A 131,933-nucleotide genomic window follows, 5' to 3' on the forward strand; every position below is an offset into this window, starting at 1 on the left:
CACTTACCCTCTCTCGTTTTCATGATCTATCTCTCTCATCTCTTTCTCTCTCAATCTCTCTCTCCTCTCTCTCACTCTCTCTCTCTATCACTCTCTATCTCTCTCCTCTCTCTCTTTATCTCTCTCTATCTTTCTCAATCTCTCTCTCTCCACTCTCTATCTCTCAATTTCTCTCCCTCTCAATCTCTCTCTTTATCTCTCTCTATCTCTCTCTCCCGTCTCTTTCTCTCTCAATTTCTCTCTCTCTCTTTCTCTCTCCCCCCTCTCTTTCTCTCTCAATTTCTCTCTCTCTTTCTCTCCCTCTCTCTCTCCCTCTCTCTCTCTCTCCCCCTCTCTCTCTTCCTCCCTCCCTCCCTCTCCCTCTTTCACTCTCTCCCTCTCAAACTCTCTCCCTCTCACACTCTCTGCCTCTCACCTGCTCCCTCTCCCTCTCTCCCTTGCGCTCTCTCCTTCTCTCTCCCTCCCTTCCTCCCTCTCCCTCTTTCACTCTCTCCCGCTCACACTCTCTCCCTCTTACCTGCTCCCTCTCCCTCTCTCTTTCTCCCACTCCCTTCTCTCACTCTCTCCCTCTCACTCTCTCCTTCTGCCTCTCTCAATCTCTCCATCACACATTATCTCCCTCTTGCACTATCTCAGTTTCATTCTCTCACACTTCTCTTTCTGCCACTCTCTCCTTTTCTCACTCTCATTCTCTTCCTATTTCACTCTCTCCCTCTCTCTCGTTATCTCCCTCTTACTCATCCCTCTCCTTTCCCTCTCTCATTCTCACCCCTCTTACTTTCTCACTCTCTCTCTCTCTTATTCTCACACTCTTTCACTCTCTAACTATAGTTCATCTCACTCTTTCTCTCTCTCTCTCTCTCTCTTAGTCTCTCACCATCGAACATTACTCCAGCACCCAAGGCAACATTCAGATGAAGCCTAGTTAGATGTAGTGAGACAACCAAGTCATGTTGGCATTGACTTTCACAATGACTAGACAACATGACTGAGCGGGACTGAGACCGAGCTGATCTTTAGGTCCAGACCGAGCCCAGACCATGTCCTTCCCTAGTTGTGGATGCATTTTAAATACAAAAGTTGCTAATTTTAATCTGTATTTCATGTATTTTTAAGCTTTTTTAATTAAAATTATCACAAATGAAATTTAGTTAAGCTAAAAATTATTTTCGATATTTTAGAATGGTGTTCTTATTGTTCTTTATTTTTCGTATACTTTTAAGTGATTTTGACTTTAAATTCATAAAGAAAAAAAAATTTTGAATCATAATATATGGTTCTAGATTTATTCAAATACTTCAATCCTATTTGTTGGGACGCATCCAATGATTAGCATTGGCCAATCATCAGAAGAGGCAAATTATTGGTGTCATCCAACCATTTTTGTGGTCAATGATTAATTGCATTCCTGTATTAACTATTGATTCCTTTTTACAAGAAATATTGTACTGCCAACCATTGGAAAAGGTCAACATTGTTTATGCATCATGGCTATTGTACATCCCTTTATTAATTTTTATTATTAATTTTTTACATGAAAGAATGTGCAGTCAATATACTTTTTTTGTACTTCTTTTGTAATGTCCCAAACGAGGAAAATATTTATACTTCTTTTGTAATGATCCCTTGACTGTGGCATAATGTAATTTCACCTGGAAAAATGCATTAAAAGTGTCATAATTTATTTTACCTTTTTTTAGGTACATGTAGAAGATTGTGATTGGATAATCGAGGAGTGGAGAAACATGCCAATCATTTCTGCTTTTTTGTAAAATCAAAGCCATGTGTAATATCATAATTGAAACTCATTTCCAATGTGGACTTTGATTTGGAATCTTTGGGAAATATGAGAATTTCACCACACTGTTTGATTTGTAATGAGGATCAAGTAGGAGAGAGAAATAATCAATGGCTCAAATTGCCCCAACTTCAAAACATAATATCTAAAAATCCAAAAGGAGTTTTTGGGTACAATTTGAAGGCTAGTAGTGTCTTTTTATCATCTATCCATATGATATCAGATCTAAAAACAGACCTTATCAATCAAAAAAACATGCTTGAAATTTTTTCTAATTACAATTAGAGGATATATTTGTTCACTCAAAATCTCATTAGGGATCCTTTCATGAGTTTCAAGGGTAAATGATTTTCAGGAGCAGTGATCATATAAAGACCCGAGAAGATAAAGTACCACTCGGGCCATAGGGCAGGTGACAATAAGATTAGTAAAATCTTTAATATTTACAGACTCATTTCTTCATCTTTCTCCCAGGTAATCCTCCTTGAGGATACCTAGGCTTTTAACCATTCTTCATACTGCCATCAACTATGTCACTTATCATTACATACCCACCTTCATATTCACTACACTGCATGGTGGAAAGACTATCTCACTCTCTCCACTCTACGTGTCATCGGCTAGTATCTGCCAACATCTTTCCCAATATGTTTTTGTAGTTGAATTTTTACCAGTTATTTTAGGTTTTCCTTGTGTTATTAACCAATCAAGTTTAAATTCACACAATTTTAATTTATTTTCCTATGTCAATTTTTTAGGATTTTATTTATTTTTTAGACTAATCCTTTGATTAAGGAGCCAAAAGGAATCAGAGTCTAGTAGAATGTTCTCACATGTTCTTGAAGTACAAGACTTAGGTAAATAAAGTGGTGAATTTCATATGAAAATGAAAGGAAAATAGAAGCCCAAGAAACATCCTAGACCATAAAAATAAATCAAGCAATGTCCCATCTCATAAAAAGAGGCCCAAAACAAAAGAAGTTCATTCTTCAAGCCCATTTAAGGTATTTTTCAAGAAATGGATCAAATAAAGATCCAATAAGAAAAGAAGTTCATTATTGAAGGCCATTTAAATTTTAAAGTCCATTTTCAAATATTGGATGGAAGGCACGTGGATCAAAACTGGAAATCAAGGAATTTAGTCGTCAAAACCCGAGGAATCAAATCCTAAGGCTTGGAGCAACTTGGTAGATGTATCTTTTCTTCTTGTCGTGTAACCTACCTACAGAAGCTTGTGGATCATACGGCCTCAAGCCACTTGTTATGTCATCCTTATGCTTATCACACCCTCTATCTACCCACCCCCAAGCAATAGTGTATAGCCTAGGGCCACTATAGTTTCCTAAAGTCATAAGATTTATAAGCATGAAGGGGTCTTCACTTTCCTACACATAGATGACAATATCAGTCGCCGCTTCCTCTTGAGGTATCATTTTTCACTCACAGCACCTGAACATCCCCTGTTGACATTCAGACACTATTTTGATCACTCTTGTAAGTCCAGGTCCATGCCATCATCTGTGATCCATACGACTACTCCACACACACACTTATGCATCATGCCATCCTTTCCTTACCAACATGGGTCGACACTTCAGGCTCGCATGTGTTTGGAGTAAAGTCACCAGACGAGTTCACAAACTTTTGTATTAAAAGTAGTGTTTGTTCCATTCCCTTAGGTGGGGCCACTACGGGCAGGGATTAGCCCTCGTAAAAAACATCCCAGAAAAAGCCATAGGCTTGGAGAGTTCATGCACTATTCTTTAAATTCCTCCCCTCACTTTGCATCCCATCTTGCCTTTACGCTCTCAACTTGTTACTCGTAGCCTAATCCATTATACTTCTTTGATTCATTTTGTTTTGCAATATTGGGGCAGAGAGAATTCAATTTTGATCTAGATTGTAGGAGAGAAGGCACCACTCTGCTAATGGGGGAAGTAATAATGAGATTTATGAGATCTCTAATATATTGGACTTGAATTTTTAAATTGTTTGATCTAGGGAAAATTCAGTAGAATACAAGATTTATATCATATCAGACCACACTCAAATATTCCTCATGTAGCAAAAGTTACATCATTTTTTGTCAACTATTCATCCTGGCTCCAATCTATTGCCCAGCAGCGGGCCCTCGCCATAAAATTGTGCAATGGCCTGAGCAGTCACCTGCTAATTTTGGTTTATCACTTTATTATAATTTTTAATTAATCTTCAATAATTTGGATTTTATTAAATTTAAATCCATAAATATATATATCCCAAAAAAATAGATAAACTAATAATTCATTTTTTCAATACTTAATTCCCATGGAGTTGACTCTTTTTTCTCTCCACTCATAAGGAAAATTAGAAATATTATTCTATAAATCACAAACCTAACACAAAATAATTAACCCTAATTTGATTTGCATGAGTATTGAATGGTATTATACCTGATTATGAATCTGATTGATTCATGTCATAATTTTGGCTAGATGATTAGACCTAAGTCACCAGAGACATTATATGGCTGGATGGTTGTGCCTTGGTTATGACCTATGAATTCCTAATCATGGAATTTGAAATCGTCTTATCTCAGATGCAACAAGAATTTGATAAAGGAGATTAAAAGGTTAAGATGAAATCCTCTCCATCATTATAAGAGAATGTAGCTCAAGGAAGATAATGTGACGAAGTCATTGGCCACAGTTGTTGAATATCTTTAAGAGTCACATTGATTAACTGAGTTTCGTTTGCATACGACAGGACTCTTTGATAAAAGCTGAACAGATCCAATAAACTCTTAATACTTCAAAAAATTCTGACATAAAACTTTCTCATAATTAGGCAAAAAAAATTGACTTTTCAAAAGTTTCATTACAATTTTCCCAATGATAAACTCAAATAAGGGTAGTCATTTCCATGCATTATTCATCTTAAATCTCCCAAAAGCAAGTATAACATTGCCAAAAATTCTTATTTTGCATAGTAATGAGATCATGCCTTCCACTTTCCCAATGATTAAAAAAACTTACATTTTCTACTTAATTGAGGTTTCTATCAATGCTTTGACATGTATTTACAAAGTTACACAATTTGGGATTTACTTGTAAGAGGATTTGAGGGATATTTCTAACCCCCACTAGACTCAATGAGTCAAGTGGGATATGAATTTAACAATTTCCCTAGTGTGTTGACTTTTCAGGTCAAAGGTTGACTTTTGTGGTCATAAAATTATGAAATTTTATGGGGAAGTCAAGAGAGGAGTCCTGAGGCTTGGGACAAAATTTCAAGTCAAAAGGAGCTATGAATAAAAATATGCATGCTAACCAGTGGAGTTGACTCAATGGATAGGCTTGGTGTAAAGGAGCTTGAAGAAAACCTTCTAGAACGTCCTTGGAGGCTTCCAGGATGATCAAGGCACATGAGGATGACTCCAGCTGGCAGATACTGTTTGGAGGAGAGCCCAGGGTTGAGATCCATCCCAGGATTCATGAGGTGGAACCCATCCATCCATCCATTCCAGCTGAAATCCAAGGGCTAGGGATGAGTTGGAACTAACTCTAACAAACTTGTTCCTTTCCCTTCCCATTGGTTAGAGTTAGTTGTAACTAACTATAGCCAGTTGGAATCTGGTTGGTTGGGGTCTGATCACCTGGATTTAGGCCTCAAGAACTCAATCCTGGACGTTCATCCATGATCCAACAACCAAGAATGGCTGGAACAAACACATGTACCCCTATAAAAGGGCCCCCCTCACCCTCCTTGAGGGTATCCAAGAATTGAGAATTGCATTGTTCACTTTCTCTCTGTCTGAGATTTTTCCTGGGTCCACCTTCATTCTGGAGGTGCAAGGAGTCTTCTGGGAGCATCTTGGATCTCAAAGCCAGTTGGTAGGGAGCTGGAGAAACAACCTTGGGCCTTTGGGGTGTGACAAAAAGGTTACGTGCCTCTTCTCATCCTATCTCCTCCTAGAATTTTCATAAGCTTCTTGGCTATTCTTATACAGATAGCCAATGTCTCAAGCCTTCCAACGCCTACTCACACATGTCAAACCGATATCCGGAACTCCAGATATTGCCGTTTTGGTCCACCGCACGTGAGAGGACCTCTGCCCGCGCGACCAGCGGCGGAGCGCTGAAGCATCAGTGCACAAGAGGCCCTTTCGCCCGCCCATTCATTGGCAGAAGCGCCCACGTTGTGCGCCCTCTACCTCTATCTTTACTCAACTGTCGGGAATCATTCCAAACTGATTTAACTCAGTTCGGTAACGATCCAGACCACTCTCTCTCATCCGGTTCAACGACTTTGAACCGGATAAGGAAATTACAACCCATTTAAATTCAGAATTTTTTATCTCTCTCTAGAGACGATACAAATTTCTGGAAAAAAATTCACAAATCACTCTCTACCTAGGCTTTGCAAAGAAAATTTCTTGTGCCTACTAAAAATCATTTTCATCTTTTTCATTGATCATAAACCAGCTCAAAAAACTAACATAATCTGAAATTTGAAACTCTAATTGAAATTCACCCTAACTAGTTACCTAGCTCCCTGAGGGATCGACCCTTACTAAATACTACTAGTAAGGAAATAAAATTGTTGATTGGTACATAACTATCCTTACAAACAACTTAATATCAACTTTTACCCCTTAGTTTGGACCAATCACCCATTTGAGATCATATTCTTTACCTGGGAAAGCGTGCCCTGCTTGCACTTTATTCCACCAAGAAGATGGACACTGCTTATCTTCAATGATCTTTGTGTAGTTAAAGAGCATGTAAACTTCAGCTAGGTAGTCAATGAATTCCTATACTTCCAGTTGACCATAAAAATGAGGAATATCAACCTTCATGTCAAATTGTTTGTCATTGTCAAAATCAAAATCATCATGGAAGTTCTTTCGCCTCAGATTTTATCCACAATATGTTGCATCAGAACCTCTTCTACTATTGTGTCTATTGAAAGGTTATTCTAAAACAGAGATATGTGACAATATTTGATTTGAAGCATCATTCACCATCTAGACCTTCTCTTGAAAATTTCCTTCGCATCATAAAGCTATTTTCTAGATAAAAGGCATACCTCAAGAGAAGCATTTTCATGAATCTGTACAGCATTAACGTTCAAAATTTATGCACACTTGATTTCGGAAGGAAAATCTGGCTTTGATACCACTTGCTGCCTTCACAAAGAAAAATCCAAAATTTTATTTTCACCCACAAGCTTTCCTCTTCATCAGAAATCCTGAATCCACAATATGAGCTTTTTTGACTCTTGAGTCCATAATGGAGTTGGGCTTGAGTCCACAGGCAATGGAGCGCTTACTAATAAGGCAAATACTTAGAGACTAGAAACATGGTTCTCAAAAAAAAAGAACACTTTAAATTTTGTCCTTCAAGGTTACACTGGAACCTTATATAGGCCATTAAATGCAGAGTGTTGTCTTCTATGACAATACCCTTGAAAATATAATTTAAACATATTTGAAAAATAAAGCTGACAAGAAAGAACATAATATTTGAAACTGGACAATCTTGGTTAAAGATATTTTGTATCTGTAGAAATTTTTATGAGATATTGTGGGCCTGTAGAATAGTTTGACAAGATAAAACTAAATAGTTATAGCTCTAAAAGAGGTGTAGCAGAGTTTTTTCAAATATTGTCACGCGTAGAATTTGCCGAATGGATTTTGTGAGCATCTAGCTGATTTTATGTATATTTGATCCTCCGTTTGCTGATGGGATGCATGAAATGGACTCCTTGCCTACGAGATGTGTCATAGAGGATCTTTTCCAAAATAAATGTATTCCATTTTACATCGACTTGAGATACTAAAGTAGTATTATTCTGGTGATTTATGCTTTATTTTTCAAACTTATTCTTAAAATAAAAAATAAATAAAATAGGACTCCCCTAGATCACTATGGATGCATCAATAGGCTTGGTCGGAACATTCTCTTCTATAATCAAATGTTGATTATATGGCTATTTTAACTTGTAAATACACAAAAAAATTGAAATTAAACAAATATTTTCATACATACTAAATAATAAAGGTAATTAAATCACAGGGATGCACATCATTCATTATTAAAAAAACAAGAGGTTTTGATATGCTTCACCTTCTTAGTGCTCATTCTTCAAGTACATTGATATCAATAAATTTCAGTTAATGAATGTAATAAAAGGAAGCAAAGGAGCTCTATTTCTCAAAGACATGTTTATTGATTTCATATTTATTCCTGTTAACGAGAGACTGCACGTGACACTCACGTGGGCCCATAATTTGAGGAAATGTGGCAGTTGCCATGCGGCCTCCTTCACTCTTGGGGCATTCTGATGACCCTTGCCCCTATCCTCATTCAGCTACAGGTCATCCATTAGCACCCATTGCCAATCGGCATCCTCAAACTGAATGTGGATGGTGCGACCAAAGGGAACTCAGGGCCAGCAGGGGGAGGTGGCATCCTCCGTGATCATGCGGGGAGTATTCTTTTCGCTTTTTCCTCTTTCTATGGCATACAAACTAACACAGTAGCCAAGGCTATGGCGATACGTGATGGTTTACTCCTCTGTGAGGAACGAAACCTTCACCACATCGCCGTAGAATCGGACTCAAAGGTGTTAGTCGACATGCTTCGTGCAGGTATATGCTCTCAGTGGCGACTACATTGCGTATGGCAGGACATCATGTGGTGTCACCCTCATACAACTAGTGTTTGCTACCAGCTGTGCGAAGGCAATCAGACAGAAGATGGCCTCGCCAACCACGCGGTACACACATGACACCTTTCCTCCATTTTTTTTTCTTGGCAGGCGCTCCCTCCGACTGCTAGGGGATTATCGCGTTGAATGCCTCAGCTTCCTGACTCTCCATACACGTTACACACTATCGAAGGAGGGCCCACGGGAGTAGTGGATTGCGTGGAGCACTCAAAGTGGGAGCGCCCACCCTCTCACCTAATCGGACGGCTTATGACATCTCAAGACGGTGGGGTGGACTGTGCACACTTCCACCATCGTATCTGCTCCGCGGGCTCCGCCCACTCTGCTCCCAACCTTCACTCGGATGGGCCCCGCGATTGGCGTAGAGCATGGAGCACAAATGGCGGACCCCTCTCGCCTGCATGATGTCCCCGCCACGCATTTCATCGATGCCATTTGTCGACGACGGGGAAAGTTCCACACACTCCCTCCATCATTGTCATGCAGGGGGCTCTGGTGAGACATCGGTACGCGAGAACTTCTTCGAACACCCGCCAGGTATCACTTATGTATCTTTTTCTTTCCTGCACATGGGCGTGGACAAGTGGGATCCGAGTGTAATTGGGATATTTATGCTTGTTCCACGCCTATAAACACTGATAAATACTCCACTTTATATATAAAATCCCCTAGGTGGCTTCCAGGGCACGGCTGGATCGATCTAAGGGCACAACCGCAGGGTTGGACGTACCCGGCACTATGTTTTTTGCCAATCAAAATAATGGACATGCTATGTTCAGAACATTTTTTGCCCTTGGGGCCAACCCTACCACTTGACAGATAATGCACCCGATCCCACAGCCAAATTATATATGAAATGGCAGTGTGAGGAGGATGTTTTATTTAGTTGGATCTTAGATTCAATGCTGCCAGAAATAAACCAAGCTTACATGGATTTCGACACTGTTAAAGCAGTTCGGGATACTGTAAAAAAGTGTTTCTCTAAATGTGAAGATGAATCCAAAATTGCTGATTTAGTGGACAAATTAATGCGTCTCCTTCAAGAACAGCGGACTGGATTGGAATATGCCAATGAACTTGAACCTTTAGGGAAGGAAATTGACTTCTACCAATCCTCTCCAAATAATTATGTGGACAGGGAATATGTATTACGTGTTCAAGTCTACCGCTATCTGAAGGGGTTACGACCTGAATTTGAGACAGTTCGTTCTCAACTTTTTAAGCGTGAACATATGTTGAATTTTGAGGACACTGTCATCAAGGTCTGAAATGAGGAAGGACGGCTGGGTATTACTTCTGAAGATGGAAAAACTATAGTTGAAAATGCAGCATGCCTTTTGAAGCCTAAAAGAGTAATATATGGATCAACTAAACAACCCCCACAAGGACAAAAAAAAACCTACCTGAGCAAATGTGATGAAGACCATCAGTTCTGTGTTTATTGCAAGAAACCACGACACACGGTTGAAACTTGTTGGAAATTGCATGGAAAACCCACTACAATTAGAGAAGGAAACAGTGTTACTCAAGTCTCTACTCCAGAGGCTAATGATGATCCACCACTAGAAGGACAATGGAAACTAAGTGATATGGCAAAGCTCAAAGAAGAAGTCAATCAACTACAAAATCTCATTAAGAATCTGTCTGAAATTATGGGATCCACGTCCGTGGCACATCCAGGTACATCACATTGTTTAAGCATTGATTCCATTTCCAAATATCAACACGATTCATGGATCTTAGATTCAGGCGCCACAGACCATTTAACACCAGACAAATCATGTTTTTTACAGTATGAAACTTGTCCCAGCAATAGGAAAGTTCAGATTGTTGATGGCACCTTACTTCCAGTTCTGGGTATTGATACCATTAAAAATGGTTGCATTGGGACATTAACGCACGTTCTTCATGTTCCAAAGCTAAGTGTCAGTCTGCTCTCATTACAACGATTGGCCCAGATTTCTGCCTATAAACTGATCTTTGATGGAGTTGATGCCTTTCTTAGTAACAAGGTGTCCGGACACAAGCAAGGGCTAGCTAGGATCCTTGATGATATCTACCACCTACGAGTCTTTCCCTTAGTTGATGATGTAAAACCTACGGTGGCCACTACAGCCTCGACAGGAGAAGCACGAGTCTGGCAACTTCATCAACAATTGGGCCATCCTTCTTTTCATATTTTAAAAAATATGTTTTCAGATTTATGTAATGGATTGGATTTGGACAAATTGATATGTCACGTGTGTGCCACTTGGCTAAACACAAGAGAGCTACTTATCCTCCCTCTACATTTAGGTCAACTTCAGTTTTTGAGATGATTCACTATGACATATGGGTTTGAGCCCCATTCTCTGACTTACATGGTTTTTGTTGATTCCTTGTTTTTGTGGATGAGGTGAGCCAATTCTGTTGGATCCATCTTATGAAAGCCAAATCAGATGTCTTCGCTATTCAGGTGGATTTGTGGCAATGATTAAACGTCAATTTGGGGCCCAGGTTAAACGTTTTCGAACTGACAATGGCAGGGAATTCATCAATTCATCCATGACTACCTTCTTTAGAGAGCAAGGTATTATCCATGAATCAGCATGTGCTTATACCTCCCAACAGAATGGGTTTGCTGAACAAAAATTGGGAGACATTTTAGAGAAAACTTGTGCCCTATTAATTCAGAGCAATGTCCCAAAATCCTTATAGGGAGAAGCAGCACTGTTGTCTGTTCATATAATAAATCGGCTTCCCAATAATCTCTATGTGACAAATCTCCCTTGGAGATCGCTGTGCAGGCCTATCCAACTACTAAACTCCAGAACCACCAGGAACTTCAAATATTTGGATTACATGCTATGTGCATCTACACCAAAAGCAGACCAACCAGTTTACTCAACGAGCGCTAACTTTATGTCTTTGTTGGATACTCCCATACACAAAAGGGATAAAAATGTTATTATCCTCCTACACACCAAATGTTTAATCTCCAAAGATGTTACTTTCAATGAAAGTATTTTTTTCTATCAGCACGGAGCTGATGACGTTATAGACTCCTTGTCCCCTATAGTGACTAAGGATGATCAGACAATATCTACGCTCCATGCACCTCCTCAAATATCTGGATCCCCTTTGGCCATACCTTTGGATCTGTCAAGTTCAGAACAGTCAAACAATTGTACTCCCCAGCCTACATCTACAAATTCAAAATCAGGATCAGCTAAGGTTTCAGCTGTCTCCATAGATGTTGTAATTCCATCCTCTAGTCAACGGTCCTGGCCAGAAATAGTTCATCACTTCACTCGGAGACATGTTAGAGGAAAACCGGTTGCCTCACAGTTTGATGACAATTGTTCTCTTATAGACCATACTCTGTGTTCAGATCCTCCGATAATGCCTGCAGATGATTCTCTTCCATGCCAGACCACTCCCTTTCCTTTATGCAATCTACTAACCTATGAAAATGTAACTCCTAAGCATAAAATGTTCCAAGTAAATCTTCAACAAATTACACTTCCAATGTCAACGCATGAAGCCCTCGTTCAACCCCAGTGGAAGCAGGCCATGGATGACGAAATGGCAGCTTTACATGCAAATCATACATGGGAAGAAACCATACTTCCCCATGGTAAGAAATCTTTTGGTTGCCGATGGGTTTATACCGTCAAGTATCATGTTGATGGCCAACTTGAACAGTATAAAGAGAAACTTGTTGCTCAGGGATATACCCAGAAATTTGGTGTTGATTATCTAGAAATATTGCTCGAGTAGTTAAGATGAACACTGTACATATTTTAATATCCCTAGCCACAAACAAAAATTGGAATTCATTTCAATATGATGTTAAAAATGCATTTTTACATGGGAATTTGAATGAAGAAGTATATATGAACCCACCTCCTGGTTATGATCTAAAACAGGGACGAGTCTGTCAGTTAAAAAGGGCACTTTATGGACTTAAACAGTCGCCTCTTGCTTGGTTTGGACGATTCACTCTGTTCATGAAGAGCCATATTTACCAACAGAGTAATGGTGACCATACTCTATTTTATCATCATACATCACGAGGAAGTGTGGTCATTCTTATTGCATATGTTGATGATATTATTATTACTGGGAGTAATTCTTCGGATGTTGCTACCTTAGGGAAACAACTCCAAGATCAATTTGAGATAAAGAACTTAGGCCTCCTTAAATATTTTTTGGGTATTGAGGTTGCTCACTCGCCAGGTGGAATCACACTCTCTCAGCAGAAGTATATATATGATCTCTTAAACAAGACTAATCATCTTCAGTGTCAACCTCTTGCCACTCCTTTGGATGTTAGCTTAAAAATTAAACAAGATGAAAATGAACCTACAACCGATCCATTCGCTTACCAAAGACTTAATTGGTAAACTTATATATCTCGCCCACAGCAGACCGGATATTTCTTATTCTGTGAATCTTCTTAGCCACTTTATGCATTGCCCTAAACTCTCTCACTTGCAGGCGGCTCACACCATTCTTCAGTATTTGAAGGGGACTATTGGACTTAGTCTTACCTTCCACCGAGATCAGTCAGCTTCTTTGGAGCTTTACACTGACTCTGATTATGCTGGCTTGCAGTTGGACCGCAGATCTACCACCGGCTATTGTTCCCTTCTTTGCGGGGATTTAGTCACCTGGCGCAGCAAGAAGCAAAAGGTGACCTCACTCTCCAACACTGAAGCAGAATTCAGGGCTCTTGTCAAAGGAATGTGCGAAGCACTCTGGATTCGCGGAATTCTCTCTGACTTGAAGCTTCTACCCAAAGGATCTATCACACTTCGTTGCAACAACAAGTTAGCCATCAGTCTTGCTCATGACCCTGTTCAGCATGATCGTACCAAGTGCATAGAGATCGACTGACATTTCATTGAGGAAAAATTGGACTCAAAAGTCATGGAGATTAGCTATGTCCCTACCAAGCTACAACTTGCTGACCTCCTGACTAAAGGACTACCACGGGATCTCCACGAGTCACTGGCATCCAAGATGGAATGAGAAATATCCATTCCTTCGCTTCAGGGAGGGCCTTAGCGAGGGACTGCGCGTGACACTCACATGGGCCAATAATTTGAGGAAATGTTTACTGATTTCATATATATTCCAAAAAGAGAATATATACTTCAGGAGTCGTCGAGTGAGTATTGAGATCTCTGATGGAAAGCTCTAAGGCTGTTAGGTCGTTACTTCGCATAAAAAACGCTTTTATATGGACAACATATCGTCTCAGAGAAGCTTTTCAGGTTTTGTCATTTTTTTTTTGTTGGGCGAGCTATGTTACATCCTGACATTATGAAATGGAACATTGCAATTTTTTCCACAACTCGGGTTTTTAGTTATTTTAAAACTAAAGCTTTGAAGGATTTGATACTAGAACTGTCAAGGTGGTTTAGAGCCAAAAGTGCGCACTGAAGTTTCACATACTTCTGTCACTTTTTACCCACATTAAATTTCATCTCCAAATTGCGATTAGATATTGAATCGCAAGGTTCGTTTGACAATTATAAGTCATAGCGTAACAATCGGATCCGATCAACCAATAGCAGCGAGACCAAATACTGTTAATACCATCGCTAGATAAATGATGAATTCAGCATCCGTCTGCACATGGTATTATTGTTGTCATCATCTAACAACACCATTCATCATTTGGAGTTCAGTATCTGTGAAAAAAATTCAAAAGTCTTTAACAACTTTTACAGCTATTCAGGCCAATTATCTGCTGAGTTATATTATCAACTCAGATCTTAAGCATTCAAATAGATGAATCCATAAAATGTCTCCCTAAAAATGTGCATACCAGAACTTACGATCTAAATTAAGTTTACGCTTAATTTTTTTAATCTAATTGAACAGACTTCCAAGCATAATGAAAAGATGAGTGATTGTAGAAGCTATAAACTGATTGGCCAGTTTTCTAATTTTGCAGCTTGAAACATCAATAACACTTGCATTTGGCACTCTCATACTCAGTAAATCTCCGGCTTCTTCCAGGCCAAAACATGAAATAAAACCTACATGCCGGCTAACTAGCAGGCAGAACTTATAGTATCACACGAGAACCTAGAAATGAAAAAAAAATCAGGAGAGAAAAGGTCATGCTCACTCACTAGCAGACAGCGAGCGTTCCCGAACCGGAGACCTCGCCGAGTTCCTGTCGTCATTACGCTCTCGGGTTGGCGGGGGCGACCGGCTCCTGCTCACAGACCTTGACCTTGACCTCGAATGTACAGAAGGAGAACGAGAATACGACCTCTTCTTCACTGGCGACAACGATCTGCTCCTGCTTCATCAAAGATTACCACCTTCCAATTAGACAAAGTTGGGCGCGCATCTTGACAAAGTTGCCAACGACGGCCCACAACATTTACGCAACTGTCAACATAGTAACATGTTAAGAAAAAATCTACCAACGTCACATCACTTAGGCCGGTTGATGTTGATGATAATATTGACGTGGTTGACAACAATTTAATTAGTATTTTACTATGTTGACAGCTGACATTGGCAGATTATCACAACCCCGTGTGATACCCAGTCATCAGCAAACATCAATGGTAACCTCATCAATGTCATTGCACACCCCATTAAAATTTGTCAATGTTAACGAGGGTCAATGGCATTGATGAATACTAGACATGGTTGTTCTGTTTTGTTCGTTTGAAAACGAACAAAAAATTCGCACAAAAGAACCGCACAGGGCCTTGTTCTTTGATCTGTTCTTTTTTTGTGCAGAAACGGACAAAATTCACACATTAGAACAAAAATAGAACAAAATTCACACAAACCGAACAATAGAACTGCACACGGTCTGTGCAATGATCTGTTCTAATTTGATATGGTTCTGTTCGGAAAACCGAACAGAACGAACAATTCGCACAAATTCGCACAAAAGGGACAGAACAACCACATCTAATGAATACTGAACCCTAATTCAGATGGAAAGAAGAAAATTAAGTAAGGAATAGAGGAAGGGGACCTTAAGCGTTGCCTTCTGGGGGAGGCAGAATAGCTCCGACTCCGACTCCGGCTGTGAGATCTTCCCCCACGAGGTGAAGGCGAGATAGAACGTTGAGGCCTTCGCCGGCTGCATAAATTTCAGAAAAGAATTGAGGGGAGCTAAGAAGAAAACGAAAGGAGATGGTGGTTAGGACTAGATTGGTACCTCGATCTCTCTCTTTCCCTCATGTCAGATGGCTTCTTCCTGTTCTCCTGCGCAAAGACTACAGTCAGCTCCCTTCCCAGAAGGATCTGACCGTCCATCTGGTACTTGGCCTCATTTGCATCAGCTGAGTCCACGAACTGGACGAACCCGAAGCCCCGAGGATCCCTGTATTTGGAGATTTCCGTGTTTACAATTCTTTTGAAACGGAAAGTAAAATGTTTGGTAATCAGAATGCGCCCGTCACAGCTGCATTAGAGTATCATACGAGAATGACTCCAGGGCAGTGCTTTTTTTTGTTGTATAATTCAAGTAAAGCAAGCACTAGGCTGCTGACCTTGCACTCTTCAGAGATTAAGGTGACTTCAATTTCTTCAAGACCGGAATCTCTTATTTCCCAACTTCTTCACAAACTTATAACACCCCCTTCAAAAGAACCCTTAAACTTCTCGGGAGAGGTCTTCAATACTCTAATTTAGCTGTTCAATCTCAAGAGCCTTAAGAAATGATACAGTATATAACTTCAAAAGGGAAAATAACGAGCTTGCTGATAAATACGATAAAGGTTGTCCTAGATACAGAGTAACATGGGTAAAAATAAACCAAAAATATAAATTTTGGAGCAGTCACCGAGATAAATGTTTAAAAACTTGCCCCAAAAGTTATAATGCAAACATGATCCGCACCAAAATAAATGTCTGACAGCATAGAAAACATAATAAGCAGTATGCTATCGGATTTGAAAACGAATAAAACATTTCAAAGATCATGAGAAGACGGAGGGAAATAGTTCCACCAGATGCACTCACCCGGTATAATAGTCGCGTGGAAGGTAGATGTCTTTGATGGGGCCGAACTGAGAAAATGCCCTCCGTAGATCATCAGGCCTGCAAATCAATTAGTATATTAAGTTGAAGATACCTCACACCAATTACAAGTGAATGCCAATTAAAAAAACGTAAGAACAGAGAGGCTGAAATAACGCAGCACCAGCCAAAGCATTCGGTAGCACCAAAAACAAGAATAGGACACGAAAAATTAACCCATACGCCAAATCTTGAGAAACTGATTACTTGAAAAAATTATGATTGTAAAACATGGACTTCCTCCAAAACATCTACATAAAAACTATCCCAAAGTGTCTAATGTATAAGTATAGACTAGGGCAAGTTCGGTCATTCAAAGAATAGAGAGAACATCCTAGGAAGCAAATTAACAATCGGAAATTGGCAAAATTGAACCCAGAATACGAATGGTTCCATCAAATATTCCAACGAGGCCAAAACTGGTAACAGAAAAAGAGAAGCATTGGAAGCCCACCTGCAATCATGGCGTAGATTTCTAACCAAGAGACTTGTAGGGAGATCCCTCCCACGACCGCCATGGCGACCCCTGGGACTAGGGCTCCGACCTCTTCTACTGTAACCCCTCGGCGGGGAAGGACTGTAGCTGTAACTTCTTCCTCTCATCCTTCAACTCAATATTAATCCTGCGGTAGCAAGACATTTTTAAGAGAAAATTCTTGTAAGAATTGAGAGTAGTGCGCTCAAGGAGAAAATCATGACATCTAGAACAGAAAAACATCGGAGGGTCACCAAGTTGGGTGATCTTCTATATTATTCAAAAAAAAAAAAAGAACAGACAAACAGACACCGGGAAAGTGAGAAAAACCCATACACCCGATCCTTTCAATGCACGAAAATCTGGCGATAATAGGCTAGAATGCATAGATTCAATCCATTAGATAACAATGACTAGCCGCGGTTTAGAGATTAGCGAAACCAACACAGAACCACGATTCGGTAACTAAATTGATGACATAAAAGATCCGAAAATGAACGCAATAATAGATGGAGAAAAAAATTTTAAGGAAACGGTGATCAGTCCAAAAATATATGAAAAAATATGCTGGTGGATGCGAAGAATACGTAAAATTTGAAATCATCCATCCCGTACATAGGCGAAAAGAAGACGAACGATTGATCAGAAGAAACACATACAGGGAATGATGTCTGTTCGAAGCGAGATGGTAAACCCTAAACTGCGGAGCGGGAGAAAGAGGATTTCTAAATTTCTCTCGCCCCGGTGTCTTCCAGAAGTTTCCGGCCGCCACTAATTCATACTAACCGATCGCAGCCGTTCAATTTTATCTTTCTAGATCGACGGCACGGATGCGCCAACTGGTTAAACCGATAAACATTGTCTAATTTAAATCAGTTGTCCAGTCTTCGTTCTCTTCTCATTGAAATAATATAAAATTCCAAAATATACTTCGTATTTAAAGTAAGAAAATCATGGCTGATTAATATTATTAAGTTAAGTGAATTTAAAATACATTATATTCGTATCAATCCCTCAAAATGATAAATCCTAAAATGTAATGTACTGTCATGCTATATTATATCCTTGTCTTCTCTAAATCTATGAATGCATATCCATATTGGTATTATCATGTATGATAGTATAATTTGTCATAGCCCATCTCACTGTTATGGCCTCATTAATGAAATGATGAAAATTTAAGAGCTTTTACGACTAAATGAAGGCGCATATGGTAAGATAGTAAATGAGCTAATAATTCCACATGTTTAGATTGTTTATCAGGTATTTTGTGATAAATATGTCAAGTCATTAGCAGTATTTCTTAGGGATACTACTTTCTGCATAGTACAATGATTTCAAATAAGTTTATTTGACTCCATAAACGCCAAATAATTTCATTAGTAAGGAATAGCACCAATATTTATGTGTGTAGGATATAGGTAGTAAATTTATGATTCTCACTCTCAATGGGATTAACTCAGCGAATTCATAAGATGGACATGCCTCTTGGGGCAAGCTGGATGCTCTTGATTCTCCTTTTCCATGTTCCATGGAGAGAGAGAGATAGAGAGATATAGAGAGGCTTGGGGTTTTCCTTCATAGGCTTGTTTATCCTAAGTAATGTAGCTTTATCAAGGGATGGCAAAGATGATAACATCCCAGTAGAACATGAAATAGCATAATCCCTTGATTACTCGATATTTTGCTCTAATGCCATCACCATGCCAGATATGGAGAAGAGATTTGATCTAATCAGATATGGAGAAGAAATTTCCTAATCGAAACAAACATACTTTTTATTCACCAATATTATAGATGCTTGTATATAGGATAATCTTTTCTCGTCATCAGGTAATGGAACTTCCGCTATATTCTCAATGACTACACGAGGCATTCTTCAAGTTGATTTTATGTCACTGACCCATCTCATGTTTGTTGAAGAAGTCCTATGTTGATACACATCATGAATAGTCCGTGTGGGCCTTAATCGCTTTTAATTATTTAAAATAGGCTGTTTAACATTCTCTCACACACTCTTTGAATATCATATAATAATATACCTCAGTGGAACTATAAAATAATAAATATATTGATGAGTTCTATCACTACCCACGGTGAACCTTAAAGCAGCTCGTAAATGTATCTAATTCTAGTTTTACAGTAAGGACATCTACAAACCACAAACTCCATACATCATGTATGCTTACTTACCCCTTTACAATATAGGATGCCCTGTCTTCCTTGTTCTAAAAAGGCATAATTATTTAGATATATTGTGGAAAGAATAAGAAAGAAGCCAGTGGAATAGAAGTTCCAACTTGTGGCCTGTAGAGGGCCAAAAAATGCACATCGTTAATAGGTTAACGTGACAATATTTTTCATGTGCATTTGGATTAAAGTGATTTGATTTGCGTGTTATCAAGCCAAACTGATTAAATCTATTGTTAGCATAATGTCTTAAATTGTAAGATTTTTGGACTTTTAGAGTTTTTTTGACGTTATACTGTAGCATAAAATAAGTTTTTCAGTCACAATATGAAATTTTCTTGATTTTTAGACATTATAGTCATGAATATGTGATTTTTGAAGTTAGCAAACATATTGATTTGTATTGTATGGACTTACATTTCATTTTATATGAATTAATTAATAATTTTCAAGGTTAATCACCGTCCATGCCACATGTAATTTTCTGAATATTTGATAAATGATGAATCATGATTTTCCACAATGATTAGGAGACTAATCATTGTCAAAAAGTGACCATTATGGCATTGTAAGGGTGGATGCTATAATGATCAATGATTACTAACAGTTTTCCCAATAAAAAATATGTAATTTTATTTGTAATAAATGTGGACCAATGATGACGATTTAGTTAACTTCTTAGCCTTATTTTATTACTCTGACAACTCGACAATTGCAGTGTCAATCCCACGTGTCATGAGAGACATGGCACCAAGTGTACCCAAGACGTGCACGTTTACATGTCATGTTGATACTCATAACATGTATTTCCACTCAAAGAAAAGTGTGTTAATGTGGCACGCGTTGATGCACCAACACCTCACATACTTATTAAATGCCATCACCGTGCATTTTATGCCGAGCTAATGAAAAAACCCTAAAAATTTTGTGTTGTCGACAACAAGGATGAGGAGAGAGAAAACTTGGTTTGAATCAAACAGTTAGGAATCGCCCAATTTTGGGGCTCGATATCTGATGATAAAAAAAGGTGATAGAGCTGAAATTTTGAGGAAAGATTTGTATTTTTCTACTCTATCAATCTTTACAATTGTGTCTATGAAATTTGCCCCAGATATTTGTCGAACAATATTTGAACTCACTTCCTCCTATTGAGGCTGATTGGAGAGAGTGAGGCTTCTACATATTCATCAAGGCTTCTTGGTGTTTTTAGTGTTTGAAGAAGAGTGGGGAAGATGATTTTCATCAAGAATTTGTCTTGATCCCAATGGGACATAGGGATATAAGGTTAGTCTCTTGTCTGGATTCTTCAACACGTCACTACTTACATCTTTATCATTTCATCACTTCCATTCCAATCTATCATGACCCATCATCATCACACATCATGGACATCATCCCTATCATATATCTCACTTTATTCTCCATAAAAATCATAAAACCATAAGCCATTAATTTCCTCAATTTTCATTATTACTCATCATCTGCGTTTGTCATCACCCCTTACATCTTCTAATCTTATCCTCGTGGAATAATTGGTACCACCCCTCTTATTTCAGTGTCTTAATTTCATCAGTACCGTTTAACCTATACCTATTCATCCTCGTCATACCAATTCGTTATCTAGGGATAGTTAAATCCCTAATATCCACTCCCTTAGGAGACGACCCATACTCATCCATCATCTAAAAAAATTACATATCGGTTTTTAAAAATTTTATTGATGAAAGTCAAAATCAATTGATGTCTTGTTTTGAAGCCTAAATTTGAGTTTATCAAGGCCACATGCATGCGATAATTTTTTTTATTTTATTTAGTATTTTATCGCTCATATTGGTTGCCCACTTGGGCTACCCCATTATGCTACCCTTAATGGAATGTATCAGTGTGGACTTCCTTTGGAGCGACCAACTTGAGGTACCCAAATTCGATTATTAGCTGTCATGGTGTAAATATTTTTTATCAGTGGAGGAAAAGGGTCAACCAATCATGATCCACAAAGATGAGCTGCAACAGTGGCGAGTATGGCAAAAGAGGATGATTAATTTGACTTTAGGTTTCGTAGTACATGCAGAATATGGTGAATGGGAACACCAAATTAAGTGATCTAGTAGTCGCATACTTGGAAAGGACATTAGCTCTAAATGTCTATAGTAATATGCTCACGAGTGGGACATGGCACAATAAGTTCATCATATGACACTTGCCTGATAGACACCCCCTTATCTAGTCATGTACCCTTTAGACGTTGTTTGTTTTGGTTTGCAGCATGTGAACTACCAACACATAAAACCATGATACTCTTGAGGAACATGGTCTCCCATTGTAGCTTATATAAGGTGCCAATGTGACAATACTGATGGATATTGTGGTCTTCAAGCCAATCACAGTACCATGTTTATTTAAGTTCATTAAATAAAATATTTTTGTTTATTATTATTCTGTGTGATGTATATAATGAAGTCCATGAATATGTGTAATGACTTAGTGAATTATGATGTGATCATAATACAATTATCACTAGTCTTTAAGCATTCATTCTAAATATTCCTATTCAATGGATAGTCGAGACGGACATCAAATTATCCAGATAGAATAGCCCTAGATCATCATACGCATACGATAAGCATAGCTGATCCTCTAGCTATTACTGTGGTGACACTAAGGACATATAGTGGGTGATCTTTGGAGAAAAAATTCACTGAATTGATATGTACAAATCCCTAAATGATATCAAACCTAAACGTCTATCAAATTGATTCAAGTAAGGGTTGTATAAGTGATCCACTAACCTAAGGCACCAAGGACATATCGTGAGTGGACGACTACGTTTTGATTATGACTTATGAGCCTCTAATCATGGGATTCAAATAAGTTATAGATCGGATGTAGTAAGAAGCTCACGGAGATGATTGAGTGGTCAAGACAGGATCATCTGCCCTCACTATAAGAGGAGATTGACTCAAGGAAGGCGATGCAAAAAAATTCCTGGCTAGGGTAGTGAGGATATTGGAGAAGGCATTTTCCAATGATCCCCATTACATTTCAGTACTAATCGAATGATTAATTAGAATTTGACGATAAACGATACACTAAGTCATTCAAGAGTCTCGAGCGAATTATGGATTATACATATATAATAACTGGTGACAATAAAGGTTCTATGAGAGAGCTCGAGACTACTCGGTATATTCTAGAGCACGAGTTGTAGCCTGACACCCCACAGGCTGGAAAGTTAACCTGTCAATTGGGCTAAATTGATCCTTAGTTGATTAATCTATATGTTGATGTAGTTAATTAATAATGTTGGTCAATAAATGTTATTGGGCCACTAAAGTTATTGACTAGAATGATACATGGGCCTAGAGGGTCACACACGCAAAGTCATAAGGGCATTGGTGGATATATTTTACTTTGTAGGGTTTTTCAGAAAAATCTCAAGTGAAATATAAAGAGGGAAAGGGGTCTCATTGTAAGCACCCATGCAAGCCTGATTTGGGAGCCCTCCCTTTCTTCATTCTTTACATCAACCAAGGAGAGAGTCTTCAAGAAGAGTTGAAGAGGAAGAGGTGGAGATCCAATAGCCGAATGATTGTGTGGATACTTATAGATGCCGGATGCGTGAACGGCTTCAGAATGATATCAAAGTGAGCATGTCAATGGTGGAATAAGTTCCCAAAAAAGGTACATTCAATGGTTATTTTAAAGATCAATTGTGAATTGATCGACACGCTTCCACATCCATGGAAATATGTTTTCCATGGTCGAACCAAGGCACCGAACCCAACAAAAACCAGTGCCATATACATACCAAGCCACGTTGCCCCTCACGTTGGATATGAATTTATCTTGGCGTTACTCTTGTAACAATTATATGACCATTCCCACGAGAAGACTTTAGAATTATAGAGTCAAGATAAGTTGAGAGGATTAGAGTTTTCTCTATCAGTTGATCCAAGATAATCACAAATATTTCATGCACTTTTGAATCAATTTAATAATTTTTTTAGAATGGAAGATTGGGGAGTTTTATTTGGGGAAGGAATCAAATAAGAATAGAATAAACCATATGATTTTGGGCCTCCTCAATTGTTTGGAAGTCTAAAAATGTGATAAAAAATGAGGAAATCATTATTTCTTCCAGTAATTTAATCTACTTTGTATATGTACTTTTAGTTGATATTGACTGTGGATAGAGGATAAACCACTAGCTAACATGGTTTCCCATTAGATTGGCATTTATAAGCCAATGTCTTATAAATGCCTGATATATATGTGTGTTATCCTGCCCAATAATGCTTGGATATGAACATATCGAACCATAATAACGACCTTGAATTGAGGCCAAAATACATATAATAATTAGCGTAATCTTCTCATCCCTCCATGCATCATTGATGAAATCAGCCTGATATACTCCATACAGGGATCACCCACGGCATGCATCGCCCATGCATGTCTGTATTATTCCAACAATTTTTCCAATTAGAGCACGACATAAACATATACCAGAAGTAATAGCTTTGATCATATATCTAAGGATAATGGTTACACTTAATTTTCAAGATAAGAGGAAAAAATCAGTTTACTGTGGAACATACACTCATGCGTTAAAATATAAGCCCTTCATGCATCAAACATTAACAACTTATACAGCAAATCAAGCCCCTCCATTGAAACTGGAATCAAAGGAAAGAAAGGACGGAAAGGTCTTTTCAAAGGGTACCACCTAATGATCACCAACAAGAGTCTCAGATCCCAAAGTCCGAGTGACATAATTGGCATGGGCCCAACATAAATTATTGATGGCCCACATTAATTTAAAGTTGGCTCCAGCTGGTAAGTTAAAAAAAAGTTTTTTTTTTAAAAATCAGTCTTCTTCAAAAGAGAAACGGTATCGTGTGGAATCTTTGCTGTGCTCTATCTCGTCACTGCTCTATCTCAGTAGAACTCCCTCCATTCTCCAGCAAACCCTAACGCCAACGATTGGCTTCTTCACCCGACCTCGAATCTCAGCCGCTTCTTCACCGCCGTCCAAGGTTCGATTTCCTTTCTTTACGCCTTCGCATTCGGCTGCTCAAGAACAGTCGCAGAACTCCTTCCGTGTTGAGATTTACTTCAAATCCTTCTCAGTTGCTCCGTTCTACTGTTCATTTCGCATTGAATCGGTTTATTTTGTTGATTACAGTGGAAAATAAGCCAGTATTGAATTTGGCTTGATGACCTTCGAAGAATGCCGGGCGACCCTCTTTCTCGTCTTCTTATTCTCCATTCTCCTCTCGAATGCGACGGGTAATTCGCGGATGAACTTTATTTAATGGGTTTAAATTCAATAAGGTCGGAGTATATGAAATTATTATTTTAATGTTTCGCAGGGTCGTTCGTGGGTTTCAACGTCAGGGGAGGGCCGCCCGCGCCGGCGGTGGTCTCGCTGCTGAAGAAGGAAGGAATCCGCCACGTCCGCCTTCTCGACGTTGACCACGCGCTGTTGACCGAGCTCTCCGGCAGCGTCGTGGAGGTCATGGTCAGCGTCCCAAACGCCGACGTGGGCCTCCTGGGCTCGTCCACGTCAGCCGCCGCGGAGTGGGTCAAAACCCACGTGGCCACCTTCGTCCCGTTGACCAACATCACCGCCGTGGCGGTGGGGGACGAAGCACCGGTCAACGACGTGCTGGTCAACGCCGTGAAGAACGTCCACGCGGCGCTGGTCGCCGCTGACTTGAATCTCCAGGTCAAAGTCTCGAGCCCCCTTTCCATGGAGGTGATATCTCAGCCGTTCCCGCCGTCAACGGCCGTCTTCAATGACAGCTGGCGCTCCGCCATTGGAGACCTGCTACAGTTCCTGAAGTCAACGGGGTCCAGCTTCATGCTCAACGCGAGCCCGTACCGGGGGTACGTGTCCGGAGGGGGGGTGTTCCCTCTGGAGTACGCTCTGATGAAGCCGTTGACTACCGGGGAACAGATCGTTGACCCGAACACGTTGACCAGCTATGAGAGCATGTTTGAGGCCATGGTGTCGGCGGCGGTCTTCTCGATGGCGGCGCTGAACTGGACCGGGATCCCGATGCTGGTGACGGAGACGGGCTGGCCATGGCGGGGCGGCCGGAGAGAGGCCACGACGGGCAACGCACGCGCATACACAGGGAATCTGGTGCAGCACGTGCTCGGCGGTGGTGGCGCCGCCGGGGGTGCCTATGTGTACGAGCTGTATGCCGGGGGGTCTACGGCGGGGGAGGAGTGGGGGGTGTTCTTCGAGAATGGCACAGCGGCCTACGAGGTTGACTTGGGGTCGTGGCGGTCAACGACGGGGGAGCTGGGTGGGGTCTTCTGTGTGGCGAATAGGACTGCCGGGCAGGTGGCGTTGAAGGCGGCCCTGGATTGGGCTTGTGGGGTGGGCCGGGCCGACTGCGCCGCTGTCCAGCCGGGCCGGGCCTGCTATGGAGATATTTCCACTGTGGCCACCTACGTGTTCAACGATTACTACCACCGGACACATGCTGCAGGCGGAACTTGCGACTTTGGGGGCGCCGCCTTCCTCACCGCTGCCGACCCCAGTCAGACCCTTAAACCCTAAACCTTAAACTAGTGTCTGCCCGTCCTGATAGCGGTACCGGATGCCGGTATCGGGACGGATGCTGTACCGGATACCGGAAAGGCAATTTCTGGTATCCGTTTTTTTTCGATATCTGGATACCGAATATCGGTTGCTACAGTGCCGATATCCGATACCGGTATCTGTACGATACTGGCATCTGTCCCCGTCTCAGGGGGTCAGATGACGGTACCGGATATTGGATGCGGAGATCGGTTTTTGATATCCGCAGCGAATTATTTAACACTCTCTCTCTCTCACCCGTTCGCTCTCTCTTCCTCTTGTTCTCTGTCGCTCTCTCTTCTCTCCTAAAAATATGAGACGCACATTAAAGCCACATTTCTCTCTCCTAACATTTCGGACCGCTAGCATTTCACATTTTGCAGAGGAATAGCTATTTTATAATGTTTACTATATCACAACCTCAATTAATATATACTAGTAAAATTCTCTAAAATCTCCCATGTGGGATAACTGGATTCAGATTACGTTAACTTTGAATCCTGTTATCCCATATGGAAGAAAAAATAAAATTGCACACTATATAATGAGGGGCATAGAATATATTTCGAATTCAAATATCGTGGTCGATATCCGATATTGGATATCGGTTTTTCGATATCCGGATATCGGTTTTCCGATATCCGGCATCCGTCTCCGACATCCGGATATCGGAAAACCAATATCCGGTATCTGATGCAGTTCCTCGTCCTCACCCCCCGATATCCGGTACCGATATCCGTCTACCCCTGATAGACAGATATCGCCTGATATCCGATATCCGACATCTGGAACCGTCCCATTTTTTTCCGGATATCGTATATCCGTTGTCCGATACCGGATATCGGATGGATATCGGGACGGCAAACACTACCTTAAACCCTAAAGTCTAAATTCTCACATGGCGCGTTTTTCGGGCAGGCCACGGGGCATGCGCGTTTGCAGGAAGGTGAGGAACTTAAAACTAGCTCATGTTTTCATTTTGCGACTCTAATGGTGAGACACGTGGCAGAAGCGCCGATGGGAAGCAGATGACGTCACAGGCCATGGGGCCCGTCCCGCCCGTTAGCGAAGGTTCGCCAGCTCAGCGCGCCGTCGGCACTGCGGCCGGGACGACCTCTCTTCTTCTTCTTCTTCTTGTCCATCTTCTGCTGAGCTGAGGCTTGCATCCTCATCTTGTTTTTATTTGATTTTTCGTTTTATGTAGAAAGTTTTGTCATCTTTTTCCAAGGCTGGGAGACGGATGACGACTTCCGTCCCTTACGTCGTCCGTCCCGGGCGAGAGGCCAATGTAGACGTGAGCTTACGTGGCGATCAAGGATTGGGTGGCTTATCTTGTTCTTTCGAGAGAGAGATGGAGAGGGCGGGAGAGGGAGGAGAGAGAGATGTCGTCGTCGGGGAATTTCTTCCCGAGTTCGTCGATTGGGGGGAGCTCGGGCGGAGGGGGAAGCGGAGGAGTGAGAGGATGGGCGTCGACGACGTCGGTGTCGGCGTCTGGGAAGAGGATACAGAAGGAGATGCAGGAATTCAACGCGGATCCGCCGCCGGAGTGCTCGGCCGGGCCAAAGGGTGATAATCTCTATCATTGGGTTTCAACCCTAATCGGCCCCCAAGGTATTTTTCCCCAGGATTTTTGGCTCACTGTAATCAAATTCAATGAAATTTCCTGCGGTTGTCCAATCTCTAGGTTTTTTCGCGTCTCATTTGTAAATTCTTATGCTTGCTCAAGATTTCGGTCTTTTCGCGTGCCTCATTTGTAAATTCTTATGCTTGCTCAAGATTTCGGTCTTTTCGTGTACCTCATTTATAAATTATTATGCTTGCTCAAGATTTCGGTCTTTTCGCGTGTCTCAATTATTAAATTCTTGTGCTGTTGAGGTTACGCTTGCTGAAGATTTCGGTATTTTCGCGTGTCGTCTTTATAAATACTTATGCGGTTGAGGTTATGCTTGCTGAAAATTTCGGCCTTTTCGCGCGTCTCATTATTAAATTCTTATGCTGTTGAGGTTATGCTTGCAGAAGATTTCGGTCTTTTCGCTTGTCTTCTTTATAAATTCTTATGCTGTTGAGGTTATGCTTGCTGAAGATTTCATTATTTCCGCGCGTCTAGTTGATAAATTACTTTGCAGTCGAGGTTAATCTCGCTGAAGATTTCAGTATTTTTCGCCTGTATAGTTAATAAATTCCTACGCAGTCCAAGTTATGCTTGCTGAAGATTTTGGTAGTTTCGCTTGTCTAGTTGATTAATTACTGTGCAGTCGAGGTTATTCTCACTGAAGACTTCAGTATTTCCGCGCGTCTAGTTGATAAATTACTATGCAGTCGAGGTTAATCTCGCTGAAGATTTCAGTATTTTTCGCCTGTATAGTTAATAAATTCCTACGCAGTCCTAGTTATGCTTGCTGAAGATTTTGGTAGTTTCGCTTGTCTAGTTGATTAATTACTGTGCAGTCGAGGTTATTCTCACTGAAGACTTCAGTATTTCCGACCGCCTCCTTCATAAATTACACTGCAGTCCAGGTTGACGTTGCTGAAGATTTCAGTATTTTTCGCCTGTATAGTTAATAAATTCCTACGCAGTCCTAGTTATGCTTGCTGAAGATTTTGGTAGTTTCGCTTGTCTAGTTGATTAATTACTGTGCAGTCGAGGTTATTCTCACTGAAGACTTCAGTATTTCCGCGCGTCTAGTTGATAAATTACTATGCAGTCGAGGTTAATCTCGCTGAAGATTTCAGTATTTTTCGCCTGTATAGTTAATAAATTCCTACGCAGTCCTAGTTATGCTTGCTGAAGATTTTGGTAGTTTCGCTTGTCTAGTTGATTAATTACTGTGCAGTCGAGGTTATTCTCACTGAAGACTTCAGTATTTCCGCGTCTAGTTGATAAATTACTATGCAGTCGAGGTTAATCTCGCTGAAGATTTCAGTATTTTTCGCCTGTATAGTTAATAAATTCCTACGCAGTCCTAGTTATGCTTGCTGAAGATTTTGGTAGTTTCGCTTGTCTAGTTGATTAATTACTGTGCAGTCGAGGTTATTCTCGCTGAAGACTTCAGTATTTCCGCGTCTAGTTGATAAATTACTATGCAGTCGAGGTTAATCTCGCTGAAGATTTCAGTATTTTTCGCCTGTATAGTTAATAAATTCCTACGCAGTCCTAGTTATGCTTGCTGAAGATTTTGGTAGTTTCGCTTGTCTAGTTGATTAATTACTGTGCAGTCGAGGTTATTCTCACTGAAGACTTCAGTATTTCCGCGTCTAGTTGATAAATTACTATGCAGTCGAGGTTAATCTCGCTGAAGATTTCAGTATTTTTCGCCTGTATAGTTAATAAATTCCTCCGCAGTCCTAGTTATGCTTGCTGAAGATTTTGGTAGTTTCGCTTGTCTAGTTGATTAATTACTGTGCAGTCGAGGTTATTCTCACTGAAGACTTCAGTATTTCCGCGCGTCTAGTTGATAAATTACTATGCAGTCGAGGTTAATCTCGCTGAAGATTTCAGTATTTTTCGCCTGTATAGTTAATAAATTCCTACGCAGTCCTAGTTATGCTTGCTGAAGATTTTGGTAGTTTCGCTTGTCTAGTTGATTAATTACTGTGCAGTCGAGGTTATTCTCACTGAAGACTTCAGTATTTCCGCGCGTCTAGTTGATAAATTACTATGCAGTCGAGGTTAATCTCGCTGAAGATTTCAGTATTTTTCGCCTGTATAGTTAATAAATTCCTACGCAGTCCTAGTTATGCTTGCTGAAGATTTTGGTAGTTTCGCTTGTCTAGTTGATTAATTACTGTGCAGTCGAGGTTATTCTCACTGAAGACTTCAGTATTTCCGCGCGTCTAGTTGATAAATTACTATGCAGTCGAGGTTAATCTCGCTGAAGATTTCAGTATTTTTCGCCTGTATAGTTAATAAATTCCTACGCAGTCCTAGTTATGCTTGCTGAAGATTTTGGTAGTTTCGCTTGTCTAGTTGATTAATTACTGTGCAGTCGATGTTATTCTCGCTGAAGACTTCAGTATTTCCGCGCGTCTAGTTGATAAATTACTATGCAGTCGAGGTTATTCTCGCTGAAGGTTTCAGTATTTTTCGCGTGTATAGTTAATAAATTCCTACGCAGTCCTAGTTATGCTTGCTGAAGATTTTGGTTGTTTCGCTTGTCTAGTTGATTAATTACTGTGCAGTCGATGTTATTCTCGCTGAAGACTTCAGTATTTCCGCGCGTCTAGTTGATAAATTACTATGCAGTCGAGGTTATTCTCGCTGAAGGTTTCAGTATTTTTCGCGTGTATAGTTAATAAATTCCTACGCAGTCCTAGTTATGCTTGCTGAAGATTTTGGTTGTTTCGCTTGTCTAGTTGATAAATTAGTACGCAGTAGAGGTTATGCTCGATGAAGATTTCAGTATTTTCGCCGTGTCTAGTTGATAAATTCCTACTCAGTCAAGGTTATGCTCGCTGAAGATTTCAGTATTTCCCGTGTCTTGTTTATAATTTCCTACGCAGTCGAGGTTATGTAGAAGATTTCGTTCTTTTCTCGTCTAATTAATAAATTTCTGCGCAGTCGATGTTTTGCTTGGTGAATGTTTGGGTTTTGTTCTTGGATCAATCGATAGATTTCTCTCTAAACAGATTTTTCTTTACTCTCTGTGAAAAAAATCATGTTCATTCAAAAACTGTCGAGAATTCGAATTTTGACGATAGCGCGAGAGCTCCGTGGAGTGAGAGTGTATGATAAACATGAGTTCTTATGAACTTTTGTCAAAGTGGAAAACCTTTGGAAATGCCGTTAGGTTTAGAATGTCTTGTCGAAAAATTAATCTTTCTTTATTTAATGTCATCAACTTCTTAGCCTTTATATGTTTTATCATTGTAGGTTCGCCCTACCAAGGTGGCATATTTTTCCTCGACATTGTATTTCCCTGCGATTATCCTTTCAAACCCCCTAAGGTGCCAATGTCCCTCGAATATCTTAATCCCTATCGTCATTAATCTGATCCTAATATAAATCCAAAAGAATTAGCCCAACTAGACTTAAAATAAGCATCTTATGCAGGTATCGTTCATCACCCGGATTTACCATTGCAATGTGGATGCTGCCGGAAATGTGGGGATCGACATCTTGAGAGGTGGCTGGAGCCCGGCACTCACCGTCTCCAAAGTTCTTCTCGCGATCAAGTCTCTTCTGACCAAGCCAGATCCATGTCAGTCTCCATCATCATCATCATCACCATCATCATCACCATCACCACCACCATCATCATCACCATCATCTTCATCATTCTTCCTGCGATCAAGTCTCTTCAGACCTAGCCCGATCCATATCCGTCTCCATCATCGTCATCTCCATCATCATCATCCGCCTCACCATCATTATCATCATCATCAGCATCATTCTTCCTGCGACCATGTCTCTTCTGACCTAGCCTGATCCATGTCCATGTCCATCATCTTCATCATCAATACCATCATAATCATCAACATCATCATCAATACCATCATAATCATCACCATCATCATCAATACCGTCATAATCATCACCATCATCATCAATACCGTCATAATCATCACCATCATCATCATCATCAATACCATCATAATCATCACTATAATCATCAATGACAAATCAACATCACCATCAATACCATCATAATCGTCATCATCGCGTTTCTGGGTTTTGCAGATAACCCACTGGTTCCAAATATAGCAAGACTGTTCTTGGCAGACCGACACAGGTATGACCAACTGGCGGCTGGGTGGACGGTGAGATTCGCGAGGTGAAGGAAGAGCTTCCTTTGTCAACGGCGGAGATGGGTCCGATCAAGAATCGATCTTTCCTCCCCGACTTGGAAAACCGTTTTGATTAAGAAACCGAGATGGGACCGACAGGGGTCTTGAAGAAGCTGGCCAGCACAAAAGCCCAGATAACATTCTCATGGAACTCGGCAATCCAAGAGAGTTGCAAGCAGGGCTCCCCTGAGAAGGCCTTCTCCCTGTTTGTAAAAATGGTGGAAGAGGGCAAAGAAACCAACTTTTTCACTTACCCCTCACTTCTCAGCGCCTGCTCTAAGCTAGAAACGCCCTCCCAAGGAAAGCAAGTACATGCCCATTCACTGAAGCTGGGGATGAACTCGGACAAGTTCCTGAGAAGCTCACTGGTTCACATGTACTCGAGCTTCGGCGACATGGCCTCAGCCCAGACGCTGTTCGATGAAATGCCGGAGAGCGAAAACATCGTCGTCTCAACGGCGCTGATCAACGGGTACGCCAAGCAGGGAGATATGGAGAAGGCTATGGAGGTGTTCGAGTTATTGCCGGAGAGGGATTTGGTCACCTGGAGCGCTGTCGTGGCGGGGCATGTTCAGCTGGGGAGGTTCGCCATCGGACTCGAGCTGTTCAAGAAGATGATCTTGGACAAGGCCGAGCCCACTGAAGGGGCGATCGTCTGTGCCTTGTCCGCCTGCGCAAGCTTGGGAGCTCTGCAATTGGGGAGAAGCGTCCACGCCCAGTTGTTAAGGAAGAAGGGCAATGCCATGGGAGTCAACCAGGGGACAGCACTCGTCGACATGTACGGGAAATGTGGAGCTATGGCCCCGGCCATGGCCGTCTTTGAAGCAATGGTTAACCGCAATCTCTGGACGTGGAATGCCGCTGTCGGTGGCTTCGCCGCGCAAGGCGACGGCAGCGGCGCGCTCGCCGTGCTCGGCGCCATGCTCAAGTCCGGCTTCTACCCCGACCACGTCACCTTCCTGGGGCTTCTCGGCGCGTTCAGCCATGGCGGGATGGTGGAGCAGGGGAGAGAATTCTTTAGATGGATGAAGAGGTCTCTGTTATTAGAGCCCAGGCTGGAGCACTACGCTTGCATGGTGGATCTGCTGGCGCGAGGCGGGCTGTTGGAAGAGGCGGAGGAGGTGGTGAGGGAGATGCCGATCGAGCCGGACCCGGGCGTGTGGGGCGCGCTGCTGGGTGGGTGCAGAGTGCATGGCGACGTGAGGCGGGGCGTGGCAGTGGGCCGGCGGTTGCTGCGCTCGGACCCGGGCGGGGCAGGGAGGTACGCGGTTCTGTCGAGCATGTACGCGGCGGCGAAGCAGTGGGAGGAGGCGAGGTCAGTGCGATGGTTGATGGCGGTGCGTGGCGTGAGGGCGCAGACTGGGGTGAGCTCGGTGGAGGTCTGTGGAGCAGCGCGCGAGCTCGCGGCTGGTGGTTGAGGAGGATCTTGTTCATGATGAAGGCCAGCCACTTTTCATATTTTTTTCTGGCGGAGACTTATCGTGGAATTTAGTTGAAGATGATTAATTGAAGAGAGTTAAAATATGGAACATTTTTAAATATTAGATGATGGAAATTCAACACGTGCTGAGAGTTCCAGGTGGAATTCAACACGTGCTGTGCCACATGTCAAATTCTGAGTGGCCTAATTCAGAGCTTCACAACAGACGTGGGACGGGACGAGAATATCTTGGATGGGATGGGACACGGACGAAAATATTAGGAACGGGATGGGATGATTCAGACAAACTTGAATTGGGATGGCACGATCTTCAGGACCAGTCCTCCGTCCCCGTCCTGGACCATCGTGCGCCATACGTACAACTATAGTGCAGGGACGCAGGTGGGATGGTTTTTCGTCCCAGGACGAAAAAAATCGTCCTGTCCGCGAGATTGGACGAGAACCGGGACGGAAATTTGTCCCTGGATGACGCGACGGGACGGTTTTCCAATCGTCGGACAAAATAAACCGTCCCGTCTGAAGTTCTCGGATTCACTTCAGCAGGGACAGACGGACAAAACTGGGAAAGTCGGGACGATTTTTTCAGCCTGGGACGAAAAAACCGTCTCGTCTGCGTCCCTGCACTGATTCCGGACGTCGGACAGGACTGTCTTCGTCCCGTCCCTTCCATCGCCCACGTCCCAGACGATCCGGAACTATACAAGTACAACACTGGCCTTCTATGTTACTATCTCTTTCTCTATCTCTTTCCATATGTCTCTCAATTCAGTATATATAGTTACTATCACTTTCTCCATTTCTTTCGATGTGTCTCGTAATTCAGTATATATAGTGACGAGTTTCTACTTGGGAGACGTTGTCTGGCGAGTTGGGGATTGAGCTCCGTGGCGATGGCGGCAGGAGCGCTACTGCGACGCCGGGGTTGGAAGGGAAGCCGCGGCGGGCTGATAACGCCGGTTTCAATCTTCTCAGGTTTCTCGACAGGTACCGAGGGCGACGATGTCGTCTCGGAGAAGACGACTGCGTGTGCTTCTCCGCCTCCGATCCACGTCTCGATCACTGAGGAAGCGGGGCGGGGCGTGTTCGCTTCCCGGCCAATTGGCGCCGGCGACGTCATCCACACGGCCAGCCCCGTTGTCGCTCATCCCTCTCCGTCTCTCCTGAGCAAGGTCTGAATCTGGATGTCTCTCTCTGTCTGTCGATTTGTGTTCATTTCACGGAGGTAATCGTCGTTTTTGATTGATTTTTAGGTGTGTTTTTACTGCCTGAGAAGAAGTTGTGGTGGCAGCCGAGATTTGCGTTACTTCTGCAGCGATGAATGCCGGATGAAGTCTGAGGTTCTTTCATCACCGCTGATTATTTGCTTGATGAAATCAGAGGTTTATCGAAGATTTTTTTTTGAGGGATTCTATGTAAAACCGTAATTTAATGCTGCTCAGTGTGGAAAGTGGAGCTGACAGCTATTATTAGTTGTATTGTTTCTTTGTGGAGACGACATGGAATTCTTTTTGTGACATGATCTTCTTTGCCTCTACTTTTGCACATCGCTGGTTGAAATGGTTCTTTCGTTGTCTGTTGAGGTCTTCTCAAAATTGAAAACTCGATTAAGATGTTTCAATAAAATACTCTGGCTCTTGTACTTGTGGGCATCATCTCTATGAATTTCGTTCTCCTGGTGGTGTTTCTCTGTCATAAAAGAATCTCATCAGCTTATCTTCGAGCGATTGTGATGATATAACAATCTGTTCAAGGAAAGAGGAGTTTCATTCATATCACAGCTCAACCCATTTGTTTTGTGTTTTCATTTTTTTCCCCCGTTGACTGCAGGGATTTCTAGAATGGGAGAAAAAAATCTGCTGGTCTGCGTTTGATAGTCACTGCATGTACGTGGACTAATTCACTTTTTTTCTCCTTTCTCCAGAAAACCCTGTTTTTCAACGTTTTTAACCTTTTACAGTGTTGCTTTTGTTCCATGGCGGCTTTCTTATAATTAATGTTTACGATTGGAATTCCCTTTTATTTTAATTGTATTCAGAACCCAAGAAAAATTAGCCTAAAAAAATAAATGGATAATTCCTTGCAGTTCGTGGATGCCATTGAAACTCATTTTATTTTCCTTTTGGTATACCGTTTGAAGAGATCAGGGGTTGAAATATCCCTTTCTTGTAAAGCGATTGGCTTGTATGGTTATAACCGGTAGGGTATCTCCAGACATACTGGATATTCTCCAGCCATCTATTCTACACCAGGACATGATCTCAAAGGTTCGTCAATATTATAATATTTTCCCTTCCTATAATGAATTTTGTCTTATGCTGTTGTTTCAATATCCAGATGGAAGAGGAGTTTGAACTTCTGAAGCAGGCTTTCTTGAAAGCCCATATGGAGGATTCAGTCATTTCATGTATCGTCCTCTCTCTCTCTTTCTGTCTCTCTCCCTCGTGGAAAGAGGGGATGATTTTTAACGCTGGTGCCTGTTTGACTGAACAATCAGTTCTCACAAAACATTGGTATCTTGGAGTACTGGCGCGAATTCGTATAAATGCATTTCGAGTTGAAACTGTCGGTGCATCCTATGAAGACTTGCTAGATTTGGCTTCTTCCTCCGTCATGGCAGATTCTGGAGTCGGGAATGCTGTTTATATGCTTCCATCCTTCTATAATCACGACTGTGGTACGATCTCCGTTTATGCACATCAATAATTGTGAGTACTAATTGTGTAGATAGATAGATGGATGGATGGATGTATGGATGAATAGATAGAGAGGAATGAGGATCATGATGACGATTATAGCAAAAATAATAGTTATGATGATTATGGCGATGATGATGATGAAGATTATGATGATCTCATGTGGTGCATATCTCAGATCCAAATACACACATTATGTGGATCAATAATGCTGATGCAAAAGTGAAGGCCCTCCGTGATATCAAGACAGGTAGCTTTTTGCACGATACATGCCTGATGGATCGAATTTCGGAAGCTTCTCATTGGTTGTTACAAAGATAAAGTCATTGTTATGTAGGTGAGGATCTCCGAATCTGCTATATAGATGCCAGCATGGATCGAGAAGCTCGGCAATCTATTCTCTACCATGGCTTTGGCTTCCAGTGCCATTGTCCCCGGTGCTTATCTGGAGATTGAATATCTTAATTAATTTGTCTTATGGGTTTCTCTGTTGACAAATCAACTCTTTGGCTAGGGAAGGTCCTTTCGTGCGACCGGTGCAAATTTCTAACCGCACCTCGGACATTTGCCAGACAAATCGCACGGCCCGCACAGAGGCCTGAGCAGTGACGATGTGCAGTTCTGTCCGATTTTCTTAAAGAAAAAAATATTTGCTCTCTTCCTCTCTGGTGTCTCCGTCTCTTTCACTCTTGCTCTTCTCCCCCTCTGGCTCTTGATAATTCTTTTCTCGCTCATTTGCTGCCTATCTCTTCTCTCCCTCTCTCTTCTCTCGATGATTACTCTCGCTTGCATGCTGTCTAGCTCTTCTCTCTTTAACTCACTCTCTCTTCTCTCTTGGGCGTTCTCAGCTCACTCGCTTTTCTCTCCCTCGCTATCTAGATTGATCGTTTTTATCTCTATCTCTAGCTTTTCTGTGCCGCACTCTCTATCTCACCTGCTCCTCTCCCTCTAGCTCTCTCATTCCTGCCCTCACTCTCCCTCTCTCTTCTCCCTATAGCTTTCTTCCTCTCTCTCTCTTCTCCCTATAGCTTTCTTCCTCTCTCTCTCCTCTCCCAATAGCTTTCTCCTGCTCTCGATCTCCTCTCTCTCTTATCTCCCAATATCTTTCTCCTGCCCTCGCTCTCCTCTCTCTGTTCTCCCTATAGTTTTCTTCCTCTCTCTCTCTCACTATTCTTACTCTGGCTTTTGCCTTCTTTCTTGCTCCTCTTTCTCTTCTCCCAATAGCTTTCTTTTATTCTCTCTCTTTCTCTTCTCCCAATAGTTTCCTTTCCATCTCTCACAGTCTACCTCCTCTCTCTCTCTATTGCTCCTTTCTCTCTCTCTCTCTCTCTCTCTCTCTCTCTCTCTCTTCTCTTCTCTCTCTATCCATCCTCTCGCTTGCTCTTCTCTCTCTTACTCACTTTTTTCTCCCTATCTCTATGTCGCTCTCTCCTCTCTCCCTTTATTTCTTTATCACCATTCTCTATCTCTATCTCTCTCTTCTCTCCCTCCCTCTCTCTCTATCATTTGTGTGATGTGCGACGCAAAATTCCACATAAATTTGCCAAACACATCACTCAAGGGTTTTGGTGTGACCGAAAAATTTGCACAGGTGCACGGCTTTTCGGAATGCATCACATGACCTTCCCTTTCTTTGGTTCCAAGATTAGTTGCCATTGCTTTTAAAATCACCCATTACTAATAGACTTTTCCTTGTTCTGGCTTTTAGTTTTAAATCAGTTACCCTTTATCTGAAATTCTTTAACAGTCCTAGTTTGTGTCTTAGTTAAGGATATTATTTAGACTCTGAAAAACCTCGGCTCTGGAAAGCTGTCATAAATTGAGGGACATATTAAGGTAAAATCTAGGAATGGTATATTTAGATTGTTATACCCATTTCATAAACATCTAGATTTAGATTCTCATAGATATTTCGTACACTTTGGTGCGCTCCCTAAATGATGTGTAAATTTTTATAACCATTTATAAGTTTGGGTTTATTAAAATCCACAATTTCAAGACATAATAGGCACCCGATTTCTTCACTCAAGTGTACTGTAGTGTGCCTGACACTCAAGGGAAACTCGCGAAGGAGCCCATAATGTGTTTTCAATCAGAAGTCAACATCATTAGCAAGGTCTCTGAGTGTAAGATTATTAAGAAGGCCTTTTCTATTTGATGTATCTCATAGTTGTCAATGAATCATGGCCAAATACCATCTGACTCTTTCCGAGGATAGTTGTACTTGTGACTATTACATCCTCCAACCCAACAAAGCCGATTCAAGAGTATCTCATAGGCTAACACGTTAGTCTGATCTAGGTATTATAGATATGCATTATTTGCAACTTCATCTTAGTTATAGTGAAATCCTAACTAGGTGATAACTAAGCTTAGGTTATTGTATGGCAAAACTGGTGGATGCCATGTGCTCAGTGTATTTTTTTGCCAAGTACATAGCACGATGAACTAAAACACTAGGGTAAATTAGCATTGTTTAAGATTTATGATTTCTACATCAACAATTGTAATTTACTTACCAGTACAGAGCAAGTAAGGCTTAAATTTACAAGGATAATTTTCTAACTGTGTGACTTTTTATTCTAACATATTTTTAGGTTTTTTATGTATTCCTTAATGAGCCAAGTCTAATTTAATGAAAAAATTATGGTGAGAATGAATTCAAAATTATCATACGAGTGTGAAAAAAATACTTATTTCGTTGAACCTTATTTATCCAAATATTACAAAATAATTTTATACATTGCCTATTGGGAAATACTACTAGTGTTGGGTTCTAGAGACCTAAAGGCCTAGATCTGTATGAAGAAATCATAAACGATACGCAACAGAAGACTTGTGAATCTAATGGCATCGATTAAACGATACGCAACAGAAGACTTGTGAATCTAATGGCATCGATTAAACGATACGCAACAGAAGACTTGTGAATCTAATGGCATCGATTAAACCTTTGAGCAAAGTACCTTTGCACGGATCACATCCGTAGCTTCCTCGATCCAGGAGCGATACAAATCGAGTTACTCAAGTGTCCAGCCTCTAGACGCATCCACACGGTCCACAGCACATTGGAACTCCTAGTTGACAAGCCCCGTTCAACGTTGATCGCCATCATTATGCCATCCCGATCACATCCGCAGTGAAGAGGAGCCATGGACATAGGGGAGGAGAAGGAGAAGGCCCGTGAATAATTCTGTGCTGGGTGAATTTTGTTCAAGTTCTTCCCCTATTTATATTGAGTGGGTATTTTTCATAAAACCTCTTAAAGTTAAGTATATCTTCCGACGTCCAAAAGACCATTTGTGTGTGACCCTCTAGGCTCATGTATTATTTTAGTTAATAACTCCAGCGGCCCAATAGCCTTTATTGGCCTTCCAAATTAACTATATCATCATATAAATTAAGTAATGTCGGATCGGTTTAACCCAACCGAAAGGTTGATTCCCCAAAACGTGGGTTGCGAACCTACACCTCGTGTTCTAGAAGATACAAACGAGTGTGCATCGACTCACTCATGGAACCTATTCGTCATCAATTGTCGTGTACATATAATTCCTCATCCACTTGACGCTCCTTGGATGACTTAGGGTATGGTCAACTATCAAACCCTAATTGGTCATCCAAGTTAGTACTGATGCATTCGAAAATCATTGGAGAACTCTTCTCCAATATTTCACTACCTTTGCAAGGGACTTCATCGCATCGTCTTCCTTGAGCTGTCAACACTTATACCGAGGGTGGACCATCCCATCTTGAACACTCAACCGTCTTCGTGAACTTCTTGATGCATCTGAACTAAGACCATCCGAACTAATACCATTTAGCTCGTCGGGGCGCAGTTTGTCATCGAAGAATCTATCGGTGGACGAGCCGGAGTGGGCAGTTAAGCGGAAGATGCGTGCAGCAATTGGCACCGTGTAAAGCTCATCAGCAGGCAAATCTACTTTGCTGCCAAAGCGCTTGTGTGTTCGTGCCTGTTCTGAATTGTCAGCTATCATCGTTTGAAGGTTGAGAAATCTGGGCCCATAACGTTTCTCTCTCAATGTCACAAGTTGCTTACATAGTGAGGAATCATCAGATTTCCCAAATATTTCATGCCAGCAAATCTGTATTAAAAAATGCTACATTGATGTGCCAAAAAGTGTCCTCTTTTGGGAAAAAATTTTAAATAATAAGCAAAAACTTATATGCACTTAATCAGATTCAAGCCCATGTCCTCAATTCTATCAAAAAGTAACAGTTAATTTTTGTGTGTCCAATCCCATGGCACGCATATACTTGAAAATGGTAAATTTACATTACTTTTTTTGAACATTGAGAATCGTCTATGATCTTAATGAGTTAGATCGTGACATGGGCTATTATTGATTAAATATAGTATATTTCATGTCAAATTCCTAAAAAGCCATTCTTTTTATTACAACTTGTAAAATTATTGCCTTCATGAAGTTAAAGTCTAAAATTTTGTGCAATCCCAAAACTCAGAGAATTAATACTATCATTTTGAAGATACGATAAAAACCTAAAGATATTTAATAAATCCAAAAGGTTTGTTTGATTTATATATTATTTTTATATGCAAAAAATGGCAAAGTGTTTGGTTAAAATACCATCAAATCACGAAAAAAACAGAATACCATTATAAAATGTAATATTTCATTTTAAGCTTTAGTAAAATTCATTCATAATAATTTAAAGAAGAAAAGCGGAAAAATACATGAAATTAATAATAAACTAGCATGGTATTACTTATTATTGACGCGGGACTAAGATCATTGGAGCACATCTGCTACCTTCATTATGCTGGCCAGGGATTTAATGTACCTTATTCCTCTTTTCAATCTCCTCTTATACCAATGATGGAATTTATTGTTTTGACCACTCCGTTGCTTTTTTTTGTATTTTCAATCTCTAAGCTAAGAATGATTTGAATTATGTGAATAGAGACTCCTACTTTCTAAGGACCGCATTTTCAAACATGACCTAGGCCAACTTAATGGATGTTCAGGGATTCATTTGGATCTATTCACTGAAATATTTCCCTAAAGAACATGCACCATCTATTCTTATTGTCTCTATATGAAGAATGGTAAAATAATGACCATACTTATCATATAAGTAGGATCATTTAGTGTTATTTTTTTATGTATTCAAATGTTCGTCTTGAGAATCATTAGAATATAAATGTTTAGAATACGTGCTTAACACAAGTGATCATTATAATATGATCTCATCATAATTAACATTCTGATTTCATTAATTCAGGGACCATTATTTATTGTCCTGCATTGGGCCTTGATAGGTCACGCCATCAAGGATCATCGACGGCGTCGTCTGCGCCGTTCGCCACCGTCATTGAGAACGCGGTGAGGATGCTCCAGTATCATCTTCATCGTTCTCTCTCGTGTTTTATATTTTTCCATCTCGTCGTTGTGGCTTTGTCGTGTTCGCCACACTTCCCTACGTCCTTCGTCGTCGTCATGGGGAGGGGTCCTTAGCAATTTTAGATCCCCTCCATTGTGCCCTTCTTTCCTTGTTTTCTCTTCTTTTTAATTTTAATTGATCCTTTAATTTTGTAACGAGGAGGCTGATTATATAAGGGTCCGCCTTAATGGACTCTTTCTTCCCCCCTTGTTGACCAAATTGGGGGCCCATTGACCTCTCCTCTTTATAAGGGAAGAGGAGGAGCCCTAACCATTCAGACCAGGAAAAAAAAGTTTATTGTGTTGTGTTTCTATCTCTGGTCTCACCCTCGTCGTTCAGAGAGAAAAGAAGGAAGGATAATAAGGAAAGAAAGGAAGAAGAAGATAGGGGAGAAAAGGAGCAAATTGGGGGTGTGAGAGTTTGAGTTCCAGCTCTTCACCCTCCTTTTTTCCAATGCTTTGGCGTCCTGCGTGGCTCGGGACACGGGCGTTGGACCTCATCGGAACTGAGCAAAGCTTCCTCTGGACCCTACGTCGTTCAACTCGAGGTTCAATTTCAGCTTGTTCAAATTGGCCGCCTAATTCAGTGTTTAATTTGGTGTTTAATTTTTTGTTCAATTCGACCACCCAACTTGGTGTTTGATTCGGCGTTTGATTCGGATTCAATTTGGCGTATACTTTGGCGTTCCTGAGCTAGGCAACCCTGGTCGCGGCCAACCGACCTTACGGTAGTGCCGATCGCACAGGAGTCCTCGGTGATACTAATTTCAGAGCTGGCGATCTGCAGCTCAACGACAGCCTCTCCCCGATTTGACGACATTCCGTGGCAGCCCCAACTCTGCAAAATTCTGACACCGCTGTTGGTGCCGATCGTCTGCTAAAAATCATCGGGACCACCAAGCTGTCGACCCTCTCATTTGCCCAAAACCGCGTTGGTCGTCATTGACTTGGTGCCCGACGTTGTGTTCCGCCATGGGGTCTCACTCGGCTGAGCTCCACGATTGCTTCCATAATGCAATCTAGCACCCTAGTGAACAAGCCTGGGTTGTTCCAAGTTGGTCTGTCGCCAGAGATTAGCTTAGGAAGCCCCTAGGTCCAACCAGAGGCGCCTCCGAACTGGCCAACCAAGCAATAGTTGAGCCCCTTGAGTCATCGAGGCCGCCCCAATGCGGAGTGCACGAGTTGGAAGCTCGCGGTTCGTCAACCCCACCAACGGTCCTCTTGTCAATTGGAAATTGATTTGACCTCCAGACTCCGGCTCTGGCATGCTCCATCACCGCCCCTGCTCAAGCCGTGATTCCACTCCGCCGACCTTTAATCAAAGTTCCGGCATCATCACTGCTTGTCGACCTGCCGTCCGCTCTCCGGCACCTCCTCGCCACAACCCCTTCGACTTCGGCAACCGTCGAAGGCTAGCCATGCCGATGACGCGGTACACCATCTTTCCATCGCTCGTTCAATTATCACTTATAGTATAGTTACGTCTCCACTCCACCACGCTCGTACAGGGCAGGTGAGAGAGGTATTGAGAGAGAACTACGACTCTGTGAGTGTCTTACTAGTAAAGACGAGACCGTTTGTTACGTGCGAGCCCTATGATAACATGCATTTTTAGTGCCTTATATTATTATATTTATGTGCATTTATGCATTAAATTACTCATATTTGCATGTTATCAAGCTTAAAATGATTAAATCTATTTTTAGAACAAATTTCTGAATTTTCTATATTTTTAAGATTTTTCTAATAGTATATTCTAAAAGAATATAATTTTTTGAGAAATAATATGATTTTTATGGAATTTTTGGATATTAAATTTGGAAAGATATGAATTTTCTGATTCAAAATATATATTTATACGTATTTTTTGGGCTTTTATTTGATTTAATATGAAATTTTAAGTATTTTGGTTTTATTTATGGCATAGTGTGACGTGGCGTGCCGATGTGTCACCACGTCAGCATTGAGAAAGAGATTTTTTATTTGTTTTTTGTCCTTTTGACATGTACATGTGGCATGGAATATGAAAAGTCGCGGAATACAAAAAGCCACGGAATACGAAAAGCCACGGAATATGAAAAGCCACGGAATACAAAAAGGCACAAACTGATGACATTGATGAGGAGAGAGAAGATATTAAAGGCTAGGATTGCTTCAACTTCTAACGGCCATAACTTTTCATCTTCCCCTCCTCTTTCTATCCATACCCTCTAATCTATAAATAGAGGCCTGGATCATTGTAAAAACCATCTTGAACTTGCTTCCCACTTTTGTGGGCTGATTGAAAGAGAGTGAGTTTTTGATGGAGGACCATCCTAGAGACGGCACGACGGGACGACATCAGCCACGCCGAGCAGCTCGCGTTGACGCTCGCCACCCGGGGTTCAAGTACCCCGCGTAAGCATCTCTATCTTCCCTTGTGTTTGTTTATGTTTTGCTCGTGTCTTTGGATTTCATGGACTGGGCCAACGTTGGGCCTCGCCTTTTTATCTTTTACTTTTTAAATTTCAGTTTTATTTTCAAATTGTAAGGAGAGGCCGAACCACGTCTCGCGACGGTTTGTCCTCTCCCCACGTTCACTTGGCACCTATCCTCACTATATAAGGGGATAACATGCCCAAGGAACATTTGATTCATTTGTTGAAAGAATTTTTACAACTCTTGTCTCCACCTATCGTAGTGAGTAGAGTAGAGGGAATTGGCTATTCCCGCCCACGTCGAGACCACTCCGCGGAGTAGAGCCCGCGTCCCCCACATCAAGACCACTCCGTGGGAACGCGTTCAACGTCTTCGTCGAGATCAGTCCGAAGAAGTCAAAAGATTCAAGAATTCCTCCCTTCTTGAAGCCAAGAAGCCCTTCGTCAAGATCACTCCGAAGGGTCTCAAGGATTCAAGAAAGCATCATCAAGGGAGAAGCATCGTCAACCTTCACCGTCGAGATCACTCCGGGTACGCGTCGCCGTTGTTCCTCCCCAAGATTTCACCAACCTCCTCCAAGAACGCCCTCTCCTTGGGAATCTTGGGTTGTTAGTTCCCAAGAAACGTCCAAGAAACCTCTTCTTGGAGGTTATCATCCCCGCCGCCGCCGTCTTCCGCCGCCACCATCGACCTCCTCCAAGATCCATCCAAGAAGATCAAGCAACGCCCCTCTATCATAGACTTGTTGGGTGGTTATTTTCAAGAACCCTCTTCTTGGAGGCTATCGTCCCTGCCGCCGCCATCGTCCACCGCAGCCATCGCCATCTGCCCAGAACCACTGAGATTTCAAGAAACCGCCACCCTCTTGGCGTTCTTGATCAACTACCGCTCAAGAACCCCAAGGTTTCAAGAAACCACCACCTTCTTGGCATTCTTCATCTACTATCGCTTAAGAACGATCAAGGCTTCAAGAAATCATCACCTTCTTGGGGTTCCTGATCAACTACTATGCAAGAAATTCAAGAATCGACACGAGCCACCATCCAGAGGCATTCTTAGGGTGATTACAAGCCAAGAACCCCATCCTCCGCCCTTGTTGTGCCTCACACACGCGGAATCTCCCATCGCCTTTGACTACGTCGAGACACCATTTCCCACGCCGTGGACTATCGACATACAAGGTACCCTCTTGTCTCCTCTCCGTCATTCCCAGTATTATTACCGCCTTCAGTGTCGTCTTCCCCTATCTCGTCCGCTGCCCTCTTTCAATATAATCTACGGATAGGGTTAGCCACATTCGTCGAGAGATAGGATATTATTTTTTTGGTTGAAAGGATATTCGTTGATTTGAACGCCGTACATCTTAGGGCCGTCACACGCCCCTTAACTCGTAGTCGTCTAGTCGATCAAGAGGGTAATTGGGAGTTTGATCTAGGATCAATATCTTCCCCTTGATCGGCGAGGTCTTCTTCCTTGCTTGTAAACGACCGGGTCTTGCTCATTCGACGTTTTCTTCATCGTCATATATTCGTATCATTCACGAAATTATTCATCGAATTCTTGTGGCGTAATACGAGCCGATCGATCCCGGCAGGTTGTATTACATCAGTTTTGAGATCCATCAAGAGTGTTCTTGGTGTCTTGGGTGTGTGGGAAGAGACAAAAGAGAAGAGGGGGAGCTTACTGGCACTCGCAAATCGCCGTGATCCTGGCAGAATGTAAGGATCTAAGGTAAGTGTCTTCGCCTTACGTTGTTTCTCTCCCAACATCATCGTTATCATAGTTATAGTTTTTTTAATCAACGTTTCATTTATCACTTCACTTACGTCCCCATTCTCTCATCTCTCCATCCTTGCCATCGTACCACTCCATATCCAACCACTATCCTCGTTCATACCATTGTTCATCGTCATATCCATCACAATCACTTACTCTTTTCTTTCGGTTAAATTAGCTTATAATCACGTATCTTTTATCGATATCACTAGCTCACGTCATCAAATCTTGCTTTCGTCGATCCTCTCGTCCATCATGACTAGTATAAGAAAGTAATTCCTTAATCATCGTTCCCTATGGAGACGATCCGTACTCATCACTAACTAAGTATTTTTAAGTGCGGTTAAATATTTTTTATTGAATAATCTCAATCGCCAACGACAAATTTTAACCCGAAAATTGAGATTATCACCCTACGGACAGCATCCGTTCGGCAGTAGATGCCTTTGTCACTCCGACGAGGTTCGAGAGGTGACCGTCGCCATCACCCGATGACCCCCCGGTCCAAGCTTGGATTGCAGTGCCTCCCTCGAGTCGGAGCCTGCACATACGATACGTAGGACACATTCCATCACGTTGGAGTTACATAACCCGTTAGGGTTTCATTCGTCAGATGACGACACCGTCGGCGATGGATGCCACCATCATTCATCGGTCACTGTCACGTCCAACATCATCAATGACACCCCAACTTCCAGCGCCCCAAATGCCGCCTGCTTGACGGCCCTTGTCACGCTCTCCACGCAGTGGACACGGCGGGCATCTGGTATCCCATCCAATTGCACCCAACACCTGTTTAGTCGAGGACCCTGTATGCAACGGGGTTGGTGTTTCCACGATGAGCCTTCGACCTAGCTTCAAACCACCCGTTGGGTCCCATCGCATTGGACGTTGCGTCCCATCGCCTTGGACGCGCATGCCGTGCGTGGACGTGCGTTGCAGACATTTCAGCCACCGCCCCACTGGCCACTCCATCCTCCCTCGACTTCTCCGACCTTTACTAGAGCTTTGGCATCTTCATCGCTCATCGAGCCACCGCCTGCTCTCTGGCGCCTCTTCGCCTCTCCTACTTCGACCGCCACAGATTGTCAACAAATTCTGAACCACGAGCCACGTGCCTACTGCTAGGTTCTGTGATTTGGTTCTTCCATGGAAAAAATACGTTCCATGGATGCAGAATCATGGTCGATCGATTCTCAATCGATCTATAAAACAAAACATTTGTAGTACCTTTTGGGGAACTCGTTCCACCATTGACTTTGGCGCTCTGAGATCGTTCTGAAGCTGTTCACGCGTCCGGCCTCTAGAAGAATCCACGCGATCACTTGGCGCTTGGATCTCTACGTCTTCTTCTTCACTTCTTCTTGAGAATCTAGAAGATCACCTCGCCATGAAGATACTCTTCTTTGGATGAGTGTAGAAGAGAGTGGAGAGGGGGGGGGGACTCTCAAATGAGGCTTTCATGGGTGCTTAAAATGAGACCCCCTTTCTCTCTTTATATTTCACTTAAGATTTTTCTCCAAAGAAAAATATAACTTTAATGGCCCAAGAATATTTATTGACCAACCTTATTAATTAACTATATCAACATATAGATTAATTAAATAAGGATCGATTTAACCCAATCGATAGGTTAAGTTTCCAGCCCGCGGGGTGCCAAGCTACACCTCGTGCTATAGAAGATACCGAGTATTCTCGAACTCTCTCATGGACCCTTTACCGTCATCTTCCATATTTCTTATGTGACTCCCACTGCTCCTCTGCCCCGCTACACACAATTCGGAAATTATAGTTATTTAGGAAGATATGTTTCAAAATAACCAAAATATAGCGACTGTAGTTATCAATATAATTGAATATAATTACTAAATATTTAATTAATAATATGGAACATGCGGTGGAGATGTTAATACAAATAATAAATACCATCTCAAGCAAGATGACGATGTTGTGATAATATTTGATCTTGTTCAAAACTTTTTTATGAGTAAGATAAATACTAAAAAATGTTTTTGATGGTACAAACAAGTAGAGAATTTGAGGTATCTAAGTAGTGGTGGCAATATTATGAGATGCATGTTTAAAAAGTTATACATAGTGATGGGAATATAAAATGGAATGAACTTAAGGCAACGATACAATTATTTATAATAGGCACTGATGAACATAAGAAATATTTATAAAATTTGAAGAACTTTTAATTATATATATAAGGGTCATTCGTAATTAAACTCCATATGTCCAAAGTGTTCCAGAGATACTAAGCGTCATTGCTGTATTATGCGGCACATAGATTGGAGGTAACCCAACTGAGCACAATAGATTGCATGGTTGAATTCCTGAATCCTCAAGTTCAGGAAGTGAAACATACCTGCATAGGTTTAAAATCCAAAATTAGATCTCTAAAAATGATAATCTCCATAATTTTTCATACATTAATCAGAAACTCATGAGCTTAGAAGAGCTCATCAAAAAGCCTTCAACCCACTGTAATATCCATTTTAGTCAGTGCCCAACTTGCCCTTACATCGTTCCATAGTCTATGAATCCTCATGACCGGTTCCAATAGTGCTGGGATGTGGACGGGATGGTCTTTTTGTCATGCGACGAAAGAATCGTCCCATCCAAAGATATGGGCAAATTTTGGGATCAACATTTTTCCCGGGGAGCATCGTAGGGGATGACTTTTGTCCCATGGGATGAAAACAATCGTTTGTCCGGATGTCTCAGACGTTGGACAGACGAATCTGGATGGAAAGCTGCCGGATTCACATCCGAAGGTGGAGATGTAGCCATGTGGCCTTGCACTGACAATTTGCATCAAAGTCTCTGTTTTTTTACGTGCGTGCAAACATACGCCGCTCAGAAATAATTGTACATATGGGCCTTCGCATTCTCTCTCCTCTGCAAGCTCCCTAGAAACTTGAAAAAATATATTTTAATATATTAAAAGAGTAAAATTGGTTTTTTTTCGACCGGGACGAGGGATGGGACAAAACTTCATCCCAGGAGGACTGGATGGGACGAAAATTACTCCCGCAAGGCTGGACGGGACTGTTTTCTAACCGTGAGAAAATAATTTGTCCCGTCCTTCGTCCCTGCACTGAATCCGGATATCGCACGGGACAAAATTCGTCCTGTTTAGTCCATCTTCCACGTCCGAGACAATCCGGAACAGGCTATTCCTACAATAAACATATAAAAGTACCTTGGAAGGTTTCTTGGCTCCCATTGACTATACACGTCATGATGCATATTTAATAAAATTGTGGATAATTTAGTCATATTGGTTAAGGTTTGGAATTCATAACCATTACGCCATCAACATCGTCATGAACCATGCGAGGATTTGTCAATTAGCAAGGAATCAAATATGTATTAATGATAGAGACATGATTGTTTGTACTACTGAAGTGATGTGAGATATGATGAAATGCTCTAGAGTTAATGACGATGGGGGATCAAATTTTACTAATGGTAAATATATTTTTAAAATTAATAAAAATTGGAACATAAAAATCTAGTAATATCTTGTATAGCACATTTAAAGGTTAAGAGCCTATTCAAAAGCCTTAAACAAAGACTTACCTTTTTTGGGTAATAAACACAAGCTTGCCACTTGGGCAAGTTTTTCCTCTCGCTGGACTGTGATTATTTTTCGTATGAAAAATAGCCACACTTAATTTTGTAAAAAAATATGTTTTTTTTAAAAAAGATCCCGATAAACATTTGACGAAATTGCAAAACATCCATAAAATATACTTATTTTCTTATTCAGTATTTTTAACTCAAATATCCCCAAATATGCTTGAAACTACCATGCTTATAATACACATTTCTTCGGAACACGTGATTTTCAAGCATTAATATACCTTTCTCAGCCTTCTGGTTAAGATCAAGTGCAGTAATCTGCCTCAAGCTCCACATAAAGTTGTTAATTTATTGGCTGATGGACCAGGCCACCCTAAAGATCAATGCAGAATCCTGGAGCCCCACCTAAGTTAACCAAAGTCTCGTCAAACCAATAGAGAAAAACCCCACACAATCAAACTATTTTTTTCATCCATCCTCATTAATGCATTTAATTCATTGTCTTTTAAGATAGTCAAAGTTATTTACTCTCTCTCTCTCAATCATATATAACTCTCTCTCACAGTATATATATATATCTCTGGAGAGCGACGTGGGAGACGACTACAGGTAGCTTGAGGTTGCATGAGACGGCTCTGACCTTCGTGGCGGCTTCAATGAACAATGACTACGATTTGAAGCCGACCCACGAACGATCGTTGAGGTTTCATCCATTTTCCCCAGTCGAGGAGACGATGGCAGACGAACCTTAAGGCGAAATTCACCGGATTGACCCCTTTCAACGAAGAATTTTGGGGAAATTTTCCGGTATTTGGTCGTGGAGCAGAGATGGGTGCTCGTGGCGATGGCGTCGTCCTTTGCCAAGTCCTCTCGTTGTTCTCGATAGTCAAAGTTATTAATTTTAATGCCCTTCTTACAACCACTCGCTCTCTCTCTCAATATATATCTCTCTCTCTCTGGAGAGCGACGTGGAAGAGGACTGCAGGTAGCTCGAGGTTGCATGAGACGGCTCTGACCTTCGTGGCGGCTTCAATGAACAATGACCACTATTTGAAGCCCACCCACGAACGATCGCTCAAAGTCTCTTCCATTTTCCCTGGTCGAGGAAACGACGGCAGACGAACATTGAAAAGAAATTCCGCCGATGGACCCCCTTCCACGAAGCAATCGGGGAAATTTTCATGTAGTTGTTGGTGGAGTAGAGATGGGTGCTCGTGGCGATGGTGTCGTCCTTTGCCAAGTCCTCTTGTTGCTCTCGATAATGGCTTGGGTTGTCTTATCTTCAACGCTAGGCCTCACCCGAAAAATTAGATCTCTGGTTCGGCCGTGGATTTCGCGCCGAGTGGACGCTGAAACTTCGCTCATCCTCTCTATCCAGGTCCTAGATCGCCATTACTCTTCCCTTTTCTCTGTAACTTTTATCAGATCATGATGAAATCGTGGGGTTATCGCAGAGATGGCAGCATGCCTTCCTCGACGCCTTCTTCTCCGCCATCTGCTGCGTCGTTTCTGTTCCTTTCTACAAGGTTTTTCTTCCCCTGTTATTTTGGGTGAGATTTCCTGATAGATTTGATTCTTTCTTCTCCGTAGCTCTGAATTTGGGTTGCGTTGTGACAGAGTGAGCATAGAAGGCTGGCCAGACAGATGACGCTGTTGATGGCTTTTTGCGTGTACATCGGGAACTCAGTTAAGGTGATGCTCCATTATCATCATGTTCATGAAAATTGTACAGATTCAAAGATGTTCAAATCGTAATGGTCAGAGTCTGTGGGTTAATTTGGAAATTCAAGGATATGGCGTCGGCCCCAAGACCCAGATCTCCCCCTGTGAGAAGAGTAACAGCGACCAAAGAGGAGGAAGATAATGCCACGACATATGGTCTCCCCTCCTCTCACGCTCTCAACACAGTTTGCCTCTCCGGGTACAATATCTACGTTCAATCTTGACAATAATTCTATCTTTATTTATATGTTTTGGACGAACATTGTGTCCAATATCAAAAGCAAAACATCATCTATCGAGTTCATATTAATTTTTTCCCTTTTTGCCTGGAAAAGAATAAAAAGCTGATTCGAATTATACTGTCATTTTTTGCCTGAAAAAAAAGTACTGTCGTTAATGAAATATTTTGCACTCTGTTTACACGATACTGTCAATAATTACACTATTTCTGTTTCATTGCAGATTCTTGCTTCATTACATGGCAGTAAACGGCCTCCATAAAGATGGCATTTACCTTGCCATGGCGACCTTCCTAGCCGTTCTGCTGGTCCTGCTCATCGGTTTTGGTAAAGATGAGCTCTTCTCAAGCCATGAACGCATACCCACACCTCAAAAACTCATAAAATCCCACAAATATCCTGATCCGCAGGAAGAGTGTACCTGGGCATGCACAGCATAATTGATGTGCTGGCTGGAACATGCCTTGGAATCGTCATCCTCATACTCTGGATCTATGTGCATGCCTACGTGGACGAATTCCTCGTCTCCGGGCACGATGGTACTTTAGCTAGCAGCCCCTGCCCTATCAAATTCACTACCATTCTCTCTCTCTCTCTAACTCAGCTGATGAAATGGCAGTTATTCCTTATTGGGCTGGGCTGTCTCTGCTGCTTTGCTTTGCTTACCCGACGCCCGAGTCCTTCACGCCAAGCTTCGAGTACCACACGGCTTTCAATGGGGTCGTCTTTGGTATTGTAAGCAATGCTCTTCCCTCTTCCTTCTCTTCTCTTCAGTTTTCCGCCAATGGTTTTTTTACTCAAGTTTGTTGGATTGTTAAGGTGATGGGCGTGCAGCAGAGCTTGGGCAGTGGCACGACGGATATATCTCTTCAGGTGCTGGCCGGAAGGACAATTCTGGGGTTACCCGTCATTCTTCTCGCCAAACTCTGCAGCAAGGCCCTGGCCAAGTGGTTGCTGCCCATTCTTTGCACCACCCTCTCCGTCCCTGCCAGATCATTCTGCTATGTTCCCGGACTGATCAACCCAAAAGACAATGGGAAGACAGGCAGCAGTCAAAGTGGGTACGTCAATGTGGATACCGGCATCCGGTTCGCCCAGTATGCAGGTCTAGCCTGGTCCGTGATTCACTTGGCCCCTCCCGTGTATTCCCTTTTCGGCTTCTGAACTTCAAACTAGGGTGTTCAGAGCATTGCATTGTCTGAGGAATCGGGCCGAGTAGGCAGCGCCTACCGAGCAAAGCTTCTGTTGAAAAGGTGGAGTGCTTTTATCAAATGATGCATGTGGGCCGAGCCATTCCATCCCAACCCATCTCTGTCAGCGAAGACACGAACATGTATTCTGGACACGAACACGGCGACGAGCGCATCAAATTCAGGAGGGGGAACAGGGAATGAATAAAAATGGCAGAGAAACCCACAAAAACAGGGAAAGGAGGGGGCAATGAAGAAAGGGAAATAAAACAGAGGAACACAGAGAGAAGGCGAGAGAGGAGAGGGAGAAGAAAGGGAAATAAAACAACGGGGAAGAAGGGGGGGGTCTGATCACGAGGATACATGTTAAGGAGGACGATGATCTCTGATTGGTGGCCTGGATGAAAATGGTAGAGGAGAGGGAAACAAAGGCATGACCTTCCAGGGGAAATTTTCGCCCCTGCCCTATCAAATTGATGTGTAAATTTTTATAACCATTTATAAGTTTGGGTTTATTAAAATCCACAATTTCAAGACATAATAGGCACCCGATTTCTTCACTCAAGTGTACTGTAGTGTGCCTGACACTCAAGGGAAACTCGCGAAGGAGCCCATAATGTGTTTTCAATCAGAAGTCAACATCATTAGCAAGGTCTCTGAGTGTAAGATTATTAAGAAGGCCTTTTCTATTTGATGTATCTCATAGTTGTCAATGAATCATGGCCAAATACCATCTGACTCTTTCCGAGGATAGTTGTACTTGTGACTATTACATCCTCCAACCCAGCAAAGCCGATTCAAGAGTATCTCATAGGCTAACACGTTAGTCTGATCTAGGTATTATAGATATGCATTATTTGCAACTTCATCTTAGTTATAGTGAAATCCTAACTAGGTGATAACTAACCATAGGTTATTGTATAGCAAGACTGGTGGATGCCATGTGATGAGTGTATTTTGTATGCCAAATACAATGCACGATGAACTAAAAAACTAGGATAAATTAACATTGTTTAAGACTTACTGTCTGTACATGAACAATTGTAATTTACTTACCAGTACAGAGAAAGTAAGGCTTAAATCTACAAGGAGAAATTTGTAACTACGTGACTTTTAATTCTAACATATTTTTAGGTCTTTTATGTATTCCTCCATGACCCAAACCTAATTTAATGAAAAATATATGGTGGGAATGAATTCTAAATTATCATGAGAGTGTGAATAAATATGTATTCATTGAACCTTATTCATCCATATTTTATAAAATAATTTTGTACATTGCCTAATGAGAAATACTAACAGTATTGGGTTTAGAGTCCTAGATCTGGATGAAGAAATAATGTAACATGTAATGGCCGGGATAGAGCAGCACAAGAGGGAAAAGGTTATGGACGGTGATTTGTAGTTAATATGATGCGGTCTTTAAAATTCAACAAGTACGAAGAATTACTGTCCAATTCGAATGATCAACCAAGTTGACGAAGTTTGATTGGAATCACAATCAGACTTCTCAACGTCCCTTTAGACCAATTAGACACTAGGAGATGAGGGGTAAAGTGAATTACCCAACAGCGTCCAACACCTCTTGGTAATGACTAGTGATTTACCAAGAAGAAAGTCCTATCTCTCACAAGTTATGGCTATATTCTAATCAAGGAAGGTACACTCAGAGGCAACGGAAAAAATCTTTCAACAATACTAAAGAAAATAAACAAACTGCGAGCATAAGGGGATTGATCAAACCTGGGATTATGCCCGACGTCTGAAATAATGTGATCTGGTGAGAAGATTCAAGCACAATTTGCGCGGTGGCGATGGGTAATAGCCCTCAGCTGCAGGGTCACTATGGACGTGGAAACACTGGCACAGGGCAGCACACGGTAGGGCTGCATTGGTGCTGGCAGCACAGAGAGCAGTGGCGTGAACGGACGCCCATATGGTTGTGAAGGATCTGATGGTTGGCGCTGAATTGACTGGGTGCAAGCAGCGCCTGGATGTATCAGCAGGTGGTGCTAGCAGCGCCTTGGCGCTGGAACGTGTGCGTGTTGGCAGTACCTTGGTGCTGCGGAGCGCGGCCACTGATGACACTTGGGTGTTGCGGCGCGCAAGGGCTGGTGGTATCGTAGCACCACGGTGCGAGGGCGTGGAGATGCGCGCACACGAATGCGTGCGAAGACGTCAATGCCGAAGATTGGCCGTGGCAGATAGACTGTAGCCGCGCGTCTCGCACGGCGCGGCAAGAATGCGACGCATGTGGGAGAGGAGCGGCGTGCGGAGGCGACCTGGCATCAATGATGTTCCAAACAGCGTTACGATCGTGGCGAGGCGAACAGCAGTGGCAGAGCGGCAAACGGCGGTGGTACAACGGGGGCAGGAGGGTGCAGGCTTCAAGACTGAGTGCAAGAAGACGTTCTTGGTGATTCTTGAAGCAGACCAGATCAAGAACCATGAGTTCTTAATGGAGAATTATGAGCAGAATACTACAGCGGCGATCATTGATGGCGGTTCCACGGAGGACTTGCCGTCGAGAGGTGTGCAACAATCTTCCCATGATCCAATACTCAAAAGCAATTAAAAAATCCTCCCAAGGGGAACGGAAAGAGGGGAGCCAAAGATGAAGAAAACGTTCAATTTCAAATTCAACTGAAAAACGTCCTCTCGGGCATGTCGGCCTTTATATAGTGTCGAGGGCATGCCCAATCAGACCGGGAAGGAAGTCTCTTGACAAGCGGCCATCCTAAAACAATGAAACTACAACAATTCAAAAGGACGGACACAGAGAGGCCTGTCCATAATTCAAAAAGAAATTACATTTGAAATATGAGAAAATAAAATATGCTCATTGACGTGTCATTAAGCAGAATACTTGAAGGATCGGTCACGGGCATCGGCTCGTGCTGCTCGAAGTGGTTGCTGGCATCTTCCCGTGTCGATAGCGGGATGGTCCCCCATCATCCTCCCGAAATAGGAGGAACTCAACTCTGACAAGTTGATGTCAATGACGTCATCGATTGGCTGCACTTGCTCTGGTCAAAGTCGTCGTAGATCCACTTCCGTGATCCACATGTCTTCTCAAGAAGGTTGGCCCTGCCATCAAACAAGAAATCTGCGGCCCAACCGCTCCCCTACAGTGTCGATTACTTTCTATAGTACTGTATTTATGTTTTCCGGCCTCAAAGGTTTTGAAAGGGGATGGGTGGTAAGTGTGTTTCATCCTCATCTCTACTTAAGCTCGAAGGGCTGTGAGGTTTACAATCTGGTGGCATAGGATGGTAGCGCACTAAGTCGCTTACGTTAAAGGTCGGACAAATCCCCCACTCTAGAGGGATGCTCACCACGTATATGTTGTTATTGATCACCCGGACAATCGAGAAAGGCCCGGCACTACAAGGATGTAATTTCGTAGTGACCCCTGGAGAATTTCTCTCAGGACGTAATCTAACTATGACCTGATCTCCCTCTTTGAACTTAACGGACCGTCGTCCTTTATCAGCAGTTTCCGTGTACTTGTCATTTTGAAATGCAATGCGTGAATGGATGCTTTGATGCATGCTTTTAATATGTTGTGCAAAATCTAACCCTTCCTTGGAAATTCTAACATGATCATCTAATAGCATGATGTCTAGAGGGCTGGGGGGGTAGTTGACCATACACAATTTTGAAAGGAGTCGTACCGGTTTTACGGTTGACTAAAGAGTTATAGGCGAATTCCGCTCGAGGCAACACTAGATCCCATAAACTGATATTATCCCCAATGATGGATCATAATAAGTTGCCTAGACTACAGTTGACAGGTCCAGTTTGACCATCCGTTTGAGGATGGAAAGCAGTGGAAAAATTTAGTTGGGTTCCCATGAGGACCCAAAGTGTCTTCCAAAAGTAGGTCGTAAATCGCACATCACGCTCCGAGACGACAATGTTTGGTACTCGTGAAGTTTGACAATGTTGTCAAAGAAGAGATGTGCGATGCGAGAAGCGTCAAAGGTCTTGGAGCACAGCACAAATGTGTCATTTTTGAGAATCTATCGATGACAACCATAACCAAGTTGTGGTACTATCTTGCCGTGTCGTCGTAATGTCTTTGGGAGTCCCAAGACAAAATCTATACTAAGATCATCCCAGGTTCTACTAGATACTGGAAGGAATGTGTATAATCCGGAGTTTTGTTTGTTCATCTTGGCGCTAGAGCACGTTAAGCAACGTGAGACTATCTTGCCAATGTCTCTTTTTAGTGACAATCAGTAGAATTGATATTCTACGGCTTGGATTGTTTTGTTGACCCCAAAATGACTACTAAGGCCTCCAGCGTGAGTTTCCCATATGAGCAAATCACGTAATGATGTACATGGAATACATAACCTGATGCCGGACGTCGTCAAGACGTCGTCCGGTCGACACCGAGGGTAGCAGCTCGGTATCGAATCAGGAAGTCTATCGAACAACGACGTTTGACATCGTCCGATAATGCTAATGGACAGGTATGGATGATGACGTGGATGCGAGAAGTCCTACGTGTCGTACGTGCGAGTGCCGAGATGCGGAGATGCCGTTCCAGAGATTGACGGGGTAGCTATGGGTGAGGTCAAACGGACCTCCCGAACCTCACCCGAGAGGGTCGAGGGCTAGTAAGTCACCGAACGGGAATATCTCGCTAATATGCTCCCACTCGTTGGGCTCGCCAACTCGTACCAGCCAGGTAAGACCCTTGTTGAATTCGTCGTTTTCTCAATCTGTCTCACTCTCACCTACGTCTAACCCGAGCGCGGAGGAGGCAAATTGAAAGCGAACTGAAGAAAGTAAAAGACGTGAAGAGTAGCAGAATTGGGGGTACCTTTCGTCGCGCTGGCGACGGATATCTCGTATCAATGAGATCTGGAGGAGGCAGCAAGCTGAGGACGCCGGCGTCGGGGTGGCGCATACGGGGGGAAGGCGTGACCGACAGTGGAGGGTGGCGATGCAGGATGCTTGGCGAGGGTGGAGAGCCTGGGACTCGGCCGACCGGGCAGCACGGGACAGCACCGAGTGGTCTGAGGCCAGGTAATGCGCCGGCATCGTGATGGCAGGGCGCCGTGTGGAATGGCGATGGCACACGGCGTATGGTGGCGTCGGGTGCGGCGAATACGCAGCGCCGGCTCAGCGCGAGTATCTGGGGGGGGGGCCTGCACCGACCGTGGACAGAGGTGACAGCCTGCGGCGGTGGTGGGCAAGCTCCCCTCTCAGCTGCGTCTGTCACGACCCGCGAGCGACGGGCGGGGCAGCGTCGTCGTGCGCGCGTAGGGCACCAGGCCGCGTATGCAGACTCGGGACAACACGCACGATCGAGCAGCGGGCGGCCGGTGAACCAGGCGGGCCGCGGCAGAACTGTTCGGGTGGGGAAGTTGGGCGGGCGGCGGACAGGTCCAGCGGTCGGTGGCGAGGCAGAACGTGCGGGGAGGCACGGCGAACGGCAGAGAGGCCGATGGTCGGTGGTGGCGTAGGAGAACGGAGGGCGGCGACGAACAGATGGCGGCGACGCTTGGGAAGGGCACGGCGGCGAGGGGCGGCGGCAGCGACCGGTAGGGTGGCGGCACAGGGGTGACGGCTTCCCCTTCTCTTCTCTCTTCTTCTCTTCTTCCTCCTCCTTTCTCTACTTTCTTCTTCTTCTTCTTTCTTCTTCTTCTTCCTCTTACGAACGTGACTCTTCAAATTCTTACGTTATAACTTTCATTGAAAAATTCAAGAGTGAGTCTGGGGGGGGCGCCCAACCCTCCTTATATAGGGAGGATGAAAATGGCCCCCCTTAAACAACAAAGGAAAAAAAGAAAAGTCAAGAAAATGAAGGGCTTGTAAGGCCCACTAATGTAGGTGGGAGGGGAAGATATCCTCATATGGGTTCTTCCCCTAGCTACAACGACAAAATGGTGAAGATGAAAAGCGATGACGAGAAAATAAGAAAAGTAAACGATCTGAAGGTGGCGTGTCGTCACTCCGTATATCTGAACCCAGGGTCACGCGTCGACGCTGCGACTCGTCGTGTCGGCTGGACACGTGTCGGTGGCGGGCTCGATGATGGTGCTGGCTCCTCACGTGACGATCCTGTAGTGTCGGACGGTGCCGCGCCATCATAACCTCTGTCTATAGAAGAGGTATCCGTCTGAAACATAGTAGTCCAGTAATTCAGAAATTGCTCTTTCTTTTAGAGCGCGTAGTGTAGATCCAAAGTCAGGACAATCCTCATAGTCATCTTTAATTTGTTCAAAACCCAAAATTTGGGTTCGCATCATGTTGAGAACTAATGGCCGCATACTTAGGGCATCGGCTACTGCGTAATCCTTGCCCTTCTTGTGCTGGATAACGAATGTGTAATCTTGTAGATATGCAATCCACCGGGCATGACAGTCGCTTACTTTTCGTTGATCGTGTAAGTGCCTAAGGGCACTGTGATCAAAATACAAGACGAATTCCCTTGGTAATAAGTAGTGCCTCCAATGTCGTCACGACTACACTAGAGCATAGAGTTCCCGATCATAATTGTCATATCTTGTGCCGGTGTCACTTAGTTCTCCACTAAAATATTCAGTTGGATGTCCCTCTTGAGATAGGACTCCTCCAATGCCTACTCTGAAGGTGTCACAAGCGACTTCGAATACCTTTCCAAAGTCGGGTAATTTGACGACTAGTGCCTCCATCATAAGTTTCTTTACAAGTTTGAAGGTCTTATCGGCCGCTGGGGTCCATTCAAATTTCTCCTTTTGTCAGAAATCTGTAATTGGGGCACTGAATCCTAGCACGAACCTTTGGCAGAAGGTAGCTAATCCCATAAAGCTTCAGACGTCGACCATGTCAAAATAACTGCAAAAGTTTCAAGGAGCATCATTTCTGAGTAAAAAATATGCCAATCTCAAGATATTTCCAAAGTAAAATGACCATATAGTGGACAGGGGAAAGCACATGATATTATTTAAGGGTTAATAGCACGAAATGTCCCAAACTTTTTCAAAAATGTGAGATGTAACCTAAACTTTTTTTTTGGCAGGGTATACCCCAAACTCTCTAAGTCGACGCCGACATATCCCGGTGATGACGTGGAATCCATCGTGGCTGCCAGGTGGATTTCCGGCCAGATTTTGACCTGGCGGAATCCACCTGGCAGCCACGATGGATTCCACATCATAACGGGGATTCCACCTGCCAGGTGTTTTCTGATAAGAGAGAGAGAGAGGCATTCTGAAGAGAGAGAGAGAAGGAGAGAGAGAGGCATTCTAGAGAGAGAGAGGCATTCTAGAGAGAGAGAGAAAGGGAGAGAGAGGCATTCGAGAGAGAGAGAGAAGAGAAGAAGGGAATGAGCAGGGAAATGAGAGAAAACTCACAGAATCGGACATGAAAGCGCGGTCGGGTCATCGATGATGGGCGAGAGCGTGCCGTCGTAGTCAAGGAACAAGGCCACTCTTTTCCCCTTGGCTTCCTCCACGATTTGCTCGAAGGCCGACAATGCAGAAGGGTACTTGAGCTGCGAAGAGAATCATCCCCATTAAGATGCAAGAAACGAGAGATTCTTCAGAGATTGAAGAGGATCGAGAGAAGTTACCATCCAAAGACGGTAGAAAGTTTCTGGATCGTCTTGTAGAGAGTCGACGAAGGCGTCCTTGCAAATCCTTCTTCTTGGAGGGGCCGAAGCAGCCATGGCGTCGAGCCATCCGTTGGATAGAACGTTGTCCAGTAGCCCCGGAGTGACTCGTCTGAGAGAGATGGTCACGTAGAGAGATTTGGGGAAGAGCCCTGCTTGGCCGGGGGATGGCAAGTTCGATAGCATGATGATTCTTGGCTTGCTCAAGGGCACGGGTCGGCGATTACGGGAGTGTGCGTGGGGATCAGATTCATTCGATCCAGTCAATCAATTTGGAGTTTGTGATTCCCTTCAATCTTCGTCAGATATTTTATTCTATGACGAAATCACCATTCACAGGAGGCCGCAACGTCTGTAATATAAAGAATCAAGCATCGGTTTACACCGTTGTACTCGGTCTGCAATGCACACGCGTCACGATGCTTCTGAACGATTGGGAGCTTGACGTCCCTTGCATGATCTAGAATATGTTCTAATTGAACCCTCGAAAATCCCCAAGCAGAAAATCTCTCCCCTCCCCTCCCTCTCTCTCTCTCTCTTGAACCCTTGATAAATCTCACTCTCTTTCTCTCTCCCCCCCCCACTCTCTTTCTCTCTCTCCAATATCTAAGACGATCGCCGATAACCTTCCCCTCTCTCTCTGTATATGTCTCTGTTTCTGCGCCTCCTCTCTCTCCCGCGCGATTTGATTCGGTCGGGTCTCTCTAGAATGCCTCACTCTCCCTTTCTCTCTCTCTAGAATGCCTCTCTCTCTCTAGAATGCCTCTCTTTCTCTCTCTAGAATGCCTTTCTCTCCCTTTCTCTCTCTAGAAGGCCTCTCTCTAGAACGCCTCTCTTTCTCTCTATAGAATGCCTCTCTCTCTCTCTCCCTCTCTCTCTCTTCAGAATACCTCTCTCTCTCTCTTATCGGAAAACACTTGGCAGGTGGAATCCCCGTTATGACGTGGAATCCATCGTGGCTGCTAGGTGGATTCCGCCAGGTCAAAATCTGGCCGGAAATCCACCTGGCAGCCACGTTGGATTCCACGTCATCCCTGGGATATGTCGGCGTCGACTTAGAGAGTTTGGGATATACCCTGCCAAAAAAAAAGTTTAGGTTATATCTCAGATTTTTTGAAAAAGTTTCGGACATTTCGTGCTATTAACCCATTATTTAAAGGGCATATGTGGGACTAAGAAATGCCAGACAGTTTCGATAAAAACAAATGGATATTTGCTGAAAATAGGAGATCATACAATAAAGAGCACAACGCAAAATATACCTTGACACCGATTTTGAAAAGCTCCGCGAGGTCATGAAATTGGCCGTGGATGTCACCGCATATTGTCACAGGGCTTTTCACAGGCTGAATTCGACATAACACATAACATCAGACCGATAGAAAACTTTACCATTAAGATGATAAAAACTGAAAAAAAAAAATCCGGAGGGACAAGCAAAGAAAAACAAGCCTCTAACATTAAATCATGTTATTCATGAGGACTGTGACGCCTGAACCACAAATACTGTGAGACTAGAAACAGAGAGGCATCTACTTTGATACAAAGGGGTCTTAAAAACATGATCAAACCAACGGAAAACTATGGATGTTAACACTTACAACCGTAAGAATCGCCCAATTAAAATAATAAACACCGAATCAGACACCCAAAATAGCTGAGAGTATACATAAGAATCATTAAATGGGTTAATACTGTTAGTATTACATGACGGATCTTAGTCCCAGAAATTTTGAAAGAGAAAAATTGTCTGCACGATGAGAAAAAATAATTCAAGTAGAAAGGCTTAAATACGCGAGAAAAACAATAAATAAACTGACCTGGACGTTGCTTTCTTCCATCAAGATCTCTTTGGCTTTCTCGCACAAAACTCTGACCTGGTCCCAAAAAAAGTATAAATAAAACATTCTCTCCAGCCAGGATATGGGGATAATGATTTCGAGGACAAGCGAGCGGCTTGAACGAAAAATAAAATCAGAAAAACCTTCTCACGATTATACATTTAAATCTGCATGATTATAAGGTACTACTGGGTTATCGAGTCAGGAACTTTCATAAATGACTAGAACTTTTTGATGGTGCACGCCATCGAAGATTTTCATCAACGTCATCCGCGCCGCGCGCCCTCTACGTTGAAGACCGGGTGAAGCCGCTCCAGCTATCCTTTCCATTTTCTTGTCTCTCTCGCTCCCGTGTTTTTGTCTTTTTTCCGTTCGTCCCATTTTTGTCTTGTTTTGTCGCGCTTGCGACGTCGTTCGTCCGTCCACCTTTTGTTGTCAAGGGGGAGGAGCGGTCCTATGACCCTCCCCCGCCTTGCCCGTCCCCCTTTTCCTCTCCTTATTCCATTTAATCTCCCCTTATTCCCTTGATTTTTTCGTCTTTGTTTGTAAAGGGGAGCCCACTTATAAGGGCTCCCCAAATGGACCAGTTAAGGCCCACTTAGGGCCCATTTCCCCCCACTATATAAGGGAGGAGATGGCCGCCCTAGACAAGTAATTTCATTGAGGCATTTTATCGAACAGTTGCTGGTCTCCTTCCTCGTTTGAGAAGTGAACAAAGAGAGGGAAGAGGAAGAGGGAAGAAGAAGGGAGCAAGAAGGAAAAGCAGAGGGATCCGCCGCCGGTGCAGCCAGACGTCGATGCCCTGCACCCACGGACGCCGACGCCGTCCGCTGACAGCGCGCTCCGCCGCGACCCCGCTACCCGCCGCCGCTTTCGCCGGCCTGCGCGCCCGCGCCTGCCGCTCGCCCGCGCTGACGCCGTGAGGGCCCCGACGCCGCATGTCGGCTCTTCACACCGATGTCACCTCCTCTTACCCGACCGGCCACCACTCGAATCCACGACCCAGTCGACCGCCATGTCCGGCCGCCGCCCGGGATCCGCGACCCAACCGACTGCATCGTCCGATTCGCGGCCGACCGATCCAACGACCGACCCGGCCTCTCGAGGTAGTCGGTCGGTCGACAGACCGGTTCGACCCGATCCGTCCGACCGACCCGATCGGTCCGCTGAACCGACCGACCGACCGACCCCCGCTGATTTGAACCGGCCGATCGAATCGACCGGTCCGACCGACTCCCCCCGACCGAACAGACCGAACCAATCGACCCGGTCGACCAAACTGCCCGGTCCAAACGACCCGGTCGACCGATCTGACTGATCCGGTCGCCCCTTTTGCTGGTGCCGCACTGCCCGAGCTGCGCCGGCGAACCCGTCCACTGGCTTGAACCGCCGACGCTGCCGCCATCATCATCCTCCCAACCGACCTTTGGGTAAAGCTCCGGCAAAATTTGCACGTCGAGCCGCCGTGTCTACTCTGGCGCCTCTCCGCCCCACCCGTTCCGACACGCCTCCGACGAAGACGAGATCCTGCACTACGAGCCACCGTCGACGAGGTACGCCGTCCTCTCCCGTCGCTCGTTTAGTTATTCCCTTGCAGTATTCTTTCGTCCCGTCATCACCGCGCCAAGGCTAGGTAGGTGAGAGAGGCTAAACGAGAGATAATTACGATTGTGAGTGTCTTACCGGTACGGACGAGTACGTCTGTTACGTGCAAGCCTGGCGGATTGAGTCCGTTCGCTCATAGACGTCCTCATCGCTCTGACGAGGTTCGACAGGCCCCTGTCGTCGTCACCTGGCAACTCCCGCCCAAGCTTTGCGCTCGGGGTCTCCCTCGAGTCGAAGCCTGCACGTATGACACATAGGGCATTCATCATCTCGTAGTTACATAACCCGCTAGGGTTAACCGTCAAACGACGACACCGCTGTAATCCGATACTTCGTCACTTATTGGCACCGAACAATCATATTCGGTGTCGACCGGACGTCATCCCCGACGACGTCCTACATCACTTTTATAAAACGCAACACGCACAATTTCTGGATGAAACTCTTCTTTTCTTGGACAGATTCTTATATCATCACAATCTCTTGAAGATAAGCTGATGAGATTCTTATATGACAGAGAAACACCACCAGGAGAACTAAATTCATAGAGATGATGCCAACACGTGCAGGAGCCATTTGTTTTGTGTTCTCATTTTTTCCCCCTTTGACTGCAGGGATTTCTAGAATGGGAGCAAAAAGTCTGCTGGTCTGCTTTTGATATTCACTGCATGTAAGTGGAGTAATTCACTTTTTTTCACCTCTCTCCAGAAAACCCTGTTTTTCAACGTTTTTAACCTTTTATAATGTTGATTTTGTTCCATCACTGTTTCTTATAAGTAAGTTTTACGATAGGGAAATTCCATTTTATTTTTTTTATTTTTATTTTATTCAAAATCCAAGAAAAATTAGCACAAAAAGAATTAATGGATAATTCGTTGCAGTTCTTGAATGCCATTGAGACTCATTTTATTTTCCTTTTGGTATACCGGTTGAAATATCCATTTCTTGTAAAGCGATTGGCTTGTATGGTTATAACCGGTAGGGTATCTCTAGACATACTGGATATCGTAAATTGTGGGATATATTAAGGTAAAATCTAGGAATGGTCAACCTAAATGGGGAAGAAGATCGCTCAATGAGAGAAATGTATCTTTGGTATATTTAGATTGCTATAACCGCAATTCCGCAATTATATTCTTAATGAATTGAAAGAATGCAGGCTTACCTTGGGCATGAGTCATTAATATCATTGTAGCCACTTGGGAGGGACTTATCTTGGCTGCGCTGAAGACCCCGCCTGCGGCTGCGGCCTTCGCTGTGGCTGTGGGTGGCGCCCGTTGTGCGCTTGCCTTGGGTTGCGCCTTGGCAGCTCCATAGGAGCCCATTTTTTATTTCTTCTATTTATCTTTTTAATATTATTTTTGCTTTATTCTTTTTCTTTTATTATTTTTTATTCCTTATAATCTTTCTACTTAATTAACAAAATTTTTGCTATCTCTTATTAATGCAAAAACTCAATAAAACGTGACATTTGACATAATGAATGAAAAGTGCATAAAAATGGAATTTAACAAAAAATGCATGTTTGTTTCATTTCATGACTTCATAAACCCTTAAGAAATGTTGATGTACATTCCTGATTAATGACTCGTCAACTACCCACCTACTTAAACATTGCTAGACCCTTAGCAATGGTATACATAAGGATGAAAAATACCATTAACGTTAAATTCAAGAGAGCACTTAGGAAATAATTTCGCCAAAAATGAGTCTGGGACTTGTGGGGAATGGAGTCTAGTGTCTTTGAGGCTAGAAATTTAGAAATTCCCCCAAGTATATACTTCCGTTCACTTCGTGATCTCAAACAGACATCTCATTAATTCCAATTACCTATAAGTAAATATATTATATAAGTAAGGAGGTTAAATTCACTTTAGCTCAAACTCAAGTCACTATCCACCTTCCACTGCTAAGGATGGGCTTGGTGCAAGAAATGTGTCAATCCTCTACATTATAGCTATAGATACGGCGGTTACAACACATGGGTGGCAGGATGTTTTTTTCAAGATGTGTGCTTGGTGTACACTATGGCATTTGCCTTATTCAAATGGCTATTCTGCCTTATTTGGGATTTATGGCTCTGCCTTGTTTTCCATGACTGCATCCTTTATCCAGCCCATGTGTTTTCTTAGTAGACAGGCAGCTTATTCCCCCATGAGGTTTTATATCCCCCAATAATTCAAGGAGCTTCACTTGGAGAATACTTCACGTTCAGGAGGGTCAGGCTCCTCTTCTTGGATTTCTTGTGCCTGAGCACTCGAAGACCCCTCATTCTTGGGGTGGTTTGCTTCCAAGAAAACCCATAAATCACTTTCCCTCACAACTCAGTTGCCAAGGCTCCGCCGATCCACCGCAATTCATTCTGTCACGAGCCACCTTCGCATCCACAACCCGGACGTGTGCTGGTTGCCCAGTTTCACACCGCCACGTTGCCCCTGCATGCACCAATGTCGTTTCCAAGCCATGCATCCACCATTCCCCAGCGCCACACGCGCACGTGCAGTCACCTGTTGCACATTGCTTTGCCGAGCGCCCACGCGCGCATACGCACATGCCGCTAGTTGCACCGCCCTTTGTTGAGTGCCTACGCGCACCCGCGTGCGTCTAGCCTTATAGTGACTATTCTGCCGTGTGTGCATTCTGCTGCACACGCACGCACGCATCAGCCGTCAACTGCTAGAGCCCCTGACCGACCTCGCTACTTTCGCCTGCTGTACACCGCCGGCTAATCTGCATCCTGATCCAGTCGACACCTCTATAGCGCAAATTGACGTGTTGACATGCCAGAACCTGTTTGGATTTGATCGTACTAATCGGCCATGAAATTGACGGGTATCTACCCTTAGGTTCTACCGTCTCTTCCGCCTACGCAGTACTTTATTTCCTTTCAGTATTCGATGACGGGTAGTACGACTACCCCTCATCTTACGCATCAGATTTGGTCCAAAGGGATGTCGGGAAGTCGATTGTGCCCAATCGAACTTCGTCAATTTAACTGATCTTCAAACTCTGTTAGTTAATTCGTTGTACTTGTCGTTACTTTCTCCAATTACATCTCTTATATGGATATCTACTGAATTCATCATCCTCATTTGTGGTGTAATAAGCGCCGATCAATCTCGACCATAAGGGTTTTGCATCAAATAGTGCTCAGATGCAGGGTCACTATGGACATGGAAACACCAACGCAGGGCAGCACACTGTAGGGTGCTGCATTGGTGCTGGCAGCACAGAGAGCAGTGGTGTGAAGGGACGCTCGTATGGTTGTGAAGGATCTGATGCTTGGCGCTGAATTGACTGGGTCCAAGCGGTGCCTAGATGTATCAGCGGGTGGTGCTAGCAGCGCCTTGGCGCTGGAGCGTGTGCGTGTTGGCGGTACCTTGGTGCCGCAGAGCGCGAACGCTGATGACACTTGGGTGTTGCGGCGCGCAAGCATTGGCAATATCGCGGCACCACGGTGCGAGGACGTGGAGATGTGCGCACACGAATGCGTGCGAAGGCGTCAATGCCCAAGATCGGCAGTGGCAGATAGACTGTAGTCGCGCATCTCACACAGCGCGGCAAGAATGCGATGCACGTGAGAGGAGCGGCATGCGGAGGCGACCTGACGTCGATGATGTTCCAAACAGCATTACGGTCGTGGCAAGGCGAACGATAGCGGCAGAGCGGCAGACGGCGGTGGTACAACGCGGACAGGAGAGCGCGGGCTTCAAGACGAGTGCAAGAAGACGTTCTTGATGATTCTTGAAGCAGAACAGATCAAGAACCATGAGTTTTGATGGAGAATTCCTAGAGAATACTACAGCGGAGATTGGTGATGGCAGTTCCACAGACGACTCGACGTGGAGAGGCGTGCAACAATCTTCCCATGATCCTAGACTAGAAAACAATAAACAAAACTCTCCCATGGGGGAGGGAAAGATGGGAGCCAAAGATGAAGAATACTTGAACGATTGGTCACAGGCATCGGCTCGTGCTGCACGAAGTGGTTGTTGGTGTTTTCCCATGTCAATAGGGAGATGGGCCCCCATAAAGAAATCATAACGATATGCAATGGAAGACTTGCAAATCTAATGGCATCGATAAAATGAATGAGCAAGTACATGTGCACGGATCACATCCGTGACTTTTTGCATCCAAGAGTGAGGTGAATTGAGTCGGTCAAGTGTGCAGCCTGTAGTAGTATCCACACGGTCCTCAGCACATCGAATCTCCTCCTCGTTGACGAGCCCCATTCAACCTCCATCACCATCATTATGATGTCCCGATCATATCGAGTGGAGAAGAGTCATGGAGAGAGGGGAGAAGAAGGAGAAGGCCCCTGAATAATTCTGGCTTGGATGAATTTCACTCAGGGCCTTCTGCTATTTATACTAAGTGGGTATTTCTTCCGCCATCTAAAAGACCGTTTGCCTGTGACCCTCTAGGCCCATGTATTAGTCTAGTAAATAACTCCAGCAACCCAATAGCCTTTATTAGCCTTCCAAATTAATTAATCATATCATTGTATAGATTAATTAATGTTGGATCGATTTAACCCAATCGATAGGTTGAGTCTCCAAAACGTGGGGTGCCAAGCTACACCTCATGTTCTATTCGTCATCGATTATCGTGTACGTATAATTTCTCACCCAATTGACGCTCCTTGGACGACTTAGGGCATGGTCAACTATCAAACCCTTATCGGTCATCCGATTTAGTACTGATGCATTCAAAAATCATCGGAGAACTCTTCTCTGATATTTCACTACCTTGGCCAAGGACTTCATTGCATCATCTTCCTTGACTATCACCTCTTATACTGAGGGTGGACTATCACGTCTTGACCACTCAATCGTCTTCGTGAACTTCTTGAGTCATCCGAACTAAAGCCATTTAGAATCCCATCATTGGAGACTCGTTGGCCATAGTCAAAGTACAACCGTACATCCACAAGACGTCTTTAGTGTCTCATGTCGAAGGACCACTTACACAACCGTGATATGAATCAACCTGATTGACAGTTCGATATAATACCATTCAAGGATTTGTACATATGTCCTTCTCACTAAAGAACTCTTCCCACTAAAGAGCACCCACTACCTATCCTTAGGGTCTCCACACTAATGCTTACGAGACCGACTATACTTGTCATATGAGTGAGGCTATATAGTGTTATTCTATCAAGATACTTCGATGTCCTTCTCGCGTATCCTTCGAATAGAAATGTTTAGAACACATGCTAAAAGACTTGTGATCTATGTATTACGATCTCATTGTAATTCACTAAATCTGATCATGTATTCATGGACTTCATTATAAGCATCACACATGCACTATAATGAATATGTTATATTAATGGACATAGAATGAGATGTGGAATGTGTGATAGGCTTGCTGGCCACACATATTTGCATCAAATCGCTGACAATTAAATACCTCAGCTAGTTTTTAGGCAATGCTAGGTGATAGTTGATCGTAGTGATATGAATGATGTGAGTGGATGAGTTTCACCAAGAGATTATCGTGGAGATGGTTGAAAATAAGAAGTACAATTTGGAGTCCTTGATCTGATGGATGAAAAGCGCAAATCAATTCACAGCGGAAGGCTTTAACGAAATCAATTCAGTGAAATCTGTCTACAAAAGAGCGCCCACTATCTATCCATAGCATTTCCACACCACTGGCTATGGGGTCGGTCATTCTTGTCAGATGAGTGAGGCTAGATAGTGTTATTCTATCCAAATACTTTGACATCCTTCTGAGTATCCTTCAAATAGTAATATTTAGAACACATCCTTAAAGACTTATGATTTCCATATTACGATGCCAACATAATGCACAATGTTGGAGCATATATTCATAGACTTCATTGAGCATTACACATGCAATATAATAATTATGTTATATTAATGAACATGAATGAAATATGGAATGTGTGATTTTCTTGCCAACCACATATATTTCAATCAGCCGTGACATGGTAAGTGATGTGGATTCTATTGTCAGCGGTGGTGACAAAGATGAATGTGGAGACATGCCCAAAACCGGTGGAGTTGGTGTTCGTGTACTTAAGGATGAAAACCTAATTTATCCTCAACAATGGTAACCTAAAAAAACAAACATGAGTCTAAAAAAGACAAAGATCACATCAACCCCATCATCATGTTCTCATAATATGTAGATGTGCTTTCTCTTCACATAATGATTTAGACATCACTCCGTCAACCCTTCACTTGTGGAATTCAAGAACATCCTAAAAGAATATTTTGAATGAACAAACCATTGGATAAATCATGATTGAAAAAAATCCAAGGGTCTGTTCATTACATATATATGCGAGGGGTTTGTGTATATACCTGAAACTTTGGATATATATTGGAAGTAAAGAGAAAACTATCCTTAAAATTTTAGGACAAAGCTTGTTCTGAACAGCCATTATCATTTGAAGTTGGAAAAATATGGGCCCATAACTTTTGTCTCCCCATGTCACAAATTTCTTACATGATGAGGAATCATCAGGTTTCCCAAATATTCCACGCCAAAAAAAATGTACTAAAAAAGGCTACATTGATGCGTCGAAAAGTGCCCTCTTTTAAGACAAAATTTCAAATAATTAGAAAAAACATACACGCAATTAATCAGACTCAATCACGTGTCCTCAATTCTGTCAAAAAGTAAGAATTATTGAGTTAATTTTTCGTGTGTCCAATCCCATGGCACCGCATATACTTGAAAACAGTAAAACTACATTTTTTTTTCCAACATTGAGAATCATTTGTTATCTTAATGAATTAGACCATGACATGGACTATAATAGATTGAGAATCATTTATGATTTTGTGAAAATTCTCAAAATCAGAGAATTAGCACTATCATTATAAAGATATAATAAAAACCTACGCATATTAAATAAATCCAAAGGTATGTTTGGTTTATATAGTAATTTTTATGTGAAAAATTGACAGTGTTTTGTTAAAATACCGTCAAATCATGAAAAAACAGAATACCATTATAAAATGTAATAATTCATTTTAAGCTTTAATGACAGGCATTTATGATCATTTTAATAAAGAAAAGCGGACAAATACATGAAATTAATAATAAACTATCATGGTATTAATGATTATTGATGCTCAACTAAGATTATTAGAGCCCTCTGCTACCTTCATTATGCTGGCCTGGGATTTAATGTATCTTATTCCTCTTGTCAATCTCCTCTTATACGAAAGATGGAATTTATTATCTTGACCACTCCATTGTTTTTTTGTATTTTCAATATCTAAGCTAAGGCTGATTTGCATTATATGATTAGAGACTCCTAGTTTCTAAGGACTACGATTTCAAACATGACCTAAGCCAACTTAATGGATGTTTAGGGATTCATTTGGATCGATTCACTGAAATATTTCTCTAAATAACATACACCATCCGTTCTTATCATCTCCATATGAACGGTAAAATGATGACCATACTTATCATAAAAGTAGGATCATTTAGCGCTATTGTTTTTATATATTCAAATGCTCATATTGAATATCATTAGAATATAAACATTTAGAATATGTGCTTAACACAAGTGATAATTATAATATGATCTCATCATAATTAATGTAATTATTTCATTAATTCAGGGACTATTATTTATTTTCATGCATTGGGGCTCCTCTAATTGCCCTATCACCGTATTTAATTCATGCTTCCACATTTCTTATGTGACTCCCACTGCACCTCTGCCCCGCTCCACAATATTCAGGAATTATAGTTATTTAGGAAGATATATTTCAAAATAACCAAAATATAGTGAATCCATTTATCAATATAATTTCTACAATCTAATTAATAATATGGAAGGTGAGGTGGGCATGTTCATAAAAATAAGAAATACCATATTAAATAAGATGATGATGTTATGATATTAGTTGATCTCATTCAATATTTTTTTATGAGTAAGCTAAAAAACTAAAAAATGTATTTGATGGTACAAACAGGTAGAGAATTTGAGGTATCTAAACAGTGGTGGCAATACTATGAGATACATGTATAAAAAATAAATACCATATTAAATAAGATGATGATGTTATGATATTAGTTGATCTCATTCAATAAAAACTAAAAATGTATTTGATGGTACAAACAGGTAGAGAATTTGAGTCTAAACAGTGGTGGCAATACTATAAAAAAATACCATATTAAATAAGATGATGATGTTATGATATTAGTTGATCTCATTCAATATATCTAAACAGTGGTGGCAATACATTAAATAAGATGATGATGTTATGATATTAGTTGATCTCATTCAACAAACAGGTAGAGAATTTGAGGTATCTTTAAATAAGATGATGATGTTATGATATTAGTTGATCTCATTCAATATTTTTTATGAGTAAGGTACAAACAGGTAGAGAATTTGAAACAGTGGTGGATAAAAATAAATACCATATTAAATAAGATGATGATGTTATGATATTAGTTGATCTCATTCAATATTTTTTTATGAGTAAGCTAAAAAACTAAAAAATGTATTTGATGGTACAAACAGGTAGAGAATTTGAGGTATCTAAACAGTGGTGGCAATACTATGAGATACATGTATAAAAAAGTTGTATATAGTTTGTGATGGGGATATAAAATGAAATGAAATTAAGGGAACGATATAATTATTTATAATAGTTACTGATGAACCTAAGAAATATTATAAATTTTTTTTAAAAATGTAAATTAGATATATAAGGGTTATTCGTAATTAAACTTTGTAAGTCTAAAGTGTTCCAGAGTTGGTAAGTGGCATTGCTGTGTTATGAGGCACAAAGATTGGAGGTGACCTGAGTGTAACAGATTGCTTGGTTCATTTCATGAATCCTTATATATCCATTTTAGTCAGTGCTACACATACCTCCATAGATGAAAAATCCAAAATGACAATCTCCATAATTTTTCATACATTAATCATCAAGTCACGAGCTTATAAGAGTTGAAAAAGGCCTTCGACCCACTGTAATATCCATTTTAGTCAGTGCCATACTCGCCCTAACATTGTTTCATAGTCTATGAATCCTCATGACCTGTTCCTATAGTGCAGGGACACAGACGGGATGATTTTTTCGTCACGGGACGAAAGAAATCCTCCCCTCCAAAGATATGGACGAGTTTTGGGACAAAAATTTGTCCCGGCAACCATCGGACGAGACAATTTTTGGCCCATGGGACAAAAACATTATCCATCCGGAGGTGTTGGATGTTGGACAGATGAATCAGGACAGAAAACCGTCGGATTCACATTTGACGGTTGAGATGTAGCCATGTGGACTTGCAATAACAATTTGCATCAAAGTCCCTATTTTTTTTACGTGCGCGCAAACAGATGCCGCTCAGAAATAATTGTACATATGGCCCTTCGCATTCTCTCTCCTCCCTAATTCCCTAAAAACTTAGAAAAATCTATACTAATATATTAAAAATATAAAATGGAATTTTTTCCTCCAGGACAAGGGATGCGGCGAAAATTCATCCTAGGAGGACTGGACGGGACAAAAATTTGTCCCCGGAGGTTGGACGGGGCGGTTTTCTAACCGTCGGACAAAAATTCGTTCTGTCCTTTGTCCCTGCACTGAATCCGGATGTCGGATAGATGACATTCATCCTGTCCCATCCATCGTCCACGTCCGGGACAATCCGAAACAGGCTGTTCCTACAATAAACATACAGAAGTACCTTGGAAGATTTCTTGGATCCCATTGCCTAGACACATCATGATGTATATTTAATAACATTGAGGGTAATTAAGTCATATTGGTTAAGGTTTGGAACTCGCCAACCGTTACGCCATCAATATCGTCATGAACCATGTGAAGATTTGTCAATTAACAAGGATTCAAATATGTATTAATGATAGAGACATTATTGTTTGTACTATTGAAGTGACATGAGATATGATGAAATGCTTTAGAAATAGTGACGATGGGGAATTAAAGTTTACTAATGGTAAATATATTTTTGAAATTAATAAAAATTTGGACATACAAAGCTAATAATATTTTCTATTGGACATATAAAGGTTTGGAGCCTATTCAAAAGCCTTAAACAAAGACTTACCTTTTTTGTGCAAAAAACACAAGCTAGCCACTTAGGCAAGTTTTGCCTGTGGCTGGACTGCGGTTATTTTTGTATGAAACATGAACAAACTTAATTTTGTAAAAATCTAATTTTTGAAAAAGATGTCGATAAACATTTCACGAAATGGCAAAAACCCATAAAATAATACTTATTTTCTTATTCAGTATTTTACCTCAAATTCCCCTAAATATGCTTGAAACTACCATGCTTCTAAGCAGATAAACGCGTTCAGATTCAGATGAAGATTCAGGCATGAGATTTTTAATACTTAGGAGCAATTTATGAGCAGAAGCGACACAGCAAGAAATGAAGATGAAGATGAAGAGTCAGGGGCGAGTTTACAAGGGGGGGCGTTCAGATTCAGATGAAGATTCAGGCGCGAGTTTACATTTATAACATGTGATTTTTTAGCATTAATATACCTTTCTCGGCCTTCTGGCTAAGACCAAGTGCATTAATCTTACCACAATCTCCACATCAAGTTGTTAATCTATTGGCTGATGGACCAGGCCACCCGAAAGGACAATGCAGAATCCTCAAGCCCCACCTAAGTTAGCCTAGATCTCATCGAAGCAATAAAAAAACCCCCACCAAATCAAATTATTTTTATTATCCATCCTCATTAATACATTTAATTCATTGTCTTTTTAGATAATGAAAGTTTTTAATTTTAAAGCCCTTCTATCTCTCTCTCTCGATATATACAACTCTCTCTCAATATATGTATCTCTTTCTTTCTCTGTATTTACTGTGAGACTGCAGTGCGACAGAAAGCGACGTCAGATACGACTTCAGGTCGCTTGAGTTGGCATGAGCAGGCGCTGACCTTCGTGGCGGGTTCAATGAACAATGACTACGATTTGAAGCCGACCCATGAACGATCGTTGAAGTTTCATCCATTTTCCCCAGTCGAGGAGACGACGGCAGACGAACATTGAAGCGAAATTCCGCCGATCGACCCCTTTCAACGAAGAAATTGGGGAAATTTTCAGGAATTTGTTCGTGGAGCAGAGATGGGTGCTCGTGGCGATGGCGTCCTCCTTTGGCAAGTCCTCTCGTTGCTCTCAATCATGGCTTGGATTGTGTTATCCTCAACGCTAGGGCTCACCCGGAAAATCAGATCTCTGGTTCGGCCATGGATTTCCCACAGAGTGGACGCTGAAACTTCGCTCATTCTCTCTATCCAGGTAATAGATCGCCATTACTCTTCCCTTTTCTCTGTAATTTTTATCAGATCATGATGAAATCGTGGGGTTATCGCAGATATGGCAGCATGCCTTCCTCGACGCCTTCTTCTCCGCCATCTGCTTCATCGTTTCTGTTCCTTTCTACACGGGTTTTCTTCCCCTGTTATTTTGGGTGAGATTTCCTGATAGATTTTATTCTTTGTTCTCCATAGCTCTGAATTTGGGTGGCGTTCTGACAGAGTGAGCATCGAAGGCTGGCCAGACAGATGACGCTTTTGATGGCTTTCTGCGTGTATATTGGGAATTCAGTTAAGGTGATGCTCGATTATCATCATTTTCATGGAAAATTGTACAGATTCAATGATTTCAACATCGTAATGGTTATAGTCTGTGGGTTAATTTGGAAATTCAAGGACATGGCGTCGGCCCCAAGACCCAGATCTCCCCCTGTCAGAAGAATTACAGCGACCAAAGAAGAGGAAGATAATGCCACGGAATACGGTCTTCCCTCCTCTCACGCTCTCAACACAGTTTGCCTCTCCGGGTACAATACCTACATTCAATCTTGACAATAATTCAATCTTAGTTCATATGTTTTGGATAAACATTGTCCATTATCAAAAAAAAAACATTATCTATCGAGTTCATATTAATTTTTATCACCTTTTACCTGGAAAATAATAAAACTGATTCGAATTCATATGTTTTGGAAACAAATCCTGTCATTAATGAAATATTTTGCACTCCATTTCCACAATACTGTCAAGTTTGTCTCACACCAGGTCATTATTTCTGTTTCATTGCAGATTCTTGCTTCATTACATGGCAGTAAACGGCCTCCATAAAGATGGCATTTACCTTGCCATGGCGACCTTCCTAGCCGTTCTGCTGGTCCTGCTCATCGGTTTTGGTAAAGATGAGCTCTTCTCAAGCCATGAACGCATACCCACACCTCAAAAACTCATAAAATCCCACAAATATCCTGATCCGCAGGAAGAGTGTACCTGGGCATGCACAGCATAATTGATGTGCTGGCTGGAACATGCCTTGGAATCGTCATCCTCATACTCTGGATCTATGTGCATGCCTACGTGGACGAATTCCTCGTCTCCGGGCACGATGGTACTTTAGCTAGCAGCCCCTGCCCTATCAAATTCACTACCATTCTCTCTCTCTCTCTAACTCAGCTGATGAAATGGCAGTTATTCCTTATTGGGCTGGGCTGTCTCTGCTGCTTTGCTTTGCTTACCCGACGCCCGAGTCCTTCACGCCAAGCTTCGAGTACCACACGGCTTTCAATGGGGTCGTCTTTGGTATTGTAAGCAATGCTCTTCCCTCTTCCTTCTCTTCTCTTCAGTTTTCCGCCAATGGTTTTTTTACTCAAGTTTGTTGGATTGTTAAGGTGATGGGCGTGCAGCAGAGCTTGGGCAGTGGCACGACGGATATATCTCTTCAGGTGCTGGCCGGAAGGACAATTCTGGGGTTACCCGTCATTCTTCTCGCCAAACTCTGCAGCAAGGCCCTGGCCAAGTGGTTGCTGCCCATTCTTTGCACCACCCTCTCCATTCCTGCCAGATCATCCTGCTATGTTCCCAGACTGATCAACCCAAAAGACAATGGGAAGACAGGCAGCAGTCAAAGTGGGTACGTCAATGTGGATACCGGCATCCGGTTCGCCCAGTATGCAGGTCTAGCCTGGTCCGTGATTCACTTGGCCCCTCCCGTGTATTCCCTTTACGGCTTCTGAACTTCAAACTAGAGTGTTCAGAGCATTGCATTGTCTGAGGAATCGAGGTGAGCAAGGCAGCGCTTACCAAGCAAAGCTTTTGTTGAAAAAGGTGGAGTGCTTTTTTCAAATGATGCATGTGGGCCGAGCCATTCCATCCCAACCCATCTCTGTCAGCGAAGACATGAACATGTATTCTGGACACGAACACGGAATGAATAAAAACGGCAGAAAAACACAGAAAAACAGAGAAAAGACAGAGCAATGAAGAACACAGAGAGAAGGCGAGAGAGGAGAGGGAGAAGAAAGGGAAATAAAACAAGGGGGAAGAGGGTGGGGGGGGTCTGATCACGAGGATACATGTTAAGGAAGACGATGATCTCTGATTGGTGGCCTGGATGAAGATGGGAGAGGAGAGGGAAACAATGGAGCGAGGTTCCAGGGGAAATTTTCGCGTCTGAGAATGAATAGAGGGCCGCAGTGTTGACTTCCTCCACACGTCGTCGTCCTAATTTTTGTCTTTGATCACATCCGGCAGATCTCAGCCGTCCGTCAGTCCGCCCGTCGGTGGAGGCGGCAGATCTAACGGCCAACCGCCGGCTTTCCGCTCTCATAAGAAGTAATCCGGTGTCCGTCGAGTCACATCTGGCTCCCCTCTTCTTGGAGCCGGTTCAAACTGCATTAAGAATAATCACAAAACCATGAGAAGGGATAGATAGATAGATAGGATCTAAGGAAAGATAGAGAGAGATACAAAGAGTCTGAGATATTGAGAAACGGAGATAGGAGGATGAAATATATGGAAATAGAAAGATAGATGACAAATGAAAGGCAGACAGAGATGAGATAGAAAAACAGATACAGATACGAATATGAAAAGATAAATAAATATTTGAGAGAGAGAAAGGTGGGTAGAGAGAGATAGGGAGAGAAATGGAGAGAGAAATATACCTGGATGAAGGTATGGGCTTTGGAGTCGTCAACTTCCAAGATGGCAGCCATGTTGCCACAGCGGTAACAGTAATTCGGGGCGCTGAAAATTGTCACCACTTTTTGTTCCTGTACACCAAAAGCCATCATTTTCATGCATGGAATTAAATGATACACAGGCTGCCCAGAAAAAAAAAATTGGAAAAAAAGAATGTCGCTTACGTGACCCCAGTTGTATCCGTCCATCACCAATTGATGAGCCCTGGCGATCAAATTCAGACTGTTCGTGTGGTTAAACTGCTCCGAGATATCCTGAAAATTTTAGTTTAACTTCAACAGGTCACCATATTCTTTTCCCGGAAATCAGACGATGTTAGTCATTATATTTTATGAGGTGGGAAGGAATTTTTTTTTGGAAAATGGACGATTTAACCCATGGGAAAAACGGAATTTTACCTGGCCAAACGTGTATCCGGCGCCGCGGGGCGATATACCCCAGCCACAACGATCATCGGGATCCGACCATAGAAGATCACACATTGGGCCCTCGTGAGGAACCTCTTGAACACGGTCGAAGTTTCTAATGTTGTCCAGAGTCTCAATAGATGGTGACAACCCCCCGTGAAGGCAAAATATCTCAGACTCCACCTGTGCCGAGAACATGTGACATGACATTTCAAAGACGTTTAACTTTTAAATGGTGGACAACAAATATAAAAAATCAGAGTCAAAGGACTAACCAATGCCGTCAGGGGGAAATAATCAAATAGATCTGTAAATGTCTTCCACACGCTGGCATTTCCATACCTGTAAGAAAAATAAATAAGAATTTTAGTTGCACATAAATAAGAAAAATGTTTTGCTGTCAAAAAAAAATTGTACTCACTTTCTCAGGCATTCATCATAAAAACCATACACTTGCGTGATCTGCAGGCAACAAGAAATGCATCAATATATAAAATAGCCATAAATGTTAAGAAAAAGGAAGCCACCTGTCGACTCTCATGATTTCCCCTGAGAATTGTGATCCGCTGGGGATACCGCACCTTCAGGGCGACAAGAAGCTGAAAGAGAGAGGGAAAACACGTATTGTTATTCTTTAACTACCTAAGCCAAAAATGCAAAAAATGCTATGAATTGTTATTCTTCGAGCTTCAAGCAAATACAATGACGATAGAAGGATGGAATAACTATTGTTTATCAATGAAACCTATATCGTTTCTAAGTAGCAGGTCATTAAATAAAAAACGAAATATATTTCACATCCAAAAGGAAAATATGGATGCATCCTTAAATGTAGATTAGAAAAATCAGATCCTTACAGTGACAGTCTCGACAGAGTAATATCCACGGTCGACGTAGTCCCCCATGAACAAGTAATTTGTGTCTGGACACTGTAATCAGGGGGAAAAAATCCGATAACTGAACCATAATCCATTGCAATCAGAAGAAAACAATATTAAATGAATGGACACAGGAAAGGCTATTCCCGAACTGAGGTCATTTAGTATCTCGGCTCCATTGGACAGAAATGAAGGATCACACATTTAAGTACAACAGCGAATCTGTTATTATACGAATAAACGAATGCACACCATTTGATTATTCACTCATAAAAAATTAAGGATCAGGATCTATTTGAAAAAATAAAATTCATCAAACAAAAAAGAGACAGCCAGAAACTTTTGGATTGGTGTTGTCCTGTGTAGTCTAAATATTTGGATCACAGAGCAACGATATCTTTGTGACAGTTCACTAAACTCACACCAGTGATTTGAGGAATACAAATGACTTCAATTAGATAATCCAAATCAAAATAACTACAAAAGTTTCAAGGAGCATCATTTCTGAATAAAAAATATGCCAATCTCAAGACATTTCCAAAATAAAACGACCATATAGTGGACAGGGGAAAACACATGATAAATTTAAAGGGCCTATGCGGGGCTAAAAAATGCCAGACAGTTTTGATAACAACAAACGGATATTTGCTGAAAATAGGAGATCATACAATAAAGTGCACAATGCAAAATATACCTTGCCACCGATTTTGAAAAGCTCTGCGAGGTCGTGAAACTGGCCGTGGATGTCACCGCATATTGTCACAGGGCTTTTCACAGGCTGAATCCGACATAACACATAACATCAGACTGGTAGAAAACTTAACCATTAAGATGATAAAAACTGAAAAACAAATTTCCGGAGGGACAAGCAAAGAAAAACAAGCCTTTAACATTAAATCCTGTTATTCATGAGGACTGTGACGCCTGAACCACAAATACTGTGAGACTAGAAACGGAAAGGCATCTACTTTGATACAGAGGGTCTTAGAAACACGATCAAACCAACGGAAAACTATGGATGTTAACACTTACAACCGTAAGAATCGCCCAATTAAAATAATAAACACCGAATCAGACACCCAAAATAGCTGAGAGTATACATAATAATCATTAAATGGGTTAATACTGTTAGTATTACATGACGGATCTTAGTCCCAGAAATTTTGGAAGAGAAAAATCGTCTGCACAAAAAATAATTCGAGTAGAAAGGCTTAACTACGCGAGAAAAACAATAAATAAACTGACCTGGACGTTGCTTTCTTCCATCAAGATCTCTTTGGCTTTCTCGCACAAGACTCTGACCTGGTCCCAAAAAAAGTATAAATAAAAAATTCTCTCCAACCACGATATGGGGATAATGATTTCGAGGACAAGCGACCGGCTTGAACGAATATTAAAATCAGAAAAAACTTCTCACGATTAGACATTAAAATCCGCATGATTATAAGACACTAATTATTGGGTTATCGAGTCGGGAACTTTCATAAATGACTAGAACTTTTATAAAACACAACGCACACAAAAGGAAGAACAATCCGTGATGGAAGAATAATCCACCGACTTTCACCTAAAGATGTCGCATTTCAATAGCACAAAACGAAGCAAAGAAGAATCTGCGCTAACAAAGAATAAAAGATCCCAAACCTAGTTTTTCGTCGCAAACCCTAGAAATGCCAGGACGCCCCCAATTCGCCGTCGAAGAAGCAAAAAACGAGAGCAAAATCGTTGAGATCGCGGAAGAGCACACCTCAAAGAACGACGAAACAGACGAATACAAACATCGGATGCGCGCGCATCACGAAATTCCTCGTCCACACCAAAGTCAAGAAAAAACAAACCGCCGACGCCATAATAAAACCGACACAACCATCCGGGAGAGGAAAAAACCGCAAAACAAAGATCCAAAATCCAAAACACAGAAGAACCAAACCTCTTGCTCGGAAAGAGGCTTGCACTGCATGAGCTGCGAAATCTGCTCATCTAAGTTGCCGCGGGAGTCGGACGCCACCGGATTCGCCACGCTCATCTTTTCCAGCGCCGGAAACAAGACTGCAAGAGATTGAAAGCGTATGCCACTTCCGGAAACCAGAAGAACCCTAACCGGCCGTTTATTCGCGCGATTTCGCCGCGATTCCGGGAGAAAACCTAGCCGATCGGGCGCTCTCGCTTGCTCTTCGTCCCCCCGCCTCCTCTTCTTCGTCGCCCCTCGCCAAGAACAGGAAGAAGAACTTCTGCAGGATCGGGGATGGAGACGGGGGAAAAGGCAGCGCAACGCTCTCTGCGGTCGCCAAGAGCCGATCTCGACGAATCGTACATTTTCTTTTTACCCTTCCTTCCCTTTATTTGCGCCTATATCTTTTATCTTCTCTACCTCTTTGACCCATTCTGGGCCTAAACTTTCGGGCCATTTCAGCCCATAATGAGCAGTTTTACCTGTTCTTTTTCATTTGACCTATTATTATTATTTAGCATTTTTTTTAATAGAGTACCGATGTCCACTATTTTTTCACCCATTATTATTATTTAGCGTTTTATTTTTTAATATAGTGCCGATGTCCACTATTTTTTTCTGTTTTACCCATTATTGAGCATTTAGCTTTTATATTTTTCTGTTTGTATATATTGAACAATTTATTGAACCCTACGTAAATATTTTTCTGTTTTACCCATTATTGAACATTTAGCTTTTATATTTTTCTGTTTGTATATATTGAACCCTTTATTGAACCCTACTTATATATTTTTCTGTTTGTACCCATTATTGAACCATTTATTCCCTGTATTTGCGCCTATACCTTTATCTTCTCACCTCTTTTACCCATTCTGGGCTTAAACTTTCGGCCCATTTCAGCCCATAATGTGCAATTTTACCTGTTCTTTTTCGTTTGACCCATTATTGTTATTTAGCGTTTTTATTTTTTAGTATAGTGCCGATGTTCACTATTTTTCTGTTTTACCCATTATTAAACGTTAAGCTTATTTGTTTATTGAGATAGTGCGAATTTCCACTATTTTTCTGTTTTACCCATTTTTGTTTTTTTACCATTGTACTTTTCCTTCGATAAAGCTTGTCCAATTATTAATATTAGATTTAGCGATTTTACTTATTGTGAAATCCAATTACTATCGATAATCCCGAGATCTATGATTAATGAAGTATTAATGTCTTTATTCTGCCCAATATTGTTTTTATTTATGCTTAGATGCCCATATTCAGTCCGTCCGGCCATGTAAATATAAACATTTAACGATTTTACTTTCTGTAAACTCCAAATGTTGTAGATAAACCTGATATCTATTATTTTTATTTTGTCCCTTATCATCTTTATTTATATTTTTGCTTTTGCATCGACAGAGTTTGTCCTATGTTCAGTCCGCTCGCCCATTTAAAAATAGAAATTTATTATTAGAAAATCCAAGCACTGAAGAATCTAAGTTTCATTCCACCCATTATTATTTTTATTCCCGTTTGCTGAACATTTAGTGTTTTTAATTATTAAGATAATGCCGATGTCTGCTATTTTTCTGTTTTACCCATTATTTTCTATATTTACGCTAGTACTTACCCTTTGTTAGGGTCCCATAGTCGGCCCGCTCGCCTATATAAATATTACATTTAGCAATTTTACTTCTTTTGAAATCCAATTATTATCGCCTATAATCCCGATATCTACTATTAATGAAGAATCAAAATGTTTCAATCTACCCATTAATTGTTTTGACTTATGATTAAAGGCCCATATTATGTCCGCTCGCCAATGTAATTGATACATTTAGAGATTTTACATAATGTAAAATCCAATTATTTTAGATACTCCTGATATCTATTATTCTCCATTTTGCCCCTTATTATCTTTATTTATATTCAGTCCGCTTGCCCAAATAATTGAAATTTATATTATAAAATTCAATTATTATAGGTAGTCCCGAAATTTATTATTATAAAACTGTAGAATCTAACTTTTCCGTTGTACCCAATATTATTTTTATTTTAATTTATGCTTTTCGTTTGACAGGACTTAACCGACCGGGCCATATATAGAGAGAAGTCTAGGCATCATTTCGTCCTATTCTCACTTTTATTTGCTTATGTACCGTTTTCTTGATAGTTTTAAACATTGGCCTCTAATAAATTTGAAAAAATTAGTTTAGGACATTACAATAATTCATTCCTATTGTTTTGAATTATGTTCGGATAGAAGGCATAACGGGTCCAGAAGAGGGCTCGGATCCGGGAAGATATTTGTACAATTTGGGTAATTTTTGGTATTTTTAGAGGGATTTTCTCGCTCCGAAATCTCGTCTCTGGTTTTCTCTTTATCACGCTTCTCTCTCTCGCTTTCTCTTTCTATCTCGCTTCTTTCTCCCTCTCCAGCTTCTCCCTTTCCCTCTCTGGCCTATTTTTAGGGTTTTCCTTCGCCCGGCGCGGGTGGCTCTTCTCCTCCCTCCGAACCTTGGGATTCTCGACTAGGGTTTCTTCCCTCGCTCAGTTCTTCTCCAAGCGGGCTACCCGGGTAGGTCTCTTCCCCTCCAAATCTCATTTTCCTCCCAGATTTTCCGAACAGGGTTACTGAGATCTTCGTACAACATCTCGCGGGGATTTCACCCTTCCAGCTGATTTTCGCAGATTACGTTGCGTATCCCTTCGATTCAGCCATTGTTCTTGCAACTCGGGGAACTGTTTCTTTGGATGGTGAATAAGACCACGGCAGGCGGTTGTTTCGATCGTTGAGTTCCGTTTTTTCACCGGTGATTCGGTCGAGAGCCTGATTAGAGTTTCGGGAAGGTCATTCAATTATGCGCAGCTCGTGGGCTGATGCAGTCGAAGGTTCCGGGTCTGGATCGGGACCCGGTTCTTCGGGCAACACCAACATCTCCGCCGTCTCAGCAAACAACATCGCGTCGGCGCCGCCTCGCCCGGCCAAGTCGTCTTACATTCCCCCTCATCTCCGCAATCGGCCGCCGCCGTCAGAGACCCAAGCTGCGCCGCAGACGACGGCGGAGGCGTTTGCTGGGCCGCCGAGGCAGCCCGCGTTCGGCGGCCGCGGCGGCGGGCTCATCCGGGACATGGAACGGATGACAATTGGCGGCGGAGGCGGCCGGGGCGGCGGCGGCGGCGGCGGCGGCGGGTCGTGGGGCCCGCGAGGCGGCGGGTGGGACCGCGGCAGGGACCGGGAGGTCAACCCCTTTGCTAACGAAGAGGAGAGCACTGAGCCCTCCTTCGAGGGCGAGAACACGGGCATCAACTTCGACGCTTACGAGGACATTCCTGTCGAGACGAGCGGCGCTGACGTGCCGCCGCCCGTGAACACCTTCGCGGAGATCGATTTGGGCGGCGCGCTGAATGAGAACATCAGGAGGTGCAAGTATGTAAGGCCTACCCCAGTTCAACGCCACGCAATTCCAATTTCCCTCGGCGGGAGAGACTTGATGGCTTGTGCTCAGACGGGTTCTGGGAAGACTGCGGCTTTCTGTTTCCCCATTATTAGTGGGATCATGAAAGGGCCTCCTTCGCAGAAGCCCAGAGGCATGAGGACTGTTTATCCCCAGGCTCTTATCTTGTCCCCCACCCGTGAGCTTTCCGTGCAGGTTTGCCTTTTGTTTTATTTTTAATTTTTTCTTTTTTTTGCTTGTGATTTGATGGGTTATTGTTGTCTGAGCTAGATTCACGAGGAGGCCAAGAAGTTTGCTTACCAGACGGGTGTGAGAGTCGTGGTGGCCTATGGGGGCGCCCCGATTAATCAGCAGGTACTAGGCCTTTTCGGGATAGAATTTCGATTTTTATTTTCAATTTATGAAATTTTGAACTAACACATAGTTTTTCACTTATATTGATGCCGCTTTTGGCTTCTTTTTGCTCGCTGATCAATAGTCTCGATAGCTAGTAGCAGTGCAGTTTATTGTCCATGTACAATACTAGTCTTTAGGATTGTCAATTACTAAAATATAGACTTTGGTTTTCTTTTTAAATGGAATTATTATGTTGAAAGTGCTCTTGTTTGGCGTCCCAGTAGCCGGTCGGATGATGCGGCCCGTGCTTTAATTTCTAGCTGGTTAATCATGCTGTGGCATTTGCTTCCATTTCTCTCTTTCTTATATGGAAATGCTTTCGCACTCTCACTCTCTATCTTTTTTTGCTCTCTTTCTCTCTCATTTTTGTTCTCTCTTTCTCTATCTTTTTTTATTTCTCTCAATTTTGTTCTCTCTTTCTCTCTGTCTTGTTTTCGCGCTCTCTTACTCTACTCTCTCTCATTTTTGTTCTCTCTCTCTTTCTCTTTCTCTTCAAATCTCTGTCGCTATTTCTTTCAGCTTCTCTTTCTCTCTCTTTTAATCTGTCTGCCAACATCTCCATCTGTATTGCTCACTCTCTATTTATCTGTCTGCCAAAATGCCCATATCTATCGCTCTTAATCTGTCTGTCAATATCTCCATCTCTGTTGCCCTCTCTCTCAAAAAAATCCCTTAATCGCGTGTTTGAGCCCCTCCTGTCGAGGACACCACTTTCTATTTGGATGGCTCCTTTATCGTATTGAAAATCTCGTGTTTTTTTGTTTGCTTCAACTTATACATGATTATTTTCGTTTCAAGTGTTCAATGTCTAATAATTTGCCTTCCTCATCATCCTGTCAAAGTTTTTTTTTTTTGCTGCAGCGTTTCTTTGCTAATGGTGGTGGAAAGTTATAGTTTGTGAATTTTATTTAACCGTTCTCTATCTCCGAAAGTTTCCTGCCCATTATTGCACGCGCTGTTCATATTAAACTTACATGAGTGTCGCGGAATTACTTTTTTTGTGGGCAGTTTCGCGAATTGGAGAGGGGCGTTGACATTCTTGTTGCCACTCCTGGGCGTTTGGTGGATTTATTAGAGAGAGCAAGGGTCTCTCTGCAGTCTATCAGATTCCTCTGTCTGGACGAGGCTGATAGAATGTTGGACATGGGTTTTGAGCCCCAAATTCGGAAGATTGTCGAACAAATGGACATGCCGCCTCGAGGAGTGCGACAAACCATGTTGTTCAGCGCCACGTTTCCCAAGGAGATCCAGGCAAGTTCATCCACTAATAAATACACAACATTTCCAAGATTTTCTTATCATTTCGATTCTTTTCTTTCCTTCAAAATATTTATTCTTCTTTCCTTCTGTGTGACATTCTACTCATTTAATTTTTCCTTTTTTTGGGTTTTAGAGGATGGCGTCAGATTTTCTGGCGAATTACATTTTCTTGGCTGTGGGGAGGGTGGGCTCGAGTACCGATCTGATCTTGCAAAGGGTCGAATTCGTTCATGAATCGGACAAGAGGAGCCACCTCATGGATCTGCTCCACGCACAGCGCGCAAGCGGCGCTAATTCGAAGGTTGATTATTTATTTTTTACAAGTACTATTTTTCTGGGTCTCATCTTCTTTTGTCTTGTTATTTTTGGGTCGATGCAGCAATCGTTGACTCTGGTCTTCGTCGAAACAAAAAAGGGAGCCGATTCGCTCGAGTACTGGTTATGTAGCAATGGATTCCCCGCTACTTCAATCCACGGGGATCGATCCCAGCAGGTGCCTGCGTTGACTCCGTTGACTTCTCATTTTCCATAATATTATGCTATGTTATATCAAGATTTTCTCTCTTTTTTCCCCTCAATTTCTTCGCAGGAACGAGAGCAGGCGCTGAGGTCCTTCAAGAGTGGGTTGACGCCGATACTGGTGGCGACCGACGTGGCGGCGAGAGGGCTGGACATCCCCCACGTGGCCCATGTGGTCAACTTTGATCTCCCCAACGACATCGACGACTACGTGCACCGGATCGGCCGAACCGGGCGAGCCGGGAAGAGCGGCCTCGCCACGGCATTCTTCAACGAGAGCAACACCTCAATGGCGCGAGCCCTTTCCGACTTGATGGAGGAGGCGAACCAGGAGGTCCCACAGTGGCTGAGCCGCTACGCCGCCAGGTCAGCTTACAGCGGCGGTGGCAGAAATCGACGCTCCGGCGGGGCACGCTTTGGCGGGAGAGATTTCCGCAGGGACCACGGTGCCCGCGGCGGGGCTGCCGGCGACCACTACGGCGGAGGCGGCGGTGGTTACGGAGGCGGTGGCGCCGGTTACGGCGGTGGTTACAGTGGAAGCGGCGGCGGCGGCGGCTATGGCGGCGGTGGCGGTTACGGCGGGGGCGGCTCCAGCGCCTGGGACTGACCCTTGACGGGGATCACTCCAAGCAAGCAGTAGCGCTATTTTCGTCATCTGGATGGAGATATAATTTTGGTGGGAGCGGACTTGTGGTGGCGTCTGGTGAGTTAGCTGACCAGTTTTCCCCCCTTTTTTTTTTCTAGGTTTTTTTTTTTTGGTCTTTTAAGTTAATCGCCTCCCGTTTTCATGATACACAACTGTTCTTCCAATTTCCAAATCATCCCACGACCATTGACAAATCACTCAGACCCCTCCTCTTCACATTGATGACCATCGTCATCATCATCCTGATCACCATCGTCATCATCATCCTGATCATCATCTGAGAGAAGGGGAAGGTGGGCGTGGGCGCGGCCGCGGTAGAGGAGGCCGGTGCGCATGGCGTGGAAGAAGTCGTCGCGGAGGAGGGTGAGAGGGTCGGGGCGGACGAGCTTGCCCTTCTGGTAGCCCTCGCGGAGGACGACGGTGGTGGTCTTGCGCTTGAGAGAGAGGTAGAAGACGCCGGGGTAGCGGGTGAAGAGGCGGGTGAACTTGTCGGGGAGGCCGAGCTCTTCCCGGAGGGGGCGGAGGTAGTTGCGCTTGGTCTTCTTGTGGAGGGTGAGGCTGAGGAGCTCGTGGAGGACGGCCACGGCGCGCTTCTCCATGAGCTCGGAGAGGGGGTCGAGGGAGGAGAAGTCGTGGTAGGGGGAGAGGTAGGGGAGGCGGTGGAAGCGGTCCATCCAGGCGCGGACGCGGGTGCGGGCGCCGTAGCCGCGGGGGAAGGCCATGGGGAAGGCGAAGGCGGAGCGGGCGAGGGCGGGGAGGGGGGGAGGTTGGGGGGAGGCGAGGGAGAGGGAGGAGGAGGAGAGGAGGGAGGGGGAGGGGGAGGGAGGGAGGAGGAAGTCGGGGGTGAGGCCGAGGTCCCAGCGGAGGGGGAGGAGGGCGGAGAGGGGGAGGGAGCGGGAGCGGGAGAGGAGGAGGAGGCGGGCCAGGCGGGAGGCGGCGGCGGGGGCGGCGGCGGCGTGGGCGGCGAGCTCGCGGCGGTGGAGGAGGGCGGCGGCGGGGGAGAGGGAGAAGGTGGGGAGGGAGGGGTAGGAAGGGTGGGGGAGCTCGAGGAAGAGGGAGGGGTAGCGGCGGAGGAAGCGGAGGATGGGGACGGTGAGGCCGAGGGGCTTCTGGAGAGGGGCGAGGGCGCGGGCCGGGACCGGGTCGGGGGCGCGGCGGGCGAGGTGGTCTTTGAGAAGGCACGCGGCTTTGAGGTCGGTGTCGCGCTCGATGATGTGGTCCAGGCCGCGGTTCTTCACCCACTTGAGCCGCACCTTGGCCGCCGCGGACGAAGACGACGCCATTCGTCACGGCGGTCTTGCTCTCTTGCTCTTGTTTGCTCTGCTCTGCTCTGCGGAAGTGGGAGGGAGAGGGTGTGGTTTGGAGGGGTTTAGGATCGGTGGGAGGGGGGAGTGCTGCCTGGTATCAAGTCTTGAGTGCGGGGGTAGGGTTCGGGGACCGGGGATGGGTACGGGGTACCCTTATGGGGGCGAAGGGAAGAGACGGGACGGGACGGGAAGAAACGTCTCTCTCTCTCTCTCTCTCTCTCTCTCTCTCTCTCTCTCTCTCTCTCTCTCTCTCTCTCTCTCACATGCCCAAACATATATGGACACAAATATGGACAAAAATTCGTCCGGGGGACCACCGAATGGGCCAGTTTTCGTCCCGTGGACGAAGGTCTCGGACGATGGACGGATGAATCTGGAAGAATAACTGCCGGATTCACATCCGACGGTTGAAATGTAGCCACGTGGCTATGGCAATTCGCATTCTCTCTCCTATGTATTTCCTTAAAAAACTTAGAAAAATATATATTAATATGTTAAAATTAAAGCGGGCTGGAATATATATGTCAAAATATATATTCCAGCGGCGGCGCTCCGCTGTGATGGCCGACGTTCTCCGGCAAAGGCTGCGATGCGGGCTGCCCCCCCACTGCTACCTTCTCGGCGCGGCCCTCCGCCACTGCGCCAACCAGCTTCTTCTCCGCGGCGGACAGCAGCTCCTCGCCCTCGCCTACAAATCTCGCTTCGCTGCCTGCAGCTTCGTCGTCGCCGGCCTCCTCGGACATCTTCTCCAAGTGCGGCCTCCCCACTGTAGCCCTGCACCTCTTCCACTCCCTCCCTCCTCCTCGGCTCACCTCCAACTCCGTCCTCTGGAATTTAATGGCGGCCTGGCTCGCCCGCAATGGTGATCCCGCTGCCGCCCTCCACCTCTTCCTCGACATGGGCTCTGCTGGCGTTCTTCACAACTGCTTCTCCTTCCCCACCGCGCTCGCCTTTGCCGCCGCCTCCTCCCCCGCCATTGTTCTTCAGCTCCTCGTCTCCCTCCTCCGCTCTGGCCCTCAGGGCAACCTCTTCATCCGAAGCTCTCTCATCGATGCCTATGCCAGGCGCGGATACCTTCCCTCCGCTGAGCTCGCCCTACGCGAGGGCGGCGGGCCCGTCGCCTGGAATTTTATATAAAATGGGTTTTTTTGTCCCGGACGAGGGATGGGATGGTTTTTTCCCTTGACGGGACAAAAATTTGTCCCGGGAGGACTGGACGGGACGGTTTTCTTGCCGTTGGACAGAAATTCGTACCGTCCTTTGTCCCTGGACTGAATTTGGACGTCAGACGGGACAAAATTTGTCCCGTCCTGTCCATCGTCCACGTCCAGGACGATCCAAAACTATACCCACACACTCTCTCTCACGTACCCACACTTTCTCTCTCTCTCTCTCTCTCTCTCACACACACAACACACCACACTTTTCTCTCTCTCTCTCTCTCTCTCTCTCACCCACACATTCTCTCTCTCACATACCCACATTTTTTTCTCTCACTCTCTCTCACATATACACATTTTTTTCTCTCACTCTCTCTCTCTCACATACCCACATTTTCTCTCTCTCTCTCTCTCTCACATACTCTGTCTGTCTCTCTTTCTCATTCTCTCTCTATCTCTTTCTCTCTCGATATCTCTATATGTCTCTCTTTCTCACTCTCTCTCTATCTCATTCTCTCTATATATCTCTATTTGTCTCTCTTTCTCATGCTCTCTACATATCTATCTGGTCTCTCTTTCTCACGCTCTCTACATCTCTTCCTAGGGGTTGGCAGTCATTCGTCATCATAGTCGGCCTATTACAATGGTGATGATGACGACAACAACGGTAAATGCTGTTGAGGTTTTTGTGTTTTAATGTACACTAAATTACATTAATATCATGAATTTATAATTAAGAAACTAATTTATAATTAGAGCTTAGAATATTTTAAGATTATGTTTTTTAAATGTGTTAGAACTATAAAATAAACTAGAATAATCATAAAGTACTTGGTAGAATGAAAAATGTTTTTTAAAATATCTGAAAATAGTTTTAAAGTATTAAAATGTTATTTTAATACTTTAAAATATTTTAAAAGGTCATTTCATATTTAACGTATGTTGAAATTATTTTCAGAAGCCTTAGAAATATTTTTAAAAACTTTAAAAATATTATAAATATTTTTCTGAAATTTTTAAACAATTAAAAGTATTTTAAATAGTGCAAAATTGACTTCGAAATAAATTTCTGGCATTTTAGTTCATTTAAGAAGGGCCCAATAAGGCCTAAATGGGCGGAGCCCATTAGCCTTAGTGGCGGACCCGACGGGCGGATTTAACCAGTTAAATCCGAGGTCGGGTCCGCTACTAAAGATTGAATTAAAAAAAAATATATATATATATATATATGGGGAGAACAAGATTCTAACCCAAGACCTCCGCCTCAGTAATGAAGCGATTTACCACTGCGCCAGAAGTCAACTCTTAGTGTAGAAATAAATTATTTATATATAATGTACTTTGGACCCGAAAAATCGAATTAGGAAATTCGATTTATTCCAAAGGTCGGGTCTGACGGTTGACTTTCCAAAATCATTTCTTATTTCTAAAAATCGTATTTTTTCCGACTTTTGAAATTCCTATATTAAACCTAACTACTTTAATTAGCATTAATTACTATAATTAATTTTTTAATTAAGGAAACTTTCTATAAAACTTTGAAAAATCATAAAAAATTAATTACAGCTCCTTTTGAGCTCGATTTTTTTTTGAAATTCTCAGAAAATTACAATCTACCCCTCTACCTCTATAAATACCCCTTCAGATCAAGGGTTGAGGTATCCCTTTTGAAAAACATCTCTCTTGTGCTACTCTTGAAGAAGAAAGTGCTGCTTCTTGTGAAGTTTCTCCCCTACAATCAGTATGGCTGTGCTTCTCCATTGATAAGGGAAGTTTTTAATTTTCATCATTCATTTATTTACTGAATAGGGTGATAGTTTCCTCCACAATCATTGAGTTAGTGGTGATTTTTATGAGATTTTGTGAAGGATAGTGAAGTGAATGATATTATTTTTGAAAGTGATTAAGAGGAATTGATTTTTTGATCTTGAAAGTACTTATGAAACAGGTTTTCAGAATTTATCTTGATATTACATTTGAATCTTAGTTTGTTTGGTCATTCATACATCATTGAGAGCGGTGATTGACCTTTGATCAATCACGGGGAGCGGTATATCGTTTCTTCCACTAATGTGAACAGGTGACGAAGATCAAGAAGGCAGGGAGGTGACGTTGGTGGCACCAAGGACGTGACGGTGACGAGGGAAGGGGACGTACGAGGAAGAGTTCGTGACGGTCTACCCGAAGGCGGTTCGGGGTTGAAGCTCGTGCACCAAAGAACGTGACGTGCCATCGGAAGACTCCTTTGCAGAAGCAACTCTGTAAGTTGGGTTAGGGTACCTTACAAGGGAGGATCCTTAGTAAGATTATCCTGAGTCCTAATTTGGACTCGAAGGGGGGCCTTGGATTGACTCGATCACTAAGCGGGTCGAGGAACCAAGTAAATCTAAGTGTTTGAGAGAAAGAAGGTGAGTGTCAAATCAAGGAATCTTAAAACCTAACTAGGTAAACAAAAAGAAGATAAGCTAATTCACCCCCCCCTCTTAGCTTCCAACAAATGCCATGCATGATGTCAACGGATGATGTAGATGACTTCTTGTACAATGACAGAGAGTAACAGAAGGCTTGATGAGTTTATTATGTGTATCTCATTGTTGATCTTGTTTGAAATGACATATTTTTTATTCTCAATATCATGGAAATTTGGAGAAAATATCAAATTCCTGTGAAAGGTGGAATGGCGGTTGGTGCTACCATTGTCAAAAGGTGGGTGATGGTCACTCGGAGAAGTGGCGAGGTTCTCTAGGTAGAACTTGGAGTGTTTCAGAGAGACTTTAGGCAGGGCTAATAGCTAGGATGCTGCACAATTTATTTATATCTGATATCTATTATTGGATATTCCGATATCTGGTATCCTGATTAGATAAGACTCTACTGATGTATGTTTTCACATCAAAATTTTCTATTTGAATTCTCTCTTCCCCCCTTGATTGTTTTGCACTTAGATTTTTTTCCATTTTTTATTGGCATTGTGAAAAATAACTTCAGAATCTCATTTGTGTCCATTATTTAGTCATCAAGAGTGAATGTTTAAGTGGTCTAAGGCTTCTAAAAGGACATTTAGAGAAGCTCTGAAGTTCATCAGGGGACTACCTCCACATAGGTTTGTCTGATCTTCCTTTTTTTCACTTAGACTATATCATTATGTTTGCTAGCCTACATCCATAGCTTTCCAATGCATCTAGTAACATCCAAAACTCATCATGTAGAGAAGTTGTACCATTTTTTATACACAGCGTGTTGTGGTGCAGATTCCTCCACTAATCATATGTTGTCACGGGAAATAGTTCACACACTTTTGCAACATTCCCCACACATGTTACAAAATCCAAAATTCTAGATTGAATATAACTGAACCAAACCCAACCAAACTCAACCAGAGTGTTGGTATTTCATTTCAAATTTAATTTTTTCACTAAATAAAATTCACAATGAACCCAAATTTTCAGATAAATAATTTTAAAATATAATATATAATTTAAATTTTATAAAATAATTTAAATAAAAATGCAATAAAAATTGAAATATATTTGAACTCAATGAATTCACTTTTTCAATACCTGACCTCAATGGATTTGACCATCAGTCATTTTTTCAATACCTGATCTCAATTATTATAAAATTTGTAGAATAAATCATATCTTTAAAACAAAAATTTAACCCTATTTTCTGGTATATCTGATCAGTCCACGTGTTGGAGGCTGTGTCACATCATACTGTAGAGTGTCGTAATTCATGAGTTTTCTTTTCCTCCTTCTATCATGGCTTTTTTTCCCCTCGATAAAGGTCATTGTACATGTTGACGTTGATGTCAACATGAGCAACAAAAACTTTTGAGGACTATGTAGACGTAGGACTCTAGTATTGATACACACTGAAGACAACATCATCATCTTGATTTCATCATTTTTTCAATGATGAGGATGTTGTTTTTAGTCTTGGTCATTATCATCTGGATGTGGCGACAATAAGAGAGATATATCTCTCTATATAACTTTGAAGGTCCAATAAATTTTATTGACCAACCTTATTAATTCTCTATATCAACATACAGATAAAATTATAAGTGATCAATTTAACCAAATTGATAGGTTAAGTTTCCAGCCCGCGGGGTGCCAAACTACACCTCGTGCTCTAGAAGATATAAAGTAGTCTTTGAACTCTCTTATGGAAACTTGTTTGTCATCAGTTATTGTACATGTATAATGATTCATCCACTTGACACTCCCCTACGACTTAAGGTATGGTTAATCGTCATACCCTAATCCGTCAATTAGTTAGTACAGATGCATAACTGTTGTTAGTGGAGAATGCCTTCTCAAATATCTTCATTACCCTTCTAGAAATTTATCTGCATCGTCTTCCTTGCATCAATCTCCTCTTATACTAAGGGCAGATGACCCCTTCTTGACACTCAATCACCTTAGTGTATTTCTTATTTCATATGAGCTAAGCCTTTTTTGAATTTCATGATTAGAGTCTCGTAGGCAGCAGTCAAAACATAGATTCCCATCAACAAGATCTCCTTGGTGTCTCAAGTCAATGGATCGCTTATATAGTCATGATGAATCATCCCGATTGACATTTCTGCGTAATACATATGAGGAATTTATAAAGATCAATTGAGTGAACTGTTTCTCCAAAGGGCACCTAACATCTGTCCTTAGTGTTTACACTCAAATGAGTACACAATGAGTCATTCTTGACATGTAAGTAGGGCTATTTTATCCACAAAGTACAATATCCATCTCGATTATTCGTTGAATGAGAATATTTAGAATATGTGTTTAAAGACTAGTGATTATTATATTATGATATCATCATAATTCAGTAGGTCATTACTTGTATTCATGAACCTCATTATAAATATCTCATGATAATAGGAATGAATCTATATTTTTTCAATGAACTTAAATTAACATGGCAGTGTGATTGGCTTGACAACCATATAATATCCATCACCTTTGTCTCACTCTTGGAGTCTTTCTCCCTCCACACCTCTCTTTCTTCATGGAGAACTGTCGGATTGAATAGAGAAGGAAGAAACATTCAATAAAGGAATAGGTTGAAATGGGTTCTGGAAGTTGGCCTTCCAAGAAGAACTCTGATGTAGCCCAGAAGCCCATTTTCTGAGGCCCATTAGCAATTTGTGGCCCAAGAAGGAGATTCATCTATAACTGACAGGATCTGTAGAAAATTACCTAGAGCCCCTCAAAATCCTCTCACACGATTTTCTATGACAGGATTTTCTCTAACATGATCTTATGACAGATTCATACCTAACAGAATCCTCTGACAGATATTCTTCTTTTGCCAAGATCTCTGCTCTAACTTGTAAGAGCTGCATATCTTATGTATTGTCCTATTAGGATCTTCTTGAGCCACACAAATATCTCTTGACAGCTTTTACATGCCCCAGAATGTGTAGGATATCTCTGCTCACGCCTGTCAGGCTGCTTATCCTCTCTTTTAGCTTGTCAAAATTGTTTTTCTCAATGTTTTGACTTGTCATTTCATGGGTACAATCATTATGGACGACCCAATACTTGTTGTGTCCCCCATGTACCCTTGAAGGAGCATGATTGAAGTCTATTTTTTTGTTGAGACTGTTATTTCTCCACTCAGAGTGCTCTCTTTGCTAGAGAGTTCTTTATGTTTGTGGATTCAAGTACAACCCCTTGTGAACTCAAGGGTTGGAGAAGCTAGTTCTGTGGATTCAGGACTTGGCTCCTTCAAGTAGAGTAAGGCTTGTGGATTCAAGTCCTATTCCTATACTATTCGTGTACTAAGGCTGCGTGAAGCTAATTTTCATAAAGTGGGTGCCCGTAGACAATCAAATATGTCACACCAAAGCTGAACTCAATAGAAACCTCTCCGACAAGTTAGATTTAATATTTTTAGACTTTTAATGAAATAAATTAATAAATATTTAATAATTTACTTCAATTTCCAGTTTGGTATGACCCTTGGAGCTAATCATGCCTGACCATTTATAGGATGCACACTTTAGAAGCTTAATATGTCTCACTTTACGAACTAAGAAGTTACATATATGATCAATACACATGATTTGATCATCTTGTTCGAAAGATACAGACCTAGTTCTTTGATAAACTGGAAATTTAGTACCTTAATTTGAACATATTTAGATGAATCTTTGCATTCAATTAATTATATATGCATGTTATCAAGCTTAAAATGATTATATTTAGTTTTAGAATGATATTCTGAACTTTCTGCATTTTAAATATTTTTGAGGATTTTTTCTGACATCAAATTATAAAATAGTATAATCTTTTGAGTCAGAATATAATTTTTTGGAATTTTTTGACATTAAATTTATAAAGATATGATTTTTCTAAGTTGAAATATGTATTCATTCATATATTAAATATATATTAAATATGAAATTTAGAATATATTTTAGTGCCTTTATTTTTTGTGACACCAAGTGTCACCGTTCGATTCGTCAAACGGTGACCAATCACAATTTTGGATAATGATTATCATTAGCTCATCATTTAACTAAACTGATATGGCATTTTATTATATTGAATCTGCTTTTTTTCTTTTTACTAGCGTAGGCTGACGTGGGCAAATAAAAAATGAACTCTCTTTTCACAATAAATGCCACACCACAACCAAGAAGCGAGGAATAATACATTGGTTTTTCTTTTCTTTTGACCAGTAAAAAATGACGGCCGCTATTGTGTCATGCCACATGGCGTCACATATACACTTAGCTCACATGTGTACACGTGGCACACACATGTACACATAGCTCGCATGTGTCATTTTCTAAGAGGAGGCTAAAGGAAGCGTGATGACTTAGCACACGCTGACACACCACCACCTCACACACATTTTTATATATTGAACTCTTTTTATCATTTTGTTTGTATTTTGTCCCTTTTCCCTAGGTGACACATGGCTTGACAAGAGTCATTAATTGCAGATGACGAGCAAGAATTTCAACCAATCATCACGTTAAATGCTAGGATGAGCCAAAACCCTAACCGAACGATGTGACGACACTGACAAGGATGAGGAGAGAGAAATCTTTGGATTAAATCAACAACTAAGAATTGTCCAACTTCTAGGCTTGATATGCGATGATCTAGAACTTGGATTGAGCTGAAATTTTAGCTAACTAAATTATTTACGAGTATAGGTTTATAAATATTATTCAATAAACTTAATTTCACAACAAATTAATTTTACCCTAATTTTGAGTTTCTCAGTCTTACACTGCAAGAATTTCTTAAGTTCCACCTTAATCATGGCCTTGAATCCAAGAGATACTAAACTCTCAAACTCGAGCATCTATTAACAAACTAAACAATTGGAAGAGTTTTGGGATGATTCTTGGATATGAATAACATCACTGAAGTCCTAGTCGAAGAAGAAACTCTTAAATCTTGGGAGTAAGATTTTTAAGTTAAGGCGATCAAAATTGAATATCTATAGAGTTATGACATGACAAGGAGGAAGTTTAATCTACTATGTGACCTAAGAAACACCTCATTTAAAGGGAATATATAAACTTTGAACCTCTTAACCAGCTTCAGTTAATCTCATTATTTAAATTGACACATATTTTGGTTCTGGATGAGTCTTAATATCTGTAATTATCATGAATGAAGCACTCTAATGGGAAAAATGTTAGTTATGAATGATAGGTAATAACATGTATTTAGTTAAACTCCTTAGAGTCAAATGATTTTTTCTCACATTCTGTTAGAGTAATTAATCAAGATGCATGACTTTGATAAATTGAATGGTAAGCTCTGTCTAAAAAAATGTAAGAAAAAGTGAAGCCCGTGACATAACTGGACCAGAAGAGGAAACCAAAGCCATGGTCTGGACCTGAAAAATAGGCCCAATAAAAAAAGATCACTTAGGGGCCATTTAAGCCTTTTAAGATATGGGTCAAATAAAGGCATGAATTGTGGAAGTAACTCAGAAGTAAACTTTGTAAAGTTTATTTCCAAATCTGGGCAATAAGGTATGAAGATCCAGGCTAAAGATCAAAACATCATAGCCCTCAAAATCCATGTCATTAAATCCAAGAGCTCTGTGAGATAGTGCACTTCTATTTAATCTCTTTCTGTATTTGTATCCCATCTTGGATTTCTACTACAAACACTTTGTTTGTTGTCAAGATCATCAGATTTATACACATTCTTGGTATGTACTAGTATGGGAGAGAGATTAAGTTTCATCAATATGATTGGACAAAGACAGCACTTTCCCCTAGGGGAAAGTGATAATGAAATTTGTGTGATCTCCAATATTTTTTTGTTTTTTTTTCACACATTTTCATTTAGAAAATAATTTTACTGTTAGGTGATAGGCTTTTTAACACAATGATAACCCACATTACCAATAGGTTAATATGGAAATATTTACATCTTAGTCGACATTAAATGATCTATGTATGCATGATATCAAGCCTAAAATGATTAAATACATTCTTAGATCAATGTTTTGAATTTTGTGTAAAATTTAACTATTTTAGGGATTTTGATGTCATATTCTAAAAGAATATACATTTTTTGAGTTGAAAAATGATTTTTGAGTCAGACATCATATTCATAAAGATCTGATTTTTTAAAGTTAGAATATATTTATATTTAATTTTTATATGAATTATTATTAACACAAATTTTTGTTTTATTTCTCCTGTGCCACGTGTCGTCATCCTATTCATTGAAGAGCGACCAATCGATGATTAATGTCAAGGATTAACGATTCTCGTTTTGGAAAAAATAAACGACTAATAATTGTCCACATCCAAGACTTGATATCTGATGACCCAGAAGGTTGATTGAGCTGAAAATACCAAGGTAGCTTTGTCTTTCTGTCCTCTATCCATCTATATATTGTATCTATAAATTGAGCCCCCAATCTTTGTAAAAACATATTTAAAATCATTTCCTCCTAGAGAGGCAGATTGAAAGAGATTGAGGTTTTGAAGTTCCATCAAGGGTGTTTTTTGTATCCTGAGCGCTTGGTTTACAAGGTCAGTAGAGAAGTGGGGAGGATGATCTGAATCAGGAAAATGCCCTCATCCCAATGGAACATAGGGATATAAGGTTAATCTATTGCCGTACATTGATCCATCTTTAACACATTGCTTAGGTTGATCATACCAATTTTATCATCACTATCCACCATCATCCATTACCATCCATCATCCTCCACCACTAACATGACATATCAGTTATGCTGTCATGATCTCGTCTGGTGTTTCCCCTCTCTATTCACCTAATAAAGCGTAAACCACTATCTTCCTCCAGCTCATTCCTTACACAACCCCTACATACACTACCTTCATCACTATGTCTCATCCCATCATCTCCATCACATCACTTCTTCAAACCTCAAGTTAAATCATAAACCCAAATTTAAGTATTTTCTCTAAATATTTCCTCTTGTTCATCATATTTTCTTATCATCACCTCTTCTCGTCTTTCTCCATCCCACTCTCTCATTTTTACTCGCTTCATTCACATTCATATATCTACTACTCGTGGTAATATTTGTCTTATTCTTATTAAATAGTTATTACCATCTCATCTTATCACTTCCTTTTATCCTATGTGTATCTCTTCTTGTCCTCTTAAAATTACCATATCAAGAGAGCTATTTTCCTAAGCAATTTTCCCTGTGGAGACGACCAGTAGTCATTCACTATCTAGTACATTGATGAGTATTGGTTTATAAATTTTATTGATTAAACTCCAACAAAAAATGACATAATTTTACGCTTGTTTTGTGTTTATCACACACCAACCAAAGCAAAAATTTTGACTTTATAAAAAGTTCAATAATTTTAGTCCCTTACATGTTACCGCCCAGCTCTAACACCCGCTAACAAACTGTTGCCTTTATAGTCTGCCTCAATCAGGGCAACCACTTAAAAATAATTATCATTATAGCTCTGGCCAAGAATATTTGAACCAAATTTAATTAGTTACCTGCCCTAAAATTCCAATAAAACGTATTAAAATTTGAAATTTATGTGTAAAAATTAATTAAATATATAGAGATTGCATACTTTATAAGCAGCTTGTATCACACAATCAATCAATTTCCAATAACCAACATTATACCAATCTATCAGCTCTTATTATGAAAAATAATTTAAGTTAAAAAGTCTTAGATTTATTGAATTTGTTAAAGTTATCAAAAAATCCACCATTATACCCATCTGCACCACTTTCCCCATCACTTTCTTTCACTTCTTCTATTTTTCCTTCTTGGCATCCATCTCGCTTCCTCTCTCTATCTCTGCTTCATGTATTCATTTCACTTCAAATGTCTAACTTCTCTATCGGCCTCATTCTCTCTACCTTAATTTCAACTAGGGAACGGCACGTCCGGGACGTGACGCCCCGGACATGATGGAACGAATGACTGAACATGATGGATGGTGACGTGACGAAAATTTCGTCACGTCACCGTCATGTCACACGTTCCAGCAAATACAAAAAAAAACTGCCATGTTCCGTCACGCGTCCATATATTGGGCATCCCGTCACGTCCATGTTACTGAGACGGCGTCACCATCACCGGTGACGGGAAAACCCCCCCCCCCCCCTCTATCTCTCGTTGCTCATCTCTCTCTCTGCATCTTTCTCTCTTGTTCCTCGCTCTTCTCGTTCTCTGCATCTTTCTCTCTTGTTCCTCGCTCTTCTCGTTCTCTGCATCTTTCTCTCTCGTTCCTCACTCTTATCTCTCTCTCCCTCTTTCTCTCTCATTCCTTGTTCTTCTCTCTCTCTCTCTCTCTCTTTCCTCGCTCTTCTCTCTCTCATTCCTCTCTCGCTCTTTCTCGCTTCTCTCTCTCTCTCTGGCGCTCTTCTGTAGCTCTCTCGTCCCTCTCTCTCCCTCTTTCTCTCTGGCACACTAGTCTCTCTCTCATTCCTCTCTCTCCCTTTTTCTCTCTCGTGCTATTCTCTCTGTCTCTCGTTCCTCTCTCTATTGTTCCTCTTTCTCTCTGGCGCTCTTCACTCGCTCTCTCGTTCCTCTTGTTGAAGATCTTTCTATCTATCCTTCCTATCTCTGTCTATCTCTTTCTCTCTCGATATTTTGTTCTATCTCACTCTCCACAAACTCTCTCTGTCGCTCTTTGTTTGTGACTCATTCACTCTCTCTCTCTCTCCGTTTGTGGCTCTCTCTCTATATCTTTTCTATCTTTCTATTTTAAATGTATTTAGAAATTTAACATAACGGCCATCATATGTGACGGCCGTTCCATCACGTCACGCGTCCAGGGCACCTTATCACCATCACATCACCGTCACGTAAACCTCGTCACACGTCACTGTCACTACCTCTGAATTCCATCACTGTTACCGTCATGTCATCTGTCACGTTTCCGTCACGGTGACGTGTGACGTGACGGATGATGATTGTCGTTCCCTAATTTCAACACGCCTATCTTCCAAAAAATCCCATCTCCATTTCTATCCTCCCCTATCTCTTCCTTCATTTCATGTATCCATTTATCTACTTATTTCAATCTCTTTATGTTTGTCTAATAATGAAGACTTCAAGAGGTCTCTTCTAGTCACAGTGCATAAGGAGTGTGTGCCAGCCTGAATATTGTTGAGGTATCTTAGGTCCCACTATCCTCGCTGGAAAGAGTCCTCGTCACTACCACTGGCTGGTGACGCCAACATTATAAAGTTTCGAGTGTCTGTCAATAGACTCTCTCTCAATTTATTAGTTAAGGCTCAAATAATATTATGGCCTCGTCAAATATTTGACATAGATATGTATCATGACTATTTTTGTGAAAGTAAATAATATTCATAGTGATTTGATAGATTCTTTGCCTCATCAAGATGCTCTACGATTAGTATAGTCAACCCACCATGGGAGATCTAGAAAGGCCAATGCTCTTCTTATTTTGTCGGTCCTCCCATGTGCACACAAAACAACATGTGATGCGTCAACCAAAGGTTATGACAAACCCATAGTGTAGGGCCAACTATTGGTTGTGCATTGTAAATCACACTCTACCTATGAGATGTTCTGAACAATGGAGGTCTTAACTTGCTTGATCTGTATCACCTCTCAATTTTAGATCATCCACTAGCATCCAATACTACAAGGCTCTCTTAAGCTCAATGAAGGTGTGGCCAACAAAATCTGGGACTAGTCGATAGAGGCAACATCATACAAGATCACATGTGGAGAATCCTCTATGGTTTCTCTCACTTTTATGGAGTTCAGACTAACTCAACATCTGAATCTATAGTGAAATGTGACGACCTGCTCTTCTATGATGAGCGAAACCTTCATGGTATTGTCAGAAAATCTAACCTACAGATGTTAGTTACATGTTTAGTGCAAGTTCTTGTTCATGTTAGCATATATAGAGTACATGCATGGACATCATGCATTGCAAGGAGAGGCTCACCAGCATCTGCATCCAGCTACATGAAGATAATCATATGGCGGATACCCTCATCAACTACACAATATAAGCTCAAACTCACTCTCTCTTCATTACTTGGTAGGACCTACCTTGGGAAGCATGTAGCTATCATTACCTTGAGCACTTCAACATTTTAGGATTTCAAACTAATATTGTTATATACATTTCCTTCATAAAGTAGGCATAGGTGAGTGGAGTCGATGTGCAAATTGGGATATTTATACTTGCTCCATGCCAACAAACTCTATTGAACATTGAATGCTTACATAAATAAAATCTACTTTGATGGCATCCATTTTAGGATTTCAAAGTAAGACTATTGTATACATTTCCTTTCTGCAATAGGCCTGGATGAGTGGGGTCCATGTGTAAATTGGGATATTTATACTTGCTCCATGACAACAAACTCTACTGAACATTAAATGCTTACATAATTTAAATCTACTTTGATTGCATCCATTTTAGGATTTCAAAGCAAGACTATTGTATACATTTCCTTTCTGCAGTAGGCATAGATGAGTGGGGTCCATGTTTAAATTGGGATATTTATACTTGCTCCATGCCAACCAACTCTATTGTACATTGAATGCTTACATAAATACTGATCAGAGGTTCAATATACTAGCATGACCCTCTGATCAGTCTTCCAAATAAATAATAAAACAATATCCGTGACATTTTGAAAAAAAATTCACGAATATACATTTAGTGTGAAAGTGTGCTAAATGAAAAAATTTAAAACCAGGACTTTTGGGCCAGTCAGATAAACTGGGCCAAATCGATCGCTTGTTTGTTGTGGTACAATCACGATTTTGATCAAACGACTTGTCTCATTATTGACTGGTCAATTTGATAGATCTACTTGGCCGATTAGGTCACTTAAACCAGCCTATTTGGGTTAGCTGGGCTCAATGTATGTTGGTAAATGGGGGGGGGGGCAAATGCACCTTTAGATAAAGCCTCTGATTTTACAAGCACAACAAGAGAGACCATTGAATGTTATTGGACCAAAGCTGCTCAAAATGGCTTGAGCTAGAGGATGATGGCCCACAATGAAGACCGGCTCTCTATGATTTGATTAATTACACAAGGAGAGGTTCGGCCAGCGGCATGGGTTTGTTGTCTTGAAGGTCCATGGTGTAGGCAACGATTACACCGATAAGAGAAAACACAGCTGGGATAAGCCCCGTTCCATACCTTGTCACCGAATAACAGTCTCTCACATCGTGACAACCTTCAGCACTTGGCGATTCTGATAATTAAAAAAACCAATTAAATTAGAGGGGAACTAAAGAAAGGGCCAGGCCTGGAAACAAGTGTTCTAGTCTAAGAACAAACTTTGGTATGATTCGAGGCAGAACAAGGCAAGTCCACAAGAAACTTTGTCCAGAAAACTCAGTGATCCGTAGACAAAGGCGCAACCCTTTAGGCTGTTTCCCACTAGCACACTCACCATGCTTATTCCTGTCACCTAAGAACCCCAAAAGTCTTGTAATGTATGAACAAAGGAAATTGAGACAGAATAACATACATATGTGATTAAATTCACCAGCATTGACGATGATGATGATGATGAAACCATCATCCTCTCTGGTGATCAGCCGAATGACGATGATGATTTTTTCGTGTCATCGACTCAACCTAACCTCACTCAGATGATGAGAGAAAACAACAGAAGTGTAATCATCATTACATGTGGCCCGATGACTATGAAAAAATAATTATCATCATTCAAGCTGAGCATGATGATGAGTTTTGGATGATGATGATGAGACGTACAGTCATAAGGGCATTGGCAACGCCAATGGCTATGGAGAGGAGGAGCATAAAGTTGTGTAGTTTGCTGGGGAGTAGAAAGATTCCAACGCCAGAGAGTATCCAAAGTAGGGCTCCAAGTGTGTACAAAAACTTAAGGCGCCGCCCATTCCATGCGGTCTCCTGCAGGTGAGAACCAAAGGGTCAGGGAAACTTATGAATATGTATGTCAAAACATCCAAAATTAAACCAGTGTACCTGCAGGATGATGGAGACGACAAAGCTGCATACATAGATTATGGCAGGGATCTACATAAACAAAACAGGTACCCAGTAAAGAAGTGCATATAAGAAGAGGAGAAAAAGAACAAGAGAGAGGGAGAGGAGAGAGAAAAGATGGACAGAGAGAAAGGTCCCGTCAAGTGAGAGAGTTCGGGAGAGCCAGAAAGAGGCCAGAGAATGAGAGAGAGTGTGCGGGAGAGCCAGAGAAGATCTGAGAGTGAGAGAGAGTAGAGTGTGAAGCAGAGAGGGCCAGAGAGTGTGAGAGAGGATAGAGTGAGTTAGAGAGAGGTCTAGAGAGAAAGAGAGTGGAGAGAGTGAGGGAGAGAGATAATCAGAGGGTCAGAGAGTGAGAGCGAAAGAGAATGGAGAGAGTGAGCAAGAGAGAGAGCCAGAAAGGGCCAGAATGTGTGAGACAGAGCGAGCGAGCGAGAGAGAGCCAGAGAGGGACAGAATGTGTGAGAGAGAGAGTGAGCGAGATAGACTGAGAGAGCCAGAGAGAGTGCCAGAGAGATAAAAAGCCAGAGAGAGAGAGAGAGAGAGTTTTGGAGAGTCTTACTAATGCTTTTGACGATTGACCCATTTCCAAATCATTGACAACATAGAACGCCAGCAAAGCCTGGATAGAGTAAGAGTTATTCAGCCAAATTTTGGGCATTATTTATTAGGTAAAAGTGCCGGATAACACCCATTTCAGATTGGAAATTCATGTTTAACATCAATGGAAACATGTTCTATTTTTTATCACTTGCCAACTTAAGGAGGATACTATTACTATTGTTCTGATGTCCATTTTTGATATGACAAAAATATACACATTCACAGCTGGATATCAAATAAGAATGAGAATTACAACATACCTGTGAGACGTTCGTCACCAATCTGGTGAGCATGTAAATTAAAGCCACCTGATAGTACAACACTTTCCTAAACCAATATGTCCACGAAACTCTCTCGTATTCCTTGCCATGTTGTTGTTTCAACCTGCAATCACAAAAGAAAAGAGAATTGCATTTCGAATTAGTCATTTGACTTTACCACTTTGGTTAATACATCTGAATTGCGTCAATTTCTTTTGTATTTCTTATAGTCTGATAAAATAACAAACCTAAAGTCCAAGAGGTAGTGAAACAGAGGGAGTGTATAATGAATATCTGATACGATGATTGTTGGAGACAGGTGATCACCGGGAGGGGAGACTGAGGTAGAAGCAAGGGTGCGCCAAGAGACAACTAACTTTCAATCTTGACTGCCCTCCAGGGTTACAAGTCTTTGAACAGAAATGACAAAACTACGAAGCAGCCAAATGACCAAAATCGCCCTACTGGGCAAAAGCTCAGAAGATACCTTTGGGGGTTATAAAATCATACCAAAGATCATCGCGAAATGAAAGTAATCAGGGGCGACGTGGGATAATCAATTGGAGACGAGGTAGGTATCTGATAAGAGAAAATGCCAACTGAAGATCCGACGTTGAAAGTATAATCCTAAATGGAAAAGATCCAACGGGGAATTACAGGAGACGGGATTGGTGGATGGTAAAAAAGTGGGAACCAAGAGGAAGAGGGCCCCAATGACGGGTTGAGCCAAGGAACCAACTTATCAAAAACAGAGATACTAAATAAAGAATAATAAATCGAAAATGTAAATCCTTACTGCGGTTCTGGGGTTCCAAGGAGGAAAACTCCCACAAAGCATGACCCGATTACAATCGATACATAAGCAATCCAGCGATACTGATAAACATATATAGTTTAGGTTAGTCTTGGGTAAATTAAAATGATCATGATGTTGAAAGGCATATATACCTGATTTTGAATGCTGGACGATGTCTTAGAATCAACGATACTGAAAACAGCCAATGCAATGGCGTAGAGACTAAGGTTTGCTACCTTGAAAACACAGAAGAAGATCATGTAATGAAAAATGATAAATATCTAGAAGAACATGCATTGTACGTTGCAGACCATTGTGAAAGCATTCCGGGAGCTAGCAAGTGCAACTCTGCTTGTATCGTTCAGAGTTATGCAATTCACCATTGCCCTATGAATAAAAAATTAAAAGATTAGAATTCTTGAAAAGTGAGACTTAAAATAGAGTGAAAATAAAAATTCAATTAAGTTCAAAATTAAAGAAATAAGTTAATTGAAAAATACAATTTAAAACTAGACCCAAGTTAAAGATTAAAATAAATAATTAAAATTTACTCAAAAAATCCTAAAATTAAAACTAATTAAAAATTTTCATATCAACTTTTAAAATTCATATTAAATTTAAAATTTTAACTTATAAAATTAATCTGAAAATAAAAAAATATAGATCAATTCATTTATAGAGAAACCGCGGATAGAGATAAAAATAATGATTCATTGGCGCAGACCCAGTCTATACAATGATTATTGAGGTTCTGAAGTAATGTATTCAACAAAAATTCTACAATTCAAAATTAAATTAAAAATTCTAATGAAACATTGAAAATTGAAAAATAAAAACACTTATTATAAACTAAAAATAAAAAGTACAATGAAAAAAGATACGAAATAAGAATAAATATAAAAACACTTTTTATAAATTCAAAATGGAAAACTAAAAAAAAAGAAAAAAATTGAAAATGAAAATTATGCTTTTAAAAAATAAAGCTATACATTCAGAAGACAAATAATTAAAATAAATATTAAAGATTATCAAATAAATATACTAAATATTAAGTAATAAATATTGAATATTGCGTAATAAATATTAAATTTTAGGTAATAAAATAAAAAAGTATATATTAATTAATAGATATATACAATATTAAGTAATAAAATATTGAATATTACGTAATAAATTTTAAATTTTACATAAGAAAGTAAAAAAAAATTATCTATTAAATAATAGATATATTACGTAATCAATATTAAATTTTAGGTAAGAAATACTAAATATTAAAATTAAGTATTAAATTAAATTTAAGTATTAAAAATTAAATAGTAGTTACAAAATATTCAAAAATTGGAAATTGAATATTAAAATATATAGAATGTTAAAATATTAAATAAAAATAAATTCAAAGATTGGAAATTGAGTATTAAAATATATAAAATGTTAAAATGAGAAATAAAAAATGAAATTTATAAAAAATGAAAAATTATTTGTTAAAATTATAAACTATTCAAAGAACTAAGAAATTGAAGATCAAGATTTAAAACAAAATTAAAACAGAATAATTTAACTTAAAGTTGACACAAAATTAAAGTTCTTAGTTAAAAATTCAACTTAAATAGGATAGAATAATTTGAAACAAAATTAATACGACAATTTATAACTTAAATATAATATAATACATAGAAAGCTTAAAATTTAAATATAATAATTGATAACTTGAAATTAAGAATAAAATAAAACTAAAAAGTATGTGTTAAAGAGAAATAATTAAAATCTGAAAGAAAAAACTAAAATGAAACTTAAATGAAAACTTTAAATAAAGGTATCAAAAAAATTAAACTAATAAACAGTACTCACATATGTGAAACTTGGGTCGCAGCCCAACCCACATTAAAAACAGCAGCGAATATGCTGTAGCCAATCGTCTTCATGGTATCCGAATCAATGCCCAATACATGGCACAGAAGGCAGTCTCCGAATACTGAAGAAAAAGAAAAGGCGACCAGAACTGATCCACCAAGATGCCAGAATTTGAAGCGTCCAAACCTATCAATCTGTTTCAATAATAAAAGACATCAGTTTTATAATTAATCATAGAAAGAAAAGGCACATCGGCACGCAGAAGCTACACCCATAGAAAAATCCTGCCGATACCCTGCTGCCTTATGGCACGTAATTTACCCCATTTTTATTCATACGTCAACAAATAATGATTTAGAGATTAATATTTCTCATGCTGTTCTTGCTAACTTATAAAAAGGTAAACAAACACAAATTATGTCCAAATGGTTTCTAAAAAGTTATCAAACGGAGATGGATACCCCAGATGAGCAAGTTTCATGAGGGAATGCACCCATTAATATAATCTTATATTGATCAATTCTTTATGTAATTATCATCAACAGGCAGTATCAAATAGATTTCTCAGTGTTTGTCATCTCTCCATCTTTTATTACGTCTCATTGCAGGCCTACTTTTGAGAACGAAAAGGAATATCTTCATCTCCCAAATCTATTCCATGTCAACTAAGGGGAAGACAAAAACTTAAAAAGTTTAATTTAAAGGGAAGACAAAAACTAAAAATATTTAGTTAACGCCATGACAATAATGTTCTGAGGAATAATCCAACTTGGGTTAACATGCCCGTAAATGCCAAGATTAAGAATGAAGCAGCTTTAACTATTTTCAAGACAAAATCTTGATTGTACCAATTCGCCTGCAAACACTGTCATGAATCCATCAGCAACTTGGCCAGAGAGCATGACAATGGATGCGTTCCTGAAATATCCTCGCCAAAATTAGGAATCAGAGAGGAAGAAGCTTAGTCAAAAATAATATAGTAAACATGTAAAAACGAAACACTGCGGGCGTTCACTTTTTTAAAGTCGAGGCGAAAAAGTTAGCTGATGTTCTAGAGTCGTGACAACAATTTCGCGATGGCAGAATTACGAAAAAGTCAAAACCTGATTAAGCGATTAGCTTTCCTAACTCAAGATTAAGATAAACAGTAATGGCAGTGCATCAACGACGAAGAACAGCACAGAGGAATATGATATTCAAGAAAATAAGTTCCATGTTTACCTTGGGCTAAGTCCGATATCCGTCAGGAAAAGCAACAAATATGTGAACCAACAAGCTGATGTAATATCATTCAGCATATGGCCAACTCCATATGAAAGAATGGAACACCTCTTCAGAGGTTGGGCGCCTTCGATCTCCGTTAATGATTGATCTGTCATTTTATTTCTTGTGATGATGTTTATAATCGCTTGTGAAAGGTCTAATCTTCAGGTAACCTGCAATCACACAACAAGTTAAAAGTCGGAAACAATAAAATATAGGCATAGACAAAAAATAGCAAGTGAGTCTTGATAACTCCCAAAGAAACGAAAATGATCTGACATTTACACTATTTTTCTCAAGACCAAAGCTAAAACTCAATTCCAGTTAAATAAAGTTCAAGAAACTTCACCAAATTTCGCAGTAAGAAAAATCGAGAAATGCGCCCATCAAATCTGATTAGAAACAATAGTTCAAAGCAACATCGACAGCCCGGGGAAAGAAACCCATCTAAGCACGCGTAAAGATATCAACAAGTCTAGAACAGAATGAACAGAGAAGAAGACCGATCCGACCAGATTAAAACAGAATAATCAAGAAATACGAGTGAAATAAAGACACTGGCAACGAACTCGCACCAAGAAAACCCAAAACCGCACTGATTCTCCACCTGCCTCACTGCTTATTCATCAACTTCACAATCAAATGATAGAATACGTCGCCACCTTGGGTACAAAGATCCTTAAATAGGACGCTAAATTAGCAATGGAAAACGGAGCTGGGACTTTCTCGGGGATGAGCAATGGGTGGGGCTTTCCTGGCATCGATTCAAAATAAAATCGGAAAAAAACTTCAAAATATTAACCGTTTCTCGCTGGATCCAATTCGTGGGCCAACCATCAATCGAGCCGCGGATTTCCCATCCAAATTCACCACGATCGAGCTCAATCCAAACCCCTACCGCGCAACGATACTTCTCTTGGCTTCTCTTCTCTTCTGTTCGCCTGCCGAGCGGCTCCTGAACACGAGAGTTCGTCGTTTCCTTCTGATGTGACGAAAGCGCGACTTTCCTCTCAAAAAATCAAAATAAAAATATCAACAGCTTGTTGATGACTGCGGGCCCCACCCTGTTTGACCTTCTTCCACGTGGCAGTATCTGTACCGTGCATCTCTTATGTTAGACGATCCAGCGGTCCAAGATGTATGATCGAAGGTTAAGATCTCTGTTTTGAGGAAAACAAATCTAATAAATGGGGTCCCCACTTTAATCAACCCTTCGACTTCCCTCTGTCCGATCAACACGTGGGTGTATCCGAGCCGTCCATCTGTTTAACTACACGATCTAAAGCTCCATATCAATGATCTCAAGATGTGCTCGTGGGCGCCACGGGCTCTGCACGTGCAGGAGGCACGATGGGTCATGCAGGTTTAAACTATTCTACACATCATTTCCATCATTTCTGTTATTAGTCATCAGTCATTTCGTCCCGTCTATGAATATATAACTACATTTAGAGAGGGGGAAAGAACAAGAGGGAAAGGGAGATAGAGAACTAGAGATGGCATTTCCATAATTTCCGTCATTTCTGTCATTAGTCATCAGTCATTCATCTGGTCGTGGTAGAAATCTCTAGATTTAGAGGGGGAAAGAACAAGAGGGAAAGGGAGATAGAGAACTAGAGATGGCATTTCCATAATTTCCTTCATTTCTGTCATTAGTCATCAGTCATTCATCTGGTCGTGGTAGAAATCTCTAGATTTAGAGGGGGAAAGAACAAGAGGGAAAGGGAGATAGAGAACTAGAGATGGCATTTCCATAATTTCCGTCATTTCTGTCATTAGTCATCAGTCATTCATCTGGTCGTGGTAGAAATCTCTAGATTTAGAGAGGGGGAAAGAACAAGAGGGAAAGGGAGATAGAGAACTAGAGATGGCATTTCCATAATTTCCGTCATTTCTGTCATTAGTCATCAGTCATTCATCTGGTCGTGGTAGAAATCTCTAGATTTAGAGGGGGAAAGAACAAGAGGGAAAGGGAGATAGAGAACTAGAGATGGCATTTCCATAATTTCCGTCATTTCTGTCATTAGTCATCAGTCATTCATCTGGTCGTGGTAGAAATCTCTAGATTTAGAGGAAAGAGCAAGAGTGAAAGAGAGATAGAGAACTAGAGATGGAATTTCCATCATTTCCGTCATCCATTGTGTTTTTAGTCACAAAGGAACAAATGACTGAACTGTGACTGACAAGGGAGGAAATGTGAACAGATGATGGTGAGGGCAAAATGTGAACAGAGGAACAGACGAATGAAAGAGACTGATAACTGATGGGTGGCAATGATGAAATGGAGCTGGGTTATGCTCAGAGGGTCAGGGCAAAATGTCGACAGAGGAGTGAATGAATGAACAGGACTGATGGTGGGTGGGTGACAATGATGAAAATAGATGAATTATGGTCTATGAGAAATGTGGATTTAAGAACAAATAAATGAATGGGATCGATGACATAATTATGACAATGATAAAGTGTGGATGGATGAAGATTGAAGCAAAATGTGGATGGAGAAACAAATGACTGAGCAGGTCAAAAGACGGAATGGTGACAATGATGGTGACACTGATGATGATTGAAACAAAGTGTTGACAAAGGAACAAATGACTGAATGGGACTGATGAAGGTCAAGTGGCAATGATAATGGTAATGACAAGGACAAAATGCAGATATATTATGGTCTAGGAAAAATGTGGATGGAGAAACAAATGAGTGAACATGATGGATGACAGAATGGTGACAAGGACAAAATGCAGATGAATTATGGTCTAGGAAAAATGTGGATGCAAGAGCAAATGACTGAACATGATGGATGACAGAACAATGACAATGATGAAATGCAGATGGATTATGGTATAGACAAAATGGGTGGGGGATCAAATGACTGAACAAGACTCATGACAGAAAGTTGACAATGATTAAATGCAAATGGATTATGGTCTAGAACAAATGTGGATGGAGGAAAAAATGGCTGAACAAGACTGATGACAGAAAGTTGACAACGAGCAAATGAGGACAGATGATGGTGACAATGAGGAAATGAGGGCAAAATGTGAACAGAGGAACAAATGATTGCTTGGGGCAAATGACAGAATGGCGACACTAACAAAATGCTGAAATATGATACCCAGGGATGACCAAATAGCTAAATATGACCAATGATAGAATGGTGACAATGATGAAATGCACACGGATGGTAGGTAGTGTATGCCGTCCCGATATCCGTCCGATATCCAGTATTGGACAACCGATATCCAATATCCGGAAAAAAATGGGATGGTTCTGGATATCGGATATCAGATATCGGGCGATATCCGTCTATCAGGGGTTAGACGGATATCGGTACCGGATATCGGGGGGTGAGGACGAAGATGGTATCGGATACCGGATATCGGTTTTCCGATGTCTGGATATCAGAAAACTGATATCCGGTATCCGATACCGACCGATAAAATAATCATCCTTCAGACATTATATTAGTTAGTTTAAATCACATTAGTATATTTTGATATGTATTCAATGCCCGTTATTATATAGTGTGCATTTTTTTTTCTTCCATATGGGATAACAGGATTCAACGTTAACGTAAACTCTGGATCCAGTTATCCCACATGGGAGATTTTAGAAACTTTTATTAGTATATATTAAATGAGGTCGATATATATAAAATATTAAAATAATAGCAATGCCTATAATAGTTATTTTAAGAGCGTTATATGCGTATATTAATTTAAATATTACTATACGCATTTGAATAAATAGTAACAATTTTTTTTTTAGCTTTCCATATGGGATAAAGTGATTCCGAGTTTAACACAAAACCAGAATCCCTTTATCCCATATGGAACAAATAAAAAAAAGTATTTTGTATATAATAACTTAGTTGTATGACTAAATAATAATTTCTTATGGTGCCCCCTTGCCAACGTTACCTCTGCGAAATATGAAATGTCAGCCGACCATAATTTCAGGAGAGAGAAATGTGGTTTCACGTGCCTCTCATATTTTTAGAAAGCGAGGCATGAAAAGCTAGAGAGAGAGGGGGAGGGGGATAGAGCGAGAACACACACACACACACAGAGAGAGAGAGAGAGAGAGAGAGAGAGAGAGAGAGAGAGAGAGAGAGAGAGAGAGAGAGAGAGAGAGAGAGAGAGAGAGAGAGAGAGAGAGAGAGAGAGAGAGAGAGAGAGAGAGAGAGAGAGAGAGAGAGAGAGAGAGGGAGAGCGATATCGAGCAGATATCGATAGGAGAGGACGGATACGAGATCGAGAGAGATAGAGGCATAGCGAGAACGATAGAGAGAGAGATAAATAAGAGATGCGGATATCGAAAACAGATATGAGAGAGAGATAGAGGATATACCGCGCATTATATCGCACTGTAGCAACTGATATCTGATACCGACATCCAGTATCCGGGTATCGGAAAAAACGGATACCGGAAAATTCATTTCCGGTATCTGGTTCAGCATCCGATACTGGCATTGGGACACGCAAACACTAAGATTGGTAGGGATAAAATGTGGACAAATGAAAGGATGACTTCATGGACGGCACGTCCCATTCTGTTTTTACTATTTACTTCTGACCCCATGCTGCCACATCTCTTAATTTATTCTCCACGTGGCGGTTTCTCAACCGTCCATCTCTCTGGCAACTCAAGGATTGAAAGATATTATGTCTACTGGGATATATTAAAAATATATATGGATGACAGGAGCACTGAGAAAGATATTATGGCGACATTCCTTCACAATCCAACATTCCAGCTCAGTCATCGAGAGGAATCAACAGTAGAGAGATATATCGCCATTCTGTCGTTATGTGTGCTTCTCCATGCACGTTAGAAATCTACCAGTTAATGTTGTTTTCTCTCTCGCGCTGTTTTCTGCCTATTTCTCGGTCAATCTTGATATTATTTGAAGGATAGAGGGAGGCGGGCGAATATATTCGCCGCCAGGATCTACCGAACGATGTACAAGAAAACAAGGGGAATCGAATCAAGAAACGACGCATTCGCCTCTCGTTGGCGATTGAAAGAGGAATCGAATATATATATTTTTATCTCTTTTATCTCGTTAGCTCTCTCATTAATTTAAGATGTGGCCGAGGGCAGGATAGGAAGAGATACGATTGATAAAAGAGAGGGGGATGCCACGGAGAGAATAGAGAAAGCAGACAGAGATACCGACGGGGGAAGCTTACAAGAGAGAGAGAGTGACACACTGCACCTGGAGAGAGAGAGAGAGAGAGAGAGAGAGAGAGAGAGAGAGAGAGAGAGAGAGAGAGAGAGACAAAGAAAAAAGAGAGAAAGAGAGAGGGGGAGATAGAGAGAAAAATAAAGGGAGAGAGAGAAAGAAAGAAAGATGGAAAGAGAGAAGAGAGAGAGAGAGAGACCAAAAGACAGACATAGAGAAAGAGAGACACACAGACGCCAAAAGCCAGACACCGAGAAAGAGAGACAGAGAGGCCAAAAGCCAGACACTGAGAAAGAGCGACAGAGAGGCCAAAAGTCAGACAGAGAGAAAGAGCGACAGAGAGGCCAAAAGCCAGACAGAGAGAAAGAGACAGACAGGGACCAAAAGACAGACAGAGAGAAAGAGGCAGAGAGAAAGAGGCAGATAGAGAAAGAGAGAGGGCAAAAGATAGACAGAGAGAAAGAGGCAGAGATACCAAGAGAAAGAGAGCGAGAGGGAGAGAGAAAGAGATGCCAACAGATAGACAGAGAGATGCCAAGAGAAAGAGAGAGGATACAGATAGAGGGAGAGAGACAGAGACAGAGAGAGGCCAAGAGAAAGAGAGAGGGGGAGACAGAGAGAGAGAGAGGGAGAGAGACAGAGAGAGACCAAGAGAAAGAGAGAGAGGAGACACAGAGAGGGAGGGAGAGACAGCAACAGAGAGAGGCCAAGAGAAAGAGAGAGGAGACAGAGAGAGAGAGGGAGAGACAGAGACAAAGAGAGACCAAGAGAAAGAGAGAGAGGAGACAGAGAGAGAGAGATAGACAAAGACAGAGAGAGGCCAAGGGAAAGAGAGAGAGGAGACAGAGAGAGAGAGAGGGAGAGACGGAGACAGAGAGGCCAAGAGAAGGAAAGAGAGGAGACAGAGAGAGAGAGGGATAGACAGAGACAGAGAGAGGCCAAGAGAAATAGAGAGAGACAGAGAGGGTGAGAGGTCAAGAGAAAGAGAGAGAGAAAGACAGAAAGAGGCCAAGAGGGAGAGAGATAGAGGATACAGAGAGAGAGAGACCAGGAGAAAGAGAAAGAAAGAGGGAGAGAAAGAGAGAGGGGGAGAGAGAGAGGAAGAGAGAGAGTGAGAGAGAAAGAGAGTGTGAGAGAGAGAGATACAGAGAGACAGATATTCATGGCTGCGCAAGGGAAATGACTTCATGAGCTTCCATTTCACAAGTCTTCCATCTTTATAACATCCAAAAACTGAAAATTTCATGAGAAAAAGTTACAAAACGTGCGACTCTCTCAACAAGAACCCAACAGAGAATCTAAAATATCAAAAAAATAGACACAAAGAAGCATTTATAAATGGATAGATATATAAAAAACTAGGTACAAAGCAAATTCAATCAGTACTGTGGTCAAAGAATAATTGTTATGGGGGGCGCATCTTGCTTTTTCCCACCTTAGATTTTCCACATAAAATTTCCATACAAGTGCAACTAGAGATGTTATCTGAGATCCCAATGTGGAACTTTGACTTCAAAATTTAATGTGGTCTAGAAATTAATTTGAGATATACTGAGACTTTAGCAATATCAGTATATATCATGAAAGTTACTTATACTTCTTATTCTACTTCAATAATTATAGCAGTGAGAACTTCACGCTCAAAATGTTCTTAGATTAAATAACAGAGAGGCAAAATTTGTAACCCAAAATGTGTTACTTTTTCTTCAAAAATCTGAAATGGGATCATTATTCATCATACAGGTTATGAAGAACATCTAAAACAAAAAAATGTTAGAGCAACGTACCACTCCAAACACCTAAAAAGTTAATTTATGAAATAAAAAATATTAAGCTTCTTGTAGGTTGAAATTAGCATTCCATTAAAGTATTTATCATAGTGGATAATTACTCAAGGCTAATTTACTTTTAAAATAATAAACCATAACATGTTTCATACAACCTCAATTCTATTTTTGAGAGCTGAGAATCCTGAAAATTAGATACTTAGATTGTTATACTTTAATTTGGGCATGAAAAAACTTAACTGGATCTCCTCAAAACTCTCGAATGTGTAGCTGATAGATTGCCTTTTTTATTGCCATGAACATTTCAGAATAAGTTTACTTTTAAAATCATTTATGAAATGGATATTTTAATATGGAATGCAGAACATTAGGACTTAAAATAACAAAATTAGTTTTTCGAGCAATGTTGAAAATGCCGAAATAATAAAATGGACTGGTCAACCTTGATTTAGCGTACACCTAGACTAACATCTTCTAAACTATAAAAAAAATTTCTAGGAAATCTCAAAAACTTAAAACTTTAATAAATTGCTCTATTTGGATTAAAAATTGGTGGTCTTAGTAATTATTGCATTCGTTTTTAGGAAAATACTTCACTTTTTAGAATATAATTAAAATTTTTCAAATTTCAAGTTTTGACCTAGAACTTTTTACAAAATGAACATATGTTATTTATCATATAGATGAAAATATCTTAATATTACAATTATTTAAATTTGCTTTTATTTTTGGGCTTGAGGGTCATGATTGAGGTGAAACTTAGATGATTCACGCAATAGAAGATGTAAAATAGAATTATAATGTCAATCCAAACTAAATGATCAAATCACTTTTTCACAGACCAGATCCATGATTTCTCAGTTCATCAGGTGATATGTGTTGAACTGTTAATGTGTCCAGCGTCAAGACATCCACATGATCCCTGTGACATCAAATCTCCTTATTCAGCTTTGAATAGACGTATTATAGCTCCTCCGTCATTGCTTAACTATTTCGATTACATTGGGAGGATGGAAAGCAAAGGAAGAAGGGAAACAAAGGAGATAAAACTAAATAATTCTAAATAGTGTGAATTTCTTCCAGGGCATCCTCCTATCCTTACTAGACTAGAATTTTCTATAAAACCCCTAAAGTAGTAAGTATATCTTCTGACATCTAAAATACCATTTTCATGTAACCATCTAAGCCCATGTATCAGTCTAATTAATGGCCCTAATGTCCAAATAACCTTTATTTATCAACCTAATTAATTGTATATATACATATCTCCATAAACACACATTGATTTAATCCAATTTATAGGTTGAGTTTCAACTTATTGGGTGACAAACAGCACCTTGTGCTCTAGAAGATACAATAGAGTATGACTCTCTCATGGAGGTTCATTGTTGGTAATCTTGCACGTGTAGTCCATAGTCCAATTAAAGCTACTACGATGATTTAGGGCACGGTCTATTATCAAACCCTAATAAGTCATCCAAGATAGTATTGATGCATTAGAAAATCATTAAGGGACTCTTATATGATAATATGTAATCTTGGATAAGGACTTCATCACACCATCTTCTTTGAGATGTCTCCACTTATACTAAGGGTGGATGATCCCTTTCTAACCAGCCAATCATCTTTCCGAAATTCTTGCTGCACTCAATCTAGGATGGTATAGAATTCCATGAATGGAAATTGTAGATCATAATCAAAGTACATTAGTCTATCCACAAAATGTCGCATCTGTCTTAGGTCTAAAATCACTTAAACCACCATGGTGTGAATCAAACTGATCGAAAGTTTGGAATAATACCATTCAGGGATTTATACATACTAATTCACTGAACTCTTTTAGGCAAAAGTTGCCCCCCATGTACCCTCAGTGTCTCCACATTGATGGCTATAACATTTGACATATTCATCATATGAGTGGAACTACGCAATACTATTCCATCTAGTTATTTTTAATGTCTTTCTCGAGTATCTGTGGATATGCATATTTAGGACAGTTGCTAAATTGTTTGATATATGTAAATTATAGTCTCATCATAATTCACTAAGTCGGATCATGTATTAATGTTATTGTTGGGTTCTAGAGGTCTTGATTTTGATAAAAATAATTCCATGCAGCAGAAGACTTTAATAGAATCACAACAGTATCAACTAAAATTCTGAAACAAATAACCTGTGCATGGCTCACATCCATGATTTCTTGGATCCTAGAGAGAGACAAGTTGATCTACTTATGTGTTCAGCCTCTAGATACATAATCTTTGGCATATTCATTCTCCTCTTTAACCTTGGCGAGCTTCGGTCAACGTCCAACACCATTGTTACACTATCCCGATCGCATCGGGAATGGAAATGAACCATGGGGAAAGGGAGAAGAAGGAGAAGGCCCTAAAAAATTCTGGCCTGGGTGAATTTTGTTTAGGGCCTCTTCTTACTTAAACTAAAAGTATGTCTCCCAAACTTAAGTATTTTCTGACATCCAAAAGACCATTTGTGTGTTACCCTCTAGGTCCATGTATTAGTCTTGTTAAAGACTCTAGTGGCCCAATAACCTTTATTGGCCTTCCAAGTTAGTTAACTATAAAATCATATAGATTAAGTAATGTCAGATCAATTTAACTCAATCGATATGTTGAGTATCCAACCCTTGGGGCGCTAAGCTACACCTTGTGCTCTAGAAGATGCAATGGAGTGCGTATCAACTCACACATGTAACTTGTTATTTTTCGGTAACTGTGTATGCATAGTCCATCATCCACTTGATGCTCCAAGGATGACTTAAGGCATAGTTAAGTATCAAATCCTAATCTGCCATCCGAGTTAGTAATGATGCATTTAGAAATGATGGAAAAACTCTTCTTTGGTATTTCACTGCCTTGGCCAAGGACTTCATCACATTATCTTCCTTGAGCAGTCACCTCTTATACTGAGTGTACACTATCTCATTGTGGACAACTCAATCTGCTTCGTGAACTTCTTGACGCAACCCCACTAACACTGTTTAAAATCCCATGATTACATACTCGTAGGTCATAGTGAATGTAAAAATGTCTCTCTACAAGAAACCTTTGGTCTCTCAGGTCTAAGGAACACTTAAACTACCCTAATGTAAATAAATCTAATTAATAATTTTATATAATACCATTCAGGGTTTTGTAAGGATGAATTCAATAAACTGATTTTTTTAAAAAGCAAGGACAATCTATCCTTAATGTCTCCACACCGATGGCCATACAACCCACTATACTCATCATATGAGTGAGGCTAGATAGTACTATTCTATTCAGATACTTTGATGTCCATCTCCACTACCCTTCGAATAAGAATATTTAGAACACCTTAAAGACTATTAATGTAACCATAATTCACAAAACCCTGACCATTTATTCATGGACTTCAATACAGGAATCACACATGTAAACACAAAAAACACAGAAAACGATAGGGTTGACTAATAGACAGAGATAAAGAGGTAAAGAAACAGCAGGAGGGAAAGAAATGGAGGGAAAGAAACAACAGGAGGTTCAAAAACGACGAGGGAAAATAAATGATACAAAGGGAGAGAAAGAGAGAGCGATTCAAACAGTGAGGGCGAAAGTAAGAGACGGGGGGCGTGCGGAGCAGTAAGAGAGAGATATGTACACAGCGCGAGGGACAGATTAATCAGGAGCGAAAGTCAAAGATTTGATGGATGGAGTCTGAGGGAAAGATAGGTAGAGTGAAACTAGTATATCTAGAGCATAAATGAAAGGCGGGTAGAGCGGGGGATTAAAAACGCGAGAGCGAAAGTAACGAGTCAAAGAATCAGGAATAGAAGACTCGGAATTGGATCGACAGAGAGGCACTACTAAAGCAAGAGCAACAATAGAATAGAGCGAGATAAGTGAGACGATAGTACAAGAGAGAGGGGAAGAGAGAGAGACCCAAAAAAGATAAAGAAAATTTGATGTAGCAGGAGACAAATGTTAGAGATAGAGGGAGCGAGAGAGAGAGGAAGAAAATGAGAGGGAGAGAGCAAGAGACGAAGAGAGAGATAGAGAAGGAGAGACGAAGAGAAAGAGAGACTATAACAGAGAGAAAGAGAGAGAGATTGAGAAAGACATAGAAGGAGAGAAATAGCAGGATAGAGAGAGAGAATGAGAGAACCATAGATGGAGTGAAAGAGCGAGAGAGGGAGAAAGAGACAAAGAGAACTAGCGAGAGAGGGAGAAAGAGAGGAACAAAGACAGAGAGAGAGAGCAAAAATGGGAGTAAAAGAAGGACACGGAGACACGGAGAAAGAGTGAGAGAGCAAGCGATAGAGAGAATGCGACAGGAGAAGGCATAGCAAAAGGGCGAAAGAGAGAAGAGTTAGACAGAGACAGAGAGAAAGAGCAGGAGAGAGAGAGAGAGAGATGGAGCTAGAGATAGGGAGAAAGAGGGAGAGATAGAGACAGAGAGAAGAGGAGAGACAGAGGCAGAGGGAAAGAGCGGGAGAGAAGGAGAATGTCAAGGCACATCCGCCATGTATCAACTCCCATGATGATGCAATAGCTACTGACGCAACCGAAGGTTCGAGAAGGCTCTCCTTGACAAAACCCATAACAGTCAAAGGAGATACTTCTCCTAGTCTGCACGTCGCAAGGCGGTGTCTTCGCAGCGTTCCAAGACAGATAATGATGGCATTGGCCCTCATCAATACTCCATTAACACGACAACCGCCTTAAGGTGTCTTCGACCTTCTATAAGAAGACATGAACTGTATCACAAGAATCAGACAGCCTAGCGGCCTCTATCTTCTATCTTCAATATTTTATCTTCTTCTTTATCAATCTCGTTCTTTCATCTCTCCTCAGAGAATATCGATTTCTATCATGGTATCAGAGCCAATGCCGGAGTCAACATTCGAAGCACTGCATCTGAGCGACGACAAAAGTGCTTTGGAGTCTTCGTCTCCGGATGATTCTTCAACAACTCAGAGAAGAATGGGTTCTCGTAAAGGTCCTACAAGGATCTCTACCGCGATGGCACCTTTGATGACTCAGGTACTTCTTACACTGAAGTTTCATCGACTCATATCTCACATTGAAGCAGAACCGCCTCCACAAGCTGAGGACCCCGAAGACAACTGGTGGTACTACGATCAACACGTCATGGGGTTCCTCTTGTCATCCATGACAGAGAATCTCATAAGATGTGTAACCAAAGCTCCCACGGCAAAGGCCATATGGGATGCACTAGCAAAAGACTTTGCATCATCTGCTGAAGCCCGAGTGCAAGAACTACTCGAAAAGTTGCACACAAAGGCAAAAGGGAGCTCCAGTCTTGAAGACTACATTGCTCAGTTCTGCTCCATCTGCAGCGCTCTCGCGGCGTTTGGAGAAAGATTCGACCAGCGAACGATGGTTCGAGCACTCCTTAGAGGTTTGGGCATGCAGTATGCACCAGTCATTACAAACGTCCAAGCAGCAGCAGAGCCTATGTCATTGGGCACATTCATCTCGCATCTTCGCGACCATGAAGCAATGCTCGCACATCATCAAATTGCCAAGGAGTCAAATGACTTTCCACCAACCATCAACCTCACGCAAGCGAATCCAGAAAATCCTGGTCAAGGCAAAGGTAAGCCCGAAAACCCAAATCATAATCGTGGTAGGGGCAATGGACGGGGAGCAGGACGCTCGAATGGAAACGTATGATTCATCCCAAAGTGTCAAATTTTCTCCAGAACAGGCCATCGAGCATTGGAATGTTAGGAATGATTCAATTGCACATACATTCCACAAGACCCACGAGAGAATCAAGTCGCCTCCTCAAACACATGAGGAAACTACGCGAATCGTCCGCCACACTTTGAGTCACATTTCCGTCCGCCACCGCAAGCATACATCACCACAACGTCGATCGCGCCGTCATCGCACAGGTACCCAGACAGCGGAGCTACACACCACATTTTCGCCGACCCAAATATGCTCGTCGATCCACATGTCTACTCCTGACAAGACAAAATCTACATTGGCGATGGCTCAGGTTTGCAAATCCATCATTCAGGTCACACAACTATACCCGCACATGATCGTAGGTTAAATCTTAAACATGTCCTGCACGTTCCTAATATCACTCGCAATCTTCTTTCCGTTCACCAATTCACCAAGGATAATCATGTGTTTTTCGAGTTTCATCCTACACACTGTCTTTTTAAAGACAGATCTACCGGACAGGTTCTACTCAAGGGTCGCACTGAAGATGGAATGTATCGTCTTGCTCCAAGTTTTTCACCATCAGCTCTCGTCGGTGAACACAGCTCCCACAACACATGGCATCATTGTCTCGGCCACCGCTCTTTCTGCATTCTCAAACAAACAATTAGACGCTTCAGCTTACCCTCCACTCATCTACCTAAACATTATGTTTGCACGGCCTGCGGAATGTCCAAGAGCCACAGGCTCACCTATCTTTCTACCCAATTTCGTTCCGTTAAACCTTTACAACTCATTCATTCAGATTTATGGGGACCGGCACCCGTTCACTCGCATTTACATTTCACTTATGATGTAATTTTCATCGATGACTACAATTGATACACTTGATTTTTTCCGTTCAAGCTCAAAAGTGGTGTTTTCTTGACCTTCGTTACCTTCAAATCATTGGTAGAACGCCAATTTTTGTCCAAAATCATCGCCTTCCAATCAGACTGGGGAGGCGAGTTTAAGCTCTTCATTCTCATCTCAAGTAACATGGTATACACCATCACATCTCATGCCCCCATACCCCACAACAAAACGGGACGACGGAATGGAAGCACAGACACATAATAGAAACAGCTCTTACGTTGCTTAACCATGCTTCCCTGCCCCCTCGGTTTTGGGAGGAAGCTGCGGCTACTGCAACATACTTGATCAACTGGATACCATCACCACTACTCGCAGATAAGTCCCCTTTTGGACTACTCCATAAAGAACTGCCTAAATATCATCTTCTCAAAACATTTGGATGCCTGTGTTTTCCTCACTTGCATTCTTATGCAGACCATAAACTCTCACCTCGGTCCGAGCAGTGCATCTTCCTGGGCTACAGCGCAAATCATCTGGGTTATCCGTGGCTTTCTCTCCAATCTGGTAAAATCTACATCTCTCGTGACGTTCGATTTGACGAACATACATTTTCGGGTCTTCCTCGTCCCCTTAATACTACACACCTGTCCTCACCCTCCTCCAGTATTCTTGGACCCGTGCCCCATACGGTTCATCTTCCGATTCCCCCTACATCACCTGCACTCAACTCACATTCCCATCCATGTACTGCTCGCTTACCTCTGCCACCTCCGTCTTCTACCCCATCTCACCCTCAAGCCACTTCTTTGTGTTTATCCTCTGCTTCCTGCGATACTTTCCCGTCATCGGCCTCATCGGTCTTCACGCGACATATACGCGACTACCCAACCAATTCCTGCATCGGCTTTACGCGACATATCCTCTACACCGGATGCCTCACCCTCACCTCCTCAATGTCACACCCTCTCCACCTCCACTTCTGAACCTACCTCGTATCTTGACGCCGCCTCAAATCCCGAATGGCACAAAGCCATGCTCTCTAAATATCACGCTTTAATTCACAATGGTACCTGGACTCTCGTCTCCCCGCCACCTACGGCTCGTGTCCTAGGATGTAAATGGATCTATCGCCTCAAGCATCACCCTGACGTATCGATTGACCGCTATAAAGGGCGACTCATTGCTCAAGGTTTTCGTCAAACCCTCGGGGTTGACTTTGCTGAATCCTTCAGCCCTGTCATCAAGATCACGTCCGTACGTCTTCTCCTAGCGACGACCGTCTCTCGCGGATGGTGCATTCACTAGTTGGATGTCTCCAATGCATTTCTTCACGGGGACCGTCACAAAACTGTTTATGATGCAGGACAACTATGCAGGACAACAGGAGATGATACATGTAGGACGACTATGGTGATGGAAAAGGGATTATGGGGAAGGCCAAATATTGGGCTGGTTTGGAGAGGGGATGGATAAAATTGACCACAATTCACACGGTCGATTTCGAAAAATTTAAATCCGATGAAATAGTAGTGGTGCAGCCCCTCTCCTCGTCGAGGCCAGAAGTACTGTCTTCAACCACCGCGATGATGCCAAGCACCAAAATCAATACTGTTGAATTCACGCTTACGGGAAAACTCAAGAAATACCTAATCCACTAGTCGTTGAAAATTCCAGAAAACCTAAAACAAATCCGATGGCGGTGGAAGAACTTTTCGTGGAACACTAGACGAAGAACACGGACACCAAAGAGTTTGAGGGGTACCTTTGCACTTGGAGTTAGTGACGAGGATGTGGGGAATTCTGATCGTATCGTTGGCAGGGCGATTGAGGTGCGCTTTGACAGGGTGTCGCGGATCCAACTATGCGGTCAGTTGGCGGGGGGTCAAGGGGTAGTCGCCCCCTTGCGGGGTGCGAGCCAGCGCCCCGACACCTAGACGGTATGTGTGGTGACCAGTGGTTGCGAGGGCGTTCGGGAGCACGGCATACGCGTGCTGGTGGCCGGGGACTCAGCGGCCTAGGCGTTGGGTGGCCCTGGCGAGGGCGGCCTGGCACTAGGGCGGCCAAGCGCTGGGCGGCCAGCACTAGGCGCTCGGCGGCCTGGGTGCTGGGCGGCCCTGGCGGGGGCGGCCTGGCGCTTGGGCGGCCAGGCACTGGGCGGCCCTGATGGGGCGGCCTGGCGCTTGGATGGCCGGGCACAGGGCAGCCGGGCGTTGGGCGGCCAGGCATTGGGTGGTCTTCACGGGCGGCCTGGCGCTTGAATGGCTGGGCGGCCTAAGCACTGGGCGGCCCTGGAGTGGGCGGCCTGTCACTTGGGCGGTCCTGACGATGGACGGCCGGACATGAACGGACACGGAGAAGGAGCGGTGGTCGACCGCTCCGGGTGATGGCAACGGCGGCATCGGCGACGGTCTGATTGGAAGAGGGCTAGGGCAAGTCCTCGAAGAAGAAAACTCAATTCTTGAAATAAAACTTGCCAAATGTTTCTTGCCGCATTGGCCTATATATAGGCCTTGGAGGAAAGAGAAAATGCGAGAGATAAAATAGTAAAGGTAGGCGACGTGATATCTTGTCACGTGAGAGGGCAGTTCTTGATCTGGCGTTGACGACGTGTCATGACGCGTGACGGGCGTGCGTAAGTGGAGACCTGCTTGATGGGGGCGTGTGTAGATGGAGACGTGCTTGATGCCAGTGCGTTGACTTGGTCGTTTGACGGCGGCGGTGTGTCCGCAGAAGTCGCGTTGACGTCGTCGCCATCAGTTTACATGCATCAACCCCCCGGTTTTTCTCACCCTAGCTTCCCTTCGCACGTTTGTCTTCTTCGTAAATCTCTCTACGGCCTTAAACAACCCCCTCGGGCATGGTTTTCTAAACTTTCCCACTTTCTTCTTCGCATCAAGTATTTTGGGTCTCGCACTGACCCTTCTCTCTTTTTCAAAATCACCCCTTTCTCTTGCATTTATCTTCTCATTTACGTTGACGATTTTCTGGTCCTCGGCTCGGATAGCAAGGGGGTAACTTCTCTTCTTCAACACAACTTTTGCTATCCGTGACCTCAGTCTTGCTCACACATTTCTTCGCATCCAACTCATTCCTCACCCCCTCGGTCTTGCACTCTCTCAGTCGCACTATTTATCTAATATTCTTTGCCGGGCTCACATGAACCAGTGCAATGCCACAGTTACCCCCGGCCCCATCTCCTTAAGCACTTCTCTCGAAGGCCCATGTGACGCTACTCTTTATCGCCAAATTGTGGGGGCCCTTCAATACCTCACGCTCACGCATCCAGATATTTGCTACGCGGTCAACAAAGCATGCCATCATATGCACCAACCACGACCTGAACATTAGAAATCGGTTAAACACCTTCTCTGCTAACTCCAAGGCACCTCTAATCTTGGGTTACTATATTATAAAAATTCTAGCCCCTCTTTAAGCATGTTCAGTGATGCAGACTGGGCAGGTGTCCCCGAAGATCGACGATCCACCAGCGGTTACCTCATCTACCTGGGGTCAAACTTGGTATCTTGGAGCTCCAAGAATCAATCCATTGTATCCAGATCAAGCACAGAAGCCAAATATAAGTCCATGGCTAATGTTACCACCGAATTTATTTGGATCAATTCACTTTTGCAGGAATTGCGGCTCCCAGTCATTAGGACTACTACGCTCTGGTGTGACAATCTCGACGCCATGTACCTTGCCCAAAATCCCGTGTTCCATGCACGCATGAAGCACGTGGAAATTGACTTCCACTTCGTCTGAGAAAGAGTCACCGCCAAACAGCTGCAAATCATGTTTATGTCTAGCTAAAATCAACAGGCCAACATTCTGACCAAAAGCCTTCCCAAGCAACTGATGAGTTTATGTCAAGGCACATCCGCCTCTGATGAGTTTGTTCCCACGATGACGCAATAGCTGCTGATGCAACCAAAGGTTTGAGAAGGCTCTCCTCGATCAAATCCACAACAGTCGAAGGAGATACTTCTCCTAATCGACACGTTGCCAAGGCGGCGTCTTTGCAGTGTTCCAAGACAAAGATAATGATGGCATCACCCCTCATCATACTCCATTAACATGGCAACCGCCTTAAGGCGTCTTCGACCTTCTATAAGAAGACACGAACTCTATCACAAGAATCAGGCAGCCTCGCGGCCTCTATCTTCTACCTTCAATATTTCATCTTCTTCTTTATCAATTTGGTTCTTTCATCTCTCCTCAGAGAGTATCGCTTTATCAGAGAATAGTCAGACAGACACAGAGAGAAAAGGAGAGAGAGAGAGAAAGAGAGAGCTAGAGACGGCGAGCAAGAGCGAGAGACAAAGACGGAGATAAAATGAGCAAGAGAATGAGAGAAACAGCGGCACGGACAAAGAGCGCGGGAGGAGAGATACAGAGACACACAGAGAGACGCGAGAGAGAAGTAGTGAGAGAAAGTGAGATTAGGAAAGAGAGAAGAAAGAATTTGAGCGAGAGAGCGACAGAGCAGGAGAGAGAGAGAGGGGTAATACAGAACTTAAAGATATTGAGCGTATCAGTGAAGCATTTCATCAATTATGGCCTAAATCGGGGCACAAATAAATTTAAGTAGTTTAATTTAAATACTTCAAATAATTCTGGGTTTCTATGTCAGTTTAAATAGTAGGAATGGGGAATATGTCTTCTATAGCGGGGAAGTACCTAATAAATATTATTCAGACACAGGTTTCAGCAATTATCGGGACTGTGCTAAAATTACCGGCGTACGGTGAAACTAAATTTGCAAGAATTAAATATCCATATTATGATATCCTCTCCTTTCTAAAGTTTTTAGTACCTCTCATTTTATATTTATTTCTCCTGTTTAGGCCAGAAAGGATGGGACGCCTAGACGCCCCTTAGTTTCCACAAAAATTTCCTAGAGTTCGCTTTCACGGATAATTAAATTAAGACGTAAATATTGCCAGCCTGTTATTCCCGAACAAAACCTCTTTCTTTGTGCATCCCATCTAACACCTGAAATACATACAAACCAACAAGGCGTACATCAAAACGATGTCATGTCAAAAAGTAAAGTTATGAGCATAAACTTTAATCTTTCTCTTTTTCGAGCGATGGCGTGGGAGAATAAGTTTTCCAGAAGTTTGAACTCCTTCTTTCATTCTCTTGCTGGAGCGATGTGCAGTTTCTGACGCACTCTGCTCGTTATATGGTGAACTATTTAAATTATAATACTAGGTTTCGAAATCTTTTGCTTGCGATGTGACATCGGATAAAAGATTCCATTAGACGTTTAAAACTGTCATTGAAATATTCATACTGTTTAGTGCGGAACAATTTTTGTATGATTGCTGTAGCGTGGTATTGAATTCATAACAGCTATAACTTAAAGAAGGCTTACCAAAGCCTCATCAAAGGCCAGGCAATGGATAATCTTTGCTTTGGTGTTTTCCTCAGAACTTATCACCTGCTTGGATGAGACAATTGACTCATCGATAATTGCCCAGGGTCCTCGGTGCAAAAAATCCGTCGACTGAAAAGAATTGCGGTCGAGCTATGTGAAAATCCGATGGTGGCCCTTAATTTAGAGTAACCCATTTGACCATAGCGTCGAGAATTGGTAATGTCAAGATTAGTCAATAAAAAGAGACTCCTCGACTTCATCATATTCGCCCTGTAGCGATTAGTTTATGAGACCAATCCTACTCGACTCCTTAGAGCCAAGTGGAGTTTTGTCATGCGCTCTTGAAGTTAAATTGGTAGCCGAATCAAATGGCGGCTCGCACAAATGAATTGAAGAAAAACTAAAAGCACTAGGGATGTGCTGCGAAAGAAAAGGAAAGCAAAGCCAACCAGGTTACAATAAGAGGGCCTGAGTGCGAAGCGGCTCCCGCACGGCTCCAGAAAAAAAAAACCTTAAGAGGCAGTTTCCGAGCGTAGGATCGATAGAACTACTTCACTGGTCCCCAGATGAAGTGTGAGTGCTGTCTTTACGAGTATCGGAGGGAATGGACGAGGATCTCGAGCGCAAATGAAGTCATCGTTGACCTGGAAATCCGAGTGGATACGAATGCCGCGATGCGACAGAAAACTTCTATTTGAACTTTCCTCTGCTCACATGGTGTCCCGTCTATTCTTTCACCTTCGAACTTGTTGTTGATGTCCTCATGCGTCATGTTTATTTGATCCATTGTTGTGCCACAACGTGGTAGGTCTGCGTTGAAGTCTGACCAAGGTTTTTAGAGGAAAGGAACCATTCCCCCCGTGGACATGACAATCGAGCGCCGTATGATCTCCTATCTTGTTTCGTTTAATTTTTATATCAGCGCTCTCAAGGAAAGCGGTCGTAAAGATGGTCGAGGAGTCCAGCTTTCTAAGGATGCTTACGCCCCAACCATGAACTCTGTAGCCCAAGTTACTGCCATTCTAAAGCACCACATTACGATCCCTCGCTGCCGCCATCTTCCTTGTTCAGCTCGAACAGCCCAAAATTGACAAATGACGGACCAAAAGATAGTGCCATGTAATTTTGATTTCTCCTCCACCGTTGTCAAATCGGATAAGTTCCGTCAAACTCAAAAGAAGTTCCTAAAGGTGATATCATGTTCGTATAATATAAGAAAAACAATCTTTAGGTTTCATTTATTTTCTTCAATTCGTTTTCCACTATTTTTCGTACGCGGAACTGAATTAGGTTGCGCCCAAAACTGGGACGATTCGCGAAAGCATAAGAGTTATTCTAATGCATTTCATATACAGCATAGGTGAACGGAAATTTAGTTTCTAAGTACGTGGGCCGTCTGGTAAGACTGTTAATTAACCTGCACTAAGTAACCATTTAGAAATGGACATAGTTATAAATCAGATTCTCAGAGTGACATGTCTACAACCAAATTCTAGTTATTAGGAGCACTACTTATTTCGCACTTCTTACATCTAGAAATGTACGAGTGATAGCATTGTTACCTTTTTATAATGCATGGGGGGCAGCTTAACTTTATCGGGGTACGTAAATCTCCCGTGAGGAGTGTAATTTAAAAATGTATCCTCGGGCCAGTCGTGTGTTACTGCTTTGAATACCTAGTACGTACACGGTCATGATTAATACTTTTGATACTTGAAAAAGTTGCAGCATTTAAACGGTGTAGAATATGTGTTTGGAACATATCATACATGTAGAAAGCTTGATAGATTCCTAACCTCGGTATGGACGACAACCGTTTCTTCTTTTCAGCTGATGGCATGAACATTCTTCAAGGTTTTGCACTGGGTGATAGTACGATCTGAAATCTTAAGTTAGGGCTGCATGCGTTTGATGTTATCATTAAGATTCGATCATTATTACTGTTACTAGGGCCATCGAGTCCAAAGTTTGCATCCAACGCATAACTATATGGCCATGTCCGATAGCAGACCCGCCCAATTCAAGACTTATGCGGCGACAGACGCTATTACGAGACAACATTTGTTATTGCGTACGGATTTACTTCATATGTAAGTATTGCACCACGTTTAATGTGTATTGTGTGTTTTCTTCGTTCAAAGGCTGAGAGCATAAATGAAAAGATCCAACCCTTATGTGTCGCGTGGTCGGAGTTCCTGCTTAGCTAGATTAATCGACTCAATATACCTAGATCGTAGAAGGCGTCCATCTCGGATAAGATGGTATTCTACGTTTCATGCGGTGCAGTGCAAAAATTTGTACCGTCTATTCGAATTTGCGCTCACAGGAAAGGTGCCATGCGATGCGCGGTGCGATTTTGTGCCATAATTTGCACCGCATATCGCACAGATTCACACAAAATCGGAAGAAGAAGAGGAACAGGATGAAGAAGAGGAGGAAGAAGAAGAACGAGAAGAAGAAGAAGAAGAAGAAGAAAAAGAAGAAGAAGAAGAAAAAGAAGAAGAAGAAGAAAACGAAGAAGAAGAAGACGACGACAAAGACGAAGAAGAAGAAGAGGAAGAAGAAAAAGAAAAAGAAGAAGAAGAAGATGAAGAATAAGAAAAAGAGGAAGAGGAAGCGGAAGACGAAGAGGAAGAAGAAGAAGAAGAAGAAGAAGACATACTGATAGGTTTGGGATGAGATAGAGAGAGAGATAGAGAGAGGGAGAACAGAAGAGGAAGATGAAGGAAGATGGAGTCTTCCTCTTTCGTCGTCTTCCTTGGTTTGATGAGAGAGAAGGGTTGCAGATGGGGAGGAATAGGGATGGGAGAAGGGGGAACGTAGGGCCGGTGAATGGGATATCGGGGAGACGGTCAAGGAGTGGGAGCTTGAGGGATTCTCCTGGTTTGAATCTAAAGCCGCTGATATTTTCATGGTTTGTTTGGTTTTGTTTTCGTTTAATCCGGTTTTGTGTTCTGATCTATCGGTATGTGGCCATTCCAGAGGAAGACGGAACAGCGGAGATGATGGAGCGCGGTCGATTTCGGGATCGAGGAAGCAAGAAGGAATGAGATCGGGATAGATCTAGCCAGAGCAAGCGGAGAACGGCCGAGCGGCGAGAGGAGGGAGAAGAGAGCACGGATGAGAGTATGGACGAGGAAGAAGATGACGGCGATGAATCCGGCTCTGCAGTGAGACCACCGCCACCGCCGCCACTTCCGCCGCAGTCGTTTTCTCAGCGTACGTCGCCGGCAATGGTGGCCTTGCCGGCGAGCCACAACCCGCAGAAGATCTTCCCTTCGAAGGAGTTGGTCTCTCCTCGTCCGAGCTTGGGAAAGGCTGTTGCATGGCCAAAACGCTCGTTGGATCGGTCATTTCCTGTACCGATACAGCGAGAGACAGGTACAGCGCGAGAGAGAGAGAGAGAGACGAAGACGAGACGGAAAGCAAGGACGGGGAGAGAATCCAACAGCGAGAGAGAGAGGACGGGGGAAATCCTTCATAAAAGGGGGAATACTACCAAACATCATGAACTCACGTTTTTGTCAGCCCAGCAGCACGAACTTTCAATTTTGTTCAAAAAATAGCACAGGCCAATAAGAAGACGCCAAGTGGCATCTTCTTACCTTTTTTGTCAGCATGGTCAACTGCTGACGTGGTAGCCACCCTGGCAGCCAGGTGGACTCCACGGTGGCATCCACGTCAGCAGCCGCCGCCGATGCCGACATCTCCGTTCGCCGACGCCGCCCGTCTCCGGCCGTCGACGCGGCCCGTCTCCGGCCGCCGCCGACGCCGCCCGTCTCCGTCCGACGACGCCGCCCGTCTCCGGCCGCCGCCGACGCCGCCCGTCTCCGTCCGTCGACGCCGCCCGTCTCCGGCCGCCGCCGACGCCGCCCGTCTCCGTCCGTCGACGCCGCCCGTCTCCGGCCGGAGAAGGAGAAGGAGAAGGAGAAGGAGAAGAAGAAGAAGGAGGAGGAGGAGAAGAAGAAGAAGAAGAAGAAGAAGAAGGAGAAGGAGAAGGAGAAGGAGAAGGAGAAGGAGAAGAAGAAGAAGGAGGAGGAGGAGAAGAAGAAGAAGAAGAAGAAGAAGAAGAAGGAGAAGGAGAAGGAGAAGGAGAAGGAGAAGAAGAAGAAGGAGGAGGAGGAGAAGAAGAAGAAGAAGAAGAAGAAGAAGAAGAAGAAGGAGAAGGAGAAGGAGAAGGAGAAGGAGAAGAAGAAGAAGGAGGAGGAGGAGAAGAAGAAGAAGAAGAAGAAGAAGACGGGCGGCGTCGGCGGCGGCCGGAGACGGGCGGCGTCGATGGACGGAGACGGGTGGCGTCGGCGGCGGCCGGAGACGGGCGGCGTCGGCGGACGGAGACGGGCGGCGTCGGCGGCGGCCGGAGACGGGCGGCGTCGACGGCCGGAGGCGGGCGGCGTCGGCGGACGGAGACGGGCGGCGTCAGCGGCGACCAGAGACGGGCCGCGTCGACGGCCTGGAGACGGGCAGCGTCGGCGAACGGAGACGGGCGGCGTCGGCGGCGGCTGCTGACGTGGATGCCAGTCGTGGAGTCCACCTGGCTGCCACGGTGGCTACCACGTCAGCAGTTGACCATCGCTGACAATAGGAAGACGCCACTTGGCGTCTTCTTATTGGCCCGTGCTATTTTTTGAACAAGACTGAAAGTTCGTGGTGCTGGTCTGACAAAAACGTGAGCTCATGAGGTTTGGTAGTATTCCC

The 131,933-nt window shown here is 42.1% G+C and overlaps 10 protein-coding genes, 2 long non-coding RNA genes and 1 pseudogene across 23 annotated transcripts; 8 read left to right on the forward strand and 5 right to left on the reverse strand.

Moving 5' to 3' along the window:
- Positions 1 to 14,490: 14,490 nt before the first annotated feature.
- Positions 14,491 to 17,793, reverse strand: LOC144701947 (serine/arginine-rich SC35-like splicing factor SCL33). 2 transcript variants are annotated; one of them, XM_078573775.1, is made up of 6 exons: positions 17,687 to 17,793; positions 17,007 to 17,175; positions 16,496 to 16,573; positions 15,690 to 15,854; positions 15,504 to 15,611; positions 14,491 to 14,807 (listed from the first exon to the last, which is right to left on the reverse strand). In XM_078573775.1, the coding sequence occupies exons 2-6, from the start codon at positions 17,153 to 17,155 to the stop codon at positions 14,627 to 14,629; spliced, it is 681 nt and encodes a 226-aa protein (XP_078429901.1). In that variant the 5' UTR covers positions 17,156 to 17,175; positions 17,687 to 17,793; the 3' UTR covers positions 14,491 to 14,626. The 2 variants fall into 2 exon arrangements, with proteins under 2 accessions (XP_078429901.1, XP_078429902.1); XM_078573776.1 differs by having other exon boundaries at positions 17,643 to 17,768.
- Positions 17,794 to 24,094: 6,301 nt separating this feature from the next.
- On the forward strand, positions 24,095 to 27,025 carry LOC144701949 (glucan endo-1,3-beta-glucosidase 4-like). The gene is made up of 5 exons (XM_078573778.1): positions 24,095 to 24,253; positions 24,403 to 24,506; positions 24,590 to 25,768; positions 26,728 to 26,755; positions 26,819 to 27,025. The coding sequence occupies exons 2-5, from the start codon at positions 24,434 to 24,436 to the stop codon at positions 26,964 to 26,966; spliced, it is 1,428 nt and encodes a 475-aa protein (XP_078429904.1). The 5' UTR covers positions 24,095 to 24,253; positions 24,403 to 24,433; the 3' UTR covers positions 26,967 to 27,025.
- A 133-nt stretch (positions 27,026 to 27,158) lies between these two features.
- Positions 27,159 to 31,628, forward strand: FUS9 (Ubiquitin-conjugating enzyme family protein). Its single transcript, XM_078573779.1, has 4 exons — positions 27,159 to 27,420; positions 30,680 to 30,753; positions 30,860 to 31,007; positions 31,487 to 31,628. The coding sequence occupies exons 1-4, from the start codon at positions 27,192 to 27,194 to the stop codon at positions 31,582 to 31,584; spliced, it is 549 nt and encodes a 182-aa protein (XP_078429905.1). The 5' UTR covers positions 27,159 to 27,191; the 3' UTR covers positions 31,585 to 31,628.
- A 51-nt stretch (positions 31,629 to 31,679) lies between these two features.
- On the forward strand, positions 31,680 to 33,011 carry LOC144702506 (pentatricopeptide repeat-containing protein At2g22410, mitochondrial pseudogene; annotated as a pseudogene).
- An 832-nt stretch (positions 33,012 to 33,843) lies between these two features.
- SDG38 (SET domain protein 38) lies at positions 33,844 to 36,436 on the forward strand. 4 transcript variants are annotated; one of them, XM_078573780.1, is made up of 9 exons: positions 33,845 to 34,203; positions 34,285 to 34,371; positions 34,862 to 34,917; positions 35,172 to 35,298; positions 35,369 to 35,438; positions 35,529 to 35,708; positions 35,906 to 35,977; positions 36,065 to 36,164; positions 36,242 to 36,432. In XM_078573780.1, exons 1-9 carry the CDS (start codon positions 33,925 to 33,927, stop codon positions 36,327 to 36,329), a joined length of 1,059 nt encoding a protein of 352 aa, XP_078429906.1. In that variant the 5' UTR covers positions 33,845 to 33,924; the 3' UTR covers positions 36,330 to 36,432. The 4 variants fall into 4 exon arrangements, with proteins under 4 accessions (XP_078429908.1, XP_078429906.1, XP_078429907.1 ...); XM_078573781.1 differs by having other exon boundaries at positions 33,846 to 34,203; positions 36,247 to 36,286; XM_078573782.1 differs by lacking the exon at positions 34,862 to 34,917 and having other exon boundaries at positions 33,844 to 34,203; positions 35,179 to 35,298; positions 36,242 to 36,436.
- A 13,570-nt stretch (positions 36,437 to 50,006) lies between these two features.
- LOC144701954 (lipid phosphate phosphatase delta-like) lies at positions 50,007 to 52,168 on the forward strand. Of its 2 annotated transcripts, none has more exons than XM_078573784.1 (8): positions 50,007 to 50,313; positions 50,390 to 50,485; positions 50,553 to 50,627; positions 50,726 to 50,856; positions 51,120 to 51,223; positions 51,307 to 51,435; positions 51,516 to 51,631; positions 51,716 to 52,168. In XM_078573784.1, the coding sequence occupies exons 1-8, from the start codon at positions 50,080 to 50,082 to the stop codon at positions 52,058 to 52,060; spliced, it is 1,230 nt and encodes a 409-aa protein (XP_078429910.1). In that variant the 5' UTR covers positions 50,007 to 50,079; the 3' UTR covers positions 52,061 to 52,168. The 2 variants fall into 2 exon arrangements, with proteins under 2 accessions (XP_078429910.1, XP_078429911.1); XM_078573785.1 differs by having other exon boundaries at positions 50,390 to 50,461.
- Positions 52,169 to 59,718: 7,550 nt separating this feature from the next.
- Positions 59,719 to 61,645, reverse strand: LOC144701957 (uncharacterized). The gene is made up of 3 exons (XR_013581153.1): positions 61,513 to 61,645; positions 60,955 to 61,038; positions 59,719 to 60,768 (listed from the first exon to the last, which is right to left on the reverse strand). It is a non-coding gene; the product is annotated as an uncharacterized LOC144701957 (long non-coding RNA).
- A 77-nt stretch (positions 61,646 to 61,722) lies between these two features.
- LOC144701956 (uncharacterized) lies at positions 61,723 to 64,521 on the forward strand. 2 transcript variants are annotated; one of them, XR_013581152.1, is made up of 3 exons: positions 61,740 to 63,086; positions 63,753 to 63,808; positions 64,298 to 64,521. It is a non-coding gene; the product is annotated as an uncharacterized LOC144701956 (long non-coding RNA). The 2 variants fall into 2 exon arrangements; XR_013581151.1 differs by having other exon boundaries at positions 61,723 to 63,086; positions 63,753 to 64,521.
- Positions 64,522 to 73,999: 9,478 nt separating this feature from the next.
- LOC144701958 (lipid phosphate phosphatase delta-like) lies at positions 74,000 to 76,245 on the forward strand. Its single transcript, XM_078573788.1, has 8 exons — positions 74,000 to 74,423; positions 74,500 to 74,595; positions 74,663 to 74,737; positions 74,837 to 74,967; positions 75,230 to 75,333; positions 75,417 to 75,545; positions 75,626 to 75,741; positions 75,826 to 76,245. Exons 1-8 carry the CDS (start codon positions 74,250 to 74,252, stop codon positions 76,168 to 76,170), a joined length of 1,170 nt encoding a protein of 389 aa, XP_078429914.1. The 5' UTR covers positions 74,000 to 74,249; the 3' UTR covers positions 76,171 to 76,245.
- A 99-nt stretch (positions 76,246 to 76,344) lies between these two features.
- Positions 76,345 to 80,722, reverse strand: LOC144701959 (serine/threonine-protein phosphatase PP2A catalytic subunit). Of its 2 annotated transcripts, none has more exons than XM_078573790.1 (11): positions 80,348 to 80,722; positions 79,668 to 79,717; positions 79,117 to 79,200; positions 78,402 to 78,473; positions 78,072 to 78,143; positions 77,966 to 78,006; positions 77,820 to 77,886; positions 77,536 to 77,727; positions 77,302 to 77,391; positions 77,101 to 77,208; positions 76,345 to 76,825 (listed from the first exon to the last, which is right to left on the reverse strand). In XM_078573790.1, the coding sequence occupies exons 1-11, from the start codon at positions 80,400 to 80,402 to the stop codon at positions 76,760 to 76,762; spliced, it is 897 nt and encodes a 298-aa protein (XP_078429916.1). In that variant the 5' UTR covers positions 80,403 to 80,722; the 3' UTR covers positions 76,345 to 76,759. The 2 variants fall into 2 exon arrangements, with proteins under 2 accessions (XP_078429916.1, XP_078429915.1); XM_078573789.1 differs by having other exon boundaries at positions 79,668 to 79,724; positions 80,353 to 80,719.
- A 2,047-nt stretch (positions 80,723 to 82,769) lies between these two features.
- On the forward strand, positions 82,770 to 86,782 carry LOC144701960 (DEAD-box ATP-dependent RNA helicase 37-like). Of its 2 annotated transcripts, none has more exons than XM_078573792.1 (7): positions 82,770 to 82,936; positions 83,037 to 84,011; positions 84,087 to 84,170; positions 85,221 to 85,463; positions 85,606 to 85,773; positions 85,852 to 85,965; positions 86,062 to 86,782. In XM_078573792.1, exons 2-7 carry the CDS (start codon positions 83,220 to 83,222, stop codon positions 86,596 to 86,598), a joined length of 1,938 nt encoding a protein of 645 aa, XP_078429918.1. In that variant the 5' UTR covers positions 82,770 to 82,936; positions 83,037 to 83,219; the 3' UTR covers positions 86,599 to 86,782. The 2 variants fall into 2 exon arrangements, with proteins under 2 accessions (XP_078429918.1, XP_078429917.1); XM_078573791.1 differs by having other exon boundaries at positions 83,050 to 84,011.
- LOC144701962 (Ubiquitin carboxyl-terminal hydrolase family protein) lies at positions 86,712 to 88,202 on the reverse strand. The gene has a single exon (XM_078573793.1). The coding sequence runs from the start codon at positions 87,918 to 87,920 to the stop codon at positions 86,832 to 86,834; it is 1,089 nt and encodes a 362-aa protein (XP_078429919.1). The 5' UTR covers positions 87,921 to 88,202; the 3' UTR covers positions 86,712 to 86,831.
- Positions 88,203 to 102,497: 14,295 nt separating this feature from the next.
- LOC144701963 (uncharacterized) lies at positions 102,498 to 109,349 on the reverse strand. 4 transcript variants are annotated; one of them, XM_078573794.1, is made up of 13 exons: positions 109,156 to 109,349; positions 108,312 to 108,526; positions 107,939 to 108,008; positions 107,088 to 107,284; positions 105,551 to 105,626; positions 105,392 to 105,475; positions 105,240 to 105,319; positions 104,444 to 104,567; positions 104,143 to 104,202; positions 103,563 to 103,613; positions 103,329 to 103,487; positions 102,888 to 103,020; positions 102,498 to 102,801 (listed from the first exon to the last, which is right to left on the reverse strand). In XM_078573794.1, the coding sequence occupies exons 2-13, from the start codon at positions 108,467 to 108,469 to the stop codon at positions 102,632 to 102,634; spliced, it is 1,362 nt and encodes a 453-aa protein (XP_078429920.1). In that variant the 5' UTR covers positions 108,470 to 108,526; positions 109,156 to 109,349; the 3' UTR covers positions 102,498 to 102,631. The 4 variants fall into 4 exon arrangements, 3 of the variants coding, with proteins under 3 accessions (XP_078429920.1, XP_078429921.1, XP_078429923.1); XM_078573795.1 differs by lacking the exon at positions 109,156 to 109,349 and adding an exon at positions 108,929 to 109,082; XR_013581154.1 differs by lacking the exon at positions 102,498 to 102,801 and adding an exon at positions 103,081 to 103,190.
- Positions 109,350 to 131,933: the final 22,584 nt, after the last annotated feature.

The sequence above is a fragment of the Wolffia australiana genome, chromosome 4 (genome assembly GCF_029677425.1).
Source record: "Wolffia australiana isolate 7733 chromosome 4, ASM2967742v1".
Lineage (NCBI taxonomy): Eukaryota > Viridiplantae > Streptophyta > Magnoliopsida > Alismatales > Araceae > Wolffia > Wolffia australiana.

Coding starts and splice junctions, on each gene's coding strand:
- LOC144701947 (XM_078573775.1), bottom strand. CDS start 17,155: ATGAGAGGAAGAAGTTACAGCTACAGTCCTTCCCCGCCGAGGGGTTAC. Junction 16,574..17,006: donor AATCTACGCCATGATTGCAG/GTGGGCTTCCAA, acceptor ATTGATTTGCAG/GCCTGATGATCTACGGAGGG. Junction 15,612..15,689: donor AGGGAAAGAGAGAGATCGAG/GTACCAATCTAG, acceptor AAATTTATGCAG/CCGGCGAAGGCCTCAACGTT.
- LOC144701949 (XM_078573778.1), top strand. CDS start 24,434: ATGACCTTCGAAGAATGCCGGGCGACCCTCTTTCTCGTCTTCTTATTC. Junction 24,507..24,589: donor TCTCCTCTCGAATGCGACGG/GTAATTCGCGGA, acceptor AATGTTTCGCAG/GGTCGTTCGTGGGTTTCAAC. Junction 26,756..26,818: donor GCATGCGCGTTTGCAGGAAG/GTGAGGAACTTA, acceptor GACACGTGGCAG/AAGCGCCGATGGGAAGCAGA.
- FUS9 (XM_078573779.1), top strand. CDS start 27,192: ATGTCGTCGTCGGGGAATTTCTTCCCGAGTTCGTCGATTGGGGGGAGC. Junction 30,754..30,859: donor ATCCTTTCAAACCCCCTAAG/GTGCCAATGTCC, acceptor CATCTTATGCAG/GTATCGTTCATCACCCGGAT. Junction 31,008..31,486: donor TCTGACCAAGCCAGATCCAT/GTCAGTCTCCAT, acceptor TGGGTTTTGCAG/ATAACCCACTGGTTCCAAAT.
- SDG38 (XM_078573780.1), top strand. CDS start 33,925: ATGGCGGCAGGAGCGCTACTGCGACGCCGGGGTTGGAAGGGAAGCCGC. Junction 34,372..34,861: donor AATGCCGGATGAAGTCTGAG/GTTCTTTCATCA, acceptor CGTTGACTGCAG/GGATTTCTAGAATGGGAGAA. Junction 35,299..35,368: donor ACCAGGACATGATCTCAAAG/GTTCGTCAATAT, acceptor TTCAATATCCAG/ATGGAAGAGGAGTTTGAACT.
- LOC144701954 (XM_078573784.1), top strand. CDS start 50,080: ATGGACCCCCTTCCACGAAGCAATCGGGGAAATTTTCATGTAGTTGTT. Junction 50,314..50,389: donor CGCTCATCCTCTCTATCCAG/GTCCTAGATCGC, acceptor GGGTTATCGCAG/AGATGGCAGCATGCCTTCCT. Junction 50,486..50,552: donor TTCTTCCCCTGTTATTTTGG/GTGAGATTTCCT, acceptor GCGTTGTGACAG/AGTGAGCATAGAAGGCTGGC.
- LOC144701958 (XM_078573788.1), top strand. CDS start 74,250: ATGGGTGCTCGTGGCGATGGCGTCCTCCTTTGGCAAGTCCTCTCGTTG. Junction 75,334..75,416: donor GGTCCTGCTCATCGGTTTTG/GTAAAGATGAGC, acceptor CCTGATCCGCAG/GAAGAGTGTACCTGGGCATG. Junction 75,546..75,625: donor CCTCGTCTCCGGGCACGATG/GTACTTTAGCTA, acceptor ATGAAATGGCAG/TTATTCCTTATTGGGCTGGG.
- LOC144701959 (XM_078573789.1), bottom strand. CDS start 80,448: ATGAGCGTGGCGAATCCGGTGGCGTCCGACTCCCGCGGCAACTTAGAT. Junction 79,725..80,352: donor AGCCTCTTTCCGAGCAAGAG/GTTTGGTTCTTC, acceptor TTTTGGGACCAG/GTCAGAGTCTTGTGCGAGAA. Junction 78,474..79,116: donor TTTTCAAAATCGGTGGCAAG/GTATATTTTGCA, acceptor CCCTGATTACAG/TGTCCAGACACAAATTACTT.
- LOC144701960 (XM_078573792.1), top strand. CDS start 83,220: ATGCGCAGCTCGTGGGCTGATGCAGTCGAAGGTTCCGGGTCTGGATCG. Junction 85,464..85,605: donor CGTTTCCCAAGGAGATCCAG/GCAAGTTCATCC, acceptor TTTGGGTTTTAG/AGGATGGCGTCAGATTTTCT. Junction 85,966..86,061: donor ACGGGGATCGATCCCAGCAG/GTGCCTGCGTTG, acceptor ATTTCTTCGCAG/GAACGAGAGCAGGCGCTGAG.
- LOC144701962 (XM_078573793.1), bottom strand. CDS start 87,920: ATGGCGTCGTCTTCGTCCGCGGCGGCCAAGGTGCGGCTCAAGTGGGTG.
- LOC144701963 (XM_078573794.1), bottom strand. CDS start 108,469: ATGACAGATCAATCATTAACGGAGATCGAAGGCGCCCAACCTCTGAAG. Junction 105,320..105,391: donor CGTCCAGCATTCAAAATCAG/GTATATATGCCT, acceptor TATGTTTATCAG/TATCGCTGGATTGCTTATGT. Junction 104,568..105,239: donor CTTGGAACCCCAGAACCGCA/GTAAGGATTTAC, acceptor TTGTGATTGCAG/GTTGAAACAACAACATGGCA.